Genomic DNA, 110,703 nt, shown 5'->3' with positions numbered 1-110,703 from the left:
GGTGTAACCATCTTCTCTTACACAGAGAAACGACAGCCCTCCAAACCCTTCTCGCCCTAAAGTCAGTGTGTTATGACATGGGTGTCAGGATTCAAATAGTGAGACCTGTCAATGCAAGCTTCATAACAGTCAAAAGCCTTACATTTAGGATTATAGAAGATAAAAAAGAATTCAGTCAATATAAAAATACATAACACTTGAACAATGACATCTCGAAACCCTTCTCCTTGAATACTGAGATGTTGTACAGTATTCATAAACTTTTCGATTAAACCATTATTTTACCAGGTTTCCATTTTTCTCCAGATCCATTATTAGTTTCAGATGTGAGTGAAAGAACAACAAAGCTTGATTCAGTTCAGACAACAACATAAAGTAGCCAAATAATTAATGAGTTGGAATCTAGCTGTCACAGCTATCATATCAGCAAAAAAGTATATATATATATATAAAAGTACATTTGTTTTCCATAGGTCAATAAGCATTAGTCATAGACAATTATACATTGCAAATACAGTACCAGTCAAAAGTTTGAACACACCTACTCATTCAAGGGTTTTTCTTTCTTTTGACTATTTTCTACATTGTAGAATAATAGTGAAGACATCAAAACTATGAAATAACACATACGGAATCATGTAATAACCAAAAAAGTGTTAAACAAATAAAAATATATTTTAGATTCTTCAAAGTAGCCACCCTTTGCCTTGATGACGGCTTTGCACACTCTTTTCATTCGCTCACCCAGCTTCATGAGGTAGTCACCTGGAATGCATTTACATTGACAGTTGATGAAACTGGCTCTCATGAGGACCCAGCGTTACCTCTACTGCAGAGGATAAGTTCATTAGAGTTACCAGCCTCAGAAATTGCAGCCCAAATAAATTCTTCACAGAGTTCAAGTAACAGACACATCTCAACATCAACTGGTCAGAGGAGACTGTGTGAATCAGGCCTTCATGGTCAAATTTCTGCAAAGAAACCACTACTAAAGAACACCAATAAGAAGAAGAGACATGCTTGGGCCAAGAAACATGAGCAATGGACATTAGACCGATGGAAATCTGTCCTTTGGTCTGATGAGTCCAAATTTGAGATTTTTGGTTCCAACCTCCGTGTCTTTGTGAGACGCAGAGTAGGTGAACGGATGATCTCTGCATGTGTAGTTCCCACTGTGAAGAATGGAGGAGGAGGTGTGATGATGCTTTGCTGGTGACACTGTCAGTGATTTATTTAGAATTCAAGGCAAACTTAACTAGCATGGCTACCACAGCATTCTGCAGCGATACGCCATCCCATCTGGTTTGCACTTAGTGGGACTATCATTTGTTTTCAACAGGACAATGACCCAAAACACACCTCCGGGCTGTGACAGGGCTACTTGACCAAGAAGGAGAGTGATGGAGTGCTGCATCAGATGACCTGGCCTCCACAATCCCCCGACCTCAACCCAATTGAGATGGTTTGGGATGATTTGGACCGCAAAGTGAAGGAAAAGCAGCCAACAAGTGCTCAGCATATGTGGGTACTCCTTCAAGACTGTTGGAAAAGCACTCCAGGTAAAGCTGGTTGAAAGAATGTCAAGAGTGTGCAAAATGTTTTGATTTGTTTAACACTTTTTTGGTTACTACATGATTCCATGTGTTATTTCATAGTTTTGACATCTTCACTATTATTCTACAATGTAGAAAACAGTAAAAATAAAGAAAAACCCTTGAATGAGTAAGTGTGTCCAAACTTTTGACTGGTACTGCATATTTTTGAATACTTCAAATATATATATATATATATGTTTCTGTTGAGATAGAAGGACAGAATGTACACTTCTAAAGCTTCATCGACAGTAGCTTGGGTCAAAGAAATTAAAGTTTGCATTTGTGTGCGTGAGTGCATACATTTGTGCGTGAGTGTAAATGTACTGCACTGTAATTGGGTATGAACCCCAGGTCTTCCTGTGTTCTCCTCTGGAGAAGGTTCGGGCCCCGGGTCCTTGCTATGGGCCCCTGGAAATCTCAGAAGAGCACTACAGAAATGAATCAGCAGGAGGCAGCAGACAGACACCTGTAGAGCAGCAAGGAGTGGCTCAAACTTCTTGACTGCAACACTGCAGAAACACTGGAGAGAGAGAAGGGGGGGTTTCACATGAAGATTCATATAATTAATGTGAGAAAGTTGGGTGTTTTCCTATCAACTTATCTCTCTGTATTTTGTTTATTGTGTGCATGAGTGTATTCAAATGAACATGCATTGTGTATATGAGACCAATTTACCTTGACGTAGTTGAATTGATCCTCAGGCCAATCAACCAATCACATGACAGAACACACCCCAGTCTGCATCGTCTGGCCATTCCTATTGGTCGCCCTGTTCATGGCGTCACAGCTGAAACACGACATTAAAAAGCAGAGCCTTCAGAACCACAGATTCTACACTTAGTGGACATATCTGAACCCCCCGACAGCTACATTCCCCTCCACTCAGTCCACTTGGACTCACCTCTTAGCTGCCGTGAATGAGGAGCAATTCTCTGCGTTATATGTCTCCATGACGACCGGCGCGTGCATGGGCTCGCTGTGACTGGCTCTCAGGCCCCGGTACTGTGCCTCTGGAGGGGTCATGTGACACACTGGGATCGGGAGGTTGCCGGTGGCGTCAACGTCCTCTGTGGTGATGTTGTTGACACCCCGCAGGGGATTCTGGGAGTTGCAAGGGTTGATGGCTATGGCAGGGATGGGAGGGAGAGGGGCGTCGGGGTCGGCGTGGGCCAACTGCAGCTTCTTCATATGTTTAATGGCTGCTGTGGCGTTGAAGGCTTGCTGTAACACACACAAACACACAGGAATATTAGCATTCATAATTGGGTTTTGTTAATAATAATATAATAAATGTATGTATGCTAGCATACTGTATGTCGCCTCATATGTTGCTCACCCTCCATTTGGACTTGGCAAAGTTCCTCTGGATCTGCATGCTGACTGATTCATAGATGTCCTGATCCCTCGCTGTCTTTCCAATGATCCTGCAACAGGAAATGACATTGATAGGGTCACCAGGAACAAGTAATAAACAGGAAAAAGTGAGCTACCTAGACACTGATCTGAGGTCAGTTTTCTATTTTCCTCCTCTGATGGTTATAGTTAAGATGAGCAGAGGATAGGCTGATCCTGGATCTGTGTGTGTGACTCACCAAGGGTGTCTGAGGGCCTGTTCTGTGGTGAACCGTTTGTTAGGGTGCTTCTGCATCATGTTCCGGATGAAGTCTTTCGCTATGGAACAGAGACAGACAGAAACATCAACAACTGACATGGAACTTTCAGCCTTCTAAAAATTATGAATATCTTTAATATATACAGTACCAGTCAAAAGTTTGGACACACCTACTCATTCAATGGTTTTTCTTAATTTTTTACTATTTTCTACATTGTAGAATAATAGTGAAGACAAACTATGAAATAACACATATGGAATCATATAGTAAACAAGAAAGTGTTAAACAAATCAAAATATATTTTATATTTGCGATTCTTCAAAGTAGCCACCCTTTGCCTTGATAACGGCTTTGCACACTCTTGGCATTCTCTCAACCAGCTTCATGAGGTAGTCACCTGGAATGCATTTCAATTAACAGGTGTGTCTTGTTAAAAGTTAATTTGTGGAATTTCTTTCCTTCTTAACACGTTTGAGCCAATCAGTTATGACAAGGTAGGGGTAGTATACAGAGATAGCCCAAGTCCATATTATGGCAAGAACAGCTCAAATAAGCAAAGAGAAACGACAGTCCATCATTACTTTAAGACATGAAGGTCAGTCAATACGGAACATATCTTTCACGACTTCTGCCGAAGTCGATGCCTCTCCTTGTTCGGGCGGTGTTCGGTGGTCGACGTCGCCGGTCTTCTAGCCATCGCCGATCCATTTTTCATTTTCCATTTGTTTTGTCTCGTTTTTCCCCACACACCTGGTTTTCATTTCCCAATTACTGGTCATGTATTTAACCCTCTGTTTCCCCCATGTCTTTGTGTGTGATTGTTTATTGTTAAGGTCGGTACGTTTCCGGCTGGTTTGGTCCGGGTGCTGTGTTCACCCGTGTTGTACAGTAACCATTATTGTTCGCAAAATGATTTTGTTACTTTGTGCTATTTTCGCAAGTAATGTGCGTTGTTCACTCATCTCTGCTCTCCTGCGCCTGACTTTATGCACCAGCTACACCCACCCCCTGACAATATCAAGAACTTTGAAAGTTTCTTCAAGTGAAGTCGCAAAAACCATCAAGCTCTATGATGACACTGGGTCTCATGAGGACCGCCACATGAAAGGAAGACCCAGAGTTACTTCTGCTGCAGAGGATAAGTTCATTAGAGTTACCAGCCTCAGAAATTGCAGCCCAAATAAATGCTTCACAAAGTTCAAGTAACAGACACATCGCAACATCAACTGTTCAGAGGAGACTGCGTGAATCAGGCCTTCATGGTCAAATTGCTGCAAAGAAACCACTACTAAAGGACACCAATAAGAAGAAGAGACATGCTTGGGCCAAGAAACGCAAGCAATGGACATTAGACCGGTGGAAATCTGTCCTTTGGTCTGATGAGTCCAAATCTGAGAGTTTTGGTTCCAACTGCCGTGTCTTTGTGAGACGCAGAGTAGGTGTACGGATGATCTCCGCATGTGTGGTTCCCACTAGAGGCTGGCCGATTAATTACGGCCGATTTCAAGTTTTCATAACAATCGGTAATCAGCATTTTAGGACGCCGATTATGGCCGATTACATTGCACTCCACGAGGAGACTGCATGGCAGGCTGACCACCTGTTACGCGAGTGCAGCAAGGAGCCAAGGTAAATTGCTATCTAGCATTAAACTTATCTTATAAAAAATATTCAATCTTAACATAATCACTAGTTAACTACACATGGTTGATGATATTACTAGCTTAACTAGCTATCAAACGTTGCAAATAATCAATGCGGTGCCTGTTAATTTATCATCGACTCACAGCCTACTTCGCCAAACGGGGGATGATTTAACAAGCGCATTCGCGAAAAAGCACTGTCGTTGCACCAAAGTACCTAACCATAAACATCAATGCCTTTCTTAAAATCAATACACAAGTACATATTTTTTTATCTGCATATTTCGTTAAAAGAAATTCATGTTAGCAGGCAATATTAACTAGGGAAATTGTGTCACTTCTCTTGCGTTCTGTGCAAGCAGAGTCAGGGTATATGCAGCAGTTTGGGACGCCTGGCTCGTTGCAAACTGAGTGAAGACCATTTCTTCCTAACAGAGACCTTAGTTCATTTTCCAGAATTTTACATAACTATGACATAACATTGAAGCTTGTGCAATGTAACAGCAATATTTAGACTTATGGATGCCACCCGTTCGATAAAATACGGAACGGTTCTGTATTTCACTGAAAGAATAAACGTTTTGTTTTCTAAATGATAGTTTCCGGATTTGACCATAATAATGATCTAAGGCTTGTATTTCTGTGTATTTATTATATTATAATTAAGTCTATGATTTTATATTTGATAGAGCAGTCTGACTGAGTGGTGGTAGGCAGCAGCAGGCTCGTAAGCATTCATTCAAACAGCACTTTCCCGCGTTTGCCAGCAGCTCTTCGCAATGCTTGAAGCACAGCTCTGTTTATGACTTCAAGCCTATCAACTCCCGAGATTAGGCTGGCAATACTATAGTGCCTATAAGAACATCCAATAGTCAAAGGTATATGAAATACAAATGGTATGGAGATAAATAGTCTTATAATTCCAATAATAACTAGAACCTAAAAACTTCTTAACTGGGAACATTGAAGACTCATGTTAAAAGGAACCACCAGCTTTCATATGTTCTCATGTTCTGAGCAAGGAACTTAAACGTTAGCTTTTTTACATGGCACATATTGCACTTTTACTTTCTTCTCCAACACTGTGTTTTTGCATTATTTAAACCAAATTGAACATGTTTCATTATTTATTTGGGACTAAATAGATTTTTATTTATGTATTATATTAAGTTAAAATAAAAGTGTTCATTCAGTATTGTTGTAATTGTCATTATTACAAATATATATATATAAAAATCAGCCGATCCATCGGTATCGGCTGTTTTTGGTCCTCCAATAATCGGTTTTGGTATTGGCGTTGAAAAATCATAATCGGTCGACATCTAGTTCCCACCGTGAAGCATGGAGGAGGAGGTGTGTTGGTGTGGGGGTGCTTTTCTGGTGACACTGTCTGTGATTTATTTAGAATTCAAGGCACACTTAACCAGCATGGCTACCACAGCATTCTGCAGCGATACCCCATCCCAGCTGGTTGAGAGAATGCCAAGAATGTACAAAGCTGTCATCAAGGCAAAGGGTGGCTACTTTGAACAATCTCAAATATAAAATAGATTTTGATTTGTTTAACACTTTTTTGGTTTCTACATGATGATCCCAAAAACAGACATAGTTTTCTTCACCTCAAACAGCAAGCAAACTATGTCTGTTTTTACATCCATTGAGAATTACAATAGTTCCTCAATGTATTTGAAAAATCTTTCCAGCTCTCTCCCTTTTGATAACCACTCAGCGTGAAAGGGAAAAATGTCATGCTCTGATCCTGTGGAAACGTCAATAAACAAGGCTTATCAGTGCTTGACTTGGACTGAAATAGGTTCAGGTACTAATTTTGGGTGCTGGTACTGTTTATATTTAGGTGCAGGAGCTCCACAATACTTTTGAGCTAATATTCTATAAGAGGAAGAGGAGCTCAAGCAGTAGAACATTTGAGGTGCCAGTACCCAGCTCCGGTGAGCTTCTTCCCAAGTCAAGCACTGCTTCTTATCTCTTGCGCAAATAGCCTACAGCTGTGTCTGTCCTGAGCTTACTGGCATGGGAAACTCTGAGGGCCCAGAATATTTTATACAATGTTGCGCAAGCTTCGGGCCGGACCCAAGTTAATAGTTGACACAATGTTTCAAATTTCGTTGCAGATAGGCCATGTGTAGCCAATGCGATTTATAGGATATTTATTTTTATCAGGATATTTTCTACCTGCAGGCTGCAATGTTTTTATTTGTCGGCTTTATGGAGGCTATTTTTACATGGTTGGCAATGCCAATAGAATTATCTAGATCTCTGGCGCCCTCTTGAGGCATCAAACCGTAAGCTTAAGCATCAGACAAGCTCAATGCATATAGTTAATTTTATTAAAACACATAGGGTGTGTCTATATATGGAAAAATACATGTTTGTGTAATCGATTGGTCGAAAGAACAGATGACTTTCGGTCTAATGTTTTTTAGTCAGGTAGCCCTACTATGTACATAAGTAGATATTATAAAAGGGACATATTTTTTCTAATTAAACAATGGACAGTTTGGGTTGTGGTTGGATTTTTTTTTGTAAATGTCTAGCCTGCAAAGTTGCTGTTTTTTATATGGTCTGTGCGCTGATTGAGTTTGACACCCCTGGGCTATCTTTTTATGTAGCAAGCTATTTATTTAGCAAGATAAAAACACGGAGTCTAACGTTAGCTAGCTAGCTAGCTGCTGGGAGGATGTCATGTCATTGGAGGAGTGGGTGAGTGCCGACTTTTCCCCCTCATATCGTTTATAGCTAGAGCTGCTGCAGGTGTCATTTGGTTAACTAGCGATAAATGTGAATCGCTTTGCTAGCTAGCTAGCTACAGTATGCTGAACTTGAACGACTAGCATACCTCTTAGTTGTCAATCAAATGTATTTGGCATCGATCAAATGGGCAGGCAGGCAAGTTCTCATTCAGTTGTCAAAAAGTGGGTTTGGACAAGCATGCATTGGCAGGCAAGTTGCAGAAGGACGAGCAGGCTACTATTCCCCATCATTTATCAGTGCAATTTTGACAGGCAACTAGCTGAAAAAGTTTGAGAGGGTTTATCTAATGTTCCCTCAATAGATTTGAGCTCATCTTGCCCTAGCTAGCATTAATTGCTGATCTTGTTGATGTACATAGTCAAATCTGAGGGCCTGTTGTCTCTATGGGGGTGCCACAGGGTTCAATTCTTGGGCCGACTCTCTTCTCTGTATACATCAATGATGTCGCTCTTGCTGCTGGTAAGTCTCTGATCCACCTCTACGCAGACGACACCATTCTGTATACTTCTGGCCCTTCTTTGGACATTGTGTTAACAACCCTCCAGACGAGCTTCAATGCCATACAACTCTCCTTCCGTGGCCTCCAACTGCTCTTAAATACAAGTAAAACTAAATACATGCTCTTCAACCGATCGCTGCCTGCACCTGCCCGCCCGTCCAGCATCACTACTCTGGACGGTTCTGACTTAGAATATGTGGACAACTACAAATACCTAGGTGTCTGGTTAGACTGTAAACTCTCCTTCCAGACTCACATAAAACATCTCCAATCCAAAGTTAAATCTAGAATTGGCTTCCTATTTTGCAACAAAGCATCCTTCACCCATGCTGCCAAACATGCCCTCGTAAAACTGACCATCTTACCGATCCTCGACATCGGCGATGTCATTTACAAAATATCCTCCAACACCCTACTCAACAAATTGGATGCAGTCTATCACAGTGCCATCCGTTTTGTCACCAAAGCCCCATATACTACCCACCACTGCGACCTGTACGCTCTCGTTGGCTGGCCCTCGCTTCATACTCGGCGCCAAACCCACTGGCTCCAGGTCATCTACAAGACCCTGCTAGGTAAAGTCCCCCCTTATCTCAGCTCGCTGGTCACCATAGCAGCACCCACCCGTAGCACGCGTTCCAGCAGGTATATCTCACTTGTCACCCCCAAAGCCAATTCCTCCTTTGGCCGCCTCTCCTTCCAGTTCTCTGCTGCCAATGACTGGAACGAACTACAAAAATCTCTGAAACTGGAAACACTTATCTCCCTCACTAGCTTTAAGCACCAGCTGTCAGAGCAGCTCACAGATCACTGCACCTGTACATAGCCCATCTATAAATAGCCCAAACAACTACGTCTTCCCCTACTGTATTTATTTATTTATTTTGCTCCTTTGCACCCCAGTATTTCTACTTTGCACACTCATCTACTGTCAAATCTACCATTCCAGTGTTTTAATTGCTATATTGTATTGTATTGTATTATATATTGTATTTACTTCGCCACCATGGCCTATTTATTGCCTTTACCTCCCTTATCTCACCTCATTTGCTCACATTGTATATAGACTTATTTTTCTACTGTATGTTTCTTTTACTCCATGTGTAACTCTGTGTTGTTATATGTGTCGAACTGCTTTGCTTTATCTTGGCCAGGTCGCAGTTGTAAATGAGAACTTGTTCTCAACTAGCCTACCTGGTTAAATAAAGGTGAAATAAATAAACATAGGGAACTGAGGGAGAGATAGACTACATTTTCATGGTTGTTTGATCACTAGTATTGTGAAGTTCTCAAATGTAGGACTCCCGTGGTATTTACATATTTGCAGAAATCCATTCGGGTGTATTTTGTGGGTTCTAATGATCTAAAGTTGCGCTGTTGCTATTGCCTGTAAACACACAATCCAGCTCAAAGTGAATGATGGCAGACCCGTGTGGCAAATGGCTTTTTTGCATATAGGCCTACTGTAGCTCTGATTGGCTATGGCACACCCGTCTGCGTAGAATCCGGTCTGCGTAGACTCTGGACAGGACAGATGTTTTTATTCAGTTTTATATCCTGCAGTGTCTATTAGTGTCCAAACGCACGGACGCTTTCACACTCTATATTGCTTTAGAATTTTCACAAATGCCTTACTCTACGTCTGTAATGTCTGCTTCCAACTCACACTCTCAAACACGTAGATCCCCTGAATACAGCTCACTTTCCAGCCCACTTTCCAGCTCACACTCTCAAACACATAGATCCCCTGAATGCAGCTCACTTTCCAGCCCACTCTCTCAAACACATAAACCCCCTGAACGCAGCTCACTCTCCAGATCCCAATCACCTGAATTCTAATCACCTGTTCACACACCTGTATGTCATTTACACACACTATTTAGTTCAGTTCTTTGCACCCCATCATTGTTAGGTATTGTTTGTTTTGGTACACATTCTATTCAAAGCTCTGTTTAGTTCCGTATTAGTCCTCCCGTGTATCGTAGTTTTTGGCCATCCTCACTAACGACACCTCCCTGCCTGTACTTTTGCCTATCAGATTTCCTGACATCTCCCTCTTGCCTGATCTCCCGGACCACGTTACTAGCTTTTTCCCTGCCTGTACTGTTACCTTTTTGGAGTCTCTGTGTATGACCTTCTGCCTGCCCCTGGACCCAGCTACCTGCCTCCTCCTGTGGTCCTTTACTAATAAACACCTGCTGCGCCCTACACTTGAAACCAGCACTCTGTCTCCCATCGTACTCATTACAACGTCATTTCCAAACATTCTATGAATTCATGAAAACGACCATATCTAAGTGCTCGCTTGTCTGAAAATGTAAAAAAAAGGTGTCATATTCTTCTGTGAGGTGTATATGAACAGATTTTAATAAGATTTCATGTTGCTAAAATGCTGTCAGTTCCACTTGAAATACCCTTGTTGTTGTTGTTGTTGTTGATGTGGTGGTATTTGTCTTACCTGACTCAGAGATATCATCCCAAAAGGGCGAGTGGAAAGCGTAGTCGGCCCTCATGATCTTAGCGAACAGACGTGTCTCGTTGTCCTCGAAGAACGGAGGGTAGCCACACAGCCTGTCACACAGAGAAAGAGAGGGAACATACAGTCATTTTACAGAGTTAACACAGAGAGAGAGGGAACATCCAGTAGTTTTTAAAGAGTTAACACAGAATTCATCATAGAATTACAATAACTTTTTCCCAAAAGTGATATAGAAATACCATCTCACAATGCAGTCATCCTGATACTATGAAAGGGTTGAGAAGAGGTGCTGGCAGATATAGATCTAGAAGTCCTAGATAGGCACTCACAGGATGTATGTGATGACTCCTATGGACCAGCAGTCCACTGCCTTGCTGTAGGGTTTCTGAGTCAGAACTTCAGGGGCTGTAGAGGATCAAATATAAACAGGGTTAGATACCATGCTAATACTCTCTAGCTGTGCAATGAAGCTTTACTCTCTATTTTAATGACCAACCATCTAACACACACTTGCTGCACATCTGCATTAAATCAAATCGCATTTGTCACGTGCGTTGAATACAACAGTGTAGACTTTACCATGAAATGCTTGCTTACGAGCCCTCTGAATCATTGGGAAAGGCTCGTAAGCAAGCATCTCACAGTAAAGTCTACACCTGTTTGGCGCATGTGACAAATTTGATTTGATTTGACACACACACACTCTCACCAACATATCCTGGCGTGCCGCAGGCTGTGGACATCACTCCGTGGTCGGACATCTTGGACAGGCCGAAGTCACTGATCATGATCTTGGAGTTCTCGTCTGAGTCGAAGTATAGCAGGTTCTCTGGCTGCTCTCACACACAGGGAGAGAGAGGGGGAGAGGGTCAACAAGCAGCAGAGGAACTGTTCTCTCAACATGGTATGCAAAAAATAGATGGGTTCGAGGTTCGCTGTGAGTAAAGTAACGCTCCCTATACTTTCAATGCATTTTCTAGTAAAAAGTGGGTAAACGCTTATATGTGTGTTTACCCTCCAATACACCACTGATGATATAGTAACGTGTATGAGATATGTTTGGAGTGGCAAATTGTATATTATTTATTTACTTTTTACCTACATTAAAATGTACTTTGACCCTCACTCTACCAGGTATGTTGACTGTGTGTGTGTAACATACCTTGAGGTCCCTGTGCACTATGCTGTTCTCGTGAAGGTAGTTGACAGCTTGCAGTACTTGGCGGACCAGCTGGCTGGCGTCCTTCTCTGTGTACACCCCCCGATCTATGATACGGTCAAACAGCTCTCCACCAGACACCCTAGGAAAGAACACACACACATCAGATTCTCCCCACCATATTCACCATCATCATCCGCATCATCACCTTAAACATCCTCGTCATCACCATAAACATCATCATCATCGGCATCACCATCATCAGCATAATCATCATCACCATTCTCATCACCAGCATTTACAACCCTTATTAAACACCTGACTAATACAGCGAGTTCTCTAAAATAGTAACATTTATACATGTATTTAGCTTATGTAGTGATAATGGTTTGCACTCACAGCTGCATGACGAGGTAATAGTGTGTCTGAGTCTCATAGAAATCTTCCAGTCCAATCACATTGTCATGCCTTATCCTGAGAGGAAGATTGAGAGATATGTGATGTTAACTTGTTCAGCTGTGAGAGTGTGTAAGAGTATGAGCGTGTGTGTGTGCGTGCGTGTACTCACTTCTTCAGCACAGTGATCTCGTTCTCCAGGTTGCTACAGCTGAGGTGTTTTTTCTTCAGACACTTCAGGGCGTACAGGTTTCCTGTCTTCTTCTCTCGCACCAAATACACCTCGGAGAACGAACCCCTACATTCCCACACAGACAGACAGAGAAAAAGGTTAGTAGTAGTAGTAAGGCGCCCTGGAGAAAATTAGGGTTAAGTCCCTTGCTCAAGGGTACATCGATAGATTTTTCAAGTTATCGGCTCTGGTTCTCGAACCAGCGACCTTTCGGTTACTGGCCCAACACTCTAACAGCTAGGCTACCTAACGCCATGTACTGTAGGTGGAGTCACCACCACCCAGCCTCACTAGCCAGGCTCATAGCTGACACACAGCTAGGAACGAGACGAGGGTGTCCCAGATAGAGGCTCAGGTATGGCCAGTGCACCTGAGGCCTCTGCTCCTGAGGCCTGTGCTCCTGAGGCCTGTGCTCCTGAGGCCTCTGCTCCTGAGGCCTCTGCTCCTGAGGCCTGTGCTCCTGAGGCCTCTGCTCCTGAGACCTCTGCTCCTGAGGCCTGTGCTCCTGAGGCCTGTGAATAGCAGCAGGGCAGGACTAGTGCTCAAGCACTTTACATAACCCAGCCTGAAGCTCAGGACAGGGACCCCTGAACTGATTGATTGATTGATTGAACTGATTAGATCATTAAAAGTAGTAGTCTGCTCAAGCGGGAGACAACATAACATACATAAAAAATGATTGCCGTTAAAAACACAATAAAGCCCGGAGGCTTATTTCCATTGTGGTCTTAATTTGTTCATTGTGTCCATTTGTCTCTGTCTGACCTAGCACAGTCAACCCTGGATGAACCCTGAGCAGGCTGTGGGTGGGTTGTTTCTTCGTCAGACCAAACAAACACCCCAGCCATAACATGACATCAGGAGAGAAATTTGTAAGTCGCTCTGGATAAGAGCGTCTGCTAAATGACTTAAATGTAAAATGTAAATGTAAATGTAAGTTAGTGTTAATGCCTGGGAGGGAGCCAAAAGGATCCTAAGACTCAAAATGGATCTACCCTCCATCTGCTGATTTCCCTGTTTGAAGGAGACCAAGGTGAGGGTAATCCTCTGTTTAGCAGACACTCTGGGCCTGACCGTCACATTCCGACACCTGTGATACTGATGCAATGAGTGTGTTTGTGCCCAAAGACATCACTGTCTGGGAGAGACAGACATACAGACAGACACAACTAGGCCTGGGTTCAAATACTGCACTATTTGTTTATTTCAAACACTTTGATTGAGCTTGCCACTTCACTTCCTGGCAAAATGGGACCAATATACTAGTTCCAAAAGTGCAAATTCCTCTCATCTGATACTCCTAAAAGGCTCCATCAGACACTTAACGTATTTGAAAGAAAATTATACTAATTGAACCCAGGTCTGATGAACACACACATACAGATACTTAAATTCACAGTCAAACTCACACACGCAGACATGCAGGCACACACATTCCCTCACACAGTAAACACACAGACACACAATCCCAGGCCCCTAATCCTATAACAGAGTTAGGATGTTCCTGAGCTGTAAGGACGTCATTGCTCACCTGCCTGGCTCACACATCTCTCTCAACGTCAGCCTCTCATTCACAGCCAGGGATGTTCTGGAGTATAAGCTGATGAGTTGAGCAGGAGGCTCAGATAAACAGGGGCCAGCAGACATACCACTCTCACTCTGCAGATATCAGCATTGTGTGGACAACGCCGTTTCTTCTATTTGATTTCGCAAAGCACAACAAACTCTGAAACAGTCATAAAGTCCTCTTATACCCCACACATACTGTACATTCAAACACATGGGCTTAATGTATAAACACACCAGTGTTTTCCCTATATGCTGAAAAAAATCCTAGGGGAAACACTGCAAAAACAAATACCAACACATGCACACGCCCACAAGCTTAATGTATAAACACACCAGTGTTTTCCCTATATGCTGAAAAAAATCCTAGGGGAAACACTGCAAAAACAAATACCAACACATGCACACGCCCACAAGCTTACATGAACACACGGCCGCACACACACACAGACAAGCACACACTCAGGCACAAACACACAACTAAACATGTACGCTCACACACTGGGCAGATATTGGTTAACATTTTTTACAACATTTTGCAATGTCCTGTCCTCTTTTGGTTACTTTTGCAATCTCATCTCAAAAATCTCTAAAGAATTGTCTGTACTTGGGTCCTAGTTGAACCGTATCTAAAGAGAGAGAGGCTGTATTGTGTGAGCGCCAAGTATTCCACTTCAGTTGATAAAGTAGACCTGCCCTGACCTGGGTCCTGATAATCTGATAATCTGGGTGGAATGTTCAGGCCCGTCCAGGATTATAGTGCCAAACTAGGATCCTTCTCTGGAAACCGGTAAAGTAGGTCTCCTGGAGATCCCCTAAATCATGTAATAATGGCCCTTTTGTCTGAGTTAAGAAGCTGACAAGAGTCGCTACCCAGCAACAAAGGTCCACTGAAAACGACCAAGCAAAAAATGTCTGCCGTGCGTCACCCAGGTAGGTTCTACATATTAAATGATGTAAATTATCCCAAAAGCAAAACAATAGTGAAGACATCAAAATTGTGAAATAACACATGGAATCATGTAGTATCCAAAAAAGTGTTAAACAAATCAAAATATATTTTAGATTTTAGATTCTTCAAAGTAGCCACTCATTGCCTTGATGACAGCTTTGCACACTGTTGGCATTCTCTCAACCAGCTTCACCTGAAATGCTTTTCCAACAGTCTTGAAGGAGTTCCCACATATGTTGAGCACTTGTTGGCTGCTTTTCCTTCACTCTGTGGTCAACTCATTCCGAACCCTCTCAATTGGGTTGAGGGCGGGTGATTGTGGAGGCCAGGTCATCTGATGCAGCACTTCATCACTCTACTTCTTGGTCAAATAGCCCTTACACAGCCTGGAGGTGTGTTGGGTTATTGTCCTGTTGAAAAACAAATGATAGTCCAACTAAGTACAAACCAGATGGGATGGGGTATCGCTGCAGAATGTTGTGGTAGCCATGTTGGTTACGTTTGCCTTTAATTCTAAATAAATCACAGACAGTGTCACAAGCAAAGCACCCCCACACCATCACACCTCCTCCTCCATGCTTCACGGTGGGAACCACACATGCGGAGATCTTCGTTCACTTACTCTGCATCTCACAAAGACACGGGGGTTGGAAACAAAAATCTAAAATTTTAACTCATCACACTAAAGGACAGACTTCCACCGGTCTAATGTCCATTGCTCGTGTTGTTTGGCCCAAGCAAGTCTCTTCTTATTGGGGTCCTTTAGTAGTGTTTTCTTTGCAGCAATTCGACCATGAAGGCCTGATTCACGCAATCTCTGAACAGTTGATGTTGAGATGTGTCTGTAAAGCATTTTTTTTGTGCTGCAATTTCTGAGGCTGGTAACTCTAATGAACGTATCCTCTGCAACAGAAGTAACTCTGGGTCTTTCTTTCCTGTGGCGGTCCTCATGAGAGCCAGTTTCATCACAGTGCTTGATGGTTTTTGCGACTTCACTTGAAGAAACTTTCAAAGTTATTGAAATATTCCTGATTGACAGACCTTCATGTCTTAAAGGAATGATGGACTGTCATTTTCTTTGCTTATTTGAGCTGTTCTTTCCATAATATGGACTTGGTCTTTTACCAAATAGGGCTTTCTTCTGTGACCATACCTGGTCACAACAACTGATTGTCTCAAACGCATTAAGAAAGAAAGAAATTCCATAAATTAACAAGGCACACCTGTTAATTGAAACTACCTTATGAAGTTGGTTGAGAGAATGCCAAGAGTGTGCAAAGCTGTCTTCAAGGCAAAGGGTGGCTACTTTGAAGATTTGTTTAATACTTTTTTGGTTACTACATGATTCCATTTGTGTCATTTCATAGTTTTGATGTCTCCACTATTATTATACAATGTAGAAAATAGTAAAAATAAAGAAAAACCCTGGAATGAGTAGGTGTGTCCAAACTTTTGACTGGTACTGTGTATTTATTTATTAATTAAATGTTTTTGTTGTTGGCCAGATATGATGTTGGGATATCGGGAACCTAACTAGCTACAGTACCAAGAAGCCATTTCAGGCTATCAATCAAGTGAGAATAGCTAGCTTGTCTAACTATTTTAGCTGTCATGCTTGCTGGCAAGCAATTATTAAATGTACTGAATAAGATTCACATTCCTTTTAAACTTTTACCCAGATTTTAGCAGAGATGCAGAGAAGGCTATTTAGTTTATTTAAAAAGAAAACACCAGTCAGGAGGATACAGACAGCTCAAGAGGTATGCTTAGATATAAAGAAAATAGAATAGAATTCATCATAATGATTATGGCTCTAGATTGTAGGAAAAAGCTGCTTCAGGTGTATGAAAAGTGCTAAATTCTCCAACTTCCCAACGGGGTCCTAGCCCCCTCCAGACCACCGCCCAGCCATACTTTATGCCCCCTCAGATTTTTGGGGTGCGTGAGGGCCCTGCCCAGAAGTAAAAGTGCTTTGAGTTAAAAACGTAAAACACATTAAATGGCTTGAGGCACAGAGACAGAGTTAAAATGTATATTAAAACCTAGACACCAAGGTTTGCCTACAGTGTCCCCTTAGAATGATTAAGTGGTGGTTTTAAACACTGACCTGGCTAGGAAAACCCTCCAGGCTCTAATCATATCAGACAAAGTACTTACGATCCCAGCGCTTGTTTGAATTCGAACACATCTCTGATGTTGTTGGTGACTTTCTTCCAACTGCAAGTTATTTCTTTGCGACCCATGTTGTCGTCACTGCAGGCTCCTGGAACAACAACATACAGACAGGCAGGTTTACTCTTTTGTCTCGTTAAGACTGGGCTGTCTTAGATGTATATACTGTACATCAATTTTTGTAACAACAACCCTCACCACACATAAAGAACATGACCAAACACTTTGGGCCAGTGTTTCACAAATGGCGGGTGGGTACTGGGGACCGACCAACTGGTAGGTCACAGCCAGTTCCTCTTGGGTCACGTCTTAGGACTAATATGGCAAGACACATCGTTTGGGCACAAGAAAGTTTGAAAGGCTTCAAGTAGATCACAAAACAAAAAATGTTTGGGGACCACGGCTTTGGTGGATATCTCTGTTAGGTACCTTCATTTTGTATACAACCCTGTTTTCCTTACATAAAGCTTGCATGTTCAGTATGAGGTCAGTCATGATTGGGCTAAGCTTGTTTGTACCTATTACTTACAGAAGGCCCAAAGGGGTGCAGGATTAGAGCTGTAATGCCTAGTAATGGTTACTTTTCTACCCTCCCTCTCCTTTCTCTGCCAATTCAGGAAACAGATTACTGCTGATTCCCTGACAAACCCCCAAAACTTGGTCAACTTATTATCCTGACCTTCACATGAGGCAGTTGTTGTGCCTCAAACTCTCACCAAGCTGGTTGTTTATTTTTAAATCAGCATCTGAATGAAAAAGTATCCTACGCCCCTTGAGTTCTCTAAATGCCATAGAATATAACGATGATGAAAAGTCCTACTATCTGAAAAACATAGGCTACCATCAGTAGATATATCAGGCAACATAGAAAGTGTAGGTAGACCATGGTAGAATTCCATTTTGGGAGAATCCATAAATGGAGTTTGCCGTGTGTCCATTCCATGCAGATTTATTTTTGTAAGCTTTGTCCAGTTTAAAATGAATCCAAAAAACAACGTATTTTCCAGATCATTCATAATATCCAGTAGCGCTGTGGGAAGAATCCGGGTGATCATCTGATAGCATCCATCCAATAGATCCTCAGAACAGTGCATAAAATGTTCATATTCCTTTTACACATGGATAAATCCGGTGGATGTCGAAAACTATGCCCATATGAAACTACAGTAAATGGTTCATTACTTGAAGCCAGAGATAGCACTTAATTTCAATTATATAACATGCTCTATTTTTTTTATATATTTTTTACAAACAACTTTATTTTCTCTAATAATGTAGCCTAAAGACAGAAAACAATGACACAACAACAAAGTCTTTAGATCTAAATAATTGAATGGAAAAGTAAAATGGACATTTGTTCTTACCTTAGCTACAGAGAGGAGCGAGCGGACACTTTTTGAGGTATCTCGATAGACCTACCTGCCTCTTCCCTGCAGACACGGACACTTCAGCCGAGCGTCTAGGGGGCGTGTTTTGCCCTCCTCATCACTTGCTCTGCAGTCCGCCAACACATCCTGCGCGGTTTATTGGCGACAATGCAGTATAGTGTCAGTGGATAACGTCCTAGTTTACTGTATAGGAAAACAACCCGTAACCTGCCAGATTGGCATATTTTGCTTTAGATGGCCTCATTGTGAACCTATGGCAAGACTATTCAACTACGTAATTGCATTCCGGGGGTGCATACATTACTTTAAATAACTATACGAGTGCTTTCAATATTGTATTATGTCATAGTATCACGCATTTGCATTTGCAGTATTATAAATTATGAGTAAGTTGTTGATAATATCTATCTTTATGTAACATCTTACATTGTTATATGGGTGTAATAAGTGCTTATGCCAATTCTTGCCACGCATTGTAATGCATTATACCTGCCCTGTAGGCTTTTCGTATCTTTCCATGTGTACATTGAGGGTCCGAGTACAGGTGGATGGATTACTTTCTGTAGGAGCAAGGACTGGATGGTACGGAGACGAATAACTATAATAACTATTTAATAGCTTCAACCGTTAAACCACATTGAACACCATCAACCACAATTCAAGACTGTCCCTTCCAGCCTCAATAAAGCTATTACAACTTCATTCATGCCTTGGCCAATCAGAAAACATATGATTAGTTACTGGGTAAATCACAAATAACAAATAGATCTCGCTAGATTTGAGCATACCTCAGTATGATTTACCTCTCGTTCGTTCAGCCATTCCTATGGTTAAACTTATTGGGGAAAGAATAGGGTTTTCGAATAAACGCCAAAAATAAGGTCTGCGGTTAACACAGGCTTATGAGCTCTTATACGTTTTGTTATTTGAGATTTATATCAGTCAGTTAACATGACCTTTATGAATTATGTGTCACGTTCGTCATAACGATGAGACCAAGGCGCAGCGTGATTTGAATACATTCTTCTTTATTAAACAAAGAACACTTAACAAACAAAACGAACGTGAAGGTATTTAAACCGAGTGCTGACATGCAACTACACATAGACAACTACCCACAAATACAGGTGGGAAAAGGCTACCTAAGTCTGGTTCTCAATCAGAGACAAAGATAGACAGCTGCCTCTGAGAACCACACCCGGCCAAACACACAGAAATACAAATCATAGAAAAAGGAACATAGAATGCCCACCCAAATCACACCCTGACCAAACCAAAATAGAGACATAAAAAGCTCTCTACGGTCAGGGCGTGACATTATGAAGCCTTTATGTGTATTATGTGGGGGGGTTTATTACAGAAATGCTTCAAAATTCACAAAAAGTGACTTTAGCTGATGAAGATTATCTCATAGAACAAAACCTATAAGATTGCCTGGCGTGTATCCAAACACCTTCCAAAAAATACATACATTTTCCCATAGGCTATGTTCTATGAACCATGGTGGATTTGGTGCCTACAAAAATGACATTACCATTGCTCTCTATTCCACACATTTCAGAAATCCATGGAAAATAACTGAGTTTAGTTTAACAAAATAATAATACTATCTTACACAATCATCAAACTGTTTCATTATATTTCAGCGTACCCAACTGCAGGTGCACATTGTTTGGCTGGGTATATAATCTACAGCCTAAATATGACGCCATCACCCCAATACCACACACAATTAGGCGCCTGCTGAATATCATAATGTGTAAGTCCCAACCTGTCTCCTCCCTCTGATATGAAAGCTGTCCTGGTTCACACCAAGCTGCAAGCATTCTCTCTGCCGTAGCATTGACAATAGTGTGTGTGTGTGTGTGTGTGTGTGTGTGTGCGTGACAGTGTTTGGAGACCTATGGCCTCACTCTGGCCACCTATTAAAATATAAATGCATGACAACATTCATCATGTCTGATTCTATGATTTTGATAGTCCCCTCGCTCTGCCATAGAACACGTTTTATAAGGCGCAACACTGGACACCCTAAACTAAAGCTGGATAAAGAAGATTTTAGGGAGTAGAGAAGCCCTGTAACAGATTAAGAGGGTGCTAGCGCTTTCTCTATTACCTCATCATCCACTGCTGTTGTAGTTTTGTACCTACATACAGTTGTTCTGGCTGCAGTGTCCCTCTGGACTGAGGGGTCAGATCAAGCCCTAGCACTATCAGGTTAGGAGTTCTTGAAAAGCATGTTCTTGAAGAACCAAAACATGAACTGGTGAGCTGAACATGTGACTAAAACTGCATACAGTCTGCTGTATTCCCTAAAATGGGGAGTCAATATCACATAAAGCTACACTAGGTTTAGGATTCAAATATGGAAATGGCTGGCCTGCTGGGCACTCCCACTTGCGTTTAAAATACCAAAATACCATCAGAGTAGGATTCTATTGCACATGACTCAGCCCATATGCTACCTAGGCCGGTGCAGCATAACCAATCAGAGCTGCAGTAGGCCTATACAGTATATAAATAGACCATTGCCATATATGGATCTGTGCCATTTACTTAGAACTGGGCTGTGTTTTCAGCTGTGGTTGTGAGTGTTTTGAGATCAAAGCAAGAGCTGCATGTAGCCATGTGTGCACATTTTATTCATAACCTTTGCTAGTTAGTGAGCTTTTAGCCCACTTACAATTTGTAGTCAGCAATAGGGGAGTGATTGTTTCCTTCAAGAGCACAAAATGTGTACATTTCTAGACATCTTTGAAAAGGGATTCAGGTAAATACATATTTTGTTTTACCTTAAAAGGGGCAGTGATGTATTTTGAGACAGGCTTGAATAAGCTAAGCAGCCAACATGCAGAGGGTAGAATAATTTCTGTAATAATGGTATGGGAATAATAATGCATATTATTTTGTAAAGTGGTTTCTTGCATCAAACACCACAACAACATTTTCAGTCACCTCCTTGTCTGAAGGACAAGGTTAATGTCAACCTCTACGAGATCAGTGTCCCTATACCGGGACGGTTGTTGCTAACTGCCGCTAATGTGACTAGAATGACGTAAGTAACATCCAACTTTCCAGGACATAGACATGTCTTATATGTGTAGAAAGCTTAAATTCTTGTTAATCTAACTGCACTGTCCAATTTACAGTAGCTATTACAGTACAAATATATCATGCTATTGTTTGAGAGTGCACAACAAAAAACTTTTATCACAGCACTTGGTTTGATACATTCAGTAATCTTGCTCTGATTTGTCATCCGGAGGGTCCCAGAGATAAAAATGTAACAGTTTTGTTTGATAAAATCTATTTTTAGATTCAAAATGTAGGAACTGGGTTCTAAAGTTTGAACCCCTGCTGTTTCTGGTCCCACAAAACTATGCTACATATTCTCCTACATTAATTTCACATTTCCACAAACTTCAAAGTGTTTCCTTTCAAACGATATCAAGAATATGCATCCTTGCTTCTGGTCCTGAGCTACAGGCAGTTAGAATTGAAAAAAAGGGTCCGATCCTCAAGAGGTTTTTAATGTCAAGCCCTGCATGTTTTTTCCCCCAAATGTCTCCTGGAATGTAGGTACACTGAACACCACACATTGGCTGAATGATAGAACAGCTAATTCCATGTTAAAATGTTATGGGAAGCATTTTCTCCATTGTTTTTGATGGTAGGCCACTCTGGTAGGCCTACAGTATCAAATAGCGTACTTGGCCACTGTTAAAACTGAGGGTACAGCCTCAGTGTTAACAGTAAACGCTCGCTGGAAGTTGCACAGAATTTTCACAACATTCAAGTTTGAGCTCAGCAGACCTGAAATTTGCTGTGCCGAAAAAAATTAGGGAACATTGCCAATGTGTGCACTACCATTAGGCACTGAAGCTATCAACGTCATCCCAACCCAGACTTTTTAGGGCAAGAGAGGATACAGTTAGGCACGAAGGGTCAATGTAAAGTTAGAAGCCAGCAAAGTATACTGTTAATTTCAGCAGCCTCAGAATGTCCCTGCTCTTTCAGAAAGGCGGCAGTGGTTAGTCTTAGGTGCCCTCTGACTTAATTTAGCCTCATTGCAGCAGCAGTGGTGGTTGGGTGCCTAGATGAAGACAAAGAGGTTTGGTTTGTGTGGTGACAAGAATTGTCATCTTGTGGCCTGTGTGGTCTAGTGGTTGGTGCTGTTGACCCCAGCACACATATACCAGTCAGTCAGTTCTAAGCCAGCCCACTGTACTTCTGACTCGCATTCTAGATGGCATAGCAGTCAGACGTCCTTTGCCCTCGTCTTGTCGTGTATATACTGTATATATTTACATCTTTCTTCGCATACCTTTTATATATTTTCTTTTCCAAAAACTCAACTTCAAAACTCTCCTGCAACCCGCCTCACCAAATATTTAAAAAAAGTATTATTTACCTCAAATCTGAAATCCACAATAGAAGCTAGCCAGAAGCTAGCCAGTTTACTGGCTAACGTTAGTATTCAGCTAACCACGGTTTGTGGTCATCAGCTATCCTTTAGCTTGAAAAGCTATCGCCAGTTTTGTACAACGTGACTCAGACCAGAACATACCGGACCTATTTTTCTCTCCATATCCCCGGATTTCAACTGCTAGCTCTGGACATTTACACCTGGATCTCGCAGCTAGCTAGCTGCTATCCGTGTGACTATTGGCTTACGTCGATCCCGGAGCAAACATCAATTATTCCAGAGCTAGCTTGCTGAAGAGTTCCATCAGCCACTCCTGGGCTACAAACACCTATCCGGACCCATTTTACTGCCGATGCGGAGCCCCACCGGGCCTTCACGACTGGACTACCGACGTTATCTGCCCGAGGGAGTTATCCAACTGGCCCCTCCTTCGCGATGTTACCTGAACGCCCATCTGCGGCCCGCTAATTGTTAGCTGTCTTATCGGCTTCTATCTGAATAGGTCTATCTATCGGACAAATTTTCTTGGGTCACTATAACTATATCTATTTTGCCAATTGGATTGATCCCCTCTACCACACGAAACCCCACTAATCTACCGTCGGAAACGCACGAGGTGGCTAAAATCAGACTTCCATCCTATGCTAGCTTGCTACCAATGGCTCAGCTAGCTGTCTGAATCGCCGTTACCCCAACCAACCTCACTACTCACTGGACCCTTATGATCACTCGACTAAGCATGCCTCTCCTTAATGTCAATATGCCTTGTCCATTGCTGTTAGTGTTTATTGGCTTATTTCACTGTAGAGCCTCTAGCCCTGCTCATTATACCTTATCCAACCTTTCAGTTCCACCACCCACACATGCAATGACATCACCTGGTTTCAATGATGTTTCTAGAGACAATATCTCTCTCATCATCACTCAATACCTAGGTTTACCTCCACTGTATTCACATCCTACCATACCTTTGTCTGTACATTATACCTTGAAGCTATTTTATCGCCCCCAGAAACCTCCTTTTACTTTCTGTTCCGGACGTTCTAGACGATCAATTCTCATAGCTTTTAGCCGTACCCTTATCCCACTCCTCCTCTGTTCCTCTGGTGATGTAGAGGTGAATCCAGGCCCTGCAGTGCCTAGCTCCACTCCTATTCCCCAGGCGCTCTCTTTTGATGACTTCTGTAACCGTAATAGCCTTGGTTTCATGCATGTTAACATTAGAAGCCTCCTCCCTAAGTTTGTTTTATTCACTGCTTTAGCACACACTGCCAACCCGGATGTTCTAGCCGTGTCTGAATCCTGGCTTAGGAAGACCACCAAAAATTCTGAAATCTCCTTTCCTAACTACACCATTTTCAGACAAGATAGAATGGCCAAAGGGGGCGGTGTTGCAATCTACTGCAAAGATAGCCTGCAGAGTTCTGTCCTACTATCCAGGTCTGTACCCAAGCAATTTGAACTTCTACTTTTAAAAATCCACCTCTCTAAAAACAAGTCTCTCACCGTTGCCGCCTGCTATAGACCACCCTCTGCCCCCAGCTGTGCTCTGGACACCATATGTGAACTGATTTCCCCCCATCTATCTTCAGAGCTTGTGCTGCTAGGCGACCTAAACTGGAACATGCTTAACACCCCAGCATCCTACAATCTAAGCTTGATGCCCTCAATCTCACACAAATTATCAATGAACCTACCAGGTACCACCCCAAAGCCGTAAACACGGGCACCCTCATAGATATCATCCTAACCAACTTGCCCTCTAAATACACCTCTGCTGTTTTCAACCAAGATCTCAGCAATCACTGCCTCATTGCCTGCATCCGTAATGGGTCAGCGTTCAAACGACCTCCACTCATCACTGTCAAACGCTCCCTGAAACACTTCAGCGAGCAGGCCTTTCTAATCGACCTGGCCGGGGTATCCTGGAAGGATATTGATCTCATCCCGTCAGTAGAGGATGCCTGGTTATTTTTTTTAAATGCCTTCCTCACCATCTTAAATAAGCATGCCCCATTCAAGAAATTTAGAACCAGGAACAGATATAGCCCTTGGTTCTCTCCAGACCTGACTGCCCTTAACCAACACAAAAACATCCTATGGCGTTCTGCATTAGCATCGAACAGCCCCCGTGATATGCAACTTTTCAGGGAAGCTAGAAACCAATATACACAGGAAGTTAGAAAAGCCAAGGCTAGCTTTTTCAAGCAGAAATTTCCTTCTTGCAACACAAACTCAAAAAAGTTCTGGGACACTGTAAAGTCCATGGAGAATAAGAACACCTCCTCCCAGCTGCCCACTGCACTGAGGGCAGGAAACACTGTCACCACCGATAAATCCACCATAATTGAAAAATTCAATAAGCATTTTTCTACGGCTGGCCATGCTTTCCACCTGGCTACCCCTACCCCAGTCAACAGCACTGCACCCCCCACAGCAACTCGCCCAAGCCATCCCCATTTCTCCTTCTCCCAAATCCAGTCAGCTGATGTTCTGAAAAAGCTGCAAAATCTGGACCCCTACAAATCAGCCGGGCTAGACAATCTAGACCCTTTCTAAAATGATCTGCCGAAATTGTTGCAACCCCTATTACTAGCCTGTTCAACCTCTCGTGTCGTCTGAGATTCCCAAAGATTGGAAAGCAGCTGCAGTCATCCCCCTCTTCAAAGGGGGGGGGGGGGGGGGGGGGGGGGGGGGGACACTCTTGACCCAAACTGCTACAGACCTATATCTATCCTACCCTGCCTTTCTAAGGTCTTCGAAAGCCAAGTCAATAAACAGATTACCGACCATTTCGAATCCCACCGTACCTTCTCCGCTATGCAATCTGGTTTCAGAGCTGGTCATGGGTGCACCTCAGCCACGCTCAAGGTCCTAAACGATATCCTAACCGCCATCAATAAGAAACAATACTGTGCAGCCGTATTCATTGACCTGGCCAAGGCTTTCGACTCTGTTAATCATCACATCCTCATCGGCAGACTCGATAGCCTTGGTTTCTCAAATTATTGCCTCGCCTGGTTCACCAACTACTTCTCTGATAGAGTTCAGTGTGTCAAATCGGAGGGCCTGTTGTCCGGGCCTCTGGCAGTCTCTATGGGGGTGCCACAGGGTTCAATTCTTGGATCGACTCTCTTCTCTGTATACATCAATGATGTCGCTCTTGCTGCTGGTGAGTCTCTGATCCACCTCTACGCAGACGACACCATTCGGTATACTTCTGGCCCTTCTTTGGACAATGTGTTAACTTCTTATGGCTGCAGGGGTAGTATTGAGTAGCTTGGATGAAAGGTGCACAGAGGTGCCCATAGTAAACTGCCTGCTCCTTAGTCCTAGTTGCTAATATATGCATATTATTATTCGTATTGGATAGAAAATACTCTGAAGTTTCTAAAACTGTTTGAATTATGTCTGTGAGTATAACAGAACTCATATGGCAGGCAAAAACCTGAGAAGTTCCACTTCCTGTTTGAATTGTTTCTGAGGTGGCAGATTTTCAACCAAGCTCTCATTGAAATTACAGCGAGATATTGCTGAGTTTTCACTTCCTACGGCTTCCACTAGATGTCAACAGTCAATAGAACTTTGTCTGATGACTCTAATGTGAAGGGGGGCCGAAGGAGACAGGAATTAGTAATCACTGCCATGAGGTGACCACGCATTGAACACGCGCCTTCACATGAGGAGGACCTCCGTTCCACCGCTCTTCTGAAGTCAATCTAATTCTCCGGTTGGAACGTTATTCAAGATGTATGTTAACAACATTCTAAAGATTGATTCAGTACATCGTTTGACATGTTTCTACTGACTGTTATGGAACTTTTGGACATTTCGTCACGTTATAGTGGATGCGCTTTGTGACTTTGGAATTGTTTACCGCTAACGCGCTAACCAAAGTAGCTAATTGGACATAAATAACAGACATTATCGAACAAATCAAGCATTTATTGTGGACCTGGGATTCCTAGGACTGCATTCTGATGAAGTTCATCAAAGGTAAGGAAACATGTATCATATATTTTCTGGTTTCTGTTGACCCCAACATGGCGGCTAATTTGGCTATTGTTCTGAGCTCCGTCTCAGATTATTGCATGATTTGCTTTTTCCCGTAAATATTTTTTTAAATCTGACACAGCGGTTGCATTAAGGAGAGGTATATCTATAATTCCATGTGTATAACTTGTATTATCATCTACATTTATGATGAGTATTTCTGTTGAAACGATGTGGCTATGCAAAATCACTTGATGTTTTTGGAACTAGTGAATATAACGCGCCAATGTAAACTCAGATTTTTTGTTATAAATATGAACTTTATCAAACAAAGCATACATGTATTGTGTAACATGAAGTCCTATGAGTGTCATCTGATGAAGATAATCAAAGGTTAGTGATTAATTTTATCTCTATTTCTGCTTTTTGTGAAAGCTATCTTTTTGGAAAAATGTCTGTGCTTATTGTGGTTTGGTGGTGACCTAACATAATCGTTTGTAGTGCTTTCGCTGAAAAGCATATTTGAAATCGGACACTTTGGTGGGATTAACAAGAGTACCGTTAAAATGATATAAGAGACATGTATGTTTGAGGAATTTTAATTATGAGATCTGTTGTTTGAATTTGGCGCCCTGCACTTTCACTGGCTGCTGTCATATCGATCCCGGTAGCAGGATGCAACCATAAGAAGTTAACAACCCTCCAGACGAGCTTCAATGCCATACAATTCTCCTTCCGTGGCCTCCAATTGCTCTTAAATACAAGTAAAACTAAATGCATGCTCTTTAACCGATCGCTGCCTGCACCTGCCTGCCCGTCCAACATCACTACTCTGGACGGTTCTGACTTAGAATATGTGGACAACTACAAATACCTAGGTGTCTGGTTAGACTGTAAACTCTCCTTCCAGACTCGCATCAAACATCTCCAATCCAAAGTTACATCTAGAATTGGCTTCTTATTTCGCAACAAAGCATCCTTCACTTATGCTGCCAAACATACCCTTGTAAAACTGACCATCCTACCGATCCTCGACTTCGGCGATGTCATTTACAAAATAGCCTCCAATACCCTACTCAATAAATTGGATGCAGTCTATCACAGTGCCATCCGTTTTGTCACCAAAGCCCCATATACTACCCACCACTGCGACCTGTACGCTCTCGTTGGCTGGCCCTCGCTTCATACTCGTCGCCAAACCCACTGGCTCCAGGTCATCTACAAGACCCTGCTAGGTAAAGTCCCCCCTTATCTCAGCTCGCTGGTCACCATAGCAGCACCCACCCGTAGCACGCACTCCAGCAGGTATATCTCTCTGGTCACCCCCAAAACCAATTCTTCCTTTGGTCGTCTTTCCTTCCAGTTCTCTGCTGCCAATGACTGGAATGAACTACAAAAATCTCTGAAACTGGAAACACTTATCTCCCTCACTAGCTTTAAGCACCAGCTGTCAGAGCAGCTCACAGATTACTGCACCTGTACATAGCCCATCTATAATTTTGCCCAAACAACTACCGCTCCCCCTACTGTATTTATTTATTTTGCTCCTTTGCACCCCATTATTTCTATCTTTACTTTGCACATTCTTCCACTGCAAATCTACCATTCCAGTGTTTTACTTGCTATATTGTATTTACTTCGCCACCATGGCCTTTTTTTTCCTTTACCTCCCTTATCTCACCTCATTTGCTCACATTGTATATACTTATTTTTTTCTACTGTATGTTTGTTTTACTCCATGTGTAACTCTGTGTTGTTGTATGTGTCGAACTGCTTTGCTTTATATTGGCCAGGTCGCAATTGTAAATGAGAACTTGTTCTCAACTTGCCTACCTGGTTAAATAAAGGTGAATATATATTTTTTTTAATAAATAATATTCTTCTTAGTTTCCCATCTTCTCTTCACTGACCAATCTGTTTATTATGATAAAAGATGGTTATATATGAAACCTATGTCAGTGTGCTGCCATTGGTGACATTTCAAGCTAGCTGTGGAGTGAGCTTACAGCACGCTCTTAACTCCGTTACTCTCACCCCTCTTAAACTCACTACACAGCGAGAGACTCCAGTCGTTGAGCTGAGCCCAACTGCAGATCTGGGTCACAGCACCAGTAAAACAGATTTCAGTGTGCTGCTAACAGTATAGCTTCTTCCACGGTCCCTGTCCCCATAACGGGCTCAAACCAGTGATCCTCTGATCGCAAACACACGTGACCGCCCTCCTTGACAACGACGACGCAGGGAGTACGGACGCAGTTGCAGATGGTGAGTTTAATAATAATGAATATAGCGTGTTACAAAACAAGCGCAGCGTCTAGACATGAAAACAGAACCAATACTGCCTGATGACTGAGGTTGGTGAGGGCTATATGAAGGGAGAGTAATCAGGGTGGTGATGAAGTCCAGGTGTGCTTAATGATGGGGAGCAGGTGTGCGTAATGATGGTTGCCAGGTGCACGCAATGTGGGTTGCAAGGACCAGTGGTTAGTAGACCGGCAACATCGAGCGCCTGAGTGAGGGAGTAGGCGTGACAACAAGTACTGTACCAACCAATTGAGCTATAGAAAAGGATCCAGTTTGCTATCCATTGGTGACATTTCAAGCTAGCTGTGGAATGAGTTTACTGCACATTCTTAACTCCGTTACTCTCACCCCTCTTAAACTCACTACACAGCGAGAGACTCCGGTAGTTGAGCAGAGCCCAACTGTAGACCACACTATGGGAACTCTTGCGTTCACAGAGCCAGGCCCAGTTTATCTCAGTTGGTGGTGGTGCATAGCTCAGAATTCAGTTCTTAGACCTCAGTGGTACAGAAGTAAAAATATGCACGGCATGCATGACTGTAAGTTGCTTTGGATAAAAGCGTCTGCTAAATGGCATAAATAATATTAAGTCATATCTCAGAACGTGGATCCCAGAACTCTGTGGTGTAGAGCTGAGATGTCAGAAGCTAGAGCTGTGGTGTGGAACCTTCAGACCCCAGAGGAGGAACCCCAGCAGCAGGAAGAAGTAGAGAGCCAGGAGGAGCAGCACCATCCACATCCAGTAAGACAGCCACGTAGCTAGGGGGCGCTGCTCTGACAGCACCACTAGCCTGGAGGGAAACGGAGGTATACAGATTAAAATCATGATCTCAGCAAATGTCCAGTATTCATGCTATGGACAGATTTATGTCTACATCATCATTATCCAAAAGTTGCATGTTTGTTTACAGGGAATCCCAGGCTGTGTGTCACTATTGCCTTCAATGTACATACTTTCTAGCCTGGCCAGATAATGACAACTGTCTGCTATATCAGTTGAATAATATGGTGTTATCTTAATACATTTTAATATCACTTAATAGCAGCTTAATAATGTTAAGTCATCTTAACACTCACGGTTCTGTGGTGCAGACTGATTCAGCAATACAGGTACTGAGCTCACAGGTCTCGGATGTGCCTGCTCCAGACCCCGCTCCCACTCCAGACCCCGCTCTTGACTCCTTGGCTTCGGCCTCCTCTGAACTAGCCCCACGCGCCACTATTGCAGACCTCCGCCTGTGATGTAGCGTCATCTGCAGGGAACTGAAACACACAGACACGGGCACACACACAGTATTAGAGGAAGGGAAAGCCCTGCATCAGTCGCACCTGACCCTTTGGTCATTATTTAAATGTCAATGAGTCATAAATGGGGAACCTGTTGATGAGTTAGGGGCTACCCACCTGGTGTGAGGGGCTACCCACCTGTTGTGAGGGGCTACCCACCTGGTGTGAGGGGCTACCTACCTGGTGTGAGGGGCTACCTACCTGGTGTGAGGGGCTACCCACCTGGTGTGAGGGGCTACCTACATGGGGTATGAGGGGCTACCTAGCTGGTGTGAGGGGCTATCTACCTGGTGTGAGGGGCTACCCACCTGGTGTGAGGCGCTACCTACCTGGTGTGAGGGGCTACCTCGCTCTCTTCCTCCAGGCTCTGGGAGCTCTGTATGGAGCTCTGTCTGAACAGGAGGGGGGTGTGGTGGGGGGACATCTCAGAGGGCCTTTAAAAAGGAAACAGTTAAATTTACACTTCCAACTAAACAAGGTAATACTATAACAACAAACAATGCTGCTGTTAGGTCTGTATAGTTCTGATGGTATGAACACAAGGCACAGCACATTGATAAGCCATAAGATCAGCAGACACCATGCACACACAATGTGTTCTCTACAGCAGTTAAATCCATCATAGGTTTATACTGTAGTCCGTGCACTTGCGTCTAAGCCTGTGGTGCATATGCGTATGAAAGCCTCCACATTGACTAGTGACTAGCATGGCCATCTAGCGACTAGTGACAACTGACCATGCAGATGACTCTCAGTGCGCTAACTGCACTAATGACAGGGCAGATTTTCCTGTACCTGCTGGCTTGGTTCACACTGCCCCCTTCTGGCCCCTGGCTGTCAGTGTCAGCACTGGCCCTGCAACCCTCCTGGAACTTGGTCTCCAGGTCGCTGAGCTGAGAGGGAAAATGAGAGGGGGGAAAGAGGATGGAAAAGAGGCGATTGAAGAGGGGGGAGAAAAGAGAGGTCAGCATAGAATTAGAGTTATGCATACCATGATCACAGGACCACAATGGGAGTAGGTCTTAGTGATATTGTTTCTAACCTGGGATCCCGTTGGGATTAGTGTGACGCTGACTCTTCGCCGAAGGAGGGTCTGAGAAAGTCGGGGAAGTGAAACATTTAAAAATATATATAATTCAAGCCACTGGGCTGCCCTCACTGATATTTTCTATTTATTTAACTGAGATATTTGAAGGAAGGATATGAAAAGCAATGAAGTGAACTGTCTGTTACCTGTTGGGAGTCTCGCCTGGCAAACAGGTGCCTAACGTCTCCATCCTCTGTAATGATAAAAAGCCAACAGTCAGAACACAGCTTTTCCATGTGTGGAGAATTTTGTTACACTGTACAGTCAGAGGATACTGTGCTCCTATTATGAAAATCAGTCACTTATGTATAGTGCATCAGGCCTACTTACAATTAATTATTCTTTTAAGAATAAATGTACTTTAAGAATCAAAATATTCAGAAAAGACTGCTTTGTGATTAATTTTCCTTTCACTTGTCCACAAAAAAATCCATTGAGGGGCAGCACTCAGACCTGAGTCGCTATGTCTCCTGCCCCGGCTGCGGTGGAAAAACTTCCTGGTCTCCAGCAGCTCGGATCTCTCCACAGCGTGACGACGCTTCAGATTCTCCACGTGGATACCCATCATCTCCACAGAATGACACACGCGCGCCTCCTGACCCAGCAGAAACATTCATCAAAGTTTCAATCAAACTACATGTATAACAGTTTTAAACAAATATATTTTTCACAAAGCACTAACCAAAACATGGACTTATACCTCAAAAGACCAAGCCTAGGATTACACGACAGTCTCACCTGGTGCACGGTCCCCAGCATCTCAGCAGCAGCGATGATGTCACTCACGCCGTCCAGCACTGTGTCCAGACTGGCCTCAATACGACTCAGCATCTCAGCGTCTACACATCTACCTCTCAGATACTGGGTGAGAAGAGGAGGGGGGGGGGGGGAGAGGAGGGGAATAGAAGATTGGAGGATAGATATAGTAAAAAGAGAAAGGAAGTGTGGAGGAAGAGAGAGGTACGGTTTAAACTTTAAACATACATTTATCAGACCATTAACTGTGAAGCAGCCAGGTCAAACACACATGTACACACCCCTACCTGCAGTGTGTTTCTGGTTTGCTCCAGTTCAAGGATGAGGTTCTCCTGGGCCACTGTTCTGTCGTGTTCCTCAGCCTGCAGTCTCTGGGTCAGGGTGTACTGGTCACAACGGAACGCCAGTGCAAGCTGGGTAAACGCATTCTATAGGGGACAGAACAGTGTGTGGATGAGTGTGCAGTGTATGTGTATGCGTGCGTGCGTCTGCATGTGGGTGCATGTAGTCTCTAGTCTCTCTGTCCAAGTGTACTAATCGCAAAAAATTCTCACCTCAACCTCCTTTTCAGTCATCTCTGTACCACTGAGGGCAGGAAAGAAAAGGTGAGGTAGAGAGCCAGGATAGGGGAAAGGGGAAGAAAGGGGGGGGAGAGGTAAGAGAAGAGTGAGGTTGTGACTATCGAAAAAGTTAAAGTGTTAAAGTAAGTGTGTCTGAGTATAAACTGACCTGCTGAGGCCCAATCTCTCTAGTATAAACTGACCTGCTGAGGCCCAATCTCTCTAGTATAAACTGACCTGCTGAGGCCCAATCTCTCTAGTATAAACTGACCTGCTGAGGCCCAATCTCTCTAGTATAAACTGACCTGCTGAGGCCCAATCTCTCTAGTATAAACTGACCTGCTGAGGCCCAATCTCTCCAGTAGAAACTGACCTCCAGAGGCCCAATCTCTGGTATAAACTGACTTGCAGAGGCCCAATCTCTCCGGTATAAACTGACCTGCTGAGGCCCAATCTCTCCAGTATAGGAAGGTGCTCCCAGGAGATAGCCAGCTGATCCTCTGGACTGGGCTCTGAGGAGAGGAGCAGAGGAGAGGAGAGGAGAGGAGAAGAGAGGACAGAGTGTTCATAGCTTCGCTAGCATACAACAACAGAGAGGACAGGAAATGGAAGTACAGCCACGTCCTGTTGCTGGCAACGATGCAGCTCAAGCAGCAAAACGGATTCCTTACCTTCGTCAGAGTCCGAGCTGTCCCCCAGTATGCCAGCATACTCACAGGGAGTGGCCTTCTTAGCAGGGTATTGGGAGAGGGACGACACACAAATCAGTTAGCAACCTCGTGGCCAGGCTGTTATTGTAAATGAGGACAAGTTCTCAATAGACTTGCCTGGTTTAAGAATGTTTTCACTAAGAAAGAAATGTTCCTGCTTTACCTGTGCATTCATGGTCCCAGTGTTAGGCAGAGTGGTACAGAGTGTGAGTACAGTGTTGTTAATATCTTTCTCCACACCCCTGATACTTTTTACCAACCCTACAGAAAGAATACCTCACTGCTGAGAGAGAGAGAGAGAGAGAGAGAGAGAGAGAGAGAGAGAGAGAGAGAGAGAAAGAACACACAAATAAGATTCACACTTCCATTCTACAAGTATATTGAAAGATGGCACACACACACACCCTGTTAAAGGAAGGGAAAACAGGGAAAGATGGCCCACAATTTCATTCACACCACGCTCACAGAAATACTGACACTGACCCTGCCCCCAGGTCACAAGTTTAACGCTCAATTCATAATGTGACATCCTTTAAGAATGAGTAGAGAAAGCTAACAGGCAGCTCTCAGTTTCAATAGAGGCTGTGTCTGAGCACAGTACCACGGGGGAAACATGGACACAGAGCAGCATGCTGGAGAACAGAGAGAGAAAGATATGCAGTAGCTATAAACAAATAGAAGTGGGGGTAGGGACTATCGGAACACAAAGGAGGAGAGGAAAAGGACAATCATTAACTACATGAGTTTAACCTGAGGATAAACAGCTGGCTTGCTTTAGGAAACACCCACACATCTAATACTAACAATATAACCAAAAAACTCCAGACAGAAGCATGTACAAGTGTCACTATAAACACTTATTTTCTATTATTCTAAAGTAGCGTTAATAGTCCATACTTTTGACAGTGGACAGTCACAATATTCACGTCATAACATGAAAGAACAGCAGTTACATGCTGTAAGACCTGAGGTTAACACGCTGTCTTAAGATGTCTCTGACATACAGTACCAGTCAAAACTTTAGACACACCTACTAATTCAAGGGTTTTTCTTATTTTTAAAAACTATTTTCTACATTGTAGAATTATAGTGAAGACATCAAAACTATTATCTCAACCAGCTTCATGAGGTAGTCACCTGGAATGCATTTCAATTAACAGGTGTGCCTTGTCAAAAGTTAATTTGTGGAATTTATTTATTCTTAATGCATTTGAGCCAATCATTTGTGTTGTGATAAGGTAAGGGTAGTATACAGAAGACCGCCCTATTTGGTAAAAGACCAAGTCCATATTATGGCAAGAACAGCTCAAATAAGCAAAGAGAAACGACAGTCCATCATTACTTTAAGACATGAAGGTCAGTCAATACAGAACATTTCAAGAACTTTGAAAGTTTCTTCAAGTGAAGTCACAAAAACCATCAACCTCTATGATGACACTGACTCTCATGAGGACCGCCACAGGAAAGGAAGACCCAGAGTTACCTCTGCTGCAGAGGATAAGTTCATTAGAGTTACCAGCCTCAGAAATTGCAGCCCAAATAAATGCTTCAGAGTTCAAGAAGAAGACACATCTCAACATCAACTGTTCAGAGGAGTCTGTATGAATCAGGCCTTCATGGTCGAATTGCTGCAAAGAAACCACTACTAAAGGACCCCAATAATAAGAAGAGACTTGCTTGGGCCAAGAAACATGAGCAATGGACATTAGACCAGTGGAAATATGTCCTTTGGTCTGATGAGTCCAAATTTTTGATTTTTGGTTCCAACCGCCGTGTCTTTGTGAGATGCAGAGTAGGTGAACGGATGATCTGTGTGGTTCCCACCGTGAAGCATGGAGGAGGAGGTGTGATGGTGTGGGGGTGCTTTGCTGGTGACACTGTCAGTGATTTATTTAGAATTCAAGGCACACTTAACCAGCATAGCTACCACAGGATTCTGCAGCGATACACCACCCCATCTGGTTTGTGCTTAGTGGGACTATCATTTATTTTTCAACAGGACAATGACCCAAAACACATCTCCAGGCTGTGTAAGGGCTATTTGACCAAAGAGAGTGATGGAGTGCTGCATCAGATGACCTGGCCTCCACAATCACCCGACCTCAAACCAATTGAGAGGGTTTGGGATGAGTTGGACTGCAGAGTGAAGGAAAATCAGCCTACAAATGCTCAGCATATGTGGGAACTCCTTCAAGACTGTTGGAAAAGCATTCCTTATGAAGCTGGTTGAGAGAATGCCAACAGTGTGCAAAGCTGTCATCTAGGCAAAGGGAGACTACTTTGAAGAATCTAAAATATATTTGAATTTGTTTAACACTTTTTTTTATTACTACATGATTCCATATGTGTTATTTCATAGTTTTGATGGCTTCACTATTATTCTACAATGTAGAAAATTGTAAAAATAAAGAAAAACCCTTGAATGAGTAGGTGTGTCCATACTTTTGACTGGTACTATTGTTTATCCTTTTAAAACATTTATTCAATAGACCAGTCACTGTTTCACTAAGAAGGTGATGCTCTTCTTTAACTGTTCTCTTCTCTAAGTTTAAAACAATTCCAAAAAGCAGCATAGTTACACACTGAAGTCAACTTTTATTCTCCCTCTATTTACTTTGGAGCTACATTTTATGTATAAACAAAAGGGAAACATCCATATTTAGTTATTGAGGGCTGTGGTAGTTGTGAAATGACAGAGATTCAGCCAAATATGTATAGGCCTATAGACATTCCATTATTTAGACACAGAAGACACAGACCAAAGTGGTCACAAAATAATCCAACATAGAACTAAAAACTTTGAGTCTCAAAAAACCAACTAGTTCAATTTGAAACAGTGTTAGATATCTTAATACAATCTACTAAACTGCCAAAAACAGTTGCACGGCCATTTTGAATATGATGGGACACCATTATTATCTTACCGGTGTAGTGAGGCCCGTGGTGTCCAAGGATGTCTTGTTTTTCAGGAGCTACTGAGCACAGTGAAAATTCCGGTCTAGTGATGCAGCCCACACTCCTTCCTCGCTCTTCTTCCCTGTTCTCCTTCTCTCCCTCCTCATTCACTTTTCCCTATATTGGCTTTTTAAAGCTCCCCTGACAGCTGTTTGAATTCCCACCAGCTCTGTTCCCTCACACCAATGGGGGAGTCATGGTTTTCTAGAGGGTATGCATCCAAGAGCTGGTGATAAAGACAGATTAGGGACCACCCTCAACCCCAAAACACATGCACACTTGTTTGAGTGAACTCTTGCTCACTCATACAAGAGTGAACTTCACCTGAAGCTAGAATGCTAGACTAAACAAACTTCCAAACAGTCTTCCTCCTTTCCTTACCAGTTAAAACAAGAGTTTTTATTTGACAAATTCAGGTAGGTCCCTTCCCGTTTTGTTCCGTTTGCTTCAGTTTAACAGAATCCACATAATGAATATGCTCATGGTTGCGATGTCAGAGCTCACTCATTCTCCCCTTCACACATCCAACTCCAAATCAACTTGAATGCCTATAGCTACTTGAGTGGAGCTGAAAGGATTAGATTGGTGTAAACATTATGGCAAATTGCACCAAGCCATTCAGAGGTACTGGTTGGTCTTTAACCATACATAACTAATACATCCTTTTAGATCTCAATGAAGTGCCTAGGGGGGGGTTATGCTATTGGACAGCAGTCAGAGGCAGAAGGATGATAATATAAAGTGCATACAGAAAGTATTCAGAGCCCATTATTGTTTTTCCAAATGTTGTTACGTTACAGCCTTATTCTAAAATTGTTTAATAGTCCCCCCCCCCCCCATCAATGACAAAGCAAAAACAGGTTTAGAAATGTTGGCAAATGTATATAAAAAAAAACTTAAATATCACATTTATGTACTCAGTACTTTGTTGAAGCACCTTTGGCAGCGATTACAGCCTTGAGTCTTCTTGGGTATGACGCTACAAGCTTGGCACACCTGTATTTGGGGAGTTTCTCCCATTCTTCTCTGCAGATCCTCTCAAGCTCTGTCAGGTTGGATGGGGAACGTCGAGGCACAGTTATTTTCAGGTCTCTCCAGAGATGTTTGATCGGGTTCAAGTCCGGGCTCTGGCTGGTCCCCTCAGCGACATTCAGAGACTTGTCCCGAAGCCACTCCTGCGTTGTCTTGGCTGTGTGCTTAGGGTCGTTGTCCTGTTGGAAGGTGAACCTTCGCCCCAGTCTGAGGTCCTGAGCCAGGTTTTCATCAAGGATCCCTCTGTACATTGCTCCATTCATCTTTCGCTCGGCCCTGACTAGTCTCCCAGTCTCTGACGCTGAAAAACATCCCCTCAGCATGATGCTGCCACCATGATGCTTCACCGTAGGGATGGTATTGGCCAGGTGATAAGCAATGCCTGGTTTCCTCCAGAATTAAAGCTTGGCATTCAGGCCAAAGAGTTCAATCCTGGTTTCATCAGACCAGAGAAACTTGTTTCTCATGGTCTGAGAGTCCTTTAGATGCCTTCTGGCAAACTCCAAGCGGGCTGTCATGTGCCTTTTACTGAGGAGTGGCTTCCATCTGGCCACTCTGCCATAAAGTCCTAATTGGTGAAGTGCTACAATGATGGTTATCCTTCTGGAACATTCTCCCTTCTCCACAGAGGAACTCTGGAACGCTGTCAGAGTGACCATTGGGTTCTTGGTCACCTCCCTGACCAAGGCCCTTCTCCCCCGATTGCTCAGTTTGGCCGGACAGCCAGCTCTAGTAAGAGTCTTGGTGGTTCCAAACTTCTTCCATTTAAGAATGATGGAGATCACTGTGTTCTTGAGGATATTCAATGCCGCAGAATTTGTTTGGTACCCATCCCCAGGTCTGTGCCTCAACACAATCCTGTCTCGGAGCTCTACGGACAATTCCATGGCTTGGTTTTTTCTCTGGCATGCACTGTCAACTGTGGGACCTTATATAGACAGGTGTGCCTTTCCATGGCTTGGTTTTTTCTCTGGCATGCACTGTCAACTGTGGGACCTTATATAGACAGGTGTGCCTTTCCAAATCATGTTCAATCAATTGAATTTACCACAGGTGGACTCCAATCAAATTGTAGAAACATCAAGGATGATCAATGGAAACAGGATGCACCTGAGCTCAATTTTGAGTCTTAGAGTAAAGGGTCTGAATACTTGTTAAGGTGTTTATTTTGAATACGTTTGAAAACAAATCTAAAACGTTTTTGCTTCATCATTATGGGGTATTGTGTGTAGATTGAGGACAATTTTTATTTTGTCAATTTTAGAGTAAGGCTGTAATGTAACAAAATGTGGATAAAGGGAAGGGGTCTAAATACTTTCCAAATGCACTGTATGCATTGAAGGACAGTTCTTACTCTGTGACTCAGCTCTATGCTCTCCAGTATCACCGAGTAGAGGAGAAGACAAGATAATCGTATTGTCACAGCAACCTCCTGTGCTCTGCTATTGAGGCAAACAGGCAGGAACATCAGGGGACTGTTTGCTTACATTAGAAGTGATTGTGCATGCATTTTAATAGTGGTACACATTTTTGCTGACTACATGGACCCTGTTTTAAGGACCATTTCTTCATGACCCTTACCCTGCTCAGCCTCAACACCTGTTAATTTTGAGGGCCCACTAAGCCCATCTGAAGCAGAATGGCAACCAAGAACTGACAAATTGAAATTGTCAGCCATGCAGACTTCAAACCAAATATCACTTTCAGGGAAAATTAATTTAGGTCTGCATTAGATTTGACCATGTGACCAAAAAATTGCTATCCCCCTCCAACCGCTTGTCATGTTGGCCACTCCCATCAATTTCACTTACTAGCTTCCGTAGAGACTGGGGCAGATTTTCTGTGAATCTGTACCTTGAGTCTCGATTGAGCCAATTTGCCCCCTTTAGAAACGGAATATGTCTGACATTTAATATAAATGCATGCAATCTGTAGACATTGTGCTACTTCCAAAAACAGGCTGGTAAATATTTTGTTTTTAATATCAAACGTCTCTGATCCCTCAGAGGATGACCAGCACTACACAACGTAGTATGGGACAACAAGAATACCCACAAAGCGAGGAGATGTTTTTTATGTCCTTTTATTGGTAGTAAAAGCAGTTTGGTCCTCTAGTAGAGGCGCTGAGGCTTTCCCATGGTGCTTTTGACGTAGAGGGCACGGACATTCTGCCAGTTCTTCTTCAGCAGAGACACCAGGAAGTTAACTGCCAAGTGGATGTTGTAGACCAGCTCCTCCTCGGACATCTTCACGTGACCCACAGCCACTGCCAGACACAGCACCTTAAATAGAGTGGCGAGGAGATTGGGTCATGTTACACTGGCAGGTAGCCTAGCGGTTAAGAGCATTGGGTCAGTAACCGAAAGGTCGCTGTTTTGAATCCGCGAGACGAATAGGTAAATAATCTGTCGATGTGCCCTTCAGCAAGGCACTTATCCAGAGTGACTTACAGGAGCAATTAAGGTTAAGAGTGTCTGCTAAATGCTAAAATGTAAATGAACAGGCAGATACATAAATGCATTGATCCTACAGACTGCATGTATCCATCATGTAACATCTGCAATAAAACTACATATCTGGCACCAGACCGATTCATACCTTCTTCATCTGGAACTTGATGGTGGATTTGACCTCATCAACCTTGACGTTGAGGTTCTCGTTGTGGGTGAGCAGGGAGGGGAATTTGCCAGCCTTGTTGAGCCCAGGCCCCAGGATACGAGGGATCTGTTTGATCAGCGATTCCGAGGCCAGAAAGGCATCATACTTCTTGGCTGTTCGGGCAGAGATTAGAGTCAAGAACAGAACTATCAAGACCCAGACCTTCAGGACAGGGGAAATGTAAGACTCATTTAAATGCGGATAAACAGTAGCAAGATCTAGACAGATCATAAGATGGACTATCTGGAAATGACTTGAAGCACCACTCACCCAGTTTCTTGACCATTTTCTTGTTCTTGTTGAGTTTCTTGAGGGCCTCAATGTCCATGTGGGGCAGCTCTGCAGCCTTGGCCTCGTCACAATGCTGCTGGTCTCCCAGGATGCACACAGAGAACTTGGGCCTGGGGGTGGTCTTCAGTCTATAGGGGCAATTCAGAACAGTTGACAACCATATGGCACACCAGTAAAGCTCAAACCACATAACGCAGGGGCTTCACCATATGGCCATGCTAGAATGGACACGCAACAGGGGCCTCCCGGGTGGCGCAGTGGTCTAGAGCACTGCATCGCAGTGCTAGCTGCGCCACCAGAGTCTCTGGGTTCGCGCCCAGGCTGTCGCAGCCGGCCGCGACCGGGAGGTCCGTGGGACGACGCACAATTGGCTTAGCGTCGTCCGGGTTAGGCCATCGCGCTCCAGCGACTCCTGTGGCGGGCCGGGCGCAGTGCGCGCTAACCGAGGGGGGCGGGTGCACGGTGTTTCCTCCGACACATTGGTGCGGCTGGCTTCCGGGTTGGAGGCGCGCTGTGTTAAGAAGCAGTGCGGCTTGGTTGGGTTGTGCTTCGGAAGACGCATGGCTTTCGACCTTCGTCTCTCCCGAGCCCGTACGGGAGTTGTAGCGATGGGACAAGATAGTAATTACTAGCGATTGGATACCACGAAAATTGGGGAGAAAAGGGGACAAAATTAAAAAAAAAATATATATATAAAAAAAATAAAAAGAATGGACACGCAACTAAAGAGATTCTAACCCGTAGCCCTTTCCTGCAGTCAATGACCAAAACTGCCCTCTGGCCTCATGGCTGGAATGTTAATATTTTTCCTAATTTTAACATTAATAAAGACATTAAAAAAAGACAAGAATCCAGTGTTTCTACATCAAACAGTTATTATATTTCAGTCTTCTGTGATGTATATAAAGTGTAATATTGGGATGCAAAATCAAAATTGAATAGATTAAATATATCTGACATGGTACATGTCTTTTTATGCCCATAAAACATATGTGAGGTGTATACTTATGTCCATTTTTTTAATGTAATTTGTTTAAGACTACCAAAAATCACTTTGACCCTGATTTAGTCGACTGCAGTAAAAGGCTAAATCTAACTTTACCCAATCCTTCCCCAAACCTAAATCCTTAACGTTACACCACTAGCTTATATACTTCCTGACTAGACAATAGTCACTTCCACCCTTCAACATTGCCATCCATTGACTCCCCAAAATGGATGAGATCCAAACCCAGAGGGACGACTTGTACCAGAGAAGAGTACTCTGTAGTCTTACCAGAACCACAGACCAGCTTCTCTTCTGGACTGCACCAGCAACACCATTACCTAAAATGGTCAGCTCGAGTGTGGGCACAAAGACCCCCCCCCTTGCCTCCCCTCATGTTTTAAGACCCAGGGTAGGGGTCCGTCCGCTGGTTCCCTCCCACAAGGCGAGGTTCAGTCAGACTACCCAGAACACTTCTGCACCATACGTCCCACAACAGCCCTGCTATTGGAATTTAGTTTCTGTATGAGTGAGTGTGTCAGAGATTGTACATTACTAGATAAGTGTGGATCTTGAGCGTGCATAGAGGACTGGGTTTGAGCCAGTGAGATTTTAATGTCCAGATCAAGGGGCCGAACCAGGCCCGTTCACATTCAGGACTAAACGGGGCAGACAGGCAGAAGGATGGGTGATACAGGAAAGAGGCCAAACCTGACTGTGCCAGAGAAACGCTTGTCCTTCTGGGGATCGTAGTTCTTCAAGCTGATCTGGAGCTCTACAGACTCTGTGAACCTTTAGGAAGACAAAGCACACCAATCAAGATCATCACTGAGATTTACCTAAATTAGGGATTGTGACATAACATGCATTATTTTATTAAAATGGCCAAACCAACGTGCAAAAGTTGCTAATGATACACTAGAGAAAGGGTCTTACTTGCGTGGCTTGGCAAGAGATCCCGCCTGGACCTCCTTGACCACCTCATAAAGCATATCCCTGGATACCTTGCTGTAATTAAACACAAAATGTAATTGAGTCAGAATGCCAATGTCAGTGTACATAATTATACATAAATGTTTTGCCAAATGACTAATTAATTAATATTAGCGCCCCCCCATTCCACTGAACTGACTTGACGCCATAGCAGGTTCCCGATAGTAGTCGACAAACCGGTAGACAATCGAGTACTTATAAAAGCCAGTAAAATGTACAAATCACAACTATTACAACATTAACCATGTCCAGTTACGTACGACACTACTTAATTCAGTTCGGAACATAAACGATTACGATTTCATGTTAGATGGATGTGGATTTGACCGTAGTGTTAGCATTCAAGCTAGTTGCACTATGGCAGAAGTTAACTACTGTAACTACACTCCACACACTGCTCATGAGGTTCAAAGTGAACACGGTTATACTGCGGAGTTAGTAAGTCTTAAACTGATGACTGACAACAATATAACATGTCTGACTTCTTGTTTTTTTTAACTTGTGATTTCCTCTCACCTCATATTGACGGTACTGCTCTCACGCGACAAAGCATTGAAAAGAAGAAAGCAGGGGCAGTCCGTCGCAAGTTATAGACGTATTTCCGTGACGTAAATTCTGCGATTCCAGGGACGGCCATTTTTGTAGTTTCTCTCGTCTAGCCTATTTTATGAAATCAATATATGGATTTAGACATGTATATCACTTGCAATAACAATATGCTAGCTAAAGCATGTGAAAATACTATACATAAGCCCTATAAATAGTATTTTTTCGTTCAGTATCTTAGACTTTCAAAGACATAAAAGAACAAATAAAGTATTTAGTCATGTGGCATTGGAGGCACAATGAGATATTTATTACTGAACTGTGACTTGCCTTGCCCATGTGATCTTTTATAAAATCCAATGTCCATTTATAAGACAAAGTAGAGAACAGGGGACGCTACACTGGTAAGACTGATGCCCTTAGGCTACAGCGACAAGCGAATTGATGAGAGACTTGTGTTAACACATAAGCCATGTCTATCATCAATCATAACACCCCACAATTGTCACAATGCCTGTAAACTAAGTGCTTATGCACTAACTTTTACAGTCTCACATTCCTATTCCCATTCAAATGCAGTGGGGGGCTATAACAGTCTGATGTCAGGTTAGGGTTCAGTGACACTGTATGTAGTGGTCCACCCAGACGCCCCCTCGGTGGGCTCCATTCAAGTTAACCCTAACCCTAACTGATCTGTATGTAGGCTGGATACCGCAGCCTGAGCCAAGCCTGTCCGTGAAAAACAACGGCTGGAGGGTCAGCGAGGTCTCTGGGGTGTGATTGTTGAGACGCATGTCTCTGGGTTCACACACACACACCTCAAAGGAAACGCTGTCTCAGGAAGGAAGCCAGGGGCCCGCCAGGCTGTCCAACACATGACAGTCGATAAACACAGACCTGACCCATCCCGTTGTAGAGGATTGGTTTTATTTATCTTGCTCTCACACATGCACTAGAACTTATAAAGTGCACTACTTTTGACCAGAGACACTTTTTTAGGTTGATGTTCCTTGACGTTACGATATAAACAGGTGTCAAACATTTAACATATGAGATTTTATCCAATAATTGAAAACGAGAACATCACATATAGTCGAACAAGTAAGAAGAAAGCAGAAGACATCAAAAGTATTAACCAATGTTTTTTAATCAATCATTTATAGGAAGTTCTATACCAAAAGGTAGAAATCCTATACTTTCCCTCAGACGGTTAACACCAGGTGTTTATACAGATGTTAAATAGGGGGAAATGCACAGTATTGCTGTGATAGACCGTAGAATATTTCAGACCTGTGCTGTTGTGCTCATACATTTGTATGCAGAAATAAAACCATTAGACAAAACAATTGATTTTCAAAGAAAAATGTACACAATTTAGCTTTTTTCTCATGCAGTAGTACTACTTTGCTGACATTTCATTGTAACTTGTTCTAGTCAGTAACATCAAATGTGTAATTATAACTAACCACAGGCGGTCCGTGACAATGACATTTCTAGGGGCACCAGAAAAAAAGCAGGAAAATAAAAGCAGGAAAATTCATACTGAGAGAAAGGAAGAATGTAAGAGAATTAAAGAAAGATGAGTACAGGGAGAGAAAGGACCCCCCCCATCCGCCCCAGGGTACACTGACTCCAAGTGGATACAGCACTCTAACCAGAACAGGTGGTTCACCACTGTCACTTTATTATTATCATTGTCTCAACGGTTTCTGCAGTTAGGTGAGCATCAGATCACTCATTTGTGCTTTATCAACTCCCTGTGAGCAGAAATAAAGCGCTTATTCAAGAGATATCTGTAACCTCTCTACTGTATAGGCAAGGAGTCACATATATCATGTCCTCCTCTTACTCGTGCTAGAATAAACTTTTTTTTGCAATTTTAATGTCACAATATAGAAAATAATAAAAACAGAAACATACATTGTTTTGCATATCATTTACATAATTGCTATGTACAGTAGGAAGTGCAGTTTTTCATCAGTTACCATAATTGGCTGACCTAAAAGAATGAGGATAAACCTTTTTCCTCTCATGGCAATTTAGATTGGTCCCCCTGCTGCCATACATCTCTGAATTCTGATGGCTTGTCTAGAAGTAATTTTCTAGAAGTAATTTCTTGACCGTTGCCATGTATTTCAACTCTTCAAATGCTCACTCACTCCCTTCAATTGATCATGATCTAGATGGGTACAATCTATATGGTGGAAGCACTACAGAAGCGTTTGCTGTATTGCTTTCATTTGACCAGGCCTTTTGAGATCAGTGAAGAAGTGAAAGCGATAGGAAGGAACCAAGGGAGACGGATCCATTTTTCTCTAAGTATTATGAACGGGTCATTCCCTGCCAGAAGTTAGACTGCGCGAGGGAGCGATAGCTGGCCAAATCGATAGCACCATACTTAGCGGAATAATAAGAAGAGAGGAAAAGAAAGAAAGCGGGAAGCTCATATGAGAAAAGTACTGTTAGAGTTTGGCTTGTCGACTGTGCGCAGTTAACCGAACACCACCTGGCTGAAAAAAATATATACATACCATACTTCAATTATACATAATTAAGTAAACTTAAGTAAAATCAGGCATTCAAAATGTCTTATACAGACACTGTGATCAGGTTCTCCTTCACAGTATGACAACACAGCATCATCCCATGGTTTTAGACCCATCAGTTGTACACAAAAGAAAACATAAAAGGTATTGAGGTTAGGATGTTGTAAGAATCTATAAATGTACGTGTCCATTGAAAAGTGAGACTGACTGGACTGGGTGTGCTTCCTGGTCTAACAGGAGGAGAAGGGCTGGGGGTGGACCTCAAATGGAGGAGATTCATATATAAAAGGCATACACAAAATCACAGCTCCTACTATCACACATTCTCTGGGGGTGTGACGATGGATTTTGTTCACTAGCACAGAAGGGAGGTTCTTCGAACCCGGGACTGAGTTATCAAACAAATCCAAACCGTTCTATGATTAGATCAGTGGGAGGTTGAGGGGTGTGAATTTATACATATGTGGAAAGGAGAACTAAGGGGGGTTTGGTGATAGCTTATCCCAGTGTTATGGCCTTAGGATGGGATGGTAGGGACGGACGGTCAGGGGACACCTATGGTTGCCGACAACCCTCATTTGTACAGGCAATCAGAACCAGCATTTTCCTGAATATCAGCATCATGGCTTCTCAGGAAGTTTGTAACACAAACAATGGCAGAACAAAGTCTGGTAATGACCCTGAACCGCAGGGTTAAGAATGTGTTGACCGTTGTAAAAAACAATGCGCATCGGGAGACTACAAAAATCTGTTGTATAAAAAGAGCAACGCTGATCATCCTTGTAACATTTAGGGGGAAAAGAGGAGTCTTGGTTTTGTTGTGGCGTTGGTTGATGAGCTGTTTGGTATTCTCCTGGAAATGAATACCTCGACACTGCACCTTCACCACGTTCAGAGCAGGACACTACAAGCCCTTCAACTGCATCAGTCCTGTCCAACCACAGTTAAAAGCCTGCTATACAACAGCATCCACTTGAAACAGCACAAATCACCTTCTATTTCGGGAGCCCAAACACTCACACACGTTTAATATGTGGTAGGGTGTATGTTACTCTGTATGTCTCCCATCAGTCTCTTGCTCCATTCCAGGTCAGTACATGTCATTCGTACAGTCAAGAGACCCTGATGAAGGCAACTTGCTGCCCAAACTACGGTGATTTATAATAAATCAATTGCATCTGAACAAGAGTGTGCAGCTACATATACGTAGTTATAACTCCCACCAGCCAGCGGTTTCCTCATTATTTTATTGAGACGTCAGAATAAACGCTGACACACATGATTCAACTGATCAAGGTCGTGGTTGATTGGCTGATGAGGTGAATAGTGTGTTAATGATGGGCTGGAACAAAAACATGCACTCCCTGTGACTCCCAATCCCAGAAACCAGGAGTGAGTGAACACTGCCGCTGTACTCGGAAGCTAAATCAGTTCAGTCAGTACATGTCCTTGTAGATCTCCTGCAGCAGCGGGTGCAGCGAGGTCTCGGACTCTGTCTTCTTGATCTTCTGGACCAGCATGGCGTTCTCAGTTACCAGCTGGCGCAGGTCAGCCATCTTGTTGAGCAGCTTGGGGAAAAGGTACTTTGAGTCAGTGTGGTTGGCCAGCAGGTGCTGGTCCAGGGCCTGCAGGATGTTGTCCTGAATCTCCTCCACCTGCTTGATGTTTATCAGCCCCGGACGGTCTGACAGGAGGAGAGAGAGGGAAAGGATGGGAAGAGGGAGGTAAGTATCTGTCAACTGGTAGAAAACAAACGTATATTTTAGCACTAACCTCAGCTTGTGATGATAGTAGAGGGGTTAGGGTTATTAGGACAGTGTATTGTTGTAATACAGTAATGAGTTTTCCCGGTAGCACCAGTATAGAATCAGCACATACCTCCACAGAGGATGATGGCGGCCACGAACAGGGCCAGGTCACTGTCATCCAGCTCCAGGGCGTTGAACTTGACCGCAAACTCAAACTTGGGCTCCATGATCTCACTGAAGGGGCGCCGCAGGCTGCGCAGGAACTCCCGGGTCACAAAGCCCTTTCCATTGGCCACCAGCAACCCGTCCTTGTTCATGAGCGAGGGCAGCATGGCGAAGATGGCCTCGTGGACGCCGTACTTCAGCAGCGTCACCTGGTGGGGGGAGGGAGAACAGCAGCCTGATTATCATCGCCTGATATCTCAACTCTTTGCTTATGTCAAGTATGTACACTGCATTTGGAAAGTATTTAGACCCCTTGACTTTTTCCACATTCTGTTACATTAGAGCCTTATTCTAAAATGGATTTAATAAAACATTTCTCATCGATCTACACACAATACCCCATAATGACAAAGCGAAAAACAGGTTTTTAGAACATAGAACATGTATACATTTTCGAGTCTCATAACAAAGGATCTGAATACTTATGTAATTGTGATAGTTTTTTTTTTTTTTTTATACATTATCAAAACAAATATCTGAAAACCTGTTTTTGCTTTGTCATCATACAGTATTGGGTGAAGATTGATGGGAGGAAAAGCATTTTAGATTAAGGCTGTAAGGTAACAGAATGTGGAAAAAGTCAATACTTTGGGAATGCACTGTATACACGTTCTATATGTTATATTATAGTAGTTTGGGTCTTGAACGCTGATTGGTTGAAACAGCATTCTAGCTGTGTGTGTGTGTGAGATAATTTTATATATATATATATATATATATAATATGTGAGTGATTTTAGGGGCAAGGCCATTTGGGGCAAGGCCAAGGTCTGCCAGGGCACATAGGCCATTAACCAAAATAGCCAATTAAATTGATCTGAAAACCAAAAAACACTAGCTATTCTGTTAAGAAGAACATAAGTGTATGTTAATGTTAATATTTTTTTATTTAACCTTTATTTAACTTGGCAAGTCAGTTAAGAGCAAGGTGGCGCCGACATAGATTGTCGCCTCGCTTCCGAATCCTTAGGAACAAGCATTTCGCTACACTCGCATTAACATCTGCTTACCATGTGACCAATCAAATTTGATTTGAAGAACAAATTCCTATTTACAATGACGGCCTACCCCGGCCAAACCCGACCAATTGTGCGCAGCCCTATGGAACTCCCAATCACGGCCAGATGTGATGCAGCCTGGATTCGAACCAGGGACTGCACTGAGATGCAGTGCCTTAGAACACTGGGCCACTTGGGAGCCCAATACATACATAATAAGCCTACATGTCAAAGTGTAGGTGATAGGCTACAGTCTGTCATGTCCAGACCGATGCTGACAGGAGGGAGGCGCCTGAAAATGTAGTCAAACTTTAATTTGTCTTTTAATTACATAGATATAGGCTAAATGCCAGTCATGTTTGACAAATATAATGTAAGATAATTAATATTATCGTCTAAAGGCTTGATTCTGTCATACTCAAGGCACTGTTCGTTCAGATAGCAGAGAAAGGCCTGTTGTGCACAGCAACATCACCCGCCTGAAACTATTTAACCATAAACTTAATTATTTAAAACCTGGATGATTTTTTGTAATTTTATGAGGCATGTCTTACCGTGTTCCAACCACAGGAATGTTAAGGCAATTATTTTATAAGCACTTCCTTATTTGCCATTGAAACCAATATCTCTCTCATGTTCTCAACTTTATTTTTCCAGCAGCCAAAGACGCAATCCTAGTCATAGAACAACCCATGCTAGTTGTTGCATCTTTAGATCTTGCCTCTAAATTTCTAAAGGCTATTTTCATCTCTGTCATATGAAACTGCTCACATTCGCGGTGCACTTTGGAGAACGGTGTTTTCCCGCTAATTGGTTTTTGGAACACTTGGGCTTATAGCCTACTGCTGTGTGCGCATTGCTGTGTTTATAATGTGAAGAAATTGCCTAATAGTTGATCAACATTTTAAGCTAAACGTTCTGATCTGTTGCATCAGCCGCATTGCTTTAAAACATTTTTTTAAATGATGTACAGTGGTTGTATTAATTTGGGCTCTATCATCCCACAACTGTCCCAGAGTATGTTTGGAATATTTATTGCACAGACGAAGAAGCTGACCAATAGAATAGGTCAACTTTTGTACTATGGGGGATAGTAGATTGACATAGGTAGTGCTTTTGCTGTTCGTTACTCATCTTGTTGGCTGACGAAAAGAACATGTGGACAGTTCCAGAAGCCAAAGGCACAATCCTAGTCATATTAGCAAACCATACTAGTTGTTGTATCTTTAGATTCCCCCGAAGTTTCTAACAGAGATATTTGTCTGTCACATATGCAACCACTATCAGGAGCACTGTTTAGAATGGTGTTTCCCCCCAAATTGCATTTTAACAAATGTTTAAAAATAATGTTTTATTGGCTGCATCATCACATAAGTTGCATGTTCTATTAAGATGCATTACCATAATCTAAATGTGACTGTCATTCTGAGCACCATGGACGCCCTAATGGGTTATGCACCCAATGCATATTGGTCCGTTATATTTCTTAAATGGCCGGTAAATTAAAATATTTTTGGTCACGTTCTCCGGCGCCACATTTTCCTAACAGAAACCCTGATTGTCTTACATAGACACACAGCTGAAATGCTGTTTCAGCCAATCAGCCTCCAGGAACCAAATGACCCAGTTTATAATGGCCAACGTACCACACCACCTCTGGCCTTATTGGTGAAATATATCATAGCTTGCTATATATACACAATTCCTGGCTGTACAATAACTTTCCAACTTGGATAACAAAACTATTGATTAACGATTTGATTGAATGTAGTGTTGCTGTATATACCTGGTCGTTGAGGAAGAGGTCTACGAAGCCGGGGATGCTCTTGGCGAACTCAGTGAGCTCCCTGACCGTCTCCACCGTGGTGCACTGGCAGCGGTAGAACACGTGTACCCCTATCTCCTTGTTGGGGGTCGTGCCGTTGATCAGCTGTTTCCACACCAGCCCGTTCTCAGCCTGGCACAAGGAGTCCATGTCGTGAATCACAAAGGGCTGCAGAGGAGGGAGAGAAAAGAAAAAGGGAGAGAGAGAAGTTATTTAGTTAAGAAATAGAAGTAAAATAACAGTAACAGACTTTGCACTGGAAATTGCATTCTGCCTGTGCCTGGTTTAGGAAGATACACTAATAGGAAGAAAGTGTTTGCATACAACGGTGACACTGACATTTTGGCCTGTTCCCCTCTCCTTCCCGTCTCAGACACAACAGTGATAAGGCCTTGAGACAACCAGGATTTTTACCACAAGCTTATACACAGCTGCTAGACAACCAACACTACTGGAGAGAAGTGAAGTTTTAGTGCAGCTGTGCACCTTGGTGCTCCTGTGCCTTAGACTGCCATTCTAGAGTATAAGCTACATGCCTGTTGCTTCAATTAGTGTTGATTGAAATTAGAATCAAAAAGGCCATGGACACAATTGAAGTGCATGGAAATAACTTAAGGTATAATTTTTGAAAAAAGTATTGTTTGATGAAACATTGAATTTGGCCTTACTGCTATCAGCCCATAGAAATGCATTGAATAACAGCTTAATTTATGAATAAACAGAGTCCCTTCAAAAAATATAAGATAAAAAAATATATATTCTTGATCTTTCTTATAACTCCTTATTTTAGGCACTAAACTATCTCCATATATACAGTGCATTCAGAAAGTATTCAGACCCCTTGACTTATTCCACATTTTGTTACGTTACAGCCTTATTCTAAAATGTATTAACACCCCCCCCTTATCTACACATAATACTCCATAATGACAAAACAAAAACCAATTTCAAATTTATACTAGAAATACCTTATTTACTTAAGTATTCAGACCCTTTGCTATGAGACTCAGGTGCATCCTGTTTCCATTGATCATCCTTGAGATGTTTCCACAACTTGATTGGAGTCCACCTGTGGTAAATTCAATTGATTGGACATGATTTGGAAAGGAACACACCTGTCTATATAAGGTCCCACAGTTGACAGTGCATGTCAGAGCAAAAACCAAGCCATGAGGTCGAAGGAATTGTCTGTAGAGCTCCGAGACAAGATTGTGTTGAAGCACAGATCTGCAGCATTAAAAAGTCCACAAGAACACAATGGCTTCCATCATTCTTAAATGGAAGAAGTTTGGAACCACCAAATCTTTTCCTAGAGCTGGCTGGCCAAACTGAGCAATCGGGGGAGAAGGGCCTTGGTCAGGGAAGTGACCAAGAACCTAATGGTCACTCTGACAGAGCTCCAAAGTTCCTCTGTGGAGATGTTGTTTTTCTGGAAGGTTCACCCAATCTCTGCAGCACTCCACCAATCAGGACTTTATGGTAGAGTGGCCAGACGGAAGCCACTCCTCAGTAATAGGCACATGACAGCCCGCTTGGAATTTTCCAAAAAGCACCTAAAGGACTCTCAGACCATGAGAAACAAGATTCTCTGGTCTGATGAAAAAAAGATTGAACTCTTTGGCCTGAATGCCAGGAGGGGATGTTTTTCAGCGGCAGTGACTGAGAGACTAGTCAGAATCGAGGGAAAGATGAACCTAGCAAAGTACAGAGATTCTTGATGAAAACCTGCTCCAGAGCACTCAGGACCTCAGACTGTGGCAAAGGTTCACCTTCCAACAGGACAACGACCCTAAGCACACAGCCAAGACAACATACGAGTGGCTTCAGGACAAGTCTCTGAATGTCCTTGAGTGGCACAGTCAGAGCCCGGACTTGAACCCGATCAAACATCTCTGAAAAGACCTGAAAAAAGCGACGCTCCCCATCCAACATGACGGAGAAGAGAGGATCTACAGAGAAGAATGGGAGAAACTCCCCAAATACAGGTGTGCCAAGCTTTTAGCGTCATACCCAAGACGCTGTAATCACTGTCAAAGGGGCTTCAACAAAGTACTGAGTAAAGGGTCTGAATACTTATGTAAATGTGATTTCAGTTTTTTATTTTATATAAATTTGCAAAAATCTATAAAAACCTGTTTTTGCATTGCCATTATGGGATATTGTGTGTGGATTGATGAGGTAAAAAAACAACTTAATCCGTTTTAGAATAAGGCTGTAACGTAACAAAATGTGGAAAAAGCCAAGGGGTCTGAATACTTTCTGAATGCACTGTACTTCCATGAATCTTTCCATTCAGACTAGCATCCAAGAGCAAAACAACCAACATGTTCAGGAGAGACTTGCCTTTCCACAGAGGGGTCATATTAGTGTGTAGCCCAAACGATTCAGACAGAAGTTGGCAGATCGGATGTACCAACTTCAGATCAATCCTGCGAGGCTTATGGGGGCCGTAAAGCAAAATGGAGAACACCATCGTGTTCATGGGAGCGTTCAGACGCTACAGACGTTTTTGTGAGAACACAGATTTTTGGGATGTCTCATGATCTGAAAAACACAGCTCTAGCTTTGTCACCTTTCACCATAGATGCGGAAGGCAACATAGGCGGATGCAGTGGGTTGAGACGCAGCCCATGCAAAAACAGTTATCTTGTATTTTTTTATTTCACCTTTATTTAACCAGGTAGGCTAGTTGAGAACAAGTTCTCATTAGCAACTGCGACCTGGCCAAGATAAAGCATCTCAATTCGACACATACAACAACACAGAGTTACACATGGAATAAACAAAACATACAGTCAATAACACAGTAGAACAAAAGAAAACAAAAAGTCTATATACAGTGAGTGCAAATGAGGAAAGATAAGGGAGTTAAGGCAATAAATAGGCCATGGTGGCGAAGTAATTACAATAAAGCAATTAAACACTGGAATGGTAGATGTGCAGAAGATGAATGTGCAAGTAGAGATACTGGGGTGCAAAGGAGCAAGATAAATAAATAAATACAGTATGGGGATGGGGTAGGTAGATGGGCTGTTTACAGATGGGCTATGTACAGGTGCAGTGATCTGTGAGCTGCTCTGACAGCTGGTGCTTAAAGCTAGTCAGGGAGATATGAGTCTCCAGCTTCAGAGATTTTTGCAGTTCGTTCCAGTCATTGGCAGCAGATTGGAGATGCTTAATGTAAGTCTGGAAGGAGAGTTTACAGTCTAACCAGACACCTAGGTATTTGTAGTTGTCCACGTATTCTAAGTCAGAGCCTTCTTCTGCATTGATCGGTTGAATAGCATGCATTTAGTTTTACTTGCGTTTAAGAGCAGTTGGCGGCCACGGAAGGAGAGTTGTATGGCATTGAAGCTCGTCTGGAGGTTAGTTAACACAGTGTCCAAAGAGGGGCCAGAAGTATACAGAATGGTGTCGTCTGCATAGAGGTGTATCAGAGAATCACCAGCAGCAAGAGCAACATCATTGATGTATACAGAGAAGAGAGTCGGCCCGAGGATTGAACCCTGTGGCACCCCCATAGAGACTGCCAGAGGTCCGGACAACAGGCCCTCAGATTTGACACACTGAACTCTGAGAAGTAGTTGGTAAACCAGGCGAGGCAATCATTTGAGAAACCAAGGCTGTCGAGTCTGCCAATAAGAATGTGGTGATTGACAGAGTCGAAAGCCTTGGCCAGGTCGATGAATACGGCTGCACAGTAATGTGTCTTATCGATGGCGGTTATGATGTCATTTATGACCTTGAGCGTGGCTGAGGTGCACCCATGACCAGCTCTGAAACCAGATTGCATAGCGGAGAAGGTACTGTGAGATTCGAAATAGTCGGTAATCTGTTTATTGACTTGGCTTTCGAAGACCTTAGAAAGGCAGGGTAGGATAGATATAGGTCTGTAGCAGTTTGGGTCAAGTGTCCCCCCCCCCTTTGAAGAGGGGGATGACTGCAGCTGCTTTCCAATCTTTGGGAATCTCAGACGATTCGAAAGAGAGGTTGAACAGGCTAGTAATAGGGGTTGCAACAATTTTAGAAAGTGTGGGTCCAGATTGTCTAGCCCGGCTGATTTGTAGGGGTCCAGATTTTGCAGCTCTTTCAGAACATCAGCTATCTGGATTTGGGTGAAGGAGAAATGGTGGGGGCTTTGGCGGGTTGCTGTGGAGGGTCCCGGGCAGTTGACCGGGGTAGGGGTAGCCAGATGGAAAGCATGGCCAGCCGTAGAGAAATGCTTTTTGAAATTCTCAGTTATAGTGGATTTATCGGTGGTGACAGTGTTTCCTAGCCTCAGTGCAGTGGGCAGCTGGGAGGAGGTGCTCTTATTCTCCATGGACTTTACAGTTTCCCAGAACTTTTTTGAGTTAGTACTACAGGATGCACATTTCTGTTTGAAAAAGCTAGCCTTAGCTTTCCTAACTGCCTGTGTATATTTGTTCCTAACTTCCCTGAAAAGTTGCATATCACGGGGGCTATTCGATGCTAATGCAGAACGCCACAGGATGTTTTTGTGCTGGTCAAGGGCAGACAGGTCTGGAGTGAACCAAGGACTATATCTATTCCTAGTTCTAAATTTTTTGAATGAGGCATGCTTATTTAAGATGGTGAGGAAGGCACTTTTAAAGAATAGCCAGGCATCATCTACTGACGGGATGAGGTCAATGTCATTCCAGGATATCCCGGCCAGGTCTATTAGAAAGGCCTGCTCGCAGAAGTTTTTTAGGGAGCGTTTGACAGTGATGAGGGGTGGTCGTTTGGTCGCAGACCCATTATGTATGCAGGCAATGAGGCAGTGATCGCTGAGATCTTGATTGAAAACAGCAGAGGTGTATTTGGAGGGCGAGTTAGTTAGGATGACATCTATGAGGGTGCCCGTGTTTACGGATTTGGAGTTGTACCTGGTAGATTCATTGATAATTTGTGTGAGATTGAGGGCATCAAGCTTGGATTGTAGGATGGCCGGGGTGTTAAGCATGTCCCAGTTTAGGTCACCTAGTAGCACGAGCTCAGAAGATAGATGGGGGGCAATCAATTCACATATGGTATCTAGGGCACAGCTGCGGGCAGAGGGAGGTCTATAGCAAGCGGCAACAGTGAGAGACTTGTTTCTGGAAAGGTGAATTTTTAGAAGTAGAAGCTCGAATTGTTTGGGTACAGACTTGGATAGTAATACAGAACTCTGCAGGCAATCTTTGCAGTAGATTGCAACACTGCCCCCTTTGGCAATTCTATCTAGGCAGAAAATGTTATAGTTAGCGATGGAGATTTCAGGGTTTTTGGTGGTCTTCCTAAGCCAGGATTCAGACACGGCTAAGACATCCGGGTTGGCAGAGTGTGCTAAAGCAGTGAGTAAAACAAACTTAAGGAGTAGGCTTCTAATGTTAACATGCATGAAACCAAGGCTTTTACGGTTACAGAAGTCAACAAATGAGAGGGAGTGGGAGTGGAGCTAGGCACTGCAGGACCTGGATTAACCTCTACATCACCAGAGGAACAGAGGAGAAGTAGGATAAGGGTACGGCTAAATGCTATACGAACTGGCCGTCTAGCACGTTCGGAACAGAGTAAAAGGAGCAGGTTTCTGGGCACGATAGCATAGATTCAAGGCATAGTGTACAGACAAAGGTAAGGTAGGATTTGAGTACATTGGAGGTAAACCTAGGCATTGAGTAATGATGAGAGAGACTAGAGATATAGTCTCTAGAAACGTTTAAACCAGGTGATGTCATTGCATATGTAGGAGGTGGAACAACATGGTTGGTTAAGGCATATTGAGCAGGGCTAGAGGCTCTACAGTGAAATAAGACAGTAATCACTAACCAGGACAGTAATGGACGAGGCATATTGATATTAGAGAGAGGCATGCGTAGCTAAGTGAACATATGGGTCCAGTGAGTGGTTGGGCTGACTGGGGACATGGCGATTCAGACAGTTAGCAGGCCGATGCTAACACGCTAACAGTTAGTAGGCCGGGGCTAAACAAGCTAGCAGTTAGCAGACCGGGGCTGACAAGCTTGCAGTTAGCAGACCGGGTTAGCAAGCAAGCAGTTAGCAGGGGCTAGCAGTTAGCAGACCGGGGCAGGCAAGCTAGCAGTTAGCAGACCGGGGCAGGCAAGCTAGCAGTTAGCAGACCGGGGCTAGCAAGTTAGCCTTTGGGGGACGCCGCGATGGGGGTAAGTCTGTTTTTGCCTCTTCGTGCGGTGACGTCGATAGACCAGTCATGGAATTAGTAGGGTTCCAAGTAGCTCTAGGTAGCTAGCAGGCCTAGCAGGTTAGCAGAATGGGCCTTCAGCAGGCTTCGCGCCTGAGGGGCCTGTTGGAATCCAAGGGCAGATTATGTCGGTATTCCAGTCGTAGAGGATCGGCGGGGTTCCGTGCCCCGTACCGGCAGTAGAAGGGTTCCGGATATTGTAGCCCAGGAGTGGGCTTCGGTGGTAGCACAGGAGCCCTGGCCGGGCTAGCTTCAGGCTAATTGGTGCTTGCTCCGGGATGGAAACGCTAGCCAGGAGTGGTCACCCGGGATTGCGGTTAGGTAGTTGCGAAGATCCAGATGAAAATGTTCAGAGTTTGCGGTAGGAATCCAGGGATATGGAGAGAAATAGGTCCGTTATGCTCTGTCACGTTGTTCGAACTGGCGAAAGCTTTCCGAGCTAAAGGTTAGCTGATGACCACTAGCAATGGTTTGCTAACTGATAGCTGGTAGGTAGTTAGCTGGCTAGCTTCAGTTGAGGGATTCCAGATCCGAAGTAAATAGAAATACTTTAGAAAAAAGCAGATCCACGCCACATTGGGTGAGGCGGGTTGCAGGAAAGTATTTAGAAGTTGAGGTTTAGGAAAATATTTTTAAAAGATATGCGAAGAAAAAGATATATACAAGGGACACAACAGGACAAAGACGTCTGACTGCTACGTCATCTTGGATGTATCTCTAGTTTAAATTGACAGATTTTGATGGTGATTTTTACAATTATGCTAATTCGATTCCCGCATAATGACATTGACTTTGGAGGTCAATACAGATGAAAATTGGAGCTGGTCTAAGGGTAACATATGTTTTATAGTCAGTATGCAGACTATGTATACACAGTACTGGGCTACAGATGGTGTTAAAGTATTATGTGTCTGTACTGTATGACGCTGGAACTGAAGTTAAAATATCAAATGTATAATATTTACATATGGAAAGAGTATGGAGCTGGTGTTAAAGTATTATATGTATAGTGAACAAAAATATAGACGCAAGTGTTGGTCCCATGTTTCATGAGCTGAAATAAAATTTTAAAAGCCTATTTCTCTCAAATTTTGTGCCCAAATTTGTTTACATCCCTGTTAATAATGAGCATTTCTCCTTTTCCAAGATAATCCAGCCACCTGACAGGTGTGGCATATCAAGAAGCTGATTAAATGGAATGATCATTACACCTGTGCACCTTGTGCTGGGGACAATAAAAGGCAACTCTAAAATGTGCAGTTTTGTCACACAACACAATGCCACAAATGTCTCCAGTTTTGAGGGAGAGTGCAATCGGCAATGCTGACTGCAGGAATGTCCACCTGGACTGTTGCCAGATAATTACATTTTTATTTCTCTACTACCATAAGCCACCTCCAACGTCATTTTAGAGAATTTGGCAGTACGACCAACCAGCCTCACAACCGCAGACCATGTGTTACCACATGGCCCAGGACCTCCACATCCGGCTTCTTCGTCTGAGATCAGCCACCCAGACAGCTGATGAAACTGAAAAGTATCTGTCTAAATTAAAGCCCTTTTGTGGGGAAAAAACTATTCTGATTGGCTGGGCCTGGCTCCCCAGTGGTTGGGCCTATGCCCTCCCAGGCCCACTCATGTGAAACCCATAGATTAGGGCCTAATGAATTGACTTCAATTGACTGATTTCCATGAACTGTAACTCATTCAAACTGTTACAAATTGTTGCATGTTGCGTTTATATTTTTGTTCAGTATATTTCATTTACATATGGATACGCTACTGGGCTGGAGCTGGTCTTTCCGGTGAGGATGCTGCGAGCCTTCTTCTTGGTCATGTTGAGGTTCTTCAGATAGGCGTTGTTGACTCGCTTGGCCAGGGATTTGAGATCTGAGCCATTAGGGTTAGTGGTCGGGACTTTCTCTCCCGCCAGGAGGCCCGCCACCAGCTTCCTCTTCTCTGCCTCCGGCATGCGGCCATACCGGATCGCTGGGAACAAGCAGGAAAACTCATTTTAGTCTGCATCCATAAATTGGGGATACTCACAAGTACTCACTGATGGGGTACATCCCCAACTTTCTCCAGTAAACATGTGAGAATAGGAGGAAGGTGGTTGTGTCTCACCGTCATGGGACATGCCCAGCAGCAGGCACTTCTGGAAGCGGCAGTACTGGCACTTGTTTCTGCTCTTCTTCTGGATCTTACAGCTGCGCTCACAGCGCTCATAGTCCAGCTTCATACGGATGGTCCGCCGGAAAAACCCCTGAGAGAAACCGAGTCAGTAGAGGGGGGGAAGAAAGCAAAAACAGTGAGAAAGGTTTTATTAGATATATAGAGCAGTAGACTTTACAGTTTATAAATTATGCAAAGAGCTGCTCCAATACATTTTACGTAACACATTCTGGGAGCCTCCTGGGATCTTCCCATCCCTTCAATCACTGCTTCCTCACCTTGCAACCCTCACAGGCGTGTACTCCATAGTGGAACCCTGAGGCCTTGTCTCCACAGATACGACATTCCACATTGATCCCGGCCCCCGTCCCATCCTCTCGACCCAGGAGGAGTTGGTCCGACAGCGATGGAGACGACGTCTGGGACAGATCTGGAGAAAGATAGATAAGGGAAGGTTCTGTTATTCTAGGGCTCTGAATCCCTGACTGACTTTAACTAGGGACAGGAGTTTCTCCTGATCACATTACCAGACAAGGAACATCTCCTCGTCATATAAATATACTTGTATTATATTTGGGATTACTGAACAGTTCAATTACTCATATAGTTAGCAATCCACATGGAAATGTGTGTAATATGAAAGCATTTCTCTGTAATACTGGAGTGACTGTAAAGAGATGGAAGTGAGATAAGGATGACACTGGAGTCAGACTAAAAATGTTAAAGTTAATGTTGGTGGCACCAGTCTGGACAGTATATTTATGGCTTTGCGTGTATCACTGGGCTATATGTACATTTACCAACACTACCTCAACAATGTTATGTATATGTGCAGTGATTAAAGTACTTAAGTAAAAATACCTTAAAGTACTATTTCAGTCGTTTTTTGGGGTATCTGTACTAACTATTGATATTTCTACTTCACTAAAATATTGTACTTTTTACTCCATACATTTTCCCTGACACCCAAAAGTACTCGTTACATTTTGGATGCTTAGCAGGACAGATTTTTTTTCTAATTTACACACTTATCAAGAGAACATCCCTGGTCATCCCTACTGCCTCTGATCTGGCAGACTCACTAAACACAAATGATTAGTTTGTAAATTATGTCTGAGTGTTGGCGCATGCCTCTGGCTATCCGTAAATTTAAAAAAAGAAAAAAAAAGAAAATGGTGCCGTCTTGTTAGCTTTATATAATGAATTTTAAAATATTATATACTTTTACTTTTGATTGTTAAGTATATTTCAGCAATTACATTTACTTTTGATACTTAACTGTATTTAAAACCAAATACTTTTATGCTTTTACTCAAGTAGTATTTTACTAGGTGACTTTCACTTTTACTAGTCATTTTCTATTAAGGTATCTTTACTTTTACTCAAGTATGACAATTGGGTACTTTTCCCACCACTGTTATGTGCAATGGGAGTTTGGCGTGAGTGCACTTGCACGCATGTTTATGTGCATGTTTCTATATGTGTAAATGCAGTGGTGTAAAGTGCTTAAGTAAAACTACTTTAAAGTACTACTTAAATCGTTTTTGGAGGTATTTTTACTTTACCATTTATATTTTTGACTACTTTTATTTCATGACATTCCTAAAGAAAATAATGTACTTTTTACTCCAAACATTTTCCTTGACACCCACAATGGTCAAATTCACACACTTATCAAGAGAACAAACCTGGTCATTCCTACTTCCTCTGATCTGGCGGACTAACTAAACAAATGCTTTGCTTGTAAATAATGTCAGTGTTGGTGTGGCCCTGACTACTTTTGATACTTAAGTATATTTAAAACAAAATACTTAGACTTTTACTCTAGTATTTTACTGGGTGACTCACCTTAATAGAAAATGACTCGAGTAAAAGTATTTTAACTTTTACTCAAGTATGACAATTGAGTACTTTTTCCACCACTGTGTAAATGTGTATGTGTCAAGGATCTGCCCAGTGCTGGTGAGTTCCAGCCTGCTCCCTCCCTGAGGTGTAATCTCTGCCACTGCCTGCCAAAGGGTTCTCCCAGTGGAGCCCATGAGCTATGCTAGAAATGCCAGGGGTAGGAGACACCATAGAATAACACCGGCTAAGAGGGACAATCGGATTAAAGTGACATTCCATTCCAGAATTTAGAACCATGTGCGTTCCACTCCACACATTATGTTCCAACCATGTGTTCTGTTCTATCCGTTCTGTTGCTAGGGGGATTTCTCCAACACCCTGTTTAAAACTAGAATAGCAAGGAGGGACATTACATTATAAGGCAACATTCCATTTCAGAATTTGTAACCAAGAGCCTTCTGTTCTATCCACTCTGCTACACACCATACAAACAGAATGGAGTAGAAGGAACAATCCACTTCAATGCAATGTTCCACTTGAAAATTTAGGACCACGTTACGGGTGTTCTAATCTATCCATTTAATTCTAGGTTTAACCTGACGGCAGGGCTACATTGCTAGGCTAGGCCAGGATGAAAACATGGGAAACCCAGCAGAGCAGAGGCAGGCCGGGCAGCGGAGAGCCACACAGAGAGCGAGAAGGAAGAGGGTCTGAGCTCCGCTGTGTGGGAGGAAGCAGAGGCGCCTGAGGAGAAGTAACTCCCCCAGAATGAGAACAGACTGACAGACCAGCCGAGGGGGTTCTCAATGCCTCATCCATGACCACTTTCCTCTCTCTAAGAGACTCTTTCCCAATTAATCTTTCCTCCATTCCTTGCATCTTATTTCCTTGCCTCCTTCTCAAAAAACATTGGAGAATAGGGTCAGTGGGGAGAGACCTTGAGTCTTCTCCTATATGGCTGAGAAGGAGGCGAGGAGAGAAGATGTTAGGAAAGATTCATTGAGAAAGCGCCATAGTGTGCATCAATCAATCAAATCTATTTATAAAGCCCTTCTTATAAAGCCCTTCTCAGCTGATGTCACAAAGTGCTGTACAGAAACCCAGCCTAAAACCCCAAACAGCAAGCAATGCAGGTGTAGAAGCACGCGTATCAGTCCAACACTAGGTTTTAATGATGAAGAATTCAGTGAACTTGCTTTTCTATTTGTATAACGTAAACTCTGCTTAAACATGAAGCACCTCATTGCCACCTTAATGTGCCTCCTTGGGGTAAACTATCAAACACTGAGTAGATAGAGATGTTTTCCATCTCCAGTATTTTTACCTTCAGTACTTAAACTGCCTGTTGTCCAGCGCCTGAGAAGAGTGGTGTTATTAATACGTTTCAGTGGCAAAGTTGCGTGACAAGAGTGTAGTCGTTTCGAGGGAAACACTAGATGTTGCTTGTCTGCAGCGATACTGTTTACTTGAAACCCTAATAGAGTGTAGTGTAGTCTGACTCATTCTCAATGTTTTTACGAAAAATAAAACAACTTCAGAGACCTCAACTGACCTGACCGTCGTACAGACCACATCCTAACAACATTAGTTCCTTTGAGAAGGTGCCATCTCCCACCTGCCAAGACAAACACACACAGCTCGACTGACCAGACTGGAACATTTAGGTTGGCAGAGCTTGGAGAGGAGGCCAAATATGACCAGATTGTAGGAAATAGAGAAGAGTCCTATACGGGAGAATAAAGGAGAGAATGTCTACATGGCCCTGTAGAGAACAAGGTTTCTCATTCCATTACTCCCAGACCTCCACCTAGTTCTGTTCCACTACCTCATAAAATGTCTCCTATTGATTTTAATAGAACACCATGGAGGATGTCTCAGGAGCCACTGGTGGAGGAAACCGTGAGAGCAGTGTCCTCTTGGTACAGTAGCTGTTTGGTCTGACTGGTTGGTGTAAACGCTTTACCGAGACACATTGAACTGCTCCATGTACTGAGGGTGTGTGTAAGTTGGTGAGGGTGTGCATGCGTGTGTGAGTATGCACGCATGAATGGCGGTGTAACTATGTGTGTGTTTAAGTGGACTGGAGATAACGATCTCTCGTCCGTAAAACACAAACAGAGAGGCAGTGCTCCATATCAAAGGGTGTCTGTATCTGGAGGAGAAGTCAATGGGCCTCTCAAGGACACAGGGCTAACCATTCTCTAAAGCCATTTGTGGATGAGATCTAGGCCTGCAAATTAAGTTAAGGCTAATTGCCGACCATTTGTTTACAAGGTACTAGGGCTGTCACTGACTAAAGAAATCTTGGTCGACCGAAAGTCCTCTGTTCGTTCGACCAATCGATTGTATGTGGACACCTGCTCATAGAACATCTAATTCCAAAATCACGGTTATTAATATGGAGTTGGTCCCTGCTTTGCTGCTATAACAGCCTCCACTCTTGCGGGAAGGCTTTCTACTAGATGTTGGAACATTGCTGCGGGTCAGGGCTCTGAGCAGGACAGTCAAGTTCTTCCACACTGATCTCAACAAACCATTTCTGTATGGACCTCGCTTTGAACGAGGGCATTGTCATGCTGAAACAGGAAAGGGCCTTCCTCAAACTGTTGCCCCAAAGTCGGAAGTACAGAATCATCTAGAATGTTGTTGTATGCTGTTAAGGTGTTAAGGTTTCCCTTCACTGTAACTAAGGGGCCTAGCCCGAACAATGAAAAACAGCCCCAGACCATTATTCCTCCTCCAACAAACGTTACAGTTGGCACTATGTACTGGGGCGGGTATCGTTCTCCTGGCATCTGCCTGCCCAGTGACGCGAGCCTACCAGACGAGCTAAATGCCTTTTATGCTCGCTTCGAGGCAAGCAACACTGAAGCATGCATGAGAGCACCAGCTGTTCTGGATGACTGTGTGATAACGCTCTTGGTAGCCGATGTGAGCAAGACCTTTAAACAGGTCAACATTCACAAAGCTGCAGGGCCAGATGGATTACCAGGAAGTGTACTCAAAGCATGCGCGGACCAACTGGCAAGGGTCTTGTCGGGTTCACCTAGGGGTCATGAAAAGGGTTGTACCAAAATGTTTGATGAATTAGAATAATTGATGATGCTTATGTTTTATTAATAGTAGGGGAGGGGTTATAAGACCCCTCCCTCCTTACATTTATAGGGTCCTAGACTACAGATTAACAATATATATATATTCATTATATAGTTTTAGAATTGTTCCACAGTTGTTTGCTTTTTCTCTCTCTCTCTCTCTTATAATGTGTGACAGAGAACTCTGCAGGGGAGTGTGGGAGATAAGAGACTAGTCAGACATTCCACAATAAATCTACTTTGGGGAGGGGACATTTATTGCCTAGCTTTTAGATAAACACTGAAACTCTATGTTTGTATAGCTATGGATGCTGGGTTTTGGTCTCAGGAGTAAAAAGGTAATGACGTAGTCAGTGACATCACTAAGGCGGGACTTTGATTTAATAAAACAACTTGAGACCTTTTGTTTGATGCAGAACTTACTCAGCAACATTCATGATATGTTCCTGTTTGTCAACTTCTGTCTACAATTGCATTAAAAGGTTTTTGAATGATTTAATTAAAAATATTGTCATAATGCTAATTTCACCAATGAGTAACTGATTGATAAGGAAACGAGGAAAAGAACCCTAACAGTCTTCACTGACATTTTCAACCTCTCCCTGACCAAGTCCGTAATATCTACATGTTTCAAGCAGACCAACATAGTCCCAGTGCCCAAGGAAGCGAAGGTAACCTGCCTAAATGATTACCACCCCGTAGCACTCACGTCGGTAGCCATGAAGCGCTTTGAAGGGCTGGTTACCAGCATCCACCCGGAAACCCTAGACCCACTCCAATTCGCATACCGCCCCAACAGATCCACAGATGACGCAATATCAATCACACTCCACACTGCCCTTTCCCACCTGGACAAAAGGAACACCTATGTGAGAATGCTGTTCATTGACTACAGCTCAGCATTCAACACCATAGTGCCCACAAAGTTCATCACTATGCTAAGGATCCTGGGAATAAACACCTCCCTCTGCAACTGGATCCTGGACTTCCTGACGGGCCGCCCCCAGGTGGTAACGGTAGGCAAAAACACGTCTGCCATGCTGATCCTCAACACTGGGGCCCCTCAGGGGTGTGTACTTAGTCCCCTCCTGTACTCCCCCTGTTCACCCACGACTGCGTGGCCAAACACAACTCCAACACCATCATTAAGTTTGCTGACGACACAATAGTGGTAGGCCTGATTACCGACAACGATGAGACAGCCTTTAGGGAGGAGGTCAAAGACCTGGAAGTGTAGTGCCAGGACAACAACCTCTCCCTCAATGTGAGCAAGACAAAGGAGCGGATCGTGGACTACAGGAAAAAGCCGGGCCGAACAGGCCCCGATTAACATCGACGGGGCTGTAGTGGAGCGGGTCGAGAGTATCAAGTTCCTTGGTGTCCACATCACCAACAAACTATCATGGTCCAAACACACCAAGACAGTCGTGAAGAGGGTACGACAACACCTTTTCCCCCTCAGGAGACTGAAAAGGTTTAGCATGGGTCCCCAGATCCTCAAAAAGGTATACAGCTGCACCAGCAAGAGCATCCTGACCGGTTGCTTCACCGCCTGGACTGGTAACTGCTCGGCATCTCACCGTAAGGCGCTACAGAGGGTAATGCGTACAGCCCAGTACATCACTGTGGCCAAGCTTCCTGCCATTCAGGAACTATATACTAGGCGGTGTCAGAGGAAAGCACAAAAAATTGTCAAAGACTCCAGTCACCCAAGTCATACTGTTTTTTCTGATACTGCACGGCAAGCGGTATCAGAGCGCCAAGTCTAGGACCAAAAGGCTCCTTAACAACTTCTACCCCAAGCCATAAGACTGCTGAACCATTAATCAAATGGCCACCGGACTATTTACATTGACACCCCCTCCCCTCCATTTGTATTGTACACTGCTGCTACTCACTGGTTATTATCTATGCATAGTCACTTCACCCCTACCTACATGTATAGAAGAGCTCGACTAACCTGTACCCACACACATTGACTCAGTACCGGTACCCCCTGTATATAGCCTCGTTAGTGTTATTTTTTAGTTTAGGTTTATTTGGTAAATATTTTCTTATCTCTTTCTTGAACTGCACTGTTGGTTAAGGGTTTGTAAGTAAGAAATTCACAGTAATATCTACACGTTGTATTCGGCGCAAGTGACAAATAATGTTTGATTTGAAACCCAGATTCTTCTGTCAGACTGCCAGATGGTAAAATGCGATTTATCACTCCAAAGAATGCATTTCCACTGCTCCAGAGTCCAATAGCGGCAAGCTTTACACCACTTTAGCTGACGCTTGGCATTGTGCATGGTGATCTTAGGTTTGTGTGCGCCTGCTCGGCCATGGAAACCCATTTCATGAAGCTCCCGGCAAACAGTTATTGTGCAGACGTTGCTTCCTGAGGCAGTTTGGAACTCATAGTGAGTGTTGCAACCGAGGACAGACAATTTTTTACATGCTACGTGCTTCAGCACTCACCGGTCCCGTTCTGTGAGCTTGTGTATCCTACCACTTCACAGCTGAGCCGTTGTTGCTCCTAGACGTTTCCACTTCACAATAACAGCACTTACAGTTGTCCGGGGCAGGTCTAGCAACGAGTGTGGCTGAAATAGCCGAATCCACTCATTTGAAGGCGTGTCCACATAGTTCTGGCCATGTAGTGTATGTAATGGGGAATAGATGGACACTAACAACCAAACAAACAATTCACACAAAGACGTTATGGAACAACGAATGTGCACAAATTGGCAGTGGTGGAAAAAGTACTCAATTGTCATACTTGAGTAAAAGTAAAGATACCTTAATAGAAAATGACTCAAGTAAAAGTGAAAGTCACCCAGTAAAATACTACTTGAGTAAAAGTCGAAAAGTATTTGGTTTTAAATATACTTAAAATTAAGTTAAGTATCAAAAGTAAATGGAATTGCTAAAATGTAAGTAAAAGTATTAATAATTTCAAATTCCTTACATTAAGCAAACCAGACAGAACAATTGTACTTTTCTTTTTTTATTTGACAGATAGCCAGGGGCACACTCCAACACTCAGACATAATTTACAAACAAAGCATTTGTGTTTAGTAAGTCTGCCAGATCAGAGGCAGTAGGGATGACCAGGGATGATGTCTTGATAAGTGTGTGAATTGGACCATTTTCCTGTCCTGGTAAGCATTCAAAATGTAATGAGTACTTTTGGGTGTCAGGGAAAACATAGAGTAAAAATTATATTATTTTCTTTAGGAATATAGTGAAGTAGAAGTAAAAGTTGTCAAATATAAATCGTAAAGTACTTTAAAGTATTTTTAATTAAGTACTATACACCACTGCAAATTGGCTGGAGAGTACGCAATCGAGAGAGAGACGTGCATTGTGCATCCACACTCCCCTTCTTCTTGGACTGTGCCATCTCTGCGGCCTCTGCAATCGATTAGTCTCCGCCTCCGCAATGGACTAGTTCACTGAGATGGGCGTGAATAAGACCGGTGTCTTGTGTGCCCTAAAAATAAAACACACACACACACACTCTACTGCTCAATTTTTTTAAATCTTGGTCGACCAACAGCGTATCGACCAGTCGAATAATTGGGGTCAGCCCTACAAGGTACGCTATATCGACGTTGTAAGGGAGAGTTTTGTAAAGTGTATTGACATTTTTTTTAGAAAGAACTTTTAATTAAGTTTGATTTGTTTACCCTGTTCAAGCGATTATAGCTGGGCTTCAGTGTCAAAGGACACCAGGTTTAACAGTGGGCAGGGGGGGGTATGTGATAAGAAATTGTTGCAGTCTTTGCACCGTCTGAGGATTTCATTATGACTTTTCTCACCACAATGACCCCAGTGGAGAGTTAATTGTTGTAAAGTAACAATCACATAAAACCCTCTCTTTCCATGCATGGTCACATCGGCCCGTGACTGGTCACACTGTAGCTTTTGTCCTCCATGGGAAAATTTCCTCACTTCAATTTTTTTAAATTATACAAATCTGAGTATGTATTAAATGCCTTCACATTTAGCTTGAAAATTATGCCAGGCTACTGAGGATTACTTTTATCTTGGTGAGTGTAAATACAGAGATAAAAGCCTACTGTACAGTCAGAACAGAGTTCTAGATCATCAGCACACCGAGTTGTATATTGGAACACTGAGTTCTAGATTAACACACCGAGTGTAAAAACGTAATAAATATATGTAGAACCCCCCCCCAAAAAAACACAGTTCTAGATCAACACAGAGTTTTATGTCAGAACATAATTTAGAAGTTTAAATTATAGATCAGCACACAGTTCTTGATTGGAACACAGAGTTCTCTCAAGTCAACGACGGGACTGGGTTATAGGCGCTATGTCTAAAGGTAAACATCACAGGGACTTTCCTTTGTGAGAATAAATAGCGTAAAAGGTGATGCTGTGTTTATGCTATAGGAACAACCACGATCAAAACAGATGTAGCACACAAGGTGGGCCACATTTCACTAATCATCAACAACTGGGTTCAAATACATGTGTATTTGATAATTTTTCTGTCTATTTGAGTATTTTCAAATAATGTGGCCTGAATCAACTACTTCTATTGGAAGTACGGCTGGCACAAATACTGTATAAATACCTTATAAAACACACCAAAAACATCAAAACCGTTTGTTGTTGTGTGGAACGACCAGCTAACTGAAGATGGAACGACCTGGCATTTGCACGCTTGAGTCTGTTCCCGCAGTAACATGGACTCTTTAGAATATGATGAAACTTTGTTGCTCCTCGCTAAAACAAGCAAGGTGTTGTAGCAAACAAGCCTGGACAACACCTCCCCTCCCTGCAGCAGCAGCAGCAGCAGCAGCAGCAGCAGCAGCAGCAGCAGCAGCAGCAGTAGCAGTAGCAGCAGTAGCAGCAGCACATGCAGTCAGGAGCAGAGAGAGGAAACTGTGAATCTAAAAAAAATTATAATAAAAAAACATTCCAACGATTATAACGGTGACTGTAGTCATGTGGTTGGCCAATAACCGTATACAAAATTGCAGGACCGTCACAGCCCTAATTGGAAGTATTTGAAAGTATTTTCAAATAATTCCCTATAAATAGCCTACTATTTGAAAGTATTTTCAAATACATATTTCAAATACCATCGGGATGGGAGTGTATTTAATTGTATGAGTATTTTCAAATACATGCCAATATTCAAATAATAAATATCTGAATACTTACCATGAAATGTGTGTGAAAGTAATTGATACTTGAAATAGTATTTGAACCCAGGTCTTGTGTGTGTGTGTGTGTGTGTCTCACCTGTGCAGCTACTGGAGAGGGCAGGGCTGTCCGTATTGGAGGTGCTGTGGTTGTTACTACTCCCCTTCTCCTGCTGATCCTCTTGCTCCTGCTGCACAACCTCTTCGTCATGAGACTTCATGTCCCAGGAGCCAAGGCCCTCCTCCCTCTCAGGTGACACCTCTGCTCCTCGCACCCCCTCCTTCTCCCCCACTCTCTCTCCCAGCCCCTTCGACAGCAGGGATGGTTTTAGCACCTCCAAGGAGGACTCAAGCCCCCTCGCTCCGTCCGATGTGCACTCCCCATGTGGGGAGGTGGTCCCGTTCCGGCAGACTCCCCCTTTCCTTACCAAAGCCCCGACACGCCGCTTCCGATCCCGTCGAGGGGCTTTGCTTTTGACCGGCGCTAAGACGGCGGCCCTGGTGCCCTCCATGGTGCTGCGTAGCTTCTCCCCTGACTCTCAGCCGCCCTCGGTCATGGCAACACCATCGCCGCCCTGCTGGGGAGGAGGGGAACAGCCAGTTAGTACAGATCTGTTACAGAGGAATTATTTATTCCCAATCGGTGGTGTGTCATGAGGATAGGGTTGCAGCCAATCAGAGCTGCTATCACAGAATACAGTGACTGTTCAATCGAAATGCCTTTTACAAAGTTAGACATCCAATCAGATCCATGAAACACCTCTCCCCAGTTAAAACAACACATTGAGAGACAATGAAAGGCTTGAACATGGAACAGTGTAACCGGCACAGTCTCTTCTGGAAACACTTAACAGAGACTATAACAGAGACTTTGATCTGGTCTCATTCACCAGATCCCTCTGCAGATGAGCAAGCCTTAACCAGCACACCTCCAACCCAGAGAGACAGAAACAGCCTCCCCCACAGAAACATAGCATATGGGCCAGGTTAGAGGTTTTTGATGCAGGCCTGGAGTTAGTTTGTTGCTGAGGAGAGCCAGCTGTTAAGACTCTAAATTACTCTAAATCACTGAAATTCTCTCAGCTAATCACTAACAGAGAGAAGATAGAAAAAGGGCGAGATAAAAAGAGTAGCGAGAGAAAGAATAAGCCAACCCATTGGCATCAATGTGTAGGCCTTGTTGTTCAGAGAGAAACACATACAGCACACGCAGTGAGTGGGCTAGCCTCCAAGCCCCAGCACATGTGGGTCCTGGGGCAGGCAAGGCTGGTGTTTTTCTACAGGCACTTGTTGGGACGGAGAGCCCTGAGCTGAAGACACTCTCTGTTTGTGTGTGTGTGTGTGTAGGGAGACTCTGCGGATCAGCTAGCACCACTGACCTTTTCCCACATTCCGTACTTCCTGCTGAACAGCCATGGACTTTCCCCCACTGGCCTTGGGTCGCTGTTCATGTGGGTGAGTGAGTGTGTGTGTGCGTTTGCCAAGTGGAAATAGGGTTCATATGAACAGGCTATTGGGCTGATTTCATGGGGGATCACCAAGTCTTTGTCTGGTGAGTTTAAAAGAGGGAAGAGAGAATACCATAGACTAGGAATGTGACAAATGGAAAATTGTTCTTAAAAGGTTGATTTTGGGCACAAAACAGTCCAACTCCTCCTCTTTCTCAATTTTCTAACAGAAATGGGATGTGCCTTTCGCGGTTCATCGATGTGCCATTCTGGTCATGCGCGCCGCGACCGATGTAGCTAGTTCGTTAGTTAAGATAGCCACTGTTACCTAGCCAGTAACTCCTCCAATATGTGTTGACGTCATTTCATAGGATTTGTTTTTGTTTACCATTAAATAACCTGCATTGATCAGTTATACAGTTTAAAGCCGTTAAGTTAAAATAAGAAAAATTCATAAAATTCCACGTGAATTCACAATGCAGATGGTCTACATTGCGCTTCCTGCAGAGAGAGAAATGTTTTATAATTTATGCAGCTGGTGCTCTTGCTTTCCATGAGTGGCGCGTGTAGCTTGTTGTCATCCAATCACAAGTCATCAAACTGGCAATATTATTAGGAGATCGTGCCTTCAGAAAGTATTCGTACCCCTTGACACATTTTGTTGCATTACATCCTGAATGCAGCAGTTAAAAGCGCTGGGCCAGTAAGCGAAAGGTTGCTGGTTTGAATCCCTAACCCCCAACAACAACAACTGCTCCCCTGTCGCTGATGATGTGGATGTCGATTAAGGCAGCCCCCCGCACCGCTCTGATTGAGGGGTTCGGTTAAACGGGGTAGACATTTCAGTTGAATGCATTCAGTTGTGCGACTGACTACAGTTGAAGTCAGAAGTTTACATACACTTAGGTTGGAGTCATTAAAACTTGTTTTTCAACCACTCCACAAATTTCTTGTTAACAAACTATAGTTTTGGCAAGTGGGTTAGGACATCTACTTTGTGCATGACACAAGTAATTTTTCCAACAATTGTTTACAGATTTAACTTAAAATTCACTGTATCACAATTCCAGTGGGTCAGAAGTTTACATACACTAAGTTGACTGTGCTTTTAAACAGCTTCGGAAAATTCCAGACAATGAAGTCATGGCTTTAGAAGCTTCTGATAGGTTAATTGACATCATTTGAGTCAATTGGAGGTGTACCTGTGGATGTATTTCAAGGCCTACCTTCGAACTCAGTGCCTCTTTGCTTGACATCATGGGAAAATCAAAAGAAATCAGCCAAGACCTCAGAAAAACAATTGTAGACCTCCACAAGTCTGATTCATCCTTGGGAGCAATTTCCAAACGCCTGAAGGTACCACGTTCATCTGTACAAACAATAGTACACAAGTATAAACACCATGGGACCACGCAGCAATCATACCGCTCAGGAAGGAGACGCGTTCTGAGACGGGTTCGCAACTGCACATGGGGACAAATATCGTACTTTTTGGAGAAATGTCCTCTGGTCTGATGAAACAAAAATATAACTATTTGGCCATAATGACCATCGTTATGTTTGGAGGGAAAAGGGGGATGCTTGCAAGCCGAAGAACACCATCCCAACTGTGAAGCACGGGGGTTGCAGTTTCATGTTGTGGGGGTGCTTTGCTGCAGGAGGGACTGATGCACTTCACAAAATGGATGGCATCATGAGGGATATATTATGTGGATATATTGAAGCAACATCTCAAGACATCAGTCAGGAAGTTAAAGCTTGGTCGCAAATGAGTCTTCCAAATGGACAATGACCCCAAGCATACTTCCAAAGTTGTCTTTGTCTTGGCTTAAGAACAACAAAGTCAAGGTATTGGAGTGGCCATCACAAAGCCCTGACCTCAATCCTATAGAACATTTCTGGGCAGAACTGAAAAAGCGAGTGCGAGCAAGGAGGCCTACAAACCTGACTCAGTTACACCAGCTCTGTCAGGGGGAATGGGCCAATATTCACCCAACTTATTGTGGGAAGCTTGTGGAAGGCTACCCAAAACATTTGACCCAAGTTAAACAATTTAAAGGCAATGCTACCAAATACTAATTGAGTGTATGTAAACTTCTGACCCACTGGGAATGTGATGAAAGAAATAAAAGCTGAAATAAATCACTCTACTATTATTCTGACATTTGACATTCTTAAAATAAAGTGGTGATCCTAACTGACCTAAGAAAGGGAATTTTTACTAGGATTAAATGTCAGGAATTGTGAAAAACTGAGTTTAAATCTATTTGGCTAAGGTGTATGTAAACTTCCGACTTCAACTGTAGGTATGACCTTTCCCACAAAACGACAAAGTGAAAACATGTTTTTCGAAATGTTTGCTAAATTGAAAATTAAAACAGAAATATCTTATTTATGTAATTATTCACACCCCTGAGTCAATACATGATAGAATACAAAAAAAAAAGTTCTCTCTTCAAGCTTTATCAAGTTGGTTGTTGATCATTGATAGACAGCCATTTTAAAAGTCTTGCCATAGATTTTCAAGCCAATTTAAGTCAAAACTGTAACTCGGCCACTCAGAAACATTCAATGTCATCTTGGTAATATTCGTTCTTGTGTTTTAAGTCATTGTCTTGCTGAAAGGTGCATTTGTCTCCGAGTGTCGGTTGGAAAGCAGACTGAACCAGGTTTCCTCTAGGATTTTGCCTGTAGTTAACTTCATTCTGTTTTTTATTTACACTAGTCCATGGCGATGACTAGCATACCCATAACATGATGCAGCCACCACCATGCTTGAGGAAACCAAGCAGCATCGCGCCGACAGAGATGGTCGGATTGGATTTAATCCCAGTAGCCGACCCAAAACAAAGGCGCCGCAGAAGGGGCAGACGGAGCGGCCTCCTGGTCAGGCTCCGTTGACGTGCACTTCGCTCACGAGTATACTACTCGCCAATGTCAAGTCTCTTGACAAGGTAGATGAAATTCGAGCAAGGGTTGCCTTCCAGAGAGACGTCAGAGATTGTAACATTCTCTGTTTCCCGGAAACATGGCTCACTCGGGATATGTTAGAGTCGGTACAGCCACCCGGTTTCTTCACGCATCGCACCAACAGAAACAAACATCTCTCTGGTAAGAAGAAGGGCGGGGGTGTATGCCTTATGATTAACGATTTGTGGTGTAATCATAACAACATACAGGAACTCAAGTCCTTTTGTTCACCTGACCAAGAATTCCTTACAATCAAATGCCGACCGCATTATCTATCAAGAGAATTCTCTTCAATTATAAATCACAGCCGTGTATATCCCCCCCCAAGCAGACATCTCAACGGCCCTGAAAGAACTTCACTGGACTCTATGTAAACTGGAAACCATATATCCTGAGGCTGCATTTATTGTAGCTGGGGATTTAAACAAAGCTAATCTGAAAACAAGGCTCCCTAAAATGTATCAGCATATCGAATGCACGACTCGAGCTGGCAGCATTCTGGATTATAGCTACTCTACCTTCCGTGATGCATACAAAGCCCTCCCCCTGCCCTCCTTTCGGCAAATCTGACCACAACTCCATTTTGTTGCTCCCTGCCTATAGACAGAAACTAAAACAGGAAACGCCCGTGCTCTGGTCTGTTCAACGCTGGTCCGACCAATCGGATTCCACGCTTCAAGATTGCTTCGATCACGTGGACTGGGATATGTTCCGGATAGCCTCAGTGCCCTATACCTGCGCCCAGAGGGGAGTAGTTCAAAGTCCGGGTACAACGGGGGCTGGGTCTAAAATGATTTTGTGAGCCTTGCGGAGGGCCCTGACCTTAAAGATCTCATCCAGGCCTGTCTGTTTGACTCCAAGTACCTTGCTTGCTGTGGTGAAAATCCTTCTCAGCATATTTCTCTGGCTGACAGTGGAATTGCCAAACCAACAAACAATACAAACAGTTAAAACACTCAATGAAAGATTTGTAAAACAGAGTCAGTATAGTACAATTAACATTAAAAGATCCCAGCTTTTTGAGAAAGTAGTCTGTTGACTCTTTTTGTAGATCAGGTCTGTACATTAACTCCACTGAAGCTTATTGTCCAAGAGGACACCTAGATATTTGTATTCCTCTACAATCTCTATATTCTGACCTCTGGTTGATGTTGCAGAGGTAGGTGTTGTACACTTCCTGAAGTCTATGCACATCTTTGGTCTTATTGGTATTGAGGACCAAGTGAGATTCGTCACACCACTCTACAAAGTAATTTAGGACCGGGCCATGGTGTTCCTCGTCATCAGCGAACTTAACAAGGTGTCTGTCAGGATGGGAACTAGTACAACACATCCCTGAGGAGAGCCTGTGTTGGTGTTGCGTATGTACGACACATGGGGACCTATTTTGACCCGCTGTGACTGTTGGCTCAGGAAGTCCAACAGCCACAAAACCAGCCCCCCATCTAAGGAGAAGTCCAGAATGAGTCTCTGTGCCAGAACGTAAGACTGGATTGTGTTGAAGGCAGAAAAGTCAACAAACAAAACCCTGACATGGGATTTGAGGAGAGTAAGAATGGCATCATCAACTCCTCTGCTCGGCTGATAGGCAAACTGAAATGGGTCGAGGAGCTTCTGGGTGACGCTGAGAATGACTTTTTACAATTTTCTCAAGGCATTTCATTACTAAGGATGTCAAGGCGACAGGGTGGTAGTCATTCAGCACAGAGGGTTAAGATGCTTTCGGAATTGGTATAATTGAGTTTTTCCACAATACTGGTACGTGCTGCTGGTCAAGCGAGGATTGGAAAATGTCTGTAAAAACACCAGCCAATTGTTCAGCACAGTGCTTTAACACATGTCCACTTATTTTGTCTGGGCCTGAGCTTTTGTGTGTGTTACATCCCCTGAACAACTTCAAAACATCAGCCTGTTTAACAACCCTCTCAAACATTTGTAATGATGCTTCCATTTGTTTTACCTACGACACAAGATTGTCTGATTCAAATCTTGAGAAGAAAACATTCAGTTCATTAGCCATGTTCTGGCCCTCATGTCTCCTAAGGTCAGCACTGGTTTTTCCCCTGCCTATGTGGAGGGCACTAGCCATGGATCTAATCCCTTGCCAGGCCACCCTTGAGTTTCCTGAGGAGATGGTCCTCTCCACCATTTGCTTGTATGCCTCCTTGTCCACCAGTATCTGTCTTTTGATCTCACGTTGTACATCTCTTAAAGCCTGTCTATCACCCTCAGCATAAACTGCCTTCTTCCTATCAAGTAGTGATTTTAGATGTTTTGATACCCAAGGCTTATTGTTTGGGAAGATTTTACAGGTCTTAGTAGGCACAACTGACTCAACACAGAAGTTTACATAGTCTGAAACAACATCTGTGAGTTCATCAAGATCAGAGCTGCTGTCCTCAAATACCTCCCACATAGTACAGTCAAAACACCCCTGGAGACAAGTGATACTGTTGTCCTTCCAGATCTGGACAGTTTTAACTATGGGTTTCTCCCTCTCCAGGAGCTGACAGTAGGTTGGCCTGAGGTAGACAACATTGTGGTCTGATGTCCCCAGGTGGTGGCCGGGAACACAACTGGTATTGTCCCATAGCACAAATCAAGAGTCTTATTTTTCCTAGTGTGACATTTTACATACTGGTGGTGTGTGCGCAGGACTTCGTGCAAAGTACAGTTGTTAAAATCCCCTAAAATAAATGTGGATGCAACGGGGGAGATGAATTCCAGTTTCTGTGCCAGATTATATATTCTCTGATGCCTTTGTTATATTGGCGTTCGGTTGAATGTACACAACGGTAACAAACAATTGGGGGAACTCTCGGGGCAGATGGTAGGGTCGCAGTGACGCAGAAAGCAGTTCAATGTCGGGGGTACAGAATCTCTCTTACCAAGATCCACCACTGGTCCCTGACAAGCAGGCAGATGCCCCCGCCGTGATGTTCCCTGTGACTGTCAGATCACAGTCCGCTCTGACCAGAGTGAAGCCGGCCGGCTCCACTTCTCTGTCCGGGACTCTATCATCCAGCCAAGTCTCAGTAAACGCCAGCAAACAGGCCTCCCAGTATTCGTGTTGGAGGCGCAGATTCGCTGACAGCTCATCCGCTTTCCCCCTCAGTGACTGGGCATTGATCAGCAAGGTGGTGGGTAAGGGAAGTTTGTTATTAAATTTTTAAAGTCTGTGTCTGATTGCCCTGCATTTTCCACGTTTGTCTGCGAGTGGGTTACAAACCCAAATGCAAAGCGGGGATTAGATGGATCATTGGGATATCCAGCACGTTTGTGTTTGAGATTCTGTACTCCCGACATTGTAGTAGGAACTCTCCGCTGTATTGAATTCCGCTACCAGCATCGTTTTCATCATTTAGTCAGTTTGTAGAGGGTATGTACACGATCAACAAGATCAGTCCAACACCCCACCACCGTAAATCCATCATTGACAGATGGCAGATTGTTCCAGAGGGCTCAGGACCTCAGACTGGGGCGAAGGTTCACATTCCAACAGGACAACGACCCTAAGCACACAGCCAAGACAACGCAGGAGTGGCTTCGGGACAAGTCTCTGAACGTCCCTGAGTGGACCAGCCAGAGCCCGGACTTGACCCCGATCGAACATCTCCGGATGGACCTGAAAATAGCTGTGCAGCAACGCTCCCCATCCAACCTGACAGAGGTTGAGAGGATCTGCAGAGAAGAATGGGAGAAACTCCCCAAATACAGGTGTGCCAAGCTTGTAACGTCATACCCAAGAATACTCGATGCTGTAATCGCTGCCAAAGGTGCTTCAACAAAGTACTGAGTAAAGGGTCTAGATCCTTACGTAAAATGTGATATATATAAACTCAGCAAAAAAAGAAACGTCCCTTTTTCAGGACCCTGTCTTTCAAAGATAATTCGTAAAAATCCAAATAACTTCACAGATCTTCATTGTAAAGGGTTTAAACACTGTTTCCCATGCTTGTTCAATGAACCATAAACAATTAATGAACATGCACCTGTGGAACGGTCGTTAAGACACTAATAGCTTACAGACGGTAGGCAATTAAAGGTCACAGTTATGAAAACTTAGAACACTAAAGAGGCCTTTCTACTGACTCTGAAAAACACCAAAAGAAAGATGCCCAGGGTCCCTGCTCATCTGCGTGAATGTGCCTTAGGCATGCTGCAAGGAGGCATGAGGACTGCAGATGTGGCCAGGGCAATATATTGCAATGTCTGTACTGTGAGACACCTAAGACAACACTACAGGGAGACAGGATGGACAGCTGATGGTCCTCGCAGTGGCAGACCACGCATAACACCTGCACAGGATCGGTACATCCGAACATCACACGTGCGGGACAGGTACAGGATGGCAACAACAACTTCCTGAGTTGCACCAGGAACGCACAATCCCTCCATCAGTGCTCAGACTGTCCGCAATAGGCTGAGAGCGGCTGGACTGAGTGCTTGTAGGCATGTTGTAACTCAGGTCCTCACCACCAGACATCACCGGCAACAGCGTCGCCTATGGGGACAAACCCACCATCACTGGACCAGACAGAACTGGCAAAAAGTGCTCTTCACTGATGAGTCGCAGTTTTGTCTCACCAGGGGTGATGGTCGGATTCGCGTTTTTTTACACCGAGGCCTGTACTCTGGAGCAGGATTGATTTGGAGGTGGCGGGTCCGTCATGGTCTGGGGCGGTGTTTCACAGCATCATCGGACTGAGCTTGTTGTCATTGCAGGCAATCTCAACGCTATGCGTTACAGGGAAGACATCCTCCTCCGTCATGTGGTACCCTTCCTGCAGGCTCATCCTGACATGACCCTCCAGCATGACAATGCCACCAGCCATACTGCTCGTTCTGTGCGTGATTTCCTGCAAGACAGGAATGTCAGTGTTCTGCCATGGCCAGCGAAGAGCCCAGGTCTCAATCCCATTGAGCATGTCAGGGACATGTTGGATTGAAGGGTGAGTGCTAGGGCCATTCCCCCCAGAAATGTCTGGGAACTTGCAGGTGCCTTGGTGGAAGAGTGGGGTAACATCTCACAGCAAGAACTGGTAAATCTGGTGCAGTCCATGAGGAGGAGATGCACTGCAGTACTTAATGCAGCTGGTGGCCACACCAGATACTAACTGTTACTTTTGATTTTGACCCCCCCTTTGTTCAGGGACACATTATTCAATTTCTGTTAATTACATGTCTGTGGAACTTGTTCAGTTCCTGTCTCATCTGTTGAATCTTGTCATGTTCATACAAATATTTACACATGTTAAGTCTGCTGAAAATAAACGCAGTTGACAGTGAGAGGACGTTTCTTGTTTGGTCCTGACTAACGCCGAATAAACTATCAAAATAAAGAAAGTCGCACACTCCATGTATAAACTTCCAGCAATTTAATGGGTATTTACCAACGTTTCAGCATTACTGTGCCTTCCTCAGGGTAATGTCATGAATACTTGAACCAGGTTATGTAGACAAACTGTGAAATTAGTGCAACCAATGACAATAGTGAGGGGTGTGTCATAATGATTAAGGTAATTATAATTAACTAGTGAAACTGTTAAAAAAAACTGTATATGGCATATTAAATATATTACGCTATTGTTATCATAGAAACATAATGGAATATTGTACATCATATTAGCATCAACATACATTATTGTTTAATTCAATTTCACATAATCATTTCGTATTTTTTTTTACATGTAATATTTTGGTTCAACCTTAATGTATAATGAGCATCATTAAGAGGGGGAACATATTAGGTGTATGCTAATAAAATGTAGAAGGCCTGAGATCAAAGTCAATAATCAGACCACTAGGGGTGAATGTTTTAAGATAGGGTATCCAGTAAGCCTTATACATGGTGTGCGACTTTATTTTGATAGTATGTAACTATAGTCCTAAAATAATTAATGGTTAAATGTGAGGGGAGGGGGGGGGGGGGGGGGGGCTGGTCACTTTCAGTGATCTAAAAGGTTAAAAAAGTGACATCTCAAATCATAACAAAACTGTCAAACAATTATCCTGGCATGATTTTTTAAGGGTCTATTGCACTATACGTCTGTATGGGTAAGACAGTTTAGGTAGAAAGGTTTTAAATACTTTAAATACTTATGTCTGGATAAACAGCCTTCATGATTCTCATTCGGTGAGACCGACATGAAGTCACTATTTTGGATCAAATCACATGATGGTACTCATGTGACAGGATGCGACATCATGAAGATGCATGTGAGATACCATTCAGTTAAGAAAAGGTTAGCAAGTCTCTCGTAAATCTTTGATAAGTTTACATTTCCACTTCCTGTCAGGTTTCAGCCAAAAATTCTGATCATTCGGTGCGACCGCTAAAAACCAATTAAAAATGTTGAATTATCTGAAAAGCTTGTATTTTATTTCGATACTCAAGATACATACTTAATGTTAAAGTGTTCACGTGTCCATAAGCAGTTGCCTCTAAAACATGTATATGTGAGAAAAGTCATACGGTGTAACCAAAATGATCATTCGGAGTTACCAGAAATTCAACGGTTGTACTGAATGATGTCAATATGTTTGTCTGTCTTTGTAGTAAGTTATCTATATATATTTTTTGGTACACACAAATACATCATATTATCTCCTTGTATGTAAAAACACAAGTTTTGTATGATAAGAGTGTTTTGTCAGTTTTATAGTATAGCACATCAAGCAGCTAATACTGAAAATAAGTTTATGTAAATAACTACTATCCTATCTATCTATATTAAATGAGAGTCAATTTGCCGATGCCTTTATCAAGCAACTGCTTTATCGTCAGAACACAGATTACTGTTGACTCTGTAAATTAGCCACAGAAATTCAGGTGTTCCACTTTGGGGGGAGTAGACAGCAGGATACGATCCATACAAGTGTTGCGTACACATCAGAGGAAACCCAGTCCTACGCCACCATATTTGACTCCTTTAGACATGAGAGAGCAGTATGGGCTCACCTGGAAGAGATGGTCCTTAGAAGAGATGTCAAGAACAGAATCCACAAATCACGACATTCCACATGACGAGCGATGGTCCCGTCACCCAATACAGAAACAAGAAGAACATGTACCTACTCAGCCATATATTTATGAATTCAGACAAATCACCTGGAACTTCTCTGAAAAGGGTAACGGGAAGGGGGCACCAGATGGCATGGGTGGGGCTGTGACACATTGTGCAGACAAACACATTCAACGGGGGAGGATGTGCAGATTCCCAAGGAGTTATTCGAACTACTCGAAGAGTGGATCGAGCATCAAGTTCTTTTGGATTACAGATGTCACGAAGCACAATGAAGCTGTGCCAAACAACTTTGCTGGAGTCAAAGGAACCATGAAATTGCACCAGGTCACCTCCACAGTGGCAGGGAAAATAAAACACTGAAGTGTCTTCCTTCTGTAGCAGACCAAGCATCTGCAACACCTGTTTCAGTGCTGTGGAAGTGAACTTCAATGAAGAACACCATCAGGAGAACACCATTACTGAGGAACAGCAAGATGAAGCTGCAGCCAAGTCAACACTTGCTGAAAGTCTAGGCAGTTTTGTCATTGTCAGCTACAAAGACCACCCCTTTGTAGGCCAGGTACTGAAGGTGATTGGGGAGAAAGTGCAGATCACTTGTATGCAGCAGCATGGAGTGAGGAATGTTTTTGTCTGGTCCTATGTGCCAGACATAACCTTCTACTATGAGGGAGATGTGAAGTCAATGATCAGTGAGCCCGAGCCCTTCAGCGCAAGAGCATCTCAGTTGTCTGACACAGACTGGGCTGCTTTCTTGTCACACTAGTTAAACAACATCAAAAACACTGTTCTAAGAATGCAAGTTTGATTGTCAACTTCAATGAGTTAGTGTTACACTTTGGCAACAAAGTGATAATTTATTTGTGTTCAATGTTTGAATCTCATGAATTGTTTGCACAATTAAACTTAAATTCTCAATTTTAATCTTGCAATGTTCTGTACAAACTTAAATCACATAAGTTGATGTTTTAATATTAGAATCAGAAAAACTTGTCCACGAGACTGCAAAGAAACATTTAACTTTTTCTCAAAATTGTAATGTAGAAAAACACTTTGTATTTTATATTTTAATGTATTTCAATAACTACTATTCATTTATTATTACAATGATTCTTAACACTGTTTTTAACATTGATCATAATGCATCATTTTAATCTTGTTTTTAGAAGTTCATTGTCATGTTCATGATGAAAAGTTTCTGCGTGATAATCATTTGAGTCACATTTTTGGTATTTTATTAAGCATTAAAGGCTTCATTGTTGTTGAATAAGAAACCATGTTGACTCTTAATGTGTGTGTGTTTGATTAAGAGGGAAAGAGTGAGGTCTGCCCAAAAAATGTGACCATAACAAAGTAGTAATGCGACCAGGAATGATCATTCGGTAAAATCAGTGTTAATGTTAAAAAAACAATTAAATTATGTTATTGTCTCAAAATGCAGAGAGAAGCTCAGTCTATAAGAGATAAATGCATTTCTGTAAAATGTTATGCTTTTCATTTATTTAACAGAAGTTGTAGTTGACGGTCATTCAAAATGAGGGTTCGTCAAGTGACGTTTTATGTGATATTTATTATACTGTAACTTATAACTTCTTAAAATGTTGAATATTTGAGACCATGCGCATTAATATCCTACCTCTTCTTTGCTTGAAATATCAGTCCGAAAAGCTTTTATTTTTTATTACTCATGGTCGCACCGAATGACTTAAAAAAATTTGGGGTCAATTTATTAATCGCACAAAAACGAACAAAGATTTTTTTGCGACAAATTCTGAAGGTGCATAGGTAACACTCAAGGGAACATAAAAAGTGTTTTAAAAAAATATATTTTTCCCTTTTAAAAACCTTATAACTCATTGACCCAAGTGTGCAGGAGTCCAACAACCTATTCTGCATTCAAACTATTTACGTCATCAATTCTCAATTTCCGGACACCCTGTAAGCGAAACAAAGCCCACTGGCTGAACTCAGAATCATAACGGTGATGGGCCAGAACGATACCAGTATCGCGACACTCGTTAGTATCGTGGCAAGGAAACAAAACAGGAAGTGGACTTAAATTCTTTAGGAAAACAGCTCTAATGTTGGAAACGAACATCATTGTGTTGTCATCCAGAGTCAGATGTATTTCTTTTCCAAGCTATAGCACACAATATTTGACATAAAACAGGTTAAAAGGACATAAGAATTTGGTCTACTTTGTGTTTTCATTTTTTGTCATGGAAGAAAATATTGAAATACCCTATAATGGTGACATGACCAATGACAACCCATTCTCTGACCAATCAATGACATTGGCTAGGTGAGCCTGACTGCCCGGAGACCCCAGCAGGGGATCAAAATGCTAAACTTCAAAAAACTTGCCCAACAATCCCCAGCGTTGCTGTGATTAAGACAAAACAAGGAATGCATTAAGTGTTAAATTAGAACATCTTAAAACTTCTTCGGGATCAGTGTCCCTTCCATGGGACGGTTGAGCTAAGGTAGGCTAATGCGATTAGCATGAGGTTGTAAGTAACAAGAAAATTTCCCAGGCCATAGACATATCTGATATTGTCAGAAAGCTTAAATTCTTGTTAATTTAACTGCACTGTCCAATTTACAGTAGCTATTACAGTGAAAGAATACCATGCTATTGTTTGAGGAGAGTGCACAATTTTGAACATGAAAAGGTATTAATAAACAAAGGCACATTTGGGCAGTCTTGACACAATTTTGAACAGAAATGCAATGGTTCATTGGATCAGTCTAAAACTTTGCACATACACTGCTGGCATCTAGTGGCCAACATCTAAATTGCACCTGGGCTGGAATAATACATTTTGGCCTCTCTCTTGCAATTCAAAGATTGTACAAAAAAATACAAAAGAACAGTTGGTTTTTTCTTTGCATTATCTTTTACCAGACCTATTGTGTTATATTCTCCTGCATTCCCTTCACATTTCCACAAACTTCAAAGTGTATCCTTTCAAATGGTACCAAGAATATACATATCCTTGCTTCAGGGCCTGAGCTACAGGCAGTTAGATTTGGGTATGTTATTTTAGGTGAAAATTGAAAAAAAAGGGGTGGATCCTTAAACAGGAATGAGAGGCTGGCTGGGCCAGAACTAATCTACTGGCTGGAGGGTCGTTCCGTTTGATTTCAATCACTTTTGATTTGAACAAAACTTTCCATACATATTTGTATATGCCAAAACATTCAGAAGATAAGAGGTGCTCAAAGTTGACCCATTTTGTATATCCCACCATTTTTTTTTTTTATTCATAAAAGCTCTGATGAAGGCCGTGAGGCCGATACGTAAGCTTATTAAAGATCAGTGATACTATCAAGAGCAGTGTGCGGTTTCCCTTTTCCTTCATATTGTTCAACTGTTGCCATGCACCTGCAAAAAAGATTGCTCAGATGTGCGGGTGCCTTTTGAATTTTGTATACCCCACCATACCATGAGACATCCAAGTCTTCATCACTGGAAAATATTAACTGTTGAGTTTGGTAACATAAAAATTATAAAATAAAAAAAATACTGCAAAGTTGGCTAGGAGATAGGAACAGGGCGACCATGTCTGTCGGCGCCATCTTGTTATCAAATTACACCTGCTAAGTAAAAGAGAGAACAATGTGCCATCGAGATGGATAGAGAGCAGTTGCTTCGCAAGGCATCTCTACCTGAAAATACATGATCTAAGTGATTGATAGTTAGTATTCAGCGGTCATAAAACTATGCCTTATTTACCCTGAAGAACTACTGAAATAGTGATTTTGTCAAGACAACCTAGGCAGCAGCTCTATAAAGATGAGATGACTTGGGAAAAAAATGATAAATTCATCAAATAAAACAAATGTAATATACACAACTGAAATATTTTATTAAAGTAAAGTAATGTAAATAAATGATGGTTAATAAGTAGTAATGGAGAGTCACTATCATCATGGGACTTGTATTAATTGTTTGTTCTGTGTTGTTACAGCATTCAAAACACATAATACATAGTGCATTTAATAACATTTAAAAGTGATTGTTTTTTTCCTAATCGAACCGACCTCAAAGCACTAATCGCTCAGCACTACAATAGAGCCAATCAAGTTCAGAGTTTACTGGAGAAGTTTCCACCAAATTACTTTCACCAATAATGCTCTCAGAGATCTGTGATTGCTTCGAGGAAGGGCAGTAGGGTTGAATTGTACCAGTATTCCAACAGGTCTCTGTCTGGTCCCTGTTTGTGGAACTCTGCGTGGGTGATTGATGTTGTGAATTGTGCATTTCCTGAGTCCTCTCCTGCTCCCAACCCCAGTCCCTTCTCTCCACCCTGTCCCCCCCCCCCCCCCCCCCTCCTCCCCCCCAATCTCTCCTCTCATGTGAAACAGAGCAGATGAACTGCTGCTCCTCCCTCCGTGCCCACTAAAACACACTGAATGGGACGACCTTTCACTTCCGACCCAGATCAGTGGTAAACGCACATTGTGAAAGACCAGAGGGAGTCTTTTAAATGGAGGGGAACATGGCGTAGGTGGATTCTATGGAGCTCATCAATTATTAGCTCTTCAACTGACCTAGATGAATTCTGCCTGTTCTTACTTGCATCTCTTACCACAAAGATATGAATGCCACCACAATGTTATACATCAGTCAAGTCTACACATTCTATATTCATGACGTATATGGGTGCATTTGCAATCTAGGTTACGGGTTTCTGTCGTATACTGAAAGCATGAAAGGACTGGTTTCCATTAACACAGTCATAAGAGACAAAATGACCCCTTTCAAACATGCTTCTACTAGGGCAAACCAATATGACAGGTTGTGTGTGGGTGGACAAGTCTAAACTCACCCGGGTAGAAACTTAACCACAAGTCATGATTGACTGAAGGCAGCAGATATAGGCCTAGTAACTGAGTTGTGACTGTAGTGTGTTGCTTATGAAAGAAAGAATCAACAAGGCTTAGTGTCAATGTAGACAGATGAATCTTCTTCCACACAAAACAAAGTTTTGGAAGTTCTTGCAACATCCTTGTGAAATATAAAATACTAGCCTATAAACTTCAACTAGGTCTATGCTTATGGTTACAACAGGTAGCCTTGCTCCTGGTTTTCTAAACAATGAAAGAACATTGTATAAATGTTACTCCACATCACAACATTAAGATAATATATAGCCCAAAGCCCAACTGCTACTATATAAGTATTTAAAGCAAATGACTTAGAAGGAACATGGACAGACCATTACAGTCCTGACATTACATTCTCCTAGGGTTGCAAAATTATGGTAACATTCCTTAAAACTGGGGAATTTTGAGAAAGTTACTGGAATTTTGCAACCCTGACTACATCCTCCTAAAATACACACACACACACACAACACCGACCATAAACAAACTACAATGACGTGGAAAAACTTGTACAGGACATTTCTAAATCACCAATTGGCACTAACAAGTGCCTGCTGCACCTCCCATTGCAGCATGAATGAATCAACATCAGCAGACATGCCCAAGCCAACCCACAAGTCTGTGTCCTTTCACACAGTGGTAACGAACTGCCTAGTCAGACCGATGAGGTGTGAAACCACACAACGCGTCCTTCACACAGCTCTAGTCGGGTGTGGTGCCACTACAACTAAAACTGCTGTTGTTCACTTCAATAATCACAGAAAATGCATTGTACATTAAATATTACCAGTGACTACCCAAATGCCAAAGACGTGATCAAATGATAGGCTGAGGAGGACTTTTGTTTATTGAATAAAAAAAAGAACATGACCCTGTGGTGTAGCGGTTCTTAGTAATAAAAGGGGAATCCAATGTGAGGAATATGTGAACCCTGGGCTCATTTATATACATTCTGCCCTGTACTCTTACATTTTAGGTTGGCTTTCTTCCTCCGGTTCTCTCTCCCTTAGTCCATAACTCTTGTACGCTCTTAAAGGGACACAGTCATTTAACATGAACATCACAGACGCCAACTGTAGCATTGTATTCTGCTTCTACGAAGAGCGTGGCTAGATGCTTATAGCTAGGGTATTCAACCGGGGGTCCACAAAAATATTTATTGCTAGCAACAACAATACACTTTTTTATTACATACCTAAAGTAGAAAAGAGGATACTTTTTTTTTTTATGTTCTCTTTCTCAACTACTATTATTGAGCAAATTACACACATTGGAGTCAATTACACAATCTGACATAGGCTTTGAAAAAGCACCTACGAATAGGCGACAAGATGGGTTGGAGTCAATTCCATATCAATTCAGAAAGTCAACCTCAGTTCAAATTTGTCCTAATTGAAAAGCATTGAAGAGAATTGGAATTTCAGTGTACTTCCTGAATTGAAATAGAATTGACTGTAACCCTGGCGGCAAGTGCCGCTGGTAAGCTTTCTTGACTTGGACGTACATTTTTGCCAAGACATGGATAACCTTTGTTTAACTAGCTAAACAGCTGCTCTTAGTGAAAATGTGTTTTAAGTTACCTTTCTAGCTAATAAGCCATGTTAGAATTTACACTTCCTCATCAAATTATAATGTGGGGAGGTCAAAATAATGGAAAACTGTCTACCAAATCTATTCATCTTAAAATGTGGATTACTTCTCCTTGCCATCAAGGGGTTCCTGGGTCGCCGGTTTGCCTGGGAGGGTGTCCCTGGGCAAGAAAAGGTTGAAGACCCCTGGCTTGCTAACCTCTATAGTTATATTAACTACTAAGTTAAACTAAACAAATAGAGTAAAGAAGCCTTTGTCCAATAAGCTTGTTTTCCCACTGCAACAGGCCCATATCACTGAGATACACCCCAGAGCTGGTAGCTTACCTTGCTTCATGACCACTAAACCCATAATAAGTTGAGTAATGCAATTAAGCATCTAATTGGATAGATCCACCCACTTTCTGAAGAGAGTGCTATTCACAGACCCCTTAAACCCTGCTTATAGACTCTGCTGGCAAACAACTGTTGCTTGTTAATTGCTACCTGGCTTGACAACGGAAAACTTTGGACCAATCTAGACAAACAACTAGGGCCAGGACGATACCAGTATCGCGATACTCGTTAGGATAGTGGCAAGGAAACAAAACACGACGCGGATTTAACTTCTTTAGGAAAACAGTCACAATGTTGGAAACAAACATCATTATGTTGTCATTCAGAGTCACGTTTATTTATTTTTCAAGCTATAGCACACAATATCTTATAACCACCGGGTTTTTAATGGACCAAAGAGTTGTGTGCTTCTTGTTTCCATTTTTGCCATGAAAAAAAAAAAAAAGTGTGATACTTATATCGTAACAGCCCTACAAACAATGGTAAACACATCCCTGACATTAGCTAGGCCTACCTCCCAGCTAGTCTAAAATGACCCCAACAGCCAGATGTGTGTGTGTGTGTGTGTGTGTGTGTGTGTGTGTGTGTGTGTGTGTAACAGCTCACCACCAAGAGAGCTGTACGAGACAGAGCTAGCATTAATGCCATGGGTATAAGGAAGGAAGGAAACTCAACTCTCCAGACAGACAGTGTTACCCCCTGCCATAAAGCCCCCCAAAAGAGGGAAGCAGGGGTAAAAGAGGAAGAGAGAGAAAAGGAGGAAAGAGAGCGATTTAATGAGTAAGTGTTGGAGAGTTTGTGGGAGTTGAAGAGGTAGTAAAATATGGACTGATGGGGATGAACTGAAATAGGATTGAAGGAAAGAAAGAATGAGGGAGTATATGCGAGAAACAGAGAAAAGACTAACCCACACACACAGAGAGGCTAGACAGTTGATCAATCAATCAAGTTAATTTTATATAGCCCTTCGTACATCAGCTAATATCTCGAAGTGCTGTACAGAAACCCAGCCTAAAACCCCAAACAGCAAGCAATGCAGGTGTAGAAGCACGGTGGCTAGGAAAAACTCCCTAGAAAGGCCAAAACCTAGGAAGAAACCTAGAGAGGAACCAGGCTATGAGGGGTGGCCAGTCCTCTTCTGGCTGTGCCGGGTGGAGATTATAACAGAACAGTTGATGATAACACAACGGCATCATCATCGTTTCTACTCTGTATTCCGAGTGCCCTTCGGCCCACAGTGTGGGCTGCTTCTCTCTGGTATCTACTGGGGGAACAAGAGTTTCGGAGAAACTCAAACACTAGCACAGCCATTACGCAACTGTTTCCACTAACGCTCTACTGGAAAGTAGGGCCGGGACGATACCAGTATCGCGATAGTCGTTAGTCTCATGTCAAGGAAACAAAACACGAAGCGGAATTAACTTCTTCAGGAAAACAGCCCTAATGTTGGAAACAAACATCATTATGTTGTCATTCAGAGTCACGTTTATTTCTTTTTCAAGCTATAGCACACAATATTTTACATACAGCAGGTTTTTAAAGGACCAAAGAATTAAGTCTGCTTTGTGATTTCATTTTTGTCATGGGAACAAATATTGCGATACTTGTATCGTCACAGCCCTACAAACAACAGTAAACACATCCCTGACATTAGCCTTTAACACAAACACTAGTACAGCCATTACGCAACTGTTTCCACTAATGCTCTACTCGATAGACAAACAAACAACAACTAGGCCAACTCAAAACCTGATCAACTGCTAAAACAACAGAGGATTCACTATGGTTCAACCTTCAGTTGAACTGCTTCATTTTCTGTTTGTGAAGTGGGGACATGGTGGAATCAAGTGTCAATGTAACTATATCGGACATGTCCCTTTCTCCAAGTCGTATATTTCACTGGTATGATAAACTGGAAACCCATCATCCTGCAAACTGAAGGAATGAATGGGTCACTGGTGGAATCCCTCACTCCCTACTGGATTAGATGAAACACTGAATAAAACGCTCAGTTGTAATGAAGTTGTAAATTAAGATAGAAGAAAATATATATATATTTCAGTTACAACTTTTTTGCATAATTATAGCTACATATAATTTAGCTATGAGCTATAGCGTGTCATATTTAATATATAACAAATGTTATTACAATACCATAATCAACTATTTTGATTATTGAAAAGGGAAGCAGATGGTAGCTAACACTCACTGTCATAAAACTAGCTTTTTACTGTTTACTCGAGGTTATCATGTCTAGTAGTAGTTATGTCATCAGGTCATAAATATTCTGTCACCAAAGCAGACATGGTTTGCGATAAATGGGAACTTCAGTTAGCTAACGTTTGTTACACACACACAGACTGTCTTAGAGCTGGCTAGCCATATTAGCATCTAGTTATATTCATTTAGCTAGTAAAAATTAAAACTAGGTAAGTAGCCACACATTGTTAATGTTAGTTAGATAAGTTTGTAAATGTTGAAATATGTACAGTATTCAAATTGCTTACCCAAGGTAGTTTGTCAGCAAACTAAACAGACTGAATTTTGATAGCTAACGTTAGCAGTTAACTGGATAGCTAAAATAGCTTGCTTGCTAGCTAACTGAATATCATGTCATCTGATTCTAATGCTTGGCATGTTTCATATATCCACAAAAACACAAAAACAAATGTATTTGTCCCATGCCGAGACATTTGACCCACAGTTTAACTAGCTTGTTGTCATTTTACTCTAAAAGTTACCGTTAGCTATTTAACCTAGCTAGCAAATTTTATGTGAGCTGGTTACAGTACTAACGTTAGCTGGTTAGCTATGTGTGTAGTTGAGGCTCAGCAGTTTAGGCAAGCTTTACGATATGCTAATGTTGGTTAAGGTCAAGTTTATATAATTTTACCTTTGCTGCATGCAAACAATTGTTCCAAGCAGTAGGATCCTGGAGAGTCTGAATTTCGCCTGCTGATGTGTTCCCCGACTCTTATTCCACGTTCATTAACGAACACACGGAACGTTATTTCTGTTTTCCCAGCTTCTTCTACCTGACAACCTCGAATTGCGACTTTTTTTAAACGTAAATATAATACGCTTGTCACCTATTAGTTCATTCGTTGCATATCTCGTACGTTAATAGACAGAGCATGTTGGTCGAACAGTAGAAGGACATGTTATTCCCAAAGTTTTTTGTTTTTCTTCAGTCTAGCGCAGCTCCACGATCTGTCACACGCACTTCTGTCGTCGTGGTTTTACGTCACACCATCCGATGAACGCGTACATCGTAGTGTCGAGTGTCAGTGTGGTCACTGTATCGATTTTACGGTACTTTGTAACAACACGAGCAAATAACAACACGAGCAAAGTTTACGTTTATCCTACAAATGATTTACTTACACTTTAAGAATGAACGTGCACAGCGCGTTATCCATATTTTGTACCCAGTCTGACCTACTCATTGTGGAAAGAAAAAACATGTTAAAAGTGTAAAATCACCTTTAATATGTTTGAGAACTCCTGTACGTTTGCAGCAATATGATATATCCGGTGAAAAAAACTATAGTCCCATCAGTAATAATAATAATAATAAAAAAATACACCACTCCCTATGTTTCTGTGACTGTCAGTAACCCACAGAAGGAACGTGTTATTATGCCACACCCTAAATGATAATTATTCATGATTGGATGGTGATTATTTAATCACCACCCGATATATGTTTATATATATATATATGCAGATACACTACCTTTCAAAAGTTTGAGGTCACTTAGAAATGTCCTTGTTCTTGAAAGAAAATTTAAAAAAATGTCCATTAAAATAACATCAAATTGATCAGAAATACAGTGTAGACATTGTTAATGTTGTAAACGGCAGATTTTTAATAGAATATCTACATAGGCATACAGAGGTCCATTATCAGCAACCATCACTCCTGTGTTCCAATGGCACGTTGTGTTAGCTAATCCAAATGTATAATTTTAAAAGGCTAATTGATCATTAGAAAACCCTTTTGCAATTATGTTAACACAGCTGAAAACTGTTGTTCTGATTAAAGAAGCAATAAAACTGGCCTCTAGACTAGTTGACTATCTGGAGTGTCAGCATTTGTGGGTTCGATTACAGGCTCAAAATGGCCAGAAACAAATAACTTTCTTCTGAAACTCGTCAGTCTATTCTTGTTCTGAGAAATGAAGGCTGTTCCATGCGAGAAATTTCCAAGAAACTGAAGATCTCGTACAACGCTGTGTACTACTCCCTTCACAGAACAGCGCAAATTGTCTCTAACCAGAATAGAAAGAGGAGTGGGAGGCCCCGGTGCACAACTGAGCAAGAGGACAAGTACATTAGAGTGTCTAGTTTGAGAAACAGATGCTTCAAAAGTCCTCAACTGGCAGCTTCATTACATAGTACCCGCAAAACACCAGTCTCAACGTCAACAGTGAAGAGGCGACTCCGGGATGCTGGCCTTCTAGGCAGAGTCCTCTGTCCAGTGCCTGTGTTCTTTTGTCAATCTTAATATTTTCTTTTAATTGGCCAGTCTGAGATATGGCTTTTTCTTTGCAACTCTGTCTAGAAGGTCAGCATCCCGGAGTCGCCTCTTCACTGTTGATGTTGAGACAGATGTCTACACTGTATTTCTGATCAATTTGATGTTATTATAATGGACAAAAAATGTGACATGTCCTAGCTTTTCTTTCAAAAACAATGTGACCCCAAACTTTTGAACGGTAGTGTACAGGTAGGTAGAGTTATTTAAGTGACTATGCATAGATAGCATAGATAATAACAAAGAGTAGCAGCAGTGTAAGGGGGGGGGGGGGGCAATGCAAATAGTCTGGGTAGCCATTTGATTAGATGTTCAGGAGTCTTATGGCTTGGGGGTAACCTCTTGACCTCTTGAAGCTAGGGGCCAGAATTTTTATGTTTGGAAAAAATAACGTTCCCAATGTAAGCTGCCTATTTCTCAGGCCCACATGCTATAATATGCATATACTTGACAGATTAGGATAGAAAACACTCTAAAGTTTCCAAAACTGTGAAAATATTGTCTGTGAGTATAAGAGAACTGATTTTGCAGGCGAAAACCTGAGGAAATCCAACCTGGAAGTGCCTCTTATTTTGAGAAATCCCTGTTCCATTGCCCGCCGTTCCTCCATTTAAAGGGATATCAACCAGATTCCTTTTCCAATGGCTTCCACAGGGTGTGAACAGTCTTTAGACATAGTTTCAAGCTTTTATTCTGAAAAATGAGCGAGATTTATCAAAATGCGTCAGTGGATAGCTGAATGTCCTTCGATTAGTTCATGCGTGCGAAAGTTGTAGCTCAACATTTTCTTTATCTCTTTTATTGAATAGTTTACCGTCCGGTTGAAATATTATCGATTATTTATGTTAAAAACAACCTGAGGATTGATTATAAAAAACGTTTGACATGTTTCTATGAACTTTACGGATACTATTTGGAATTTTCGTCTGCCCTTCATGACCGCTCGAGCTTGTTGATTTCTGAACATAACGTACCAACCAAATGGAGGTTTTTGGATATAAAAATAATATTCATCAAACAAAAGGAACATTTATTGTGTAACTGGGAGTCTCGTGAGTGCAAACATCCGAAGATCATCAAAGGTAAGCGATTAATTTTATTGCTTTTCTGACTTTCGTGACCAATCTACATTGCTGCTAGCTGTTCGTGATGTTTTGTCTAGTGATCGATAAACTCACAAACGCTTGGATTGCTTTCGCTGTAAAGCATATTTTCAAAATCTGACACGATAGGTGGATTAACAACAAGCTAAGCTGTGTTTTGGTATATTGCACTTGTGATTTCATGAAAATAAATATTTGTAGTAATTTTTTTTGAATTTGGCGCTCTGCAATTCAGCGGTTGTTGACGAAAAGGATCCCGTTAAAGGGATCTGTGCGCCAAGAGGTTTTAAGAAGCCTCTTGGACCTAGACTTGGCGCTCTGGTACCGCTTGCCATGCGGTAGCAGAGAGAACAGTCTATGACTAGAGTGGCTGGAGTCTTTGACTATTTTTTAGGGCCTTCCTCTGACACCGCCTGGTATAGAGGTCCTGGATGGCAGGAAGCTTGGCCCCAGTGATGTTCCCATGCCGTGCGCACTACCCTCTGTAGTGCCTTGCGGTCGGAGCCCGAGCTGGTACCATACCAGGCAGTGATGCAACCAGTCAGGATGCTCTCGATGGTGCAACTGTTGAACCTTTTGAGGATGTGAGGACCCATGCCAAATATTTTCAGTCTCCTGGGGGGGAATAGGTTTTGTCGTGCCCTCTTCACAACTGTCTTGTATTTATGTATTTTTTTAATGTATTTTGATGTATGTTATATGCATGCCTGTAGTTTGTTGATAGTAAAGCTTCCTATGAGATATTACAGTATTCTATTCTATTATTTTCTACTCTACTGGTATTCTGTTCACTACCTTTCTATTTTGCTTTATTGCCATTGTTGTCAACCACACTGCCACTAGGTGTCTCTGTTGACCATATTTTCTGCAGAGGTAGAGGACAGCTTTTGCAGGGTTTTGCATGTCACCAGCATTGTTTGGTGGAGGATGTATATAAAAGCAGACTGCTTCAAGAGAAGGAGCAGGAAGGCGCAACCACAAAGGATATGATGTAACAATCATTATATATAGTTTATTTCCATTTCAAACTCTTCATCCCACATTTCAAAAACAATCATCATCCAAGTTGTCCAGTGGATTTATTTAGACTCATGTTGTTTGATTAACAACTGCTGTTTTTGTTACAGAGCTTTTGTTTTCAATTACAATTGAAAAGAGGTTACAGAATAAACACATTTATGGTTCAAATTTGAAGACTTTCCTGCCATGAAAGCACCAAGAATATTAGCATTATTTTGCTAATATTATTACCGTCATAGTAATTGACCAAGTAAGGACAGGGAGAGAGAGAAAAGAAAGGTGAAAATACTCACATAAAAATACATCCTCTTAAGTAAATAAAAGGTGATATCAAATGATCTGATAGTACAATCCCAGTGGTATGTATTTACATTAATATTAGCTTGGGGGTGTTGGGCCTCAGGCACAGTCCCCATTGGAGGCTTGAGACAGATGCCTCTCCTCTCTCCCTATGATGCTCACTCTCTCCTCACACTCCTTCTCCTCTATGTGCTCCTGCTCATTCTCTCTCTCCCTCTCCTTCTCCCTCTCTCCCTCGCTCCTCTGATGGTACAGGCGTAGGCTTGAGTCTCGTAAAGAGGGCCCACGCACAACCGGATCCCCTGAGCCTCCAAGTGAGAGTCTTCTCTCTGGGATAGAAAGAGGGAGGGGAGGAGAGAATCAGAGCAAAAGCAAAAAAGAGAATGCAGGAAGGACAAGGAGTTTGACACAGGCACCTGTTCACACTTAGCTTTACACACCATAATACTTCCCTCACAACTCAGCTCACCTCCCGGTCCAATAGGATGCATCAGTCTGTTCATCTGGACATTCCAGTGTTTGACACTAGTGCTGGCCTGCCGCAGCTTCCTCTGAGCAGTCTGAGGGAGACCATGGAGAGGAAGGGGGATGAGAGGTTGTGAGAAAAATAATGTGAAAGGGTGAAGGGGAAGAAAATGAGAGATGGAGTGAAAGCGAAGACAATGGGGGAGTCAATTAATAAATTATTGTGTTTTATGCTGAATCCAGAGGCCACTGTGCTTCATTTTGAGATGTTTATCGGACAAGAAGGACAAAACATAGCGTGCACACTGACACACATACAGCAACTAAATAGTGACTAAATAGTCATCATAGTGGGGGAAAGTGCTGCATAACATCTACACTACCGGTCAAAAGTTTTAGAACACCTACTCATTCAAGGGTTTTTCTTTATTTTTACTATTTTCTACATTGTAGAACTATGAAATAACACATATGGGATCATGTAGTAACCAAAAAAGTGTTAAACAACTCAAAATATATTTTATAGTTTAGATTCTTCAAATAGCCACCCTTTGCCTTGAAGACAGCTTTGCACACTTTTGACATTCTCTCAACCAGCTTCACCTGGAATGCTTTTCCAACAGTCTTGAAGGAGTTCCCATATATACTGAGCACTTGTTGGCTGCTTTTCCTTCACTCTGCGGTCCGACTCATCCCAAACCATCTCAATTTGGTTGAGTTCGGGGGATTGTGGAGGCCAGGTCATCTGATGCAGCACTCCATCACTGTACTTCTTGGTCAAATAGCCCTTACACAGCCTGGAGGTGTGTTGGGTCATTGTCCTGTTAAAAAATAAATGATAGTCCCACTAAGCCCAAACCAGATGAGATGGCGTATCGCTGCAGAATGCTATTGTAGCCATGCTGGTTAAATGTCCCTTGAATTCAAAATAAATCACAGACAGTGTCACCAGCAAAGCACCCCCACACCATAACACCTCCTCCTCCATGCTTTACGGTGGGAAATACACATGCGGAGATCATCCGTTCACCCACACCGCATCTCACAAAAACACAGCCGTTGGAACCAAAAATCTCCAATTTGGACTCAAGATCAAAGGACAGATTTCCCCTGGTCTAATGTCATTGCTCGTCTTTCTTGGCCCAAGCAAGTCTCTTCTTCCTTTAGTAGTGGTTTCTTTGCAGCAATTCACCATGAAGGCCTGATTCATGCAGACTCCTCTGAACAGTTGATGTTGAAGCATTTATTTGGGCTGCAATTTCTGAGACTGGTAACTCTAATGAACTGCAGCAGAGGTAACTCTGGTTCTTCCATTCTTGTGGTGGTCCTCATCAGAGCTAGTTTCATCATAGTGCTTGATGGTTTTTGCGACTGCACTTGAAGATACTTTCAAAGTTCTTGAAATGTTCCATATTGACTGACTTTCATGTCTTAAAGTAATGATGTACTGTTGTTTCTCTTTGCTTATTTGAGCTGTTCTTGCCATAATATGGACTTTGTCTTTTACCAAATAGGGCTATCTTCTGTATACCCCCCCCCCCCACCTTGTCAGAACACAACTGATTGGCTCAAACGCATTAAGGAGGAAAGAAATGCCACAAATTAACTTTTAACAAGGCACACCTGTTAATTGAAATGCATACCAGGTGACTACCTCATGAAGCTGGTTGAGAGAATGCCAAGAGTGTGCAAAGCTGTCAAAGGCAAAGGGTGGCTATTTGAAGAATCTCAAATATAAAATATATTTTGATTTGATTAACACTTTTTTGGTTACTACATTATTCAATATGTGTTATGTTACGGATACAGGTATCCTGTGTGTATCCTGTGTGTGTATTTCTTTTCTCTCCTTCTCCCCTCACAGGTGGCAATCGTCATTCCCCAATCAGTCACCAATCAGTCATCAATCAGAAGACACCTGCTCCTTTTCCCTTACCCAATCACATTCCCTTTCCCTTGGTTTAAAAACCCTGTCAGTTGTTCTCTCTAGAGCTCAATCTCTCGGTCATGCAATCTCTCTGTAGATCTCCTGTTTGGTTTAGCAACTACATGTCCCTTTATCCTGTGAGTATTGTTTTGTTATGGTGTTTGACTGTTTGTTTGACAGTGGGAAAGGGGGTACCAAGACAAGTCGCCCATGGGCATACACTACCCGTAGGAATACTTTATCTAAGAACACTAGTTAGAACTGGGCGGACCACCCACTCTATTTTTTGGTTAGTTAGTTAGTTACCCAGTATTGAAGTAGTCTAGCTTAGAGGTGTTTTTGGATATTTGTTTCTTTCCTTGGGTCCAGCTCAGCCCCTTTTCCTGCCCCCCCCCCCCCCCCCCCCCTTTACTGTGTGTTTACCAAATAAACCATGAGTGTTTGACGGTAGATTTAAGTTGTCTGGTTATTTGTTCTCACTGTTACTTTTTCACTACTATACTTTGCATGAGTTATGTTACGGGTCTCGTTACCATCCCCCCTAGACTGCCAGGCCAAAGGGATTCGTAACATGTTATTTCATAGTTTTGATGTCTTCAGTATTTTTCTACAATGTAGAAAAAAGTAAAGATAAACCCTTGAATGAGTAGGTGTGTCTAATCTTTTGACCAGCAGTCTAAGATCCTGAACGTTATCTTGCCGTCCCGTTATCTTGCCGTCAACATTATGCTCATTCACATGCATTCCCGATCACACAAACGGGGCAGCAAAGGTAGTTAATCGGACTATAATTTCTTGATGAGTAGTTTTATTAGTCGTATGTACAGGATACATATGGTATACCTTGTCTAACGAACTGCTTACTTGCAGGTTCCTTCTCGACAATGCAACAACAATAAGAAATAGTGAAAAATAATAATACGAAAATAACTTAAAGGCAGTAGAATAGAATAAAAATGTTAGCATAAGTGAAATACAGGAAGGCACAATTTATAGTATAATATATCCATATGTAAGGGGGGAGGGGGCAAGTGTGTAAATTTTTTTTAAATTTTTTTTGCACTCACTGCAATGTCCTGGTCCATTCTGTGCCGGTTGGCCCGAACCTTCTCCAGCTGGTGTTGGGCCTCCTCTAAATCCTGGGACTTGGTTACCATCTCCTGCCTGAGCTCCTGCTTCTCTCTCTGGGTCTTCAGGATGTACTGCTCCTGTTCCTCTTGGAGGGCCAGCAGGACCTTCATCTTCTCCTCCTCCTCCACCAGCAGACTGGTGGTGAAGAGAGAGAGAAGGAGAGAACCCTTATGCACGGTTCTAATCACACTACACTTCAGGCCTTGTTGGAGCTCTAAAATTAGTTGGTTGGACCAATGTTAATAATGTTAGTTACAGATTAGGGATGCCCACTTATTGTGTACTGTATTTTAAAACTTATATTGGTGTCCTGATTTCCTTATTGTATGTGTCATTGACATTATGAAGGACCAATCAGAGAAGTGTTATGATGATGTCATTATGATAAACTAATCAGAGTGCAGAGTTATTACAATGGCATTATGATGGGACAAATCAGAGTGCAGAGTTATTACAATGGCATTATGATGGGACAAATCAGAGAGCAGAGGTATGACAATTTCATACAGGACCAATCAGAGAGCAGGGTTATGACCATGTCATTATGAAGGGACCAATAAGACAACACGGTTATGGGGATGAATCAGAGAACAGGGTTATGACAATGTCATTATCAAGGGACCAGTCAGAGAGCACAATTATGACAATGTCATAATGAAGGGACCAACCAGAGAGCAGGGTTATGGAAACACTAAACCTGAGCTCTCCTAGGGGGTCAAAAAAGAAAATAACACCTTAAGATGTTCATTTCCTGAGAAAGCAGACAAACCACAAGTAATGAGCAGAGATAACAGGAAATCGTTGGTGTTTCTCTGAGAGCAAACACGTCTACCGACAAACACAGCTGTGTGTATGACTGAGGGTTCCTTGCATTTGAAATAAACTGAGGTACAACTTCAGATTAATACCAGTGTTCATTTTGGTTTGGCTAGTTTTTGATTTGGGTTAACTTATCTTTAAAAATATGTAATTGTGGTTTGCAGATTTCACTAAATGAAGCACACACTGTAGCTAGCAGGTCAAGGCCATCACTTCCAACGTGAAACGTCCCCCTACCTTCATTTTTTGTGTGACTTTGCGGTAACAGACTAAAATGACAGGAAACTGTGAGCACAGTGAGCACTAAGAAGTCAGACATTTACAGAAGACATGTAAGTGTCAGTGGGTATAAGATAGTCCTTTTCCATGACGTGTGCTACCTGTGTGTGTGCGTGTGTGTGTATACTGTACATACAGTATACATGTATGTGTGTGTGTGTTACCTGGCCTGTGCGAGGCGGTAGGTCTCCTCATTCTGTCTAGCTCTAATCTCTTGGTGCAGAGCCTCCTCCAGGCGGAGCTGCATCTCCTCCAGCTCCCTGATCCTCTTCCTCTGGCGGTCCGTCTCCGCATCCTTCAGGGCCATCTCCGCCTGCATGTTGTCCCGCTCCTGGCCCATGACAAACACACACTTAAACCAGGACAAAGCCACTGTTAAATCCTTAAAGATCTTTAGAGTTAGACATGTATGTTGGGTCCTTCTTCTCATTGTCTCACACCTTCCTTCTCCTCTACTTATCCTTCTCACCTTCTCTTCTCCTTCCTCCTCTTACCGCTACCTTCTTTCCTTCCCCGGCTAATCTCCTCATCTCCTTAGCCTCTCACCTCTTCAACCTGCTGTAGCTGGTCCTGCAGGGTTCTCTGCAGCTCCTCATGTTTCTGTCTCCTCTTCTGCTCCTCCTGCAGCAGTGCTGCCTGGGAGTGCCTCTGCGCCTCCTGCACACCAATGATACCAACAAATATAACAGAGGTTATTGTGATGCTTTTATCACATAGCTATCCAAAGTTCTGTTGTCTCTCGCTCTCTCTCTCACTCACTCACACACACACCCCTCCCCCCTACCTACCTGTAGGAGCTCCAGCTCGGCCAGCTTGCTTTCCTTCTCCCCTTGGAGGAGGCACAGACGTTGTAGCTCCTCCTCCTTGGTGGTGCGCCTCCTCTCCCTCTCCTCCCTTAGCTCTCTGCGTCGCAGCTTCAGGTCCTTATGCAGGGAGTTCTTCCCCTCTACACACAGACGGATGGCTGTCTGGATCGCTGCAGGAACAAAGTTAAGCTTGGGCCCGAGGCTAGTATTTTTAGACTGGGCTAGTAGAATATGTGCCAAAAGAGCTTGGTGATTTATGTCTGTAAATGTAATTTATTATTATTATTATTATTAATAAACAACCCTAGTTTAATAAAATATCGCATGGCACAGATTTTACAACCGTTGGCTAGTAGAATATCACCCCGGCTCCTAGATATTGCCCAAAATCTACCCCTAAATGTTCTCGTGGCTTTAAAAACACAGTGTGTGTGTTGTGTACAGTAGCGAGTATGATCTCTGACCTGTGGTCCACTCCTGTCTCTGCTTGGTGTCGGGGGCGCTCATCTCATAGGTCTTAGTTAGCGTCTTCACACAGAACATACACCTCTTCCCCTCCTTCTCTGGTAGCACCTGTCAGTGCAACCACAACACTGCTGTGAGAAAATAACCATCACAACAACTTGCACACTCCAACGTTCTTATTGTTATAAAGAATGGGGTCATATTCATTCTATACATGCTACCATGAAGCCTTGCGCTCTGAACAAATCTCTCAGCCCAGCTGTGCCTTCTATTCTACATAACCCAGCGTTGTGTACCTCCACACAACAGTTGTGGTCCAGCTCGATACAGCCTTTACACTCCTTGCGGTCCTCACTGACGTAGTAATGCAGAGTACTGGGCCGGAGAGAGAACCAGCGCTCGTTCCAGTTCCTCCGCAAGTGACCCTTCTTCCACAAATACCCCTGAGGACAGATACATACACCCACACAAAGTTACACATGCCTAATTATATAAATACTGTCATACTTTATACGTTTATTACATGCATATTACATGCACACCAACACAAACATTTCTAATAATCTTTATGTTAAAAGCACCTCTTTTATGATATTGCCCACTATCTCCTGGTAGACCTTGTCTATCGCCATGGTGACAGAGTCATTCTCCACGCCTCTGGTCAGCCTCCCGGTGTTGACAAAGTCCAGGAAGGCCCACACTGTGATCCCGCTCAGCTGCACAGGCTCCTGGGATATGAAATCCTCCATGTCCACACAGCTAAGCTCCACACTCATGGCTAAGCAGATTTTCTTCAGGAGGTATTCCACCTGAGAGGGGCCATATTGAATGAATGGGACACATAATGGGACAAATCTGAACTTGAGACAGAATCTCCCATTGACATTATTGCAAGATTTGCATGAAAGGTTGATGAACGTAAGAAAGAAAAGAGGAAAATGATTTTGGATTATACGTCCAGGGCTAAGAACTCACCTCCTCTGGGGCCAGGACCAGTGGATACTTGTCTTCAGACAGGAAGTTGAAGATGCACCAGAGATGGAAGGCGTCTTTATCAAGCAGAACACCCACGCCATCTTTAGGCCGGTAGTTCTTTTTGGCACAGAGAGTCCAGCAGAACACATCTACATTCTCCTTATCAAATGTGCCCTCAACCACCTGGGTTCAGAAAGAGAGGATGTCAAGTGTGTGTGTGTGTGTGTGTGTGTGTGTGTGTGTGTGTGTGTGTGTGTGTGTGTGTGTGTGTGTGTGTGTGTGTGTGTGTGTGTGTGTGTACAGTACCTTGTCCAGTATAAATTTGTTGAGGTAGGGCATGTACCCCTGGTTGGACACCGGCCCATCATCATCATCTCTGAAGTGGTCCTCTAGAGCCACAGGGTCGTGGGGGATGTTCAGCGCAGTGTACAGGTTATGAGACAAAACCTACAACTCATCAACACAGAGTACAGGTTATTAAACAAAACCTACATCTCATCAACACAGAGTACAGGTTATGAAACAAAACCTACAACTCATCAACACAGAGTACAGGTTATGAGACAAAACCTACATCTCATCAACACAGAGTACAGGTTATGAGACAAAACCTACATCTCATCAACACAGAGTACAGGTTATGAGACAAAACCTACATCTCATCAACACAGAGTACAGGTTATGAGACAAAACCTAAATCCCATCAACACAGAGTACAGGTTATGAGACAAAACCTACATCTCATCAACACAGAGTACAGGTTATGAAACAAAACCTAAATCTCATCAACACAGAGTACAGGTTATTAAACAAAACCTACATCTCATCAACACAGAGTACAGGTTATTAAACAAAACCTACATCTCATCAACACAGGGTACAGGTTATGAGACAAAACCTACATCTCATCAACACAGAGTACAGGTTATTAAACAAAACCTAAATCTCATCAACACAGAGTACAGGTTATTAAACAAAACCTACATCTCATCAACACAGGGTACAGGTTATGAAACAAAACCTACGTCTCAACACAGAGTACAGGTTATGAGACAAAACCTAAATCTCATCAACACAGAGTACAAGTTACGAAACAAAACCTACATCTCATCAACACAGAGTACAGGTTATGAAACAAAACCTACATCTCATCAACACAGAGTACAGGTTATGAGACAAAACCTAAATCCCATCAACACAGAGTACAGGTTATGAGACAAAACCTACATCTCATCAACACAGAGTACAGGTTATGAAACAAAACCTAAATCTCATCAACACAGAGTACAGGTTATTAAACAAAACCTACATCTCATCAACACAGGGTACAGGTTACGAAACAAAACCTAAATCTCATCAACACAGAGTACAGGTTATGAAACAAAACCTACATCTCATCAACACAGGGACAGGTTACGAAACAAAACCTACATCTCATCAACACAGGGTACAGGTTATGAAACAAAACCTAAATCTCATCAACACAGGGACAGGTTACGAAACAAAACCTACATCTCATCAACACAGAGTACAGGTTATGAAACAAAACCTACATCTCATCAACACAGAGTACAGGTTATGAGACAAAACCTACATCTCATCATCACAGAGTACAGGTTATTAAACAAAACCTACATCTCATCAACACAGTGTACAGGTTATGAAACAAAACCTACATCTCATCAACACAGGATACAGGTTATGAAACAAAACCTACATCTCATCAACACAGAGTACAGGTTATTAAACAAAACCTAAATCTCATCAACACAGGGTACAGGTTATGAAACAAAACCTACATCTCATCAACACAGGATACAGGTTATGAGACAAAACCTACAACTCATCAACACAGAGTACAAGTTATGAGATAAAAACCTACAACTCATCAACACAGAGTACAGGTTATGAGACAAAACCTACAAGACAGGGAGAGACAGACAGACAGAAAAAAAAATATTTATTTTATTTTATAAAATCTCAAACATTTTATGCCAGCAAAAATTTCAATTTCAATTTACATAATTTCAGTTTTGGAGCCTGTAGTCTTAGAGCAAGGAGATGGAGGTGGCGAGACACAGGGACTCTTTGACAATGTCGTTATAGCGACGGCTGGGACACAGAGCCCAAGCCCCTCAGTGTGACTGGGATTAGAAATGTCACAATGCCTGATCCCACACACAACTCAACACAACATCACTGACCCATAACACATGACAATACAGCACACACGTATTCACCCAAACACCAGTGCAATAACACACCACCAGCTCCCCAGAATCATGAGGGGGCTCATAGAGGGTCTGCCTCTGAACATAGAGATAGGCCTATTGCCATAGCAGATTATTGATGATTGCTTCTCCATTGTCTGGCCCATACATAATCCCAGAAATTAGCCTAGTTACAGTCATGTGTTTGTTATTCTAGACTTGAGGAGGGGGGCCAAACATCAAAACTAGGGCTGTGCAATGATGAAGTTAATTACGAATGTGATCAAATTCCAATAGAAGGGGTTTGATCAAGCAATAACATTATCTAAGATACCAATCAGTATACAGTGCTGTGTAGCTCATGCTAAAGGACATGTCACACCCACGCATTGAGCTAACAGGAAAGAGATCAGATCTTGAAAATAAAGTGTCTCATCTAATGGGGTTGACCTGACTAGATCAATAAATAAACAAATAAAACAAGTTCTGATGCCAATTACATAAAAATATAATTTTCCTAAAAACAAGGAAAATATGCTGAAAAGATTAACAAAAACAGTTAAGTGTAAAAACATCAATAACACACAAACCAACACATTGGAAGGGCAGACAGACACGGAAGAAAATCAATCCCATCCTCCCTGCTCTTTGACCCCTATACTGACCCCCGACCTCTCACCTTTAGCTGGGACTTGGACACCTTCCCACTCTTCTCCACGTCCAGAGAGGTGAAAGCATACCAGATGGACTTCAGCAGTTCAGCTCGCAACTCCATAACTGCTTCTGCTCAGCTCTGCTTATTTTACTGCATCGCTGTGCATGTGTATGTATGGCATACAGACCTGTGTGTGTCTCAGTAAACCCCCACATCCTGCTCTCTGATAAATGGCTGCCCTGAAGCTCACTGGCGCTACCTACAGTACGGTTTCTGTAGCAAACAGGAAGACTGTAAAGAGTCACCAAGGGCAACAGTGTGGGGTATATTTGGAACTAGCCACCAGAGGACAGCATCTGACTGTACTCCACACTCAACTGCAGTGAGTATGCATTGTTGGCCATTACACTACTCTCACAAGTTAAATATGCAACTGTCCCAATACAATTAATTCTGGTTCAGGTTCGAGTCACAGTTTAAAACAGTTTGTTTGCATATCTAGCGCTCCTGGACCTGATTTTGAATCAACTCCAGCAAGCAGAATTTTTTATTTATTTATTTTACCTTTATTTAACCAGGTAGGCCAGTTGAGAACAAGTTCTCATTTACAACTGCGACCTGGCAGAATAGCACAATGCAGAGAGATCAACCATCTCCTTTATTGGTTTTGTTTATGTCAACAGTTGGCTTGATTATCTCGAGTTGGTGTCACGATCGTCTAATGGTGAGAGAGAGGACCAAGGCGCAGCGTGTGCAAAATACATCTTCCTTTTATTAGAAGAGGGAAAAACACGAAAACGAACACTATACACAAACTAACGACCGTGAAGCTAATAAAGACAAATAGTGCTGACACAAACACTACACATAGACAATTACCCACAACCAGCTAAAGCCTATGGCTGCCTTAAATATGGCTCCCAATCAGAGACAACAATAACCAGCTGTCTCTAATTGAGAACCAATTCAGGCAACCATAGACTTTCCTAGACACCTACACTGAACACTAAACCATCTACTCTACTTAACCCCCTAAACCATACAACACCCTAGACAATACAAAAACACATACTTCACCATGTCACACCCTGACCTAACTAAAATAATAATGAAAACAAAGATAACTAAGGCCAGGGTGTGACAAATTGCTATGCTTTATCTTGGCCAGGTCGCAGTTGCAAATGAGAACTTGTTCTCAACTAGCCTACCTGGTTAAAAAAAAGGTGAAATAAAATAAAAAATAAAAAATATACACACAATACCCCATAATGACAAAGTGAAAACCGTTTTTTAGACATTTTTGCCAGTTTATTAAAAATAAAGATATTAAAGTACTCAGTACTTTGTTGAAGTACCTTTGGCAGCGATTATAGTCTCTAGACTTCTTGGGTATGTTTGACACACCTGTATTTGGAGAGTTTCTCCCATTCTTTTGTGCAGATCCTCTCAAGCTCTGTCAGGTTGGATAGGAAGCGTCACTGCACAGCTATTTTCAAGTCTCTCCAGAGATGTTCAATCGGGTTCAAGTCCGGGCTCTAGCTGGGCCACTCAAGGACATTCCGAAACTTGTCCCAAAGCCACTCCTGCGTTGTCTTCAAATCATATGTTATTGGTCACATGCACATGGTTATCAGATGTTATTGCGAGTGTAGCGAAATGCTTGTGCTCCTAGTTCTGACAGTGCACCAATGTCTAACAAGGAATACCTAACAATTCCACAACAAATACCTAATGGAATAAGGAATGGAATTGAATAAGAATATATAAATATAAATATATGGATGAGCAATGACAGAGCAGCATAGGCTAAGATGCAAATGATAGAATAGAATCAAGTATATACATATGAGATGAGTAATGCAAGATATGTAAACATTATTAAAGTGTCATTATTAAAGTGACTAGTGTTCTGTTTATTAAAGTGGCCAATGATTTCAAGTCTGTATGTAGGCAGCAGCCTCTCTGTGCTGGTGATGGCTGTTTAACAGTTTGATGGCCTTAAGATAGAAGCTGTTTTTCAGTCTCTCGGTCCCAGCTTTGATACACCTGTACTGACCTCGCCTTCTGGATGGTAGCGTGGTGAACAGGCAGTGGCTCGGGTGGTTGTTGTCCTTGATGATCTTTTTGGCCTTCCTGTGACATCGGGTGCTGTAGGTGTCCTGGAGGGCAGGTAGTTTGCCCCCGGTGATGTGTTGTGCAGACCGCAACACCCTCTGGAGAGCGCTGCGGTTGTGAGCGGTGCAGTTGCTGTACCAGGCGGTGATACAGCCCGACAGAATGATCTCAATTGTCCATCTGTAAAAGTTTGTGAGGGTTTTAGGTGACAAGCCAAATTTCTTCAGCTTCCTGAGGTTGAAGAGACGCTGTCAGTTTGTCAGTGATGTGTACGCCGAGGAACTTAAAACTTTCCACCTTCTCCACAGCTGTCCCGTCAATGTGGATAGGGGGGTGCTCCCTCTGCTGTTTCCTGAAGTCCACGATCATCTCCTTTGTTTTGTTGATGTTAACCTCTAACACCTCCCAAACCCGGATCCGGGAGCACCCCCCACCACCCCCCACTGACTAGCATAGCTAGCATAGCGTCACAAGTAAATAGTAGCATCTAAATATCATTAAATCACAAGTCCAAGACACCAAATGAAAGATACAGATCTTGTGAATAAAGCCATCATTTCTGATTTTTAAAATGTTTTACAGGGAAGACAAAATATGTAAATCTATTAGCTAACCACGTTAGCAAAAGACACCACTTTTCTTACTCCATCAGTTTTTTACTCCATCAGTAGCTATCACAAATTCGTCCAAATAAAGATATAAATAGCCACTAACCAAGAAACAACCTCATCAGATGACAGTCTGATAACATATTTATTGTATAGCATAGGTTTTGTTAGAAAAATGTGCATATTTCAGGTATAAATCATAGTTTACAATTGCACCCACCATCACAACTCGACTAGAATAAATACAGAGAGCAACGTGTATTACCTAATTACTAATCATAAAACATTTCTTAAAAATACACAGCGTACAGTAATTGAAAGACACAGATCCTGTGAATCCAGACAATATTTCAGATTTTCTAAGTGTTTTACAGCGAAAACACAATAAATCGTTATATTAGCATACCACATGTGCAAACATTACCCCAGCATTGATTCAAGGCAAAAAGAGCGATAGCGTTATCATCACCAAAATATATTAATTTTTTCACTAACCTTCTCAGAATTCTTCCGATGACACTCCTGTAACATCATATTACACAATCCATATAGAGTTTGATCGAAAATGTGCATATTTAGCGGCACAAATCGTGCTTACACAATGGAAATACTGTCCAACTACTCAAGCAATCTGCCCGGCGCCATCTTGGAAAGACACCTATTTTTATCGAAAACTATTCATAAACTTGACTAAAAAAATACAAGTTGGACAGCAATTGAAAGACAAATTAGTTCTTAATGCAATCGCTGAATTACATTTTTAAAATTATCCTTACTGTGCAATACAGGGTGCGCCAAAGCGAAGCTACCCCCCAAAAAATGGCGACATATGCGTTTAACATTTTTCAACAGAACAACGATTTATCATCATAAATAGTTCTTACTATTAGCTGAGCTTCCATCAGAATCTTGGGCAATGTATCCTCTCTCCGGTCTAATCGTCTTTTGGTCGAAAGATGTCCTCTTGTCCTGTCGAAATGGCCACTAACGTTCGGCATGTACTAGAAAAGTGTCCAACTATTGGAAGTGCGTCACAAAGAAATGCCAGAAAATCGCACTAAACGGATATAAATTGCTATAAAACGGTTTAAATCAACTACCTTATGATGTCTTTAACACCTATAACGAATAAAAATATGACCGGGGATATAGAAGTGGCTAAACCAAAGCTTGGAAGGAGGCCAGTCCGACGTCCATCGTGCGTCAAGCGCAGGGAAGAAAAGAAAGCTACTTCCGCCCTTTGGTCTTTTATAAAGTCCCAGATTGCGCAATCGACTCCATTCAAATTGTCACCACTTACTGACATCTAGAGGAAGGCGTAGGCAGTGTTTGTAGCCCCATAGCATTCACAGGGACCTAAAAACTGACCTGGGAACAGAGGCCAAGATTTCTGAAATCTCACTCCCTGGCAGGAAAAGTGCTGTAGAATGAGTTCTGTTTCACTCAGAGACATAATTCCAACGGTTTTAGAAACTAGAGAGTGTTTTCTATCCAATAATAATAATAATATGCATATTGTACGAGCAAGAATTGAGTACTAGGCAGTTTAATTTGGAGACCAATATTTCCAAGATCGAAATAGCACCCCCCATAGGCTCAAGAAGTTTTAAGTGAGAGGTTATTTTCCTGACACCACACTCAGAGAGCCCTCACCTACTCCCTGTAGGCCGTCTCGTCGTTGTTGGTAATCAAGCCCACTACTGTTGTTTCATCTGCAAACTTGATGATTGAGTTGGAGGCGTGCATGGCCACACAGTCATGGGTGAACAGGGAGTACAGGAGGGGGCTGAGCACGCACCCTTTTGGGGCCCCAGTGTTGAGGATCAGCAAAGTCGAGATGTTGTTTCCTACCTTCACCACCTGGGGGTGGCCCGTCAGAAAGTCCAGGACCCAATTGTACAGGGTGGGGTTGAGACGCAGGGCCTCAAGCATAATTATGAGCTTGGAGGGTACTTTGGTGTTGACTGCTGAATTATAGTCAATGAACAGCATTCTTACATAGGTATTCCTCTTCTACAGGTGGGATAGGGCAGTGTGCAGTGTGATGGCGATTGCATCGTCTGTGAATCTATTGGGGTGGTAAGCAAATTGAAGTGAGTCTAGGGTGACAGGTAAGGAGGAGGTGATATGATCCTAGATTAGTCTCTCAAAGCACTTCATGATGACAGAAGTGAGTGCTACGGGGCAATAGTCATTTAGTTCAGTTACCTTTGCATTCTTGGGTTACATTTTATATTTTATTTCACCTTTATTTAACCAGGTAGGCCAGTTGAGAACAAGTTCTCATTTACAACTGCGACCTGGCCAAGATAAAGCAAGCAGTGCGACACAAACAACAACACAGAGTTACACATGGAATAAACAAACATACAGTCAATAACACAATAGAAAAAGTCTATATATATATATATAGTGTGTGCAAATGGCGTAAGGAGGTAAGGCAATAAATAGGCCATAGTAGCGAAGTAATTACAATTTAGCAAATTAACACTGGAGTGATAGATGTGCAGATGATGATGTGGAAGTAGAAATACTGGTGTGCAAACAAGTGTGTGCAAACAAGTGAGCAAAAAAGTAAATAAAAACAATATGGGGATGAGGTAGGTAGATTGGATGGGCTATTAACAGATGGGCTGTGTACAGCTGCAGCGATCGGTTAGGGGGCTCAGATAGCTGATGCTTAAAGTTAGTGAGGGAGATCTAAGTCTCCAACTTCAGCGATTTTTGCAATTCGTTCCAGTCATTGGCAGCAGAGAACTGGAAGGAAAGGCGGCCAAAGGAGGTGTTGGCTTTGGGGATGACCAGTGAGATATACCTGCTGGAGCGCGTGCTACGGGTGGGTGTTGTTATGGTGACCAGTGAGCTGAGATAAGGCGGAGCCTTACATAGCAAAGACTTATAGATGACCTGGAGCCAGTGGGTCTGGCGACGAATATGTAGCGAGGGCCAGCCGACGAGAGCATACAGGTCGCAGTGGTGGGTGGTAAATGGGGCTTTGGTGACAAAACGGATGGCACTGTGATAGACTGCATCCAGTTTGCTGAGTAGAGTATTGGAAGCTATTTTGTAAATGACATCGCCGATCGGTAGGATAGTCAGTTTTTCGAGGGTATGTTTGGCAGCATGAGTAAAAGAGGCTTTGTTGCGAAATAGGAAGCCGACTCTAGATTTAATTTTGGATTGGAGATGTTTAATGTGAGTCTGGAGGGAGAGTTTGCAGTCTAGCCAGACACCTAGGTATTTGTAGTTGTCCACATATTCTAAGTCAGAACCGTCCAGAGTAGTGATGCTAGTCGGGCGGGCGGGGGCAGCAATCGGTTGAAAAGCATGCACTTAGTTTTACTAGTGTTTAAGAGCAGTTGGAGGCCACTGCAGGAGTGTTGTATAGCATTGAAGCTCGTTTGGAGGTTTGTTAACACAGTGTCCAAAGAAGGGCCAGATGTACAGTATACAGAATGGTGTTGTCTGCGTAGAGGTGGATCAGGGAATCACCCGCAGCAAGAGTGACATCGTTGATATATACAGAGAAAAGAGTCGGCCCAAGAATTGAACCCTGTGGTAACTCCATAGGGACTGCCAGAGGTCCGGACAACAGGCCCTCCGATTTGACACACTGAACTCTATAGTAGTATAGTAGTTGGTGAACCAGGCGAGGCAGTCATTTGAGAAACCAAGGCTGTTGTTTCTGCCGATAAGAATGTGGTGATTGACAGAGTCGAAACCCTTGGCCAGGTTGATGAAGACAGCTGCACAGTTCTGTCTTTTATCGATGGCGGTTATGATATCGTTTAGTACCTTGAGCGTGGCTGAGGTGCACCCGTGATCAGCTCGAAATCGGATTGCACAGCGGAGAAGGTATGGTGGTATTCGAAATGGTCAGTGATCTGTTTGTTAACTTGGCTTTCGAAGACTTTAGAAAGGCAGGGCAGGATGGATATAGGTCTATAACAGTTTGGGTCTAGAGTGTCACCCCCTTTGAAGAGGCGGATGACCGCGGCAGCTTTCCAATATTTAGGGATCTCGGACGATACGAAAGAGAGGTTGAACAGACTGGTAATAGGGGTTGCAACAATGACGGTGGATAATTTTGTGAAAGAGAGGGTCCAGATTGTCTAGCCCAGCTGATTTGTACGGGTCCAGGTTTTGTAGCTCTTTCAGAACATCTGTT

General features: G+C 42.7%; 4 protein-coding genes across 6 annotated transcripts; all 4 read right to left on the bottom strand.

The window, feature by feature from the left end:
- Positions 1-2,309: 2,309 nt before the first annotated feature.
- LOC120064813 (calcium/calmodulin-dependent protein kinase type 1D-like) lies at positions 2,310-17,149 on the bottom strand. The gene is made up of 11 exons (XM_039015412.1): positions 17,064-17,149; positions 12,329-12,454; positions 12,160-12,234; positions 11,764-11,902; positions 11,311-11,434; positions 10,931-11,006; positions 10,581-10,693; positions 3,188-3,266; positions 2,932-3,019; positions 2,497-2,816; positions 2,310-2,382 (listed from the first exon to the last, which is right to left on the bottom strand). Exons 1-11 carry the CDS (start codon positions 17,147-17,149, stop codon positions 2,310-2,312), a joined length of 1,299 nt encoding a protein of 432 aa, XP_038871340.1.
- Positions 17,150-39,643: 22,494 nt separating this feature from the next.
- Positions 39,644-43,107, bottom strand: LOC120065344 (60S ribosomal protein L10a). The gene is made up of 6 exons (XM_039016265.1): positions 43,020-43,107; positions 42,447-42,518; positions 42,222-42,302; positions 40,505-40,653; positions 40,175-40,347; positions 39,644-39,858 (listed from the first exon to the last, which is right to left on the bottom strand). The coding sequence occupies exons 1-6, from the start codon at positions 43,022-43,024 to the stop codon at positions 39,688-39,690; spliced, it is 651 nt and encodes a 216-aa protein (XP_038872193.1). The 5' UTR covers positions 43,025-43,107; the 3' UTR covers positions 39,644-39,687.
- A 1,071-nt stretch (positions 43,108-44,178) lies between these two features.
- LOC120065343 (peroxisome proliferator-activated receptor delta-like) lies at positions 44,179-90,385 on the bottom strand. 3 transcript variants are annotated; one of them, XM_039016264.1, is made up of 8 exons: positions 90,014-90,385; positions 68,963-69,440; positions 59,040-59,191; positions 58,714-58,852; positions 58,373-58,578; positions 50,352-50,558; positions 47,474-47,717; positions 44,179-47,279 (listed from the first exon to the last, which is right to left on the bottom strand). In XM_039016264.1, exons 2-8 carry the CDS (start codon positions 69,372-69,374, stop codon positions 47,032-47,034), a joined length of 1,608 nt encoding a protein of 535 aa, XP_038872192.1. In that variant the 5' UTR covers positions 69,375-69,440; positions 90,014-90,385; the 3' UTR covers positions 44,179-47,031. The 3 variants fall into 3 exon arrangements, with proteins under 3 accessions (XP_038872192.1, XP_038872191.1, XP_038872190.1); XM_039016263.1 differs by having other exon boundaries at positions 58,358-58,578; positions 68,963-69,437; XM_039016262.1 differs by having other exon boundaries at positions 58,358-58,578; positions 90,014-90,384.
- Positions 90,386-93,766: 3,381 nt separating this feature from the next.
- On the bottom strand, positions 93,767-103,957 carry LOC120064620 (differentially expressed in FDCP 6 homolog). Its single transcript, XM_039015239.1, has 12 exons — positions 103,837-103,957; positions 101,254-101,394; positions 100,948-101,130; positions 100,554-100,781; positions 100,269-100,415; positions 99,972-100,080; positions 99,490-99,677; positions 99,248-99,358; positions 98,866-99,032; positions 97,540-97,738; positions 94,550-94,640; positions 93,767-94,409 (listed from the first exon to the last, which is right to left on the bottom strand). Exons 1-12 carry the CDS (start codon positions 103,930-103,932, stop codon positions 94,180-94,182), a joined length of 1,890 nt encoding a protein of 629 aa, XP_038871167.1. The 5' UTR covers positions 103,933-103,957; the 3' UTR covers positions 93,767-94,179.
- Positions 103,958-110,703: the final 6,746 nt, after the last annotated feature.

The sequence above is a fragment of the Salvelinus namaycush genome, chromosome 20, assembly GCF_016432855.1.
Source record: "Salvelinus namaycush isolate Seneca chromosome 20, SaNama_1.0, whole genome shotgun sequence".
Lineage (NCBI taxonomy): Eukaryota > Metazoa > Chordata > Actinopteri > Salmoniformes > Salmonidae > Salvelinus > Salvelinus namaycush.
Note: the sequence above shows the minus strand (reverse complement) of the source record. Positions and strands in the feature narration are given on the sequence as shown.

Coding starts and splice junctions, on each gene's coding strand:
- LOC120064813 (XM_039015412.1), bottom strand. CDS start 17,149: ATGGGTCGCAAAGAAATAACTTGCAGTTGGAAGAAAGTCACCAACAAC. Junction 12,235..12,328: donor GAGATCACTGTGCTGAAGAA/GTGAGTACACGC, acceptor TCTTCCTCTCAG/GATAAGGCATGACAATGTGA. Junction 3,020..3,187: donor CAGGCCCTCAGACACCCTTG/GTGAGTCACACA, acceptor TTCCTGTTGCAG/GATCATTGGAAAGACAGCGA.
- LOC120065344 (XM_039016265.1), bottom strand. Junction 40,348..40,504: donor GAAAATGGTCAAGAAACTGG/GTGAGTGGTGCT, acceptor CTGCCCGAACAG/CCAAGAAGTATGATGCCTTT. Junction 39,859..40,174: donor TCAAGTTCCAGATGAAGAAG/GTATGAATCGGT, acceptor ACTCTATTTAAG/GTGCTGTGTCTGGCAGTGGC.
- LOC120065343 (XM_039016263.1), bottom strand. CDS start 69,374: ATGGAGGGCACCAGGGCCGCCGTCTTAGCGCCGGTCAAAAGCAAAGCC. Junction 50,559..58,357: donor GCCCAGTAGCGTATCCATAT/GTAAATGAAATA, acceptor CCTCCTCTGCAG/CCCTTTGTGATTCACGACAT. Junction 47,718..50,351: donor ACCTCTTCCTCAACGACCAG/GTATATACAGCA, acceptor TCCCCCCACCAG/GTGACGCTGCTGAAGTACGG.
- LOC120064620 (XM_039015239.1), bottom strand. CDS start 103,932: ATGGAGTTGCGAGCTGAACTGCTGAAGTCCATCTGGTATGCTTTCACC. Junction 101,395..103,836: donor TGTCCAAGTCCCAGCTAAAG/GTGAGAGGTCGG, acceptor GATGAGTTGTAG/GTTTTGTCTCATAACCTGTA. Junction 99,033..99,247: donor AGCTACAGCAGGTTGAAGAG/GTGAGAGGCTAA, acceptor GTCATGGGCCAG/GAGCGGGACAACATGCAGGC.